Below are 127,444 nucleotides of genomic sequence, written 5' to 3'. Positions count from 1 at the left end.
ATATGTATGTATATACAATATATGTACATAAATATATGTCTGTGCATGTTTGTATATATAAATATGTGTCTGTTTATGTTGGTATATATATTGATGTGTGCATAGGCGCGTTGGCGCTCTATGTTTACTAGTCGAACACATCGCCTGAGCGCTTGTTTCATTTATTTAACCTTTCACAGGCTGCCATGCACCTTCGCCCATACACTGGCGTTGGTTGTTGTTATTGTACGAGTGCCGTTACCGCACAATTAATGCCAGTTTGTTGAACAGCATGCAACAGCGCAGCAATGCCAACGTCATGGTGTAGTGACTTTGCTCGGCATCGTGTCATGTTTTGTTAATTCGTTTTACCTTTATTCGTTTGTATATGATTTTTGCATAGCACGTTTTATTCATCATGTGCGTTTTCGGTACGAAAAGGCGGCCAAGGTGCTGTGTGCCTCGCATAGGCTTGCATTCATTCGGTGTGGCATGCTTTTAGGCGTGCAGGCCGACCACTGTGGCTATTCAATGGCTGCTCCCTCAAATTATTTTCGTATTTATGTGTTCTAAGTTTAGTAAGTCGGTTAGGGTTGAGAGCTTTAGTGGTCACTAATCCTTTGCAATTTACATACATTTAAATGTTGATAAATTTACGGACTTAAGCTAAACTTGCTTAAGTCGACTTAAGTCAATCAACTGCTTCAAAGAAGAAAGGAGTTCATTTAAAATCAGATATTTTAGATATTTTATACCTTCTGATGATTAAAAGCGGTTCAGTTTTTTTGGACGAGGGTCTTAGATCAAATTTTGAACGGATTGTCATTAAAAAAATAAGATAATTTTAAAAAATTATCCAGGATGAGCCCTAGATATTTCACTGTATCCGCGGGTGGCAGACGGATGTCTCCGGTATCTTCTAGTAAATAAAATCATCTCGATTTTATTTGGGTTGATGTCGAGAACACTTCTGACTACCCAATTTATTACGACGCTGAGACACCCTTACGTCAACTCGTACACAGTACTCAGGATCTTCCCCTTGATCATAAGTGCTACATCGTCTTAATAAGTAATCACTCAAGATCCAAGATCTTCAAGTGTTTTAAGCAGGTCGTTAACGACGCAGATACATAGAAGAGGAGAGAGAACTCCACCTTGTGGGTTTCCCCTACTCACATTTCGTCGAGCACGTGAGTTTCCCCAATCTCCCTGTCGCACAGTAGACTGAAAATGAGATGCTTGAGGTTTGATCCAACCCAAGACCGTCCAGAGCAGTTACGACTGCTTCCAGCAGGACGTTATTGAAAGCTTCCTTAATATCAAGAGAGGTCACAACAGCGCATTCCTTATCCTTTATGGCTTCCTCAAGCCATGATGCTATAGTATGCAGAACAGTATCCACTGATTTGTGTTTACAATAATCATTTTGCGCTCCTGATAAATGGTCCCTCGGAATGCGCTTTCTTATGTACCAGCCCATCAGTCTCTCCAGAGCTTTTAGTAAGAAGGAGGAGAGGTTGATGGGCCTAAAGTCTTTGAACGTAACGTGAGAGCCCCTCAAAGTTTACGGTATGAACATAACTCTGACTCTTCTCCAGACTCCCGGTATGTAACCCAATATAATGCAGTTCGCATAGATAGGTGCGAACCAGTTCTATGACACCTTAACAGCCTGCTGCAGCTGTGTTGGTATGATGTCATCCGGCTTTGGGGACTTGAAAGGTTTTAGCGAATTGAACGCCCAGGTCAAGTGCTGTTCATCCAGAAGGTCGGCAAAGGCCGCGCAGTAAAATTGCGGCACTCCGAGAGATATCCCCCCAGAGGACGTATTGCTCAGGTAGTGAGCATCAAGGAGCATCCGAATAGTATCTTCACTGCTTAGGGCCCACTTCCCATTTGCGTCCTTCAGATAACCCGGGAGACTTGGTTCTTTGCGAGAATACACCTGATCCTAGAGGACTCATGAAAGCCCTCCACTTTTTCGCAGAAGCTTTTCCATGATGTCCTCCTTTCCCTTCTTAACTCGGACTGGCATATTGCAAGGCCCGTTTTGAACAACACTCAGTCGTCAGTTGATCCACTCCTACGGCCCTTGTTGAATAAACGTCTAAATGACGCTCTGATTTCCGAGAGTTCTATAGTCCACCAGAGCGATTTCTCTCTGCCTTTCGGTGATTTCGGTAAACAGGGGTTCTCAAGTCCAGTTTACACCCGAACTGAAGACTTCAACCCACCCGTTCGCTGCGTCGGTGGTGACCAATGAGTCTATCCCTGGCGCGCATGGCAGAGTTTTTTGGATCTTCTTGCGATACATTTCCCAGTTTGTATTCCTAGGAATTCTAAATGACTTTCTAGACGGATATTCTCCGATATACCTATGATCAGAGAAGGTGTGATCGTCAAGGACCCTCCAGTTTGAGATCAGTGGGCCAATTCCACTCGAGGTCAGGATAAAGCTAAGAACCTTTTCTCTGCTTACAGTCACGAATGTAAGAGAGCCTAATACAAATGAACACCTTTGGCTAACATTGAAATCTTTACCTCATCGTCGTGCGCATATATGTAGACATTAACCAGAAATCCCCAGTGTCGCACTCCAGCTTTGCCGTCACCATATCACCTTTGCTGATAGGTTAAAGAAATATCATTAATTCATTTCGGATCATTATACAGGCTCTGATTCTACGTGCATCGGTGGTCACCAGCAGCTTATGACTATTCGTCTTCAATCCAGAGATGTCGTTACTAGTTAGTCGCGGTTTCTGGATCAGGACGACATCGACTTCGCTTTGTTTTAGACGAAATAGTATATTGGCGGAAGCCGCCTTCGCATGAAGGTTCGCGATTGAGGGGTAAATCTAGTATCAAATTTTCTATGACCTTTTTAGAGTCTCTCAACACCATGCAATGTACGAAAATACACCTGAGTCTCTACACCAAACAGCAACAATTTTCAGCACATTTCTCATTCAAGTCGCTTGTGAGAATTAACAAGTTGTTAAAGCATTAAGTCACTGAAGCTCAAAAACTCCATGACACAAATAGAATTTTCTATCAAAAGCACGCCTCATTTCATACAATAATTAAGCAAATGGAAGGCAAATTATCCGAAGCAGTTTCCCAAAGTACATTAAATGCCTGAGTGAATTTGCACTCCCACTTGAAATTATATGCCTTGGACAAGAGGGGGTGAATATAAATAAAAAGCAGGTCAAAAAACTGTGCTGACATTCCTTTGATGCATTCGTCATGCATACCGTCGCGTCGCATTACTGTCCGAAATGCGCTGCGAGCGTGACATGAATTCTTCAGTATCTGTATTTCCTACTTTTTATCTGATCGGCCCAGCCTCAACCAGCAACGCAATTCATGGCGCGCTAACCCATTTAGGCGCTGTAAAGTAAGCATTGCTTGTAATATAAAACCCCAAAGGCGAATAAGTAGATGGCAGCATGCAATTCAGCCAAATGACCCACCTCTTGCAACGCTACCGGGTTTGGGTTGAGGTAAGGCTAATGCATACAGACATCGGCGTGCGGTAGTGAAGTGGAGTATTTGAATGATACGATGGGGGATGAGGAAAACAATGCGACTAAACAGCATAATAACTGTATGCAATTATGTTAGGGAGAATTATTATATATACATATTATATGTAGATCTTTGTATAGTTCAAAATATGAAAAAAGACTTGAAACATTTGTGAAGTATATTAGAGAGTTGTGGCTCCTCTATAAATAATTCGCGTCAGTCGGTCTTCCTTTTCACTGTTTGGCGCCAATTGGAGATTCCAAGTGTAGCAAAGTCCTTCTCCACCTGTTCCTTCTAACGGAGTGGATGTTGTTCTCTTCCTCTGCTTCCTCCGGCGGGTACTGCGTCGAATACTCTCAGAGCTGGAGTGTTTTTATCTATTCGGATGACATAACCAAACCAATAAAGCCGCTAGTCTCTTAATACGTTGAACTATGTCAATGGTGTCGTATATCTCATACAGCTCATCGTTCCTTCGACTGTGGTACTCGCCGTTGTCAATGCGCAAAGGACCATAAATCTTCCGCAGAACTTTACGCTCGAAAACTCGTAACGCCGACTCATCAGATATTGTCATTGTCGATGCTTCTGCACCATATAGCAGGAAGAGGATGATGAGTGTCTTGTAGAATTTGGTCTTTGTTCGTCGAAAGAAGACATTACTTCGCAATTGCCTACTTAATCCAAGGGTTCACCTGTTAATAAGAGTTATTTGGCGTTGGATTTCCAGGCTGACGTTTCGCTGGTGTTAATGCTGGTTCCAAGATAGATGAAATTATATACAACTTCAAAGTTATGGCTGTCAACAGCGATGTGAGACAATGCGACGCGACGACTGTTTGTCTGACAGAAGTTATTTCGTCTTATCCTGTCCACTATCACACCCATTTGCTAAGCTGAATAGAGAAGTTACACTATCCAGCTCTGCAGCTCGAATTAGTTTCTCCAGTAATAGATTGAAGAAGTCGCACGGCTCGGAGAGGTCTCTCCTGATTCTGACGGAGCTTTTGGTAGTGCTCAGCGTCAGTTTACACCGTATTAGTTTTGCGGAGTTATCAAAACCAGACTTGGAGGCATAGAGATAGCTCCTTTTCGTGCTGTTTAAACCAGCCTTAAAATCGACGAAGATGTGGTGTGTGTCGATCATCTTTTCACAGGTCTTTTCCAAGATATGGCGCATGATATCTTCTGTTGTTGATATCTGATCCGTTATTGCTTTTTCAGGCCTGAAGCCACACTGCTAACGTTCAATCAGTTTGTTGACGGTGGGCTTTAACCTTTCATATAGTATGCTCAATAGAGTCTTATATGCGTTGTTGAGGAGGGTTATCCCACGGTAGTTGACAGTTCTCTCATTTTCATGGTGATGTGAGTTTTTAGCCGATATAGTCGGTATAAAGTCACCCGGAAATTCAAAAATCCTTATATTAGGTATATGGGCACAAAGAGAAGCATTAGCAGTAAACGACTCTTAACGAATTTTAATTGGTGCTTTATTTGTATACTGGAAAGTGAAAGAACTAGATGGAATCTGAAATTGTGTTATATGGGAAGTAGGCGTGGTTGTAGGCCGCTTTGACCCATTTTTCCACATTCAGCAGAATGTTATGCACCGATTTTGGTTGATATTGGTCGAGTAAGTAATAATTCACACTTCAGAGTGGTTTAAAATGGATCAAAAAAGTTAATACTTCATGATTTTACGATGCCTTATTACATGTTGTGAGTTGCCTGTAAGTTTAAACAATTCTTATAAATGGTATGCTCCAAACTCCGAAACTATTTGCCGGATTAACTTCAAATCTTCGGAGCATATTCTATTTAGGTTGTCAAATATCTCCCTTCCTACTTTTTGTCTTTTGAATTTCGCGGCAATGTATAAAGCGCTACAGAGCTCGTATCTGGCAATATTATACATCTTTGAAAGGTCTTGACATAGCCTACAAAACGCCGCTATGCATGATTAGTTTGGATATTGCATTCAACAGTTATAGACGTGTAAACATGGAGTTCACTAACGCCGAAATTCGCGCTATTAAAGTTTTCCTTCGTTAAAGGCAAATCCGCTAGACGTTCCGTGAGATTAATGGTGTTTTTGCGGGAATGGTACTCTATCACTTCGAACTGTGGAGGAATGGTTTCAACGATTCACCTACGAATGGGAGGTGTTCGGGTATAAGGACACAAGTGGATATAACCCATGAATCGACTAAATTAGGAAGTAAAAGTTTCCAGTTGTAGCGAGTTCAATGGTACCAGTATTGTTGCTTAGAGGAAGTCGTCCATTGTCAGGGGTGAGATTCAGTTTAAAAATTTTATAAACAAGTAAGGAAGGACTAAGTTCGGGTGTCACCGAACATTTTATACTCTCGCATGATAAAGTGATAATAATTTACATATTTTTTTATTTTGCAGTAAAATTAACTAGATTAGATGAATTTGCGTACTTTGAGTATTGAATTGTATTTTCATTTCCTAATGTACATACATATATATTATACAGAGAAGGCATCAGATGGAATTCAAAATAGCGTTATATTGGAAGAAGGCGTGGTTGTGAACCGATTTCACCCATATTTCGTACATATCATCAGTGTGTTAAGAAAATATTATATACCGAATTTCATTGAAATCGGTCTAGTAGTTCCTGAGATATGGTTTTTGGTCCATAAGTGGGCGACGCCACGCCCATTTTCAATTTTTAAAAAAAGCCTGGGCCACTTCTTCCGTAAAATTTAGTGTTTCTGACGTTTTTTGTTAGTCGGTTAACGCACTTTTAGTGATTTTCAACATAACCTTTGTATGGGAGGTGGGCGTGGTTATTATCCGATTTATTCCATTTTTGAACTGTATATGGAAATGCCTGAAGGAAACGACTCTATAGAGTTTGGTTGACATAGCTATAGTAGTTTCCGAGATATGTACATAAAACTTAGTAGGGGGCGGGGCCACGCCCACTTTTCCAAAAAAGTTACGTCCAAATATGCCCCTTCCTAATGCGATCCTTTGTGCCAAATTTCATTTTAATATCTTTATTTATGGCTTAGTTATGACACTTTATAGGTTTTCGGTTTCCGCCATTTTGTGAGCGTGACAGTGGGCCGATTTTGCCCATCTTCGAATTTAACCTTCTATGGAGCTAAGAAATACGTGTACCAAGTTTCATCATGATATCTCAATTTTTACTCAAGTTACAGCTTGCACGGACGGACGGACGGACAGACAGACATCCGGATTTCAACTCTACTCGTCACCCTGATCACTTTGGTATATATAACCCTATATCTGACTCTTTTAGTTTTAGGACTTACAAACAACCGTTATGTGAACAAAACTATAATACTCTCCTTAGCAACTTTGTTGCGAGAGTATAAAAACATTCGGTGTTCGGGTTTGCCACATATTTTAAATACCTCATAAATAGACATAGTTCCTAAATTGAAACAACACAATCAAATTCAACCATAGACAACTCTTATCTTCTATCATTTCATTGTACTATATCCCCAATACTTTTACAAAGTCACAATTATCAAGGACAATACTTTACTTTTTTCATTTCGCCGGTTAACCACCACATAGCAGTACTCATGGCAAACTGTTATTCATTAAAGCATATGCCTGCGGGCTCGCTGTGACCTACGTTTACACCTATTAAACGCCTGCAGTATCCACGCAAGCCATGCTCATTTCTATGCGCCAGGCGCTGTCCTCACCACTCCTCTACTCACGCTTACCTACTCCTATTGATAACGCTGTCTGTAGCCTTGTTGGCGCAGCCTGCGCTGGTCGCTCATAGCCGTTGTGGTTTAACGCATTGATTTTTATTGCCAACGTCGTGAAAATGCCCCGTCGCGCTATGCACATTCGCTCACACATAATTTACATGCATCTCATTGTGGCTGTTGGTTTTGTTTTTGTGTCTGCCTTACCGAGCTCTATGCGTTGGTGTGTTGTTGTTATTTTTATTGTCATTACTCTTCTAGTTAACTGTTGTTTGTAGGCTTTTGTATTGTTGTTAATCCATTTTGTTCACGTGATTGCTACGGCAGCTGGCTGTGTGCGCCTATAAGTATACTATAGTTGAAACGGCGCGGCTGTCAGTAGGTCTGGTACCCGCGTTTGGTACTTATTGGTATTTTTATTTTGTATGTTGTTATTTTTGTTGCCAGTATTTGAGTTTTTTCGCCTTTGCCGCTGCCGCCGCCTTGTTATGGGGTCGCTTTTCTAGTGGCTGCTGCTTTTTATGGCTCGTGTTGCTATTTTCATAGCGGGCAGACAGTCAGATAGACATCGGGTTCAATGAAGTTAACATTTTAGCAATATACACATACATATACATACGCTGACAGCAAGTCTCCACATTGAGAAGGAGGCGTGAGCCCATTCTCGAGGTTTTTGAAGTTGCCAGATGTTTTGAATTACATTTATTAACATAGTAACGAGATCGCTTATTAGCAAACCCGTCTACTTGTGCACAGTGCAGCTCATAAGGCCTTAAGAAACTCAGAGAACTTAAGCGGTTATAGCCGAGTTTACAACAGCGCGCCACTCTTCTTCTTCGGTTTTTGGCGATAGTTGGAGATCCAAGGTCCTTCTTCACCTGATATTTCCAAGGAAGTGGTGGTCCTCCTTTTACTTGGTACTATGCTTTCCTCGGCGAGGTCTCAGAGCTGGAGTGTTTTCTTTCATCTTTTCGGACGACATGACCTAGCCAGCTTATCCGCTCTCTCTTAATTATCTGAACTATGTCAATGTCATCGTATATCTCGTATAGCTCATCGTTCTACCGCAGTCGGTATTCGCCATTGCCAATCTGCAAAGGACCATAAATCCGCAAAACTTTTCTCTGGAAAAGATGTTGTCATCGTCCATGCCTCTGCACCATATAGCAGGACGGGGATAATGAGTGACTTCTCAATTGTGTACTCAGTCCGAATTAGTACCTGCTATTGCTGTTGGGTAATTAACCGGCGATTTAACCGATAGGTGGCCTGCAGGGACGTTTATGTTGATTTCGCTTAGGTATTTTTGATATCAGAGTAATATCACGCTTTGACATCACAAAAAGCAGCTCAATGTATCGGTGTCACACATGGTAACGCAAAAAATCCTCATGGAACGAATTTCCATCAGCGCATCGATGCTGAATCACAACAATCGATCCACATCTGAAGCGGATGTTTGCGGGTAATGAAAAGCGGGTCACTTACGACAACGTCAAGCGTAAACGGTCGTTGTCGAACTTGGATATTCGCTAGTTAAACCAGGATTAACAGGACGGGACTGTTTAGAGGAACATTTTTAACTTGTAAACCCAGTACATCTGGCAACTCGTATAATCATCACCACTTATCGTTCCATCACCCAACAATCCTAGTTGACGAAAACAGAATGCAGCCACCGACCACACCGAATTTTCGCATAGTCTCTATGTATGTACTTAGGGTTATGTCTGTATGTGTGTACATATCAAAATCTAAATCCGATGCACAACAAAAGCAGACATGGCATAATCGTAAATGGAAAACAACAATAGTTGTGGAGCAAATGTATTAGGAACGGGCCGACTGCACTGACAATGGATAAACATCAGGGTGTGTCACTTTTGAGACAATTTTTTCAAGTAAAATAAAATGTGAAGGGAATGATAAAGGTAGTGCTAAAATTCGATCATTTATTACTAATGTTAAGAGCTGTCTGTTCCTAATTTTCCGTTTTCAATATAAAAGTCATGGAAAAACGGGTTTTATACTCTGAATAGGGTATATAAAGTTTAGCAGGAAGTTTGTAACTGTCAGAAGGAAATGTCGAAGACACATGATCTAACCCGTTATCAGACGAGCTCAGTCGATTAGTTGATTAGTTGAGTGTCGGTCTGTCCGTCTGATTGTCTGTACATGTGTGGACTGGTCCCTCTGTTTACGAGATATCCATATGACAGTTCGTGTGGTTCCGCAGTCTTTGAGATATCACTTTGAAAATTTACACAAGTCCTATTCAACCCAAGAAGCAGTCCATTTGTCGGAACCGCCGATATCCGGTCACTACAGGCGAGCCAAAATCAAGTTCTTGTATGGAAAATATTTTTACTGACAATACATTTTAAAGGAACTTTATTATTTTCCAAGGCAATGTTACTAAATATACATAAGTAGTATACCCATTGAGCTAGAAGTGGACCTCAGCGCTGAACAAACCGTCTGATCTTCTTGGAACTTTTCAAGAACCCATAAAGCGAAGCATTGTCGCTTGGGAAGGTCGAGCGGCTTCAGTTCTTGTGCAAGCCGTATTTCGTACGCTTTCAATCTAAGATCTCGACGTAAAATGCGCCAAGTCCTTCCATAAGTCAGTCCGAGTTGCTGCGAACGGCGTCGAATCGACTCTCCACGGTCTTCTTGTACACACTCAGCTACCTTTTCTTCTTGTTTTATTTTAACAAGATAAATATAATCAGAAAATATCTCTTTTTCTCATTAAGTAACCTAAATTTGACTGCACTGTAGCTCCTAAATATGACACACCCTAATACACGCATACATATGTACATGTAGGAGCTGCGACTAGAGCGGATGTGCCAATGAACGAAGGAAATGACAGTCTGACAAACCAACAGAACGACGTAAGAACGACATGACCAACACTATACACTCAGCAACAAGGAGCACCAATTAAGAGCGCGATGACGTTCAGCTACGTAATTGTGGCACAAACGTAAAGTACACATAGAAAAAATGTAGTCTTCATTTTGAGAAGCAGCATTGTGCAGATGGCGATACATTTGCAGCGAAAAGAGCGCAGCGTAACGTAATGTGGCCAGGTAAGAGTGGAGTTTAACGCAAAGAGAAAACATAACTAAAATGCTCTGCAAACAAACACACACGCGCCAACAAACGCCACAAAGTCAGCATGCAACTCCGTAGCAGTTGCATGGCACGCACGCTTTTTCGTACATTTCATTCTCGTTGGCGCTGCGCTGTCTGCTGGGCAAAATAACGCGAACGTGAACGCGAACGCGACGTGAACGTGGAGCCGTGGAGCGTGTGTAAGTGAGCAGCTTCACGAATATGCCAGGCCAGCACAACCGAGACGAGCAGCGTATATAAAACGGCATATCAGCAGTGGCAGCGCTGTCATTCGCCGGCGGTGCTTACAAGCAGTGTGTATACAATTTAATTGGTGCGCGCAAAACGTCAGTTCAACGAAATAAAACAAACGAAAACGTCAAAGAAAAAAGGAAAATAAAACAGAAAAAACATATACAAAACAAAGGGCGCTGGCAAACTCAGCTGTGACTGCTGGTTGCAGTGCGTTCGCTGCCAAGTGACTTAAGTGCATAAATTCCAAATGTGCATGGAGCTAATTTTAAATTATAGCACACATACATACATACATAAGTAGCGAGCTAACAAGCAAACAAATTTTTGAATCAGCAAAAAAAATTTTTGAATCAGCAAAAAAAAATTTTAAATCAGCAAAATAAACATTGTAGTGATTTTCTTTGTGTTTTGCTAAATACACGCAGTTTGGTAGACACTGGTAGGCAAGTGTGCGGGAATTTCGTGCTGCCAGCATTGTTTTGACATTAATTCTTTTATTATTATTATTATGAATTTCTTGTGGTAAATTATGTACAACTGACTGGTGACTCGCTGTTATCGCTTTTGTTTATTGTTGTATTGTGTGCATGGAAATATTTGGGCGCTGACGAGACGCTTCGAGTGCATTTGTGTGCCAACAACGTGTGCTCCACTTTTGTACGTAAGAAGAAGCAGCAGCAACAATAGTTGATTGCAGGAGCGCAAATTAGCTGCATAACAAAAACAAAACTCAAGTGTAGGCATAAACAAACGGTTTTATATTGAAAATATAACAATTAAAGCAAGTGTAGTGGCCTAAGTGAAAGAAGGTGCATTAAAGACAATTAAAAAAAGGTGTGAAAAACTTTAAAAAGTGCTTCTGACATAAGCATAAGCTGAGAAACATATTTGAGCGCTTAAAAAATTAAGTTAAAAATGGATACAGACAACAAAAAGCCTTTTAAGGTGAGTGCAAATTAATTTAGTTTTAAATAAAAAGCGGCGAACAATATAATTGAAGAAAATATATATGTAGTTACAGATATACATATATACATACATATGTATGTATAAATGTATAAATGTAAATAGCGGATATTTTATGCAAGTTTGATTTATAATATATTTTTGTTGTTGTTAATTTGCTTTAAAAGCCTTGAAAGGTCAGTTAAATTTTAATAAAAGTTCTTATTTATCTTATTTATTTATTTATTTATTATGTGAAACAGTGAATGTTATTGCACATGTGCAAACATGTTTCAATTTGTTTCTATGTCAAGTTTTTTACATAAAAATGTTAATTACATGTAAGAAACTTTCAAATGTGCACCAGCAAATGTTATTCTTCATGCTAAACATGTTTCAATTTGTTTTATGCCAAGTTTTTTGCACAAAAGTGTAAATAAGTTAAGTTTTTGCTTGTAAAAATTTAAAAATAAATCAAATAACAAATTGTAAGGAAATAATATCAGGAAATATGCATACATACATACATATATGTGAACGTTATTCTTCAGGTGTAAACATGTTTCAACTTGTTTCTATGTCAAGTGTTTTACACAAAAATGTCAATAAGTTAAATTTTTGCTTGTAAAAATTTAAAAATAAATCGAATAAAAAATTTTAAAGAAGCAATATCACTACATATGCAAATATATGTACATATGTATGTATAATATATGCTGATTACTTTATTAATAAAAAAATAAAATGTGCATATATAATTTTTAATTATTTAAAATTTTTTTATATGTATTTTATATTTTTTTTTTTTATTTTATTTTATTTTTTTTTTAATTTTATTTTGTTTTATATTTGATATTTTATTTTTTTTTTATTTTATTTATTTTTTATTTATTTTTTTTAGTCTGTTTTTATAGCATTTATTTTCTTTTATATTTTCTAAAATCAAATTAAGTCAAAAAATTGAAACCACAGCACGAGTTCATGAACATGTGTCTATTTTTGGGCGTCTCACCAGTTTTAGACATATTCACTTGCTGTTGTCCTTAGCCACCGCTTTTGCTTTTGTTTTTATTGCAAACGTGTATGTATGTATGCATATATGTATGTATGTTTTTCATATTGAAAACTGGGTGAAACTGTATGTTTTCTTTTTGTGCACCCAATTCTGGTTTATTTTATTATTGCTAGCTAGTAGCTCTCTTAGCATTAGAAATTAAGAGAATTACCTGTTATGCGTACTCGGTAAAGAGTATTGCGTCGATTTTAAATAATGCTGTTACGCGTTGTGTTATGAGCGAGAGTGAGTCTGTGTTGCCATATAAATATTTATAGTTGCCATATGAATATTTTCGGAAAATCTTTTAAATTTTGCATTTGAATCACTTGTCGGCAGAATTCGTATAGACTTTAAAATATCAAATATCTACATATGCATATTTATATTTCTTATAATTGAGTGATAAAGAATTTAATTCTTATATTTAGGAAAAATATTTTACTATTATATATACGGCATTTGAAGTCTAGTTTAATTCATTTAATGTAACGGTCCCCCCCCCCCCCCCCCCCCCCCCCCCCCAAGATTTCGATACCGGTTCGATATTGTTATTCTTCGTGGTCTTAAAAAATGCGTTCATGTCCATCTAGATCTTGACTCAATATAATCGTTTTCCCAGCGATCCACTTTTAGAGTCTTGGAAAGAGAAAATAGTCGCCGAGACCAATTCTGGTGGATCTGGGGTTGGTGGAATAGTTCCTGGCGCAATTCCAGCATTTTATTGATAATTAACATGAAATGAATGAGTTGTCATAATGTTTGAAAAATCCCAATTTTTCGCAGCCAAAAATGTGTTAAAATATCAAATTTTGCCCAGCCAAAAATTTGCAAAATTTGGGGTAAAATTACACATTTTTTAAAATATGTCTCATATTGTTAATTATTAATTACGGTCCATATCTTCTACAAAAAAAAATTTATTTTAGATTTAATTCACGGTTAACCCGGAATCACTGCAGTAGTTCACGGCTCTTATCCGCATCGTCGAGTTTCGTGTTTGACTCGAAAAATATTTAACCAACATTTTTTCCACTCCTCGAAGCGTTTTTCATAAAAACTTTTTGGGATGGCCTTCAGCTGCTTCAGCGAATTTTGTTTTATCTCTTTGATCAGCTGAAAACAGGTTCCAAGAAGCAGCATCTTTAGTTTGGGGAATAAGAAAAAATTACAGGGAGCCAAATCTGGTGAATACGATGGCTAATCGATGGTATTCATTATTATCGTGTGAAGTCAATGAATTGTTCTTTCGCAATTTCGGTCGTTTTTTGACGAATATTCTCACTCAAAACCAAATATAACTCCTTATTGACCGTTTATCCCTCCGGAACGAATTCATGATGCACTAAACAATAAATATTGTAAAAAATGAAGTTTCGGCTCGTTTTTTTTTTTTGTCCATTCCGATGATTGTTGACTTTTTTGCATGTCAAACTCATAAAAACATCATTCATCGGCAGTTATAATGTTCTCCATGAATGTGAGATCGGAACTCGTACTATCAAGCATGTCCAAAGCGACCGGTTTATAGTACTTTTTTTAAATTCAGCTTTATCGGGACGAGGCGAGCAAAAACCCGTATAATGTCAAAAATATCCACCAAAATCATTCGATTAGCCTCGCGAGAGAGCAACAGATCCTACACTTATTTAATAATAGGTTGTCAAAGAAGTCTTGCGGTATTTTCGCCAGTTGGCGCTGAAAGCGCGAAGTTTTAGTTTTATTCGTCGCATCGGGTCATGCTATACCTTTTTGGAAAGCTCATTTCACGCGCTAACACCTGTTTGATTGATTGTCGTTTCTTTTAAGTCGTTCGTGAGTTATAGCGTCGCAAACATGAAGCAAAATAAAGAGAAAATACGGCATATTTTACAGTACTACTACGATAAAGGCAAAAATGCATCTCAAGCCGCCAATAAAATTTGTGCAGTTTCTGGACCCGATACAGTTTCCATTTCCACCGCACAACGATGGTTTCAACGTTTTCGTTCTGGTGTAGAGGTGGTCGAAGATGCGCCACGCTCCGGAAGGCCTGTCGTCGAAAATTGCGATCAAATCGCTGAATTGGTCGAAAGAGACCGGCATAGTAGCAGCCGTAGCATCGGTCAAGAGCTGGGAATGAGTCATCAAAAATTCATTTCAATTTCAATAAAAAAAAAAATTCAATAAAAATACCGCAAGACTTTTTGACAACCCATTATTTTCGTCAGTTAAAGAGGTCGAAAGTCGTCCAGAGCGTGGTATGTCTTCAGCGATCTCTCGACTGTCGTTTAAGGCTTTTGTACCATTCGTAGGCTTGTGTTTTTGATAAAACTGAATAACCGTAAGCATTTTCGAACATTCGCAATGATTCCGTATACGAAATTTGGTTAGAAATACAAAATTTGGTTAGAAATACAAAATTTTAGACGAATTCTTTGTTCAATATTTTTGTCCAATGTAAAAATCGAAACGCACTAATGTGGTGTACCGACTTAAACAGATGCTGTAAAGAAACTGGTTGACATATAGGGCTAGTATTTAGCATAGTAATTAAGGACAGTCCTTCAAACTTAGAAAAAAATATATTTCTTTTTGAAATATCATTTACCCGGGGAATTTAATTACATTTTCCGGGTGCTTTATTGTCACAATGTGCCTATTTTAAATTCATAAATTATTTTATTTAAATTTCTATTTTTTTAACATTTATGTATTTTTTAACCCTTATATTGTTGCTGCTTTTCTCCCACCTTTCTACAATTTCTCTAACCCATAACTCTCTGGCAACACTCAGCGCCTTCAAAATGCTGTTATTGTTCTGCTGTTGCTGGCGTAATTGCTGCTGCTATAGCTTTTCCAATTTTCTCACTACTGTTAATGTTGCCGAAATTGCTGTTGCGCAGCTGATAAAAGAGTCGACGCCCAACGACAAAATGCTGCAAGAGACGACAGCGACAACAATCGAGAATCTTACTTCACAATGGACAATGACGTCGCTAATGCTGGCGTTGACCAACTGTCAGCGTCAATCGTATATACACATATGTAAATGTGATTGTATATACTTGCATCCATAGCACTGTGGGTGGTCCATAGTCTCCCCTACACTATCTTCCCCAAGAGCAGCAGAGAGTATACTTCATATTTTAATGGTTTGTTTACTTTTTTGTTTCGCTTTGTTTGCGCCCTTTAAAAGAATGGTTTATTCCAATTCGTGCGCACTGCTTTCAGCCAGTGTTTGTGTGGCCATAAGTATGCGTGTGCGGTGTTATTTACACTTCAAAGGAAGCTTAGCAAGCGACGGAAATGACAGTAGTCGTTAAAGTTGCGTAGCACAGTGTACACATATACACACACATACTATATATGCATGTATGCGTGTAGCTTATTTGTCCGTAAGGGAAACCTGTTGTGGGCGGTAGTGACACGGAAAAGTAAACGAGCGCGACAAGTGTACTAACAATAGCAAATAGTGTGTGTATACCGCTATGTTTACACACCACACAGTCGTAAGCGTTGAGCTCACTAATTATCTGCATTTAATGTAGATTTAACATTCAAATGCAATAGAAAAATGTCTGCAAATATTTGCAGTGTAAGTTGTAAGCACTCAAAATGACAAGGTCCGTCAATTTATTATCATTCGAGAGAACATTCTTATTTTTGAAGATTATCTCTTTCAAATATTGGCCGCTAGGTCTTAGATGGTGCATTTGTTGGGTCCAGTTTCGATGACTCGTTCGAGCATTTCGACTGCTAACTGGTAAAAGACACGCGTGATGATTTGCTCCAAGGCCTGAATCCAAACGGCATTGTCCGCATAGAATTTAGACTTTATATATCCCTACAGGAAAAAGTTGACCGGTGTGATATCACACAATCTTGATGGCCAATCGAACGACCCAAAACGTGAAATTACGAGTATCTGTTCACCGAGTGTGTTCTCTCAATAATCCATTGATTGATGCGATGTGTGGAAAATGACGCCGTCTTGTTGAAACCAAATGTTGCCGAGGTCTCGAGCTTCAATTTCAGGCATCAAATAGTCGGTTATCATGGCGCTATAACGGTTGCCATTGACGGTTACGTTCCCACCGGCATCATTTTTAAAGAAATATGCACCGATGATTCCACCACCAAACCGTTGTTTTTTCTGTATGAACAGGCAGCTCTTAAATCTCTTCATGTTGCTCTTCGTCTCAAATGCGGCAATTTTGCTTGTTTATATGTATACATATTGAGCCAGAAATGGGTTTCATCGCGCAACAAAATTTGGCTCGAAAACGTCGGATCTTCTTAGAACTTTTCAAAAGTCCATAGAGCGAAGTGATGCCACTTGGGAAGGTCGAGCGGCTTCAGTTCTTGCCCAAGCCGCATTTTGTACGCTTTCAATTTAAGATCTGGACGTAAAATACGCCAATACGTCAGTCCGAGTTGCTGCAAACGGCGCCGAATCAACTCTCCACAGTCTTCGTGTACACTCTCAGCTACGGCTGCTATAATTTCTTTACTACGTGCTGGATATGATCTATTCGGTCGAATATTATCCAATAATGAATGCTGAATCTCAAAATGAGTGATGGGGTTGCGAATACTATGGTCATTATGATAAGTTAAGTGAAGCACACGAAATTCTCACGTTCTTTACACGAATTGATGATGAAAAAACTGCGAAAAAACTTTAATTTGCAGATCTTTCTTTTTGTTTTACGGGATAAAGAAGTTGCAGCAAGCCTGGAATATACCGATATTTTTGTTTTTCTTTTGTAGACTAGGTATTTTTCGGACCACCCTTGTACATATAGAACGTAGGCAGGCGCTAGTAAAGGAGAAAATAATCGTTTTTTACTCGCACGTGTTGGCCAACTTTATTATGTTGGCCACTATGCAAATACACCTTTTTGAAATTTTGTACAGTTACGAGTATACAACTACCTATACATATGCTATCCTTGTAAAGGTAAAGTATGATTTATTATTAATTGCTCGATTTCTGTTTTTCTGCACGCGGAGACACTCAGTTAATAGGATACACGTGTCTAAAGCCGCTAGTAGAGACAAAAATGGAAGAGGTGGACCCAAATTGGAGACAGCCAGATGGAGACTTATTTTGTTATTGTGGATAGATATTATTACATTAAGTTTTTTGAGAATAAGCAGAGATGTCTTCTACACGGAAGATAGTTGTAGACTAAAGGACTACAATTCAGAGCTCCAAGCCTTTCATGACGAAACTCTTGTAATAATAAAAAGCACCAAGCTTTAACCAGCAAATCTCTTAAATTGTAGTGATCAACATAGGGCATTTACGTCCAAGATCTAACTTTCAAAAATCTATAAAAGTAGTATCAGCTGAAAAAGACTATGTGAGCAGGATGCTGAGACCCAAAGTTAGGTCAGGTTAGAATAAGAGGTTGATCCTAACAGGCACCTCACTTCGACAGCTTTAAATGACGGCCGTTGTGGTATCTAAAAACTCCTATATGTTAGATCAAAAGACGCTTACAAATCGACTAAGCTCTTTGCCAAGTTGACAGTTCTTTGGCCGAATAAAAAATCCGGGGGTTACGTAGACCTGACTGTCGTCAAAACGAGCTATGGCTATGTCTACCAGTTCGCCGAAGTTTGGAATGCAGGGATGTTTCAACTCAACTCAACTTCAAAGTGCCTGGCTGTTTCCATCACACCACACCGTCACTCATACCACTTAGACAACCTGCATTCGAAAATCTTTTTAGCATGTCTTCCTATTGGACAGTGTCCAGTAAAAACCTCTACGATTACGCCAAGATGAACTTTGCTAAGTGCACGTAGCTCAGTAGATCTCCTGTATTCTACTCTAGGCCAAAATGATCTCGCAGTCGCGCAGCAGCTGTTCGTCGATCCCAATGAGTCTGATGATGAAGTAGTTTGGCGCTATTTTTAGTGAGGACAGACATTCCTTGACGAGTTTTAAGTTCACAGTTAGCGAGCTCAGCGCTAGTATTGTCGCTTTGCTGTCGCAGTGAATGCTGACCTGCTCGAAAGAAGCTGCACTTCGTTGCAGTACGTTTACTGTCACCTCAATTGTAGTCACTTCTGTCTGATAAACACTATAGTGCTCCTGTAGCCTGAAGCTAAGTTTGACAGAGATCTCCTTATAGGACCCCCTCCAACCTTCGCTCCTAGTAGCTTCAGTCCATCCGTGAAAAAGCTCGCTAAAACTCTTTTCTAGCGACTCCACCCCATCCATATATCCCTCGCCGGTATGTGAGTTTCGAGTCTCGAGTTTCCTGTGCGACGCTACTATTTTTTGCTCGCGGTAGTATGCTTGGAAATCTTTTTTAAAATATATGTAGGCGCCACCCGCCAACGTTTTAAATTTAAATTTATTTTATTTTTACTTGCATTTCGTAGAAATCGGATTTCGTATTTAATTATAAAACTATACAAATTATAAGTTGAAAAAATATAGCTTTCAGTGAAATAACTGTAAATAGTCGTGGGGTGTGGCCATACTGCACACCAGCATCGGAACTAACAGCATTTTGTTTTTTGCCGCTTATTATGTATTTGGTTGTTGTTTTTTGTGATGATTAAAATCGCACGCCTGAATGAGTTCTGAATGACTGCCCTGGCTAACGGGATTGTGGGTGAAAGTAAAGTGCCAAACAAGCCAGTAAATGAAAGTAAATAAGAAATAATATGAAAAAGTGTGTGTGTCCAAGTAATTGAGGTAAATTAAGAGACGCGTCTTGTTTTTATATAGAATTTAAAAAGAAGGCGGTTTGCTTGAACAAATTAAGGTTGGTTTGATGCTGGTTTGGGATTATAAATGCGAAATATGTTGAATATAAATCGAAAGTTGAAGAAATATAAGGAATTACTCAAAAGATTTTGGACGTTTTTAGGTTTTTTATTCCATTAGAAATTCTTTTCAATTTTATAAACTTTAAAGTTGGAAAACGAAGGGTATTTTGGAAATTTCTAAATTTTACTCAAAGAAGGGTATATTAAGTTTGTCACGAAGTTTGTGAGACACAAAAGGATAGGGAGTTTATAGACACCTTTTTCTCCCTCTGAAGTGGCCTATTTGTTGGAATCGCCGATATCAGACCACTATAGTACATAGCTGTCATACAAACTGTCTTATCAAACTCAAGTCCTTGTATGAAAAACTGTTTTATTTGACAAGATATCTTTATGAAGTTCGGTGTGGATTATTGACCAAAACATTTCTACAATCTCCGAAGAAATTGTTCAGATCAGACTACTATAGCATATAGCTGCCATACAAACTGACCGATCAAACTCAAGTCCTTCTATGAAAAACTCTTTTATTTGACAAAATATCTTCATGAAATTCGGTATGAGTTATTGTTCATAGAAATATTGTAATATCCGAAGAAATTATTCAGATCGGACTACTATAGCATATAGCTGTCATACAAACTGACCGATCAAACTCAAGTCCTTCTATGAAAAACTTTTTTATTTGACAAAATATCTTCATAAAATTCGGTATGGATCACTGACCAAGACAGCGCTACAATCTCCGAAGAAATTGTTCAGATCAGACTGTTATAGCATATAGCTGCCATAGAAACTGGCCGATCAAACTCAAGTCCTTGTATGAAATACTTTTTTATTTGACAAGATATCCTCACGAAATTCGGTATGAATTATTCGCCAAGACAGTGCTACAATCTCCTAAAAAATTATTCAAATCAGACTACTATAGCATATAGCTGCCATACAAAGTGACCGATGATAATCATGTCCTTCTAAGAAAACCTTTTTAAATATTTTGATATCTTCATGATTTTCGTTAAAGATTATTGACGAAGACAGTGTTATAATCTCCTCTGTGAATTATTAAATATACAGTTCAAATTGTTCAGTATTCGTATTACGACATAATACTATGATTATAATTCAACGTTCAATTTCATATATTTTTATAAAATTATAAATATTGCTTTAGTCAGATTTTCATTTTTACATATATTTAAGAAAAATATACATACATACATAATTACTGCAAATTAGCTCAGGTATTTCGTGCCACTGCATATTCGTTCCCTCATATTACAAGGTCAATAGGCAGCCGTGAAGGTGAAAGGTATCGGTGTACTTAATTAGGAAGAAAATCAAAATAATTGCGAAACTGCGCTTTGGTGAAGTGTTGACCTTTCTGCGAACGCTGTGCATTAACAAGCAACGCAATTTTCAAGCACATACATACATACATACAGGTACACATGTATTTATTACTGTACCATATATGGACAGCTTGTATTAACTTACGCTTATGTTACTTATACGCCATGCTTGACATTGCGAAGTTGTAAATGCCGTCCAAAATGAATGCCAAAATGTTTTAATGAGTAAACAGGTACATCACTAATCTGGTTTGATCAAAATGAGCATTAATGAATGCCAAAGTTATAAGAAAGTAGGTAAAATAGTGTGAAGCATGAATATTGTGTTGCTTGCCACATACTAAAAAAATGTTCCCTGGGTTTCTTAAAGTTTCTCACATACGATCACCAATCATATGGAGTAAAGTCAGTAGGATGTTCAAAAATCCGCATATTAAGTCAAGTTTTTGCTCAATTTTATCTATTTTAGGCACAAAGCTACACCATTATGAGTAGATAGATAGATAGGTAGTAAAATTGAGGCTTTGCACTGCGATCTATGGTCTATTGTGCCCTCCCCTTATATCACTTATGGTCACAAAAGTCCAGCATCCTGAAGAATTCAAGGAGTCTGCTGGGCTCAGGTGTTCTGTGGTTTCCTACTCCATGACGCGGAATCGGCAGTTTCAGCTCAGAGTTCCTTTGCCCATGGTAGACAAGCGCTGCAAGGAGGTGGAATTTGTCCATAGGACAAGTGCTGATAACTGCCCTGTAAACCTTCAAGGTTGTAATTTGCCTCCCGAAAGTAGCTTTCCATGACGCATTCCTGCTAGCGATTTAACCGGTGTTTTGAGAGCCTTTAGTGGCTAACTGTCGCTAAGTAGTGCGGTGAAGATTGATTCTGGACACCGACTTATGGTATGTATAGTAAAACTGAACTTCTTTCCGGTTAACCCTTTTCGTAACCACCGTCCCTGGAAAGAGTATGTCGAGCGTGGAATCGTTCCACTCCTTTCTTCATTCTCACCATTGAGATGACATTTTCTTCCCTTTGCCGAAACCCTCTGCTGCCATTAGCAACATGGTATGTTTCGCTACCTGTTTGATCGTTAGATGCAGAGAAGTAAGCTCCAGCATGACCTTTGCAAGTTTCGATAGTTGAATGCCTTCCGAAGACTTTGTTGCCTGAGATGCTCAAATAATCGCGCCTTAAGTGACAATAGGCCTTACAATAATGATACATAATATATCTTATTATATCTGCCTGCAGCCCCAGGATGTGCCGGCTAGACGTCTGTATATCATAAGACCCTTGGTGGCTTTGGACAGTGTTAAATCCACATATCTACTTGAGTCTAATGTCAGACCGAGGAATTTGACCCCTTTAGACATCTCCAATTCCCTGCCACTAAGTGTATGGGGCCTCAAGCCCGGAAGAGATCTTCACTTTGTAAAAGGGACAAAGGTTGTTTTCGACGGGTTGATATTTACCCTGACGTATTGCACATTACGTTTTGCTAGACTTAAGCCACTTTGAACTATATGGCAGAGAGTGTTCTCAAAATTTACTTCGTGCCATTACGACAATGTCATCGGCGTACGCCTGGCATCGTATCGCATTGCTAATGAGCAACTCAAGGAGCTCATATACTACTAGACTCCATAGCAGGGGGCATAGAACTCTAACCTGTTGGCAGCCCCTCGTAGTACCAAGACGAATCTTACTCTCCCTCACAGTGGTTTCAGCTATCTTAGTACGCAGCTGTTATGAGTAAAACAAGCTCTCTCATTCTCAAGTCCAATTTTTTAGAACTTGCTTTTCGTTCGTTCAGTTTGTATGACAGATATATGATATAGCGGTCTGAACTTAAAATTTTCGTCAAATATTTTGGCATTGCCGTGGAAAATAAGCCATGCCAAATTCCTTGAAGATATCTCGTCAAATAAAAAAATGATCCATACAAGAACTTAATTATGATCGTTCAGTTTGTATGGCAGCTATATGCTTTAGTTGTCTGCTATTAGTCGTTCTGATAAATGAGCAGCTTCTCGTTGAGAAAAGGACGTGTGTCACATTTTAAGTCGATAGCTCCAAAACTGAATTATAAGTTGGTCGTACGAGCAGACAGAGAAACGGATATGGCTAAATCAACTCAGCTCGTAACGCTGATCCTTTACATATATACTTTATAGTCTTATACATATATACTTTTGCCTCTTAGACGTTTCCTACTGGGTGTTATAAACTTGGCAAATTAAGAGGCTCTGTTCAGGGTAAAATATTTTACATAAATATAACTAAACTTCTTCAGTAATCTAATTTTAATACGCCAAAAAGTTATAAATGCCCGCCACAAAAGCCAAAACTTTATTTTGGTAGTCCTTACGAGAAGCTGTAAGAAATACATCACTCAATAATGCCGGTGTTACATATATACTCGTACATATATATATGAACTCAACTGTGTGCTCGTGCGTGCTCACCCTTGCGTGTGACTACACGGCGCTGCCAAACTGGCTGCAATAATCAAGGCATGGCGGTTAGCTAAATTTCAAAGCGCTTGCAAAATGCTTGTCTCCGGTAACCTAAAGTGTATGTGTGGTTGTTGGTAAGACTGTTAAGGTTTCGTAGCGTGTTCTTTGTTGCTCATGTTGCCTGCTAATGGGCGTATAAGTGCGCAATCATAAGTTGAAACTTAGCTTGTAAACGTGTTGTTCAAGTATTTTTTTCGTTTGTGTGGCTTTGTTTTTGTTATTTTTTTATTTTTGTTCTTCTTTTTGACTTCAACAATATCATATTGACAATAACAGCGGTGATTGATGGCTGCTAAATTACCAAACAGCCGCATTAATTCAATTAGATGGGTTTGATTGATGGCTGGGTTAGACATTGGAGGCTAGAGATTACAAAAATTTTCTATCTTGTTGTTAGATAAATATTAAATTAAATAATATTTTTACTACACTCTCGCAGTATGTTTATCGGAGAGCAGGTTCTACTGCCACACTGTGTTCAGTTGATGAAGGTTAGCCTTGCACTGCCGTATATTCCTGAAATATGGAGGATCGCTAAGGTGATCTTTATACCCAAGGTAGGAAGAAATTACAAACTGGCAAAATCCTTCAGGGGAATTATTATAACTTCCGTTTTACTAAAAAGTATGGAAAAAATCGTGGGTCATGAAATAAGGGCGAAGGCGCTGAGAATTGCAGCCCTGCATGTTAACCAGCATCCTGACAGAGCAGGCAGATCAACTAATACTGCTCTGTACCAGTTAACTTCCGTGATAGGGAGTTCGCTGGAAGGAGAGGAGTAATGTTATGCGTCTTCTTAGACATCGAAGGTGCTTTTGATAGCACGTCTCACAAAAGCGTGGCCAGGGCACTTGAGAAAACGAATGTAGCAGTACCTGTACGTAGATGGATAGAGGCCGTACTGCGCACCAGATTAGCAGAAACCAAAGTAGGAGATACCGGGATTCGTCTCGGCACTAAAAGATGCTAGCCACAGGATGGATTGCTATCTTCCCCGTTATGGAGCCTTATCGCGGACTAATTTTGACGGCATTGCTATTATAGCCAGAGGCAAATTAATCCTGAGTAAGGGATGGTGCAGTGGGGTTGAGCTGAAGATCAAACCCTTTAAGGCGGCCATCGTTTTATTTACGTTCCCTGCCCGAGTTCAGGAACGTAATTCTTGGGGCAGAGAAGTAGAGATCTTGGTCTCACGCTGGATTCTACTATGCGGTGTAAGCAGCATGTTGAGCTGACCATGGTCAAAGCGACTAAAGCACTTATGGTCTGCAAGCGACTAGCTGGCAAACCCGGGGTCTGCAAGCCAAGATTTGTTAGGAGCTTTCAGTAGGGCCACAACTATCGAAGCTACATGTGCAATGCGCACATGCTACGCGGCAGCACTTGAAGCCATACTTGAGCTCACATCACTTCACCTAGTAATCGGTCAGGTAGCGAAAGACACACTGCTCCAAATCACAGTAGAAGGAAGTGGCAGATTCTCCCAAGAGGCAGCATTACCAAAAGGGTAAACTTCACCAAGAAGTTCAAGGTTACCCTTAGCAGCAAGACTAAATGAAATGACCTCTGCAACGGCTTAGAGATAGTACAATCAAGTGATACACTGACGGCTCGAAAACGGCGGAGGGAATTGGTGCAATGGAAAGATCAAACTCTCCATACTTATGGAAGTTTTCCGAGTATTTTTCAGGCAGAAGTTTTGCCGCAAGTCGGTACGTAGAGATAAACCTCCAACGCAATTATCGTAACGTACGTATAACCATACTAAACGATACTCTAGCAGCACTTTAAGCGATCTCTGCCTATGAGATCAAATCGTTGATGGTATGGATCAAGTAGAGAACGGCTGAATAGTTCACAAACGTATAGCATCGGGAATAAACTGGCTGATGAGCTCTCCTGCGCAGAGCATCCACCAACATGGTAGAACCAAAACCCTTCATTGCACTGGGTTCCCATACCATAAAAGAGCTGCTCCGCAAGGAAGAAGAAGTAGGGAGGGATAGAAATTGGTAACAACTTGAAGGCCTGTGAAATGTCAAGTTGCTATTGTAGGGTTATAACCTTAGTAGGAACAAATTCAGGTTATTTGTCGCATTTTACACTGCAAGCTGAAGAATCACTTATATAATATAATCTTCTTGCGCAAATTACCGGTTCTGCGACAGGGAGCCTGAAACTCCAGAACATCTGCTAATTGACTGCGTACCAGTCTGCAAACGCAGAATACTTAAAGGCCCAGGGATCCATGTTACCAAAAAAGGATCACATTACCTCACCAGCACTTAGCAGTATAATGGACTTTATCAATATGCTGGGGAAAGGTAAGTCTTTGTGATTTACGAGAGAACTTGGGTCGCAGTGCAATCCTCGTATATTTATCAATCCATCTACTCTCTCAACAATACTCTATCTATACACTCTCGCAACATGTTGCCCAGATATATTATTTTATATTTTCCATACTTTGTAATGCCTTATCAAAAGAAGCGTGTAACTTAACCTCACAAAGCTAAAAAACATGTCTTTTTCCCCCTTTGACTATAATAAATTCCACACATATACTTCATGGATTTTGTCTCCACATGACTGTGCAGAAATTTTTTTTTCTTCTACAAAAAGTATACTTGTATTATCATATACCATATACACATACATATCCACATACATAGACATATAGGAATGCTTCGGGTGTTACTGTGTGCGTCTATATTAAAAATAGTTGGCCTGAAGGCGGAAACGTGTTGATATGCTTCTAAGCAGTAGGTGGCTGCTGGAAATTGAAAATTTGCGAAAAAAGAGCAGCAACGTACAAAATAACTAAAGCGAAAAAAAACAACTCAGAAGTGTTTTGTAAAATGCCAAACAATTGCCAAAAGGTTACAGGAAATGTGCCAAAGCAAGCTGGCAAAATAGCAAGCAAGCGGGTTCGAAAGGATGCCATTGTTAATGCAGTGTTTGGTTGCTAAACGTCAAAGCGGAATTTCTTTTAGCTATTGATATGCCTTTTGCTGCTACAAATCGTGTGGAAAATTAAAATGGATACCATGATAATAGACAAAGGACGGAAAAATGCCACTAAATTGAACTGCTAAGGAATGAGGCCAATTTCGAGGCATGTTTAGATAGGAAAGAGTGCAAATTAGGGTAGCATGATACTAAATTTAAATAAAAGGTAGTATGCCAACGTATATTGTGATGTAATTTATCATGATATTCTGTATTTGTTGCCTAAAGAACATACATTGTGACAAAAAAGCAGAAGAAAATTGTAAATATAACGAATAATATTTATTTATTCATCAATATTTATAATGTCGCCTTCAAAGTGATCCCCACCAAATGCAACATTTTATTTTTTTCTATTTTTTATTTTTCCAGTCCTCGAAGCACATTTCAAAGGCACTTTTTGGGATGGCCTTCCTTTCTTCAACGAATTTTGTTTTATCTCTTTGATCGACTGAAAACTAAACTAGAAATAAAATCCATGAAATTTTTTCCACAATTCCGACCGTTTTCGACAGATGTTTTCACGCTAACGCCTCAATACGGCCAAATAGAACTTCTTATTGACCGTTTGTTCCTCCAGAACAACTTCATGATGCACAAAACCACGAATATCGAAAAAATAATGAGCAACATCTTAATTTTTGAGCGGCTTTGGTGTGGTTTTTCGATTCCGGCTTGTTGTTTTCCCTCCAAACCGATGATTGTTGGCTTCTTTGCAAGTCAAACTCATAAACCCATATCTCATTGGCAGTTACAATGCTCTCTATGAATATGGAATCGGAATTCGCACGTTCAAGTATGTCTAAAGAGACTTGTTTACGGTATTCTTTTTGAAAAAAAATTTGCTTTGTCGGGACGAGTCGAGCAAGAACGCGTTTCATGCTCAAAATATTCATCAAAATTATCCGAACGGAATCGCGAAAGATTTCGAGCTCTCCTGTCTTCTCTCTAATACTGCCTGACGATTTTCAAGCATCATATACCTCACTTTTCTAATATTTTCATCAGTTGGAGAGGTCGAAGGTCGTTCGGAACGAGATATTTCTTCAAAGATCTCTCGATCGTCTGTCAAGTCTTTGCACAATTCGTAGGCTTGTGTTTTTGTTGAAACTAAATCACTGTAAGCCTTTTCCAATATTCGCAACGATTCCTGACTTCGGCGCCAACTAGTGGCTGAAAATCTTTCTATTATCTTCATATGGTGGCTTAGGGAAATATTGACTCAAAATAACCTATTTTTGATAAACAGAAATACTACTATCAGAAAAGGATTCTCTCTGAATTACAAGTATATATCGCACATATTGACCGATATTTTGGTTAAAATGTCAACTATAAGCCCTGTGTCCACATATGTATTAACTAGGGGCTTGAACAGTTTTCGTACGATTTGCGTAATTTTAGTCATAAGTTGGCATTATCTAAAGACATTATACCGGAAAAGTTTTATCCCATTATATTATTTGCTTCATGATTTGTACACTCGAAGGAAAGCATCAGATGGAGTTAAAATTGTGTTATATAGAAAGTAGGTGTGGCTGATTTTTCCGATTCCGCCCATTTCCACAGTGTAGCATAAAAATATCAAATGCCGGACGGGTCTTCAGATATGTGATTTCACCTAAAAGTAGGCGGTGCCACGCCCATCGTTGAATTTCGACTCCAGCTCCATTAAAGTCCTCTCATATCATCTCAGGGGTTAAAATTTAGTGTCTCTGGCAAACTTAGTTATTGATTTATTGCGCTTTTAGTAGGTTTGAGCAGTACCGTTATATGGGGAGTGAGCGGCGTTATCTTCCGATTTCATCTATTTTCACACTGCCGGTAGGAGTTCTTATAATATTCGAGCTTAGCAAATTTAGTTGTTTTAGCTTAAGTTACTTAAGTGATATATACATTAAACTTATAAGAGGACGAACCACGCCCACTTTAAAATTTTTTTTTTTCAAATTGTTGAGGCTCTGCACCAAATTACAGCTTTATTTCTTAATTTGGGGCTTAGCTAAGGCTCTTTATATGTTTTCGGTTATTGGCGTTTTGTGGGCGTGGCATTTTTCCGCTTACGCCCATCTACGAACTCGAATTTTTTTTGTACTATGGAACCCACATGCCAAGTTTCATCGAGATATCTCAATTTTTACTCAAGTTACAGCTTGCACGGATGGACGGATGGACGGACAGACAAACAGCCACTCGGATTTCGACTCGTCTCGTCATCCTGCTGATTTATTTGCATATAACGCTATAACTATCTCGCTTAGTTTTTATACGTACAACCGTTCGGTGAACAAAGCTATAATACTCTCTAGCAACATGTTCTGTAGCAACATGTTGCACAAGTATAAAAATCACGCAAAGGCAACGGAACTTGTTATGAAAAAACTTTACAGTCAATGTCATAGGATGAAAAGCATGAATTAATTAAAAACTTTTGATGAGAACGTGCGAATTTATCGCTGATAATTGATTGAATAAAAAAACTTATGTGAAAACAGATTTAATTACTGCTGTGCTAAAGCAAATTGAGCTGTCAATACGCTCATGTGCCAGATTACAACACGTCATGCAATATAATTCGATTGCATTGTTTTTGTTGCAAGTGAAAATGTTGTGGCAATTCAACGGAATAAACAAACTTTTCGCGCTGATATCAATTCAATTACCGTAAATGCTTTTAAAAGTTCTGCGCAGGAGTTCAATTACAAAGTCTCTGTTTTTGTAGCCGTCTCTTGATAATCTATACACAGATAGCTTTATATAAAAGTATATGTGTATACTTCATAAAAAATAGTTTTAAATATATTGGCATTTTGATTGAATTCCTTTTTTTTGCACGTTAATGCTCTAATGGGTTTACGACAGTAATCATTACTCTTGCTTGACGGACCTTAAATAGTGAGCCTAACCAAGCAATGGCCGCAAATAAAAACTGCCAAGCGCTTTTGCTAAATTAATTTGATTAACTGCAGGAGTAAACGCTTACATAAACACATAAATACATTTTCATACACATATCAATGCATGCTGACTTTCATATATGTATGTATGTATATCTAAGTACATGCCATGCCAACAGCGCCAATACAAACCTGTGAGCGTCTGTTTTAATTGGAGGACAGTTAAGTGAAATTTAGATATTTGAATGTAGCCTAAAGTTCACACACATACACACAAAATGTTGAAGGTGAAAATTTAATTGAAAGAAAATATTTGTTTTTCCTATCATAAAGGGTAAAAGCCACACAGTGCGGTTGCGGTAAATGAGCTGTGAAAGGCAGCAGCGTAATTATGTTTGGTAATTCTGCAAGTTTTTGTTGGAAGATGTTCATCGATTGTCTGTTAAATGCAATATACACGTATGTATTCGTGAGCAGTCCAATAAGTGCTTAACTTAAAATGAAAAACCGACAATTTTTAACTTCTTTAAATCGTTTGAATAATACTTTTGTACCCAGAAAATACTTAAAATAAAGATTTAATATGTATAAAGGTCGAAGGAAACGTCGGAGTCCCTGTGATATATATAAAGAGTGATCCACTTCGAGGTTCCCATCTTAAAAAAAACACAAAAACTTCAACTTAATGGAGAATGTTTATAATCATTCGAAAGAACATTATTTTTTTGATGATTATCTCTTTCAAATGTTGTCCATCTGTTGAGTCCAATTTTCGAGACTCGTTCGAGCATTTCGACTGGTAGCTGGCGAATAACACACGCGATGTTTTGTTCCAAGGCCTGAATCGAAGCGAGATTGTTAGCATAGCCTTTAGAACTTACCTATTCCCACAGGAAAATGTCTAACAGTGCGATCACGATCTTGGTGGCCAATCGACCGGACCGAGCGAAATTATCAGCTTACCGATGTGTTCTCTCAATAAATCCATTGACTGATGCGATGTATGGGTAGTGGCATCATCTCGTTGAAACCAAATGTCCCCAAGATCACGAGCTTCAATGTCAGGCATCAAATAGTCGGTTATCATGGCGCAATAACGGTTGCCACTGACGGTTACGTTCTCACCGGCATCATTTTGAAAGATCAGTGATTCCACCGGCCCACAAACCACACCAAACCGTTGTTTTTTTGGACGAAATGGTAGCTCTTGAATCACTACAGGTTGCTCTTCGTCACCACTACGGCAATTTTGCTTGTTTACATACCCATTGAGCTAGAAATGGGCCTCACCGCTAAGAAATATTTGGCTCAAAAACGTCGGATCATCTTTGAGCTTTTCAAGAGCCCATCGAGCAAAGCGATGTCGTTTGAGAAGGTCGTGCGGCTCCAGTTCTTATATAACACGTATTTTGTACACTTTCAATTTAAGATCTCGACGTAAAAGTGGTTCCATACGTCAGTCCGAGTTGCTGCGATCGGCGCCGAATCGACTCTCCACGGTCTTCGTGTACACTCTCAGCTACGGTTGCTATATTTTTTTTATTTATTTATTTGTAACACCCAGAAGGAAGCGTCGGAGACCCTATAAAGTATATATATAAATGATCGGTATGTTGAGCTGAGTCGATTTAGCCATGTTCATCTGTCTGTCTGTCCGTTTGTATATATAGAACTAGTCCCTCAGTTTTTAAGATATCGTATTGAAATTTTGCAAACGTCATTTTCTCTTCAAAAAGCTGCTCATTTGTCAGAACTGCCGATATCGGACCACTATAATATATAGCTGTCATACAATCTGAACAATCGGAATCAAGTTCTTGTATGGAAAACTTTCACATTTGACAATGTATCTTCACAAAAGTTGGCACAGGTTATTTTCTAAGATAATAATGTAATATCGAAGAAATTGTTCAGATCGGTTAACTATAGCATATAGCTGCCACACAAACTGAACGATCTGAATCTAGTGCTGGTATGGAAAACTTTTGAGTTTGACAAGATATATTCATGAAATTTGGTATAGATTATTTTCTAGGGCAACATTGTAATCTCCGAAGAAATTGTTCACAATTGCCTTAGCGGTCCCTGACTGGGCAAACGCGGCACCCAATACGTCGACAGCTGGCTCATTCCCAATATTTCTTAGAGGACATGATTCGTTCCATCTTTTCAGATGTCTCAGTTATCGATACAAGATTGTGGACGGTCCGGCAACACTACTGTGGTACCTGGTTTTGGAGCACCCGCGGCCTAAATTTCGCAGAGAAAGCCCGTGCGTGTTATTGTGTCATAGCAAAGGAGATTTTCTGGAGGATTTAACGTCATAAAAGCTTTTTATAGTGTTAATCTCCATTGAGAATGACAACTTCAAATACAAATTTGAGTCTTTTTATTTAGGTAAAGACGGGTGTTGATGGTCTGCCTGCTTTGCTAACAAGTCTAATATTTTTCTGGAATCATAGTAAGATTTCTAGGGACGATATGTTATTGACTAGGTCGATAGGTGTCGGTAATGCAAGCTTAGGAGGTAAATATATTCGGTCGATATAAACGCTCAGCAGAATCCGTTAATTCAAGCAACCATGGCTTTGCACCATGTTAGCTCTAGTGGATAATGAGACGCTGTACAGTGCGCACTGAAGACACTGTTGCTGGTGTTGAGCAGAGTATCGAAGAAGACTCAAATGAGTCCATCAAGACGCAATAGTAGAGCTATGCCCATCCAATTTATGGAAGATTTTGCGGAATGTTCCTGGTTTGGAACTGGAAGTTGCCGAATTTCGGTGTGATGAGAGTCCTCAAGCCATTTTTCAGACGCTTTTGCATTTTTAAAAAGTCAATGTTTCGTGTGCTATATAGACAGAGGGATTCTTTGGTCCACATTCCATTGGAAATCAAAGCCGGTCAAATGTTACAGTCAATGAGGAACGCTATGGAGACTTGAATAATGACTTTTTCGTGCTTGAATTTGAAGATTTTGATTTGGACGATCTTTGGTTCCTAGAAAACGGGGACTACATGCCGTACAGCCAACGAAACAATCAATTTATTGCAGGAAATCTTTGTTTGAACGCATTATATCGCGTTGGATGCCAGGCCACAGCGGAATCGCAGTAAATTGTAAAGCTGATGAGCTAGCAAAGAAAGGCATCCTTGGCCCGCTACCAGTGGAATGTGAGCGGGTTGGTGCTCAGTATCTTCTTATGTTCTGCTACTAGTTAGCTGGGCTTCGCAGGAGCTTGGTCAGCGTTGTCTCAAAAGCCTTTTCGCCCAATATCGAACACAAGAGATCTAGGGATCTCTTTGCCATCAGAAAGGGTAGCCAATTCCTAGTTGCTGGGCTTTTAATAGGCCATTTCCCTATTGGCGTCCATGCTGTGAAGTTGAGAGTCTTACTAGTCGCCATCTGCAGAAACTGTATTAAAGAAGATGAGGTGGAAACAACTCAACACTACCTTCTTGACTGTCCCGCTTTTAGGAGGTCAAGACTTAAACACTTGGGAGCGCATACCTTCAGACATCCCAGCGAACTGGCGGGAATGGAAATTAAACGTAATTTGCATTTTGCTAATTTATAAGTTTGAAAGCAGGAGTTCTTCATTTCTTTGGCTTCACAAAGGACTACATATAGCTGTCCCTGTGCGATCTCTCTAGGTCAGCCATTTAACCTAACGCTAAACATTAACTCACGTTGTGGGTTTTAGATGAGGCTTTCACTATTGTGAGTTTAGCACCGCTGAACTATTTTTTGTGAGGTTATGTTAACTCGCTTGCTTGTCTACTTAGATAAATCCGTGAAGATTGATCACTTGGAAGAGAATATTGACTTACGGCTGCAATTGTTGCAAAAAGTGGTCGAAAGTTGGGCATCTCGGCTGGATGTTTATTCTAATCAGTCGTGGCGGTCACGCAAGTTCTTTGCTGTATAATAAAGCAAAATTCTTGCTCATAACATTAACTTATTTGCTGTTTTACTTCTTCTTGAAAACCATATGTCTAAAAAAAACCTTTTACAAGTAACTTTTCAGTTTCCGCTAAATCAAATTGCCATTACAGCTCTTTTGTAACGTTGCCCGACAGCCAAACATTGTGTGTGTGTCTATTTAAAAGAAAAACTGCGACATTTTCATTGCTTTTTGCTTTCTCCGCCGTTGCCAATCAATCAATTTCGCCAGCAATTCGAGCGCATAGTCCGCCCATTTCGCTTGAAGTTCTTTTCCACTTACGACTTTTCGCTGATGGACTTGTTCGTTAGCTACCTGAACAAGAAAGTATTAGTGAAGCAAGCTTTTGCTTTCATTGCCATTTTGTTGTTGTTTTTTTTTTTTTTAAACTTGTATGCTTCAACTGTCATTCAAGTCGCATTTCCTGTTGCATGCACCCGCGCGCATCTACACAGCGTGCACTTGCAACAGCACTTATGTTGCTTGTTTTGATTCCATTTAGTTTTTGTTTATTGTTGTTGCGTTATCCACGAGCTACTTCAACTATTTTCCCGTTGTTTTGATTAACCTTGTTTGTTATTGTTATGGTTGTTGGTTGGTTGTTGTTGTTGTGCACATGCTCGTTATAATTGAATTGCTTTCAACGGCACTTAGCGCAGTTTCCGTTGTTCGCCGAACTTGCCATTAAGTCACCAGTCGCGCTCGCCTTGGACAAACGGCCGACAAAATGCGTTTTAATGCCAGCTGTTGTTGTTATCATTGTAACCATATTCCTATATAGTTATATATGTATATATAGAGCGGGAGTGAGCCTTGCATTGATCGGAAAGCGCATTAACAAACATAAATTAAGTACAACAACTACAAAACTAATTAAAATCAAATAGCTGCTACTGCAAGTGTACAAACTTAGTTTATAAGCAATAAGCAATAACAAAAACAAACAAAAAGCTGCAATCCTGCACTGCTCAGCTGCAATTTTTGTCATTATGTGCGAAAATCCATTTCTTCTTTGGTTTAATGCCGGCCAAGCTGATTAGAGCAGGCGCCTTGGCATTTGTGTCACTTCCCGCTGAGTTTAGCTCACTTTGCTCATTGCTTTGCTTGCTGTTGTTGTTATTGCTTATGCCACTCATTATATTGGCTGCTTATTGTGGTCAACCCGCAACGTATACTATATTATATAGCGTTAATTTGTCAGCATATTGACAGTCATGGGCAACCATATTGCCGCCTGTTAATTGGATACCTCCGGCTATTGAAGGCTCCACAGCATATTTTCTTGCTCTTTTCTTGCTCCTTGCACGGTATTAAATTCTTCTAGTTTTAATTTCACTATTTTTGCTTTAAAGCCTTAAGCAATAGAAGTTTGTGCTTCAAGGACTTCAGCCTTTGGTGATTAATTTTTCTTTTGATCACTTTTCGGGAAATGAAGCCGGGCTCTTCGAATACTTCACCTGCATATAACGGGGTTTTCAATAGGGACGCTACAAAAGTAGACCTATATGGAAAACGTTGTCATATTTTTGTCCGCTCTTTTGACATTTCTCTTCGGTAAAGTTTGCTATTTCATCCTGGAAAGATATACGATCCAACATCGAGTCGAAATTATTAAAATTTACCACCGAAATTTGGAGTCAATAGCCTCAAAAAAAAAGCGCTACGTCCAATTTATGGTCGTCATAATCGTCCTGTCAGATTAACTATTGAGCGTCTAGTGAAAGAATTTGAATCCACAAGCACAGTACAAAATGTTCCCCTGCCAGTGAGACAAATAAGTGGCCATAGTGTCGAGAATATTGCTGCCGCTAGCGTATAACCTTGTAGCGCTGGAATTAAGTATAAGGAAGACCCAATTCAGTCTCTCACACGATGTTCTCAAGCGTTTGGCATCTCTTTAACGTCGTTGTGTCGAATTTTGCGTAAATATATTGGCCTATTCTCCAGATGTGGTACCGTCGGACTATTAATTATTCCAGTCTTTGCTAGTTTTGAATGGCAGAACCTTCTCCTCAAGTCAGGACGTCAAAAGCCTTTTGGACAAGTTTTTCACACGGAAGAATCTAAAGGTTTATGAGCGTGGAATCAATATCTTTCTCGAAATAGAAAAACGAAATTATTCAGTGAAAGATCCAATATATCGACGTTTTTTACACAGGCAAGTTTGTTTCAGATTTTGCATTTGCTCTGTCCACCAGTAAACTGCTTTTTTTGGAAGTCCGCTTCAGATGCTGCTCACAGTTTCTTTTGCAACAAATCTGGCTAGGCTGCTTGCTTTGGTTATTTCTGTGGATTTTCATGTACGGCTACGAAATGCGTTTCTACCTGACGGTTTGTTGTATAAGTTCCGAGTTCCAGCACGAGCTGTAGCAGAAGCGAGTCAACGCTTTTATTGGTTCCTTGCCTCCTCTACTCACACGTCCGTGCCCCTCTGTTATGGTGAGTTTAACTGCGTTTCTGTTCAACGCACAGTCATCAGCTCGGTGGGTTTTTGCAGTCTTGTGACCGGGTTTCCCATATCCTTGACCTTTTCTGGCGGGCCCTTTACATTCTTATTGAAGATAATCGAAGTTGAGACATCTGTACAAAACTTTGCCTTCCTTTATAAGCTTCATAATGCAACTGAGCCGTTCCTATTTTTGTATGACTTCCCTTTCGAAAGTTGTCAACGTCACAAATTTTCTTCTTTCATTAATACGAGGATCACAACTAATTGTTGTTTTATGCATTGCCAGAACTTCAACCTTATCTTGGTTCGTCATTACGTCGCATATTTTGAAACACCTCAGCTTGTATGCTTCTGAGGCTTGTAATCTTGCCCGTCAAGCATTGTCTGGGGTTTACTCTGCGCTTTTGTCTCGCTTTGTTTGCCGTTTGTTTTTCCTCGTCACCTTTGCTCCGACTTTTGCTCTACTGGGCTTGCTGCAGTCCGTTAAGGAAGTGTTACTTGCGTTGGACATCGTCCAAGGAATTAGTTGCGTTCGTTTTCCGCCTCCATTTCTGCTTTTATCTTGTCCCGACGCGTCTAACTCAGGTATCCCAGGCTTTTTGTCTGCTCTCATACCAACAAAGGATATGTGGATGAGTAAAGGTTGCTCAAGAAGACGGGGCGGTGAGTTTTTTCACAGATGGATTGGATATGTGAGGGCTGTCAATCTTAGCTTTAGACTACTTGACCACTTTAGAGCTTTCAGGCAGAAGTGGCTGCTTTTAAGATGGCAGCAGACAAACTGTTACCAAGTGAAGTCTCTTTCAGGAAGGTATGTATTCACACTGACAGCAGTGCGACAATTCTAGCGCTGAGTTTGCTAACTGTGCGCTCCAAGCTAGTCTAAAGCTGGTGTTTATCAGCACCAGAAATAGCATTAAGCTACTTTTTCATCAGACTCAATTGGTTGCCTGGTTGTAGCAACATCCAGAGAGGACATCATTTCTTGCGCACATCGAAACGTGACCGAGTTGGATCTTGCGTGCCAGCATTGGAACGATGGACCCCGCGTACGCTTAGCAGGCTCTTAGTAAAATTCATCTTGCCGCAATATTACGCGTTCTTACTGGACATTGTTCAGGAATTCATCCGGTAAGGCTAAAAATGTCGGATGCTAGTTGTCAAAGTTGCAGGGAGGAGGTTCGGGTGGAAACATCCATACACTTTCTTCTCTATTGTCCAGCCTTTGCAAGACTGAGACTGAAATATCTTGGCAGTCTTATCTTCGGCCAACTAGAAGATTTAGGCGTCTCGGACGCTAGTTGTCAAAGTTGCAGGGAGGAGGGTCGGGTGGAAACATCCAGGCAGTTTTTTCTCCATTGCCTAGCCTTTGCAAGACTGAGGCTGAAACTAATTTCTCGTCTTATTTTCGGCGAACCAGAAGACTTAGCCGAAATTGAGATTAGCCGTCTCGATAAATTTGTGACAGGCTCAAAGCGCTTTGTCGAGTTGTAAGGATCTTATGATCTACATATTATATCCGAGTTGTAGGCTGTCTAAGCTGTTTAAGCGATGTCGCTGTTATGATCGACCTCTTAACCAAACCTAACACTAACCGGGTTTGATTTTGCACCCTTCTACATGACTCCTAAATAAAGTCTGTGCTGAAATTCATTCTAGTAAATGGCCGTGTCTTGGACGTATAAAATATTGCTTGTACTTTTCGCCTCCTTCGTCACTCACACAAATCGATTTACTTCCTCGTCAATTGATTCCCAATAACTAACTGTTGTTTTGTTAACAGTTACTAACTTTGAAAGTGCGGCGGAGGGAATATGTTAAAATGTCGATGCGCTTACTTCCAAAAGGCGTTGCAACCTTGCAACCAAATTCTACAACCGCTAACTACAATAAATCCACTTTCAACTGAAAATTAAACGCCAACCAAGTAAAAGGGTGAATAAAACGCACCAAACTCGGCGGCAGTGTTATTTTAATGAGATTTTATGTAAATTAGTTGTTGCGCATAAATTATTCGAGCGCCTCGCATTGCAGTTTGCCGATTGTTCCATGATATATACACAGCCTTACTTGGCACAACTTCACTCGCTGCGAAATTCGAAATTTCCATCTAACAAATTTTCATTACATTGCCGGTTTTTAACCATAGAGAGCGGCTGCTTTGAATTTTATAACTTTGCAAAGTTGTTGTGAATTGCTTTTGCGCAGCGGCTGCATGTGTTGCGGGCTCCGTGGCAGCCATGGAGAGCAAGGTGTGAATGCTTGATGGCCGAAAGTGATGCATTATACAATATTGCTCGCATATGAAAATATTTGCTTATACAAATTGTTAAAATCGTACATATACACACTTCTGAGGATGTGTGAGTACATACGAGGGCGGTCTAATATGTGCTTAGGGTTAGGTTTGAAAAAAATGGATTCGATTCTTGTTTATGGAAGGGAAATCGAAGAGCGCTTGGGTAGATAAACGATAAATCTTCTTTTTGTATAGAGGCCTTCAAAAGTTGGTTTTCTAGTGCAACGTGGTCGTACGTTGGTTTTTAATTAGCCAAGTCTAAGGTCGCCGAAAGCTATTCCCACGAAGAACAATGTGCCGAATTCCACAATCTCGTGGCAGATCACCGATTGAAGTTACGCCAGATAGAAGTAAGGCAGGCACATACTTATCTTAAACCCGTGTCTGGGTCATATCCTACTTGAGACATAAGGCTTGTGAAGGAGCTGTCGTCACAATGAGCGTCGCATTTGCCTTCAACTGAGAGACCATTTTACAGCAGGTTTTAACGCCATTTAAGGGCTTAACGAAGGAGTCTTAGTGTTTTTTTGGGACTAACGACGAAATATTGATTCACTGAAACACATCAGGGATTAAGGGACTTCACAACAAAATCACGGACAAAATCTGAAGTCTGGGTTACCCTCAACAAACCCAACGTCCCGAATGTACTCATAAGTTACTCGATCGTTAGGACTATTGCCTCAACGGTCTTGCCACCTACACTTGACCCTATCATCTAGAAGCCTCCTGCTCTCTAGATATTCTTCCTTCTAAACATCATCGTCGGAAATCAAGTCATTCCGCAGCAATCACACTCTTAAGCCTCTTCTTAACTTGAATGCAACAGCACGCTGTATGACAATCGGGTCAAGACGGGGTACACCTAACAGAACCTGCATAGCATCCGTTAGACGATGCGACATACAAGCAAGTATCATACAAAGCTGTATTGATAGGAGCTTATGGAACCCCAAGACTGTCGTGGCTGCTTCCCGCGATATATGGTGCGAACAGCACGACGTCCGAGATCCCAATCACTCCGCAAAATGCGTCGTATTTTGCATGCGGTTACCTGCAGTCGCTCCCTCATATTCACCAAGTATGAAGTGAAACACATTCTTTCACTCATGGTCAGTCGGACAATCGGTGGACGAACCGGCCCTTCCACCTAAGCCCCAAGTATTTATAATCCTTAAGAGATGTCATTCCATCCGCTCTCGCTTAGACCGCGAGAGACCTTCGACCCGAAGAAGAAGGTCGTTCGCATAGGTACAACACTTACAGCTCGAGTTGTTCAAGCCGAGAGTGCATCCTAAGTTTCCAAATATAGAGACACCAACACCAAGGTATAGTCAAAATAATGGACTTCACTCGACGAACCTGCTTCGAATAGGACGAAAACTGTTCTATTGGCTGGAAAGATGATGGTCGCTGTTTTTTGGGATTCACAAAGTGCGATCTAAATCGACTACTTGGAGAAGTACAACACTTTTAAAACATATATCCACTGAGACACATGGGCGACCAGGGAATAATCAAAATAATGGGTTTCACTAGGCGAACCTGCTTCGAATAGGACGAAAACTGTTCTATTGGCTGGTAAGATGATGGTCGCTGTTTTTTAGGATTCACAAACTGTGGTCTAAATCTGCTACCTGAAGAAGTGCAAAAGTTCGAAACATATATCTACTGAGATAAAGGAATGGTAAAAATAATGGACTTCAATCGGCGAATCTTCCAATGTCGCTGTTTTCAAATCAAAATCGACTACCTGGAGAAGTGCAAAAACTCAAAACAAAAATCGGAGACCAAGAAACAGTCAAACTAATCGACTTCAACCTGTGAACCTGCCTCGAAAACGGCGAAGACTGTCCTTAAGGCCAAAAAGATGATTACCACCGTTTTCAGAGATACACAAGATGTCATCTAAATCGACTACCTGGAAACCGGTTCACAATCTTTATTCTTTTTTGTTTCCAAACTTGAAAAAATCACGCGCCGCTCGAGAAATTGTCAGACCTCTGAAAATTTTTCGTTTCTCTTTTCTAGGCTAAGTACTTACCGGACCGCCGTACATATAATAAAAGTTCAGTACCATAAGCCACCGTAACAGCGACTCCGCCAACGAAGCGCTGCAATTTGTTGAAGTAGTTTTGCTTCACCAAAATTTTCAAAGCTTACAGAACTCCTCTCAGTGCATCTTCAAATTGTTTTCGGCGCAGCTCTGTACATGGTATTTATGCTGTAATAATATATTTACAAGCATTTCACAGTTTTGTAGTTAAGCTGCTTTGCTGCAAAATGCATTACGAGTTGGTCGATGGTATGAAACTTAACAAATTTACACCAAATTTCTATGGTTTTCATCGTTTTATTGTTCTAATGACTAACTTTCCGCTTACCATGTCGAACGACATGCTGTGTGGCATCCTGCAAATTGTGCTTTATTGCTTCATTTTGCACTCAAAGTTTTAACGTATTGTTAAATCCACTCCCTGTGGATTTTTATTAAATATGCTGCTATAAGTGCACTGTAGAGTGCGCTGTTGCTGGTCAAAATTGTTTGAAGCGTTCAACGGAAAATATTGACAGTCGAACAAAATGACATTCTACCGCTTAATTGGATTCGCGACATGAGATTTTGAACGGAACTCAGTCGAGGTAACAAATTTGATAGGAATGAGCTCGAACCATAAACGACGGCGACTTAAGAGATGGTAGAAAATAATTAATGGGAGTTCTGGCATCATCCCTTTCATATTCAGTGCTACTGAAATATTGAATGAGTTTAGCGCGGAGTGGCTTTACTATTCGAGTAATTTATTCCCGAAGAAGAGTAGAGTTAGAGTCAGGCGGAGACTAATTGCACGCTGGACACATAATTTGCATGTCGGAGTCGATTATGGAAAAGTTACCTTGGATACTATAGCCAGAACGAAGCTGCGCAAGGGTCACTATAGATTCAGGGGCAACATGAGCTCTTCGTCTGCAATGGGTAATGATTTGACTTCAAGTACACCATGCGCTGAGAGCTAGTCGGTGAAAGTATTGAATGTGAATGGCGGTAGCAAGTGCCTAAAGTTAGTTACAACCGAATTATAGTCGTCGTATGGTGTTCGATATCATCGACGCATTTAAGGATAAACTTTTGAGGTTTCTAACAGGCGGCTCCGCTTCAAGCAGACGACTTTCCTCACTGCAGTCGAGCACAGGCTGTCGAATATTGCACCTAAAATCTTAGTGCTGTTGACAGTCGAAAATTTAAGGTCATCGACTGCGATACAGTCTTTGATTTTCTTTACCATGCTTCTGACTAGATCATCGTATAAGCAATGCATGAATTTCTCAATGTTGATCACGTTTTCGGGTGTTAGCCGTAGACTTCTTCTTGGCAATCTCGTCTACTTTTTCATTGCCCTCGATGCCTTTGTGACCTGGCACCCAGTAGAAGTGAAGTTGCTTGCTTCTGGCAACACTTTCCACTGCTGGCCTGGTTCCTCAGCCACTTCTGGTCGATATGCGATACGAGGTTACTGTGTTGATTGCTGCTTGGCTGTCTACGTAAATGTTGACTCTGGAATTGCCGCTGCTTTCGCAATAGCAAATAGCTCAGCTTAAAATATATTGCCGTAGTCCGGCAACTTAAAAGGGTGCCTTATGCCTAACTTTGGACGGTATATCCCCGCACCAACTGCATCCTCCATTTTCGAGCCATCCGTATAAATGTTTAGAGTGTTGCGCGTAGTTAACATACCTTTACGCCAGCCATCTTTTTCTATGTTCACTTTGAACCTTCCTTCCCAGTTGAAAAGTGGGATCATGTAGTCGGTGTTTGTCAAACCGCCATTATCCACCGAGTTATGGCCGAAGTTTCTATATGTAAATTCTCCTGCAGCCAGTAGTCGTCCCGCCAATTTTGCTGCGCAGTTTTCAGCGAAGAAGTCTATAGTTGGCAGATTTAGTACTAGTTGAAGAGCCGACGTTGGAGTTTATCTTAAAGCTCCCGTTATGCATAGCGCAGCGAGCCTCTGAACCCTTTCCATTGGCTTCCGGCAGGTTGCTTTCCGTACGCCTGTCTACCATACTACTGCACTGTAGAGCAGAATTGGTTTTTCAATAGCTGTGTAGCACCAGTGTATGAGAGAGCCCCCAGGTTGTGCCGAGCATCAGCCTACTGTCGTATAAAGCACTGCTAGCCTTTCTAACTCTTTCTTCTCCTTTGTGCTTCCGTAGCAGTTTGCTGTCCAAGACTACCCCAAGGTACTTTGTGTAGTCCTTCAGAGAGAGATTTGTTTTCCAATCATCATAGGGAACCTCCATAGAGTAATTTTGTGTTTTATTTTTTTCACAAGCAGATCAGTTTTCTCTGGGTTCAACCACAGTCCCGCTTGTGATGCCCAGTTCTGGACAGTATTGAGAGTGGTGGACATAAGACCCTTAATTAATATGGCAATGTCGTACGCATAAGCCTTTATTTTGCCGTCTAATAGCCTTGACAGACGGCAGCGTTAATCCGGATTAACTGCGCACTTAATCAGATCCAAATTTGTAGGTGACAGCTTTGAAACTCTCATAAACAGCGCATTGTCCTTTTTATAATATTTTCAAAGAAAATTGATAGAAGATAAACATTACGGTTGTTAGCCGACCAATTTTTACCAAACCATTTTTTATTACAAAAGCATATCAACACATTATTTTTAAAACTGCATCATAACAAAGAAGTTTTATTGATATTATATTGAGAATTTGATAAACAGCTGTCAGGGTTGCTTGTATTTCATTCACAATAGATGAAAATTGGCCATTTTTAACAATGTTGCCAACGAAAATCTCACAAACTCCCTAAAATTTGGAGAGTTATTTTTGGATTCAGCAACGGAGTTAGCTGTGGTAACTCCTGAATTAATCCCGAAAAATGCAATTAATCTGGTTTAACGCTGCCGTCTGTCAATGCTATAAGCTCCTTAGCAGTTTATTCACTACTAATGTCCATAGCAGCGGAGATAGCACTTCACCTTGCGGAGTACCTCTACAGATTTCCTTGCTCATTCCAGCGTCGTTCCATTCTGTTCTTATCCTTCCAGAGGTCAAGAGGCTTCTGATTCAACATTGTATAGCTGGATCAACACATATTGACTGTTGAACGCTCCAGAAATGCTCCAAGAGCGTGTTCCTTATGTTCAAAGCCAGTAGTACATAGAAATACATACATACAAACCAATATACTTACAAACAAACTCATGAATATGTGACACAGGCTGCCACAAAAAACACTAAAATGAGAGAGAAATATATTATTTTACTTTTGTTCAAAGAAATTTACGTAACTCTGAATTTTGATGAATACTAAAGTGAATTAAATATAAATAATGAATTTGCCACTAGCTCCAATGCTGCTGGATATGTAATTCACACATACAGCAAACACACTCGAGTATTTAACCTAAAAAAATAAGCTGCATTCCCATAAAAATTAAACAGCTTTTAATTCCGGAACAATGGCCATAACAACTTTCTGTGCAATGTGAAACCATTCACTTGTTTAAACAGCAAAGGGAGGTGTGGGACATTTATATATAGTACCTATACTCGCTCACTATGCATATGCTCATATACACGCTTAGCATTAATCCATGAAGTACCAGCGCTACACTTTGGCATAAATAAATACGCAAATGATTTCATTTCAATTCTGCAAAGGAGATATATTATACGTACTTTTATATAAATATGCATTTAGTAGAAAAGTAATTACCAGTATGAGCTCCTATATGTGCTCGGAGTTCCATTTTATATCAGCATTTAATCCTAACTTCCTTTATTTGCATGCTAGGATCCTTAATTATACTCATTGAGTGAGTTTTGAATGTAGTAAAATATTGAGACTTCCATATTTTGTTCACAAGTTACAGAAATAGCTCAATAGGGGTTGTTGTTAGCAGTCTAAACTTAGATAAATAACGGTACACTTAATTACTGACCATGTCTAGCCCTTTTTGAATATTTCGACAGTAGAATTACTACTCATTTATTAATGTTAGCGTCGATTAGTTCACGTCGTGATTGTGTTGACGACGAACCACGTCCAGCACAGCCATCAACATCAACTGATGATTAACACGTCGATAAGATATAGGAATTTGTGCTTGAGAATCGACGATTAATAGTCAGAGACCTTAACGGCATCGTTGAAATATCGGAGGGATCAGTGAAAAACATTTTGAAAGATTATTTGGGACTAACAAAAGTGGTTCCAAAATCACTAAATTTTTTCGAAAAACAACGTCGCATTAACGTCTGTGAAACAATGCTGCCCGATATTATGAAAATTATTATTACTGGCTATGAGTCTTGGATATATTAGTTTGTCAAAAAAGTCTTGCGGTATTTTCCCTAGTTGGCGCTGAAAGCGCGTAGTTCTAGTTTTATTCATCGCATCGGGTCATGCTATACCTTTTTCGAAAGCTCATTTCACGCGCTAACACGTGTTTGATTGATTGTCGTTTCTTTTACGTCGTTCGTGAGTTATAGCGTCGCAAACATGAAGCAAAATAAAGAGAAAATACGGCATATTTTACAGTACTACTACGATAAAGGCAAAAATGCATCTCAAGCCGCCAATAAAATTTGTGCAGTTTATGGACCCGATACAGTTTCCATTTCCACCGCACAACGATGGTTTCAACGTTTTCGTTCTGGTGTAGAGGTGGTCGAAGATGCGCCACGCTCCGGAAGGCCTGTCGTCGAAAATTGCGATAAAATCGCTGAATTGGTCGAAAGAGCCCGGCATAGTAGCAGCCGTAGCATCGGTCAAGAGCTGGGCATGAGTCATCAAAAACTCATTTCAATTTCAATAAAAAAAAATCAATAAAAATACCGCAAGACTTTTTTGACAAACCATTATGTTTACGACCGGTAAACAGACGATCAATACCGTGGCAAAGGTCGGCCGAAACTGAAAAAATCACATGAAAGCAGGTCAAATCAAGGTTATGCTGACAGTTTTCTTCGAATATAGAAGAGATATGGAAATCACACCCAGTACCTAGCATAACCTTGCTCAAAGAGAATTTTAGCTTGGTCATCGTTTTCGTCGGCTAGTAAGTCTGTTTTCGCTTGCCGTTAAAATCGCCAAACCCTATAGTTCGATTTTATTCAAATCTAGCGAAGATTCGCGTTTGGAAATTCGGTCTTATGAGGGTTTCGAGCTTTAACTCCTGCGACACCAACTACTTTTTTCATCCAGCCTCGTTTAAGTGGCTCTAAGTATTTCTTGTACAACGTTGAGCTCCAGACCAAGCGAAGCCATACATATCTCCATGTCGGACTTGACGATAAATCGACGACCAAATCTGTCATAAGTATGCATACATACTATTGACTGCTTTGAGCAATCAAAAAAATGTATAAAAGTTTTATTTTTTGTACGAAATTTTAATTGCAATACATATGTATGTAAATCTCTGCACGTCAACACTCGGTTCATCAAATAGACAATAGGTTAGGTTCGTATAAACTTCTGATATCCCCTAATTTGAGAGCATATGCTTGGAAAAGCAGAAATACGCCTCTTACATAGTCTGCACACTTAAATATAGCTTTGCAAAAGTAATTACCACATATACACATACACATACACATAATATTGTTTTTGTTTCGCTAAGTGTATTTGCATATGTGTAAGCAGACATTTGCTCTATTGCTAGGCAAACGCATTTGCCATCATTACCATAAAATGTTCCGTTAACATTTGTTTTCATTAGCATTATCCCTACGACGGCGCAAATACAAACAAACACACATACGCATACATATGAGCAGATACAATGAACATATAATAGTTGTGGGTGTATGTGTGTTAGTAGGACCCTCAGGACAGCCACATATTCGAAGAGTTGACGAGTAATCATGATCCCGCAGCAATGCCAGCAGGCAAAATGGTGGCAACGACAAATTGAGTGACTGTCGGAAATAAGCTGGCATGTCTACACGCCCCTCTACAACTGCCTACATATGTATTTATGGGCAGGAAGAGGGTGAAGAACGCATGCATGCCTGCAGAGACACAAAAGGCTCATTTAATGGCATATAAATGCATCACGTCGCAAATGGTTGGTCGGTTGAACTTGGAATAATGACTAGGTGCTGGCGACTGATGGCATTCGAAACAAAGCGAAGGTGATTGAGTGAGTACTTGTATGTAGGAGTGAAATAGCGGCAGCGTGTGAGTGAAAGAGAAATAGCATAAGAATGCCTAAAGGCATCTGTGTGGATGCGAAATCGAATATTTGTGCCCAAAATTCACATAATTTAAATTGAATTTACCTGCAGTTATAGGTTTGGCGCCGAGGTAAGACATCAAAAGTGAGAGCTAAACAAATCATGCATGACTTATCCCTCCACGCAAACCTTAAGGTCGATCTAGTCAACTTTACAACCATGTATTAGCTCCTGTGTCCTTTTCAATTGATGTTTTTTTTACGTGGCGGGTCCCAAACCCTGCCCACAACCCTGGTACCATTGGCCATAACAAACGCGCCTTTAGTTCTGTTTCCTTCGAGTTGGACAAAGAAGCAAAGCGAACGGGTCTGGTAAGGAACGAGGGCAGGACGAAATATCTGCTGTCATCAAACAAACAGTCGTATCACTTTCCCACTAGGCTCCCACGTCTTGGCTCCCACATCTTGGTTCCCACATCATAACTTCGAAGTCGCATATAATTTCGTCTATCTGGGAACCAGCATTAAAACCAACAATAATGACAGCCGCGAAATCCAACGCAGAATAAATTTTGCCAACAGGTGCTACTTTGGTCTGAGTAGGCAAATGAGAAGTAAAGTCCTCTCTCGTAGAACAAAAGTCAAATTTTACAAGTTACTCATCCTGCTATATGTAGCAGAGGTATGGACGACGATCCCATCTGAAAAGTCGGCATTACGAGTTTTCGAGAGGAAGGTTCTGCGGAAGATTTATGGTTCTTTGCGCATTGGCAACGACAAATACCGAAGCGTTTTTATGTTGAAAGAACAACTCTTTACGCACTGAATTACAAATTATGAACCCGTCACCAAGTATGTCGCCATGGTAGCTGAACCTCTCTTTAAGCTTGACAAGCTTGTGAGGAATTTGGACACAGGCCGCAAAAAAATCCGAGTCCGTTTCGCCATACGTAGACTCCGAATGGTCTGATGTATTTTTGTCTACCCACATCCATCTATTGAAAGTAAGAGATGGCAGTCTTTAGTTTTCCGGCTACGTTTTATACTGTTTTTAGGGATTACTATCATAAATCGGCGGGCCCACTTGAGGTTTTGTGTCTTTTTTCTAGCAAAAACCAACGCTACGGCATTTATTTTTTAGCACGTACTCTTTTTTTTAAAGGAATTCTTGCTTCCGCATAGGCTCGCAGATAGCCTCTCTTTATGCTCTTTGCTATTTCAGTGGTTCCCTTATTCATATACGTCGGAATGACGGCCCCAAAGCCTTTATTTGTTCAGCCGTGGTCAAAAATTTTAAAAGGCAACGTGAATACAAGCGATGCAACTGAACTTTATTAAAAATAGCTGAGCTTAAAGGACTATGACTATACCCATTGTAGCAATTTCTTGTCCCTAAGTGTATAATTTATTCAAATTTTTACTCTTTCTCCTCCCTCCTTTTAATAAAATATCTTAGATTGACGCTTTTATTTATATTCCTTTGTCTAAAAAATAAAATTCTCAACTCGTCAATTATTTATAGCCATTCGCTCATGTAATTCTTCGTTTATACTATGAGGCATAAAAGCAGCCGAGTATTGCCATTGCAGGCAACATTGCGGTTTGCATACTCGGCGAGTAGCAAAAAAAATTTGGCAGGCACACTGCGGCGCAGTAATTTACCGACAATCATCAAAAAACCACAACACAACCACAAACGGCACTAAAGATCTCAAAATAATGCAGAGGCGACTAGAAGGAAATATGGAAAGAAACTACGCCACAAATGTAGAGCAAAGAAATGGCAATGAATAAATTATGAAGAAAGAGAATTTGCAGCAAACACAGTAAAAACAACGGCATAAATAGTTTCCTATTTTAGGAGGAATGCCCGAGAGGAGTTGTGTGGCGTATACGAAAGGTGCCGTTATGTATTTCACATACAATTCATGTTGCAGCAAAATAGAGAAGGGTGTCGAGCAGTTTGTTTTTTAGCTACGGTTGCGCAGCATTTTGCAAATTAAATTAAACTTTGGGTATCTAAGCACAGCTGATACAATAGCGCTGCCGCTGTTAAGGATGGACCCACATTGAGGGAGTAACAGAGAAAATGTTTGCAAATAATATTGTTTTTTTAAACTTGAATCGAGAAAGAAATTCTCTGTCTTTAGGAGGAAACAACAAAGTGGTTGTTTCGTTCAAAAGGCGACCGCACTTAGGCCATCATTAAGTCCATTGTGATCCCGGGTGATAACCAGTTTAAGCCTTATCTAGCAACTCTGTGGAATTGGTAAAAAATCTGATTCTTTTCCGTTTGTATTTTTACAAGACCTGAGATGTTCCACCGGCGTCCATTGCTTCAAACAACACTTCAAATAGTTGAATGGCCTCAAACAGCTTAGCGGTTTGTGTCTCCAGCTGCGGCCGAATGGGCCAGCGCAGCCAGGCGGCTGCATTTAAGTCATTAGATCTTAACCAATTTAAGTATTCTCCAGCAACTCAGTGATACTTTACCACCGGAGTTTTTTCAAGACCTGAGCTGTTCCTCTGGGGTTCATTGCTTCAAGCAGCCCTTGATGTGGTTGAAAAGTCTCGAGCAGCTTAGCGGAATTGTGTCTCCAGCTGTCCCCGAGTGGTCGAGCTCGTCTGTCTTTCATTTTCTTCAATACCCATATGACTGGGTACCCAGATGATAATATCCGAGTTAACTACTGAAAGTTTCGCTATTGTCTTCACTAAGATGTTTATAGACTTGCTGGTTATAACAGCAGTCCACTTGGCTTAAATTAGCTTTGACTGAATTGTAGTCATTTAGTTTGGCTTAAATTGGCCTTGATTGAATTGTAGTCATTTAGTTTGAGTTCTGCTCTCTATGTGTTTATTTTAGCTTATTTATTTTATTTAGAATTACTCCAAGATATTTGACAGAGCTCCAGGGTAGAGTTGTACCACTTATGTAGGGGAGATTGAAGTGAGACGTTTTCATACTTCTTATGAAAAGACGAATTTTTGTTTTCTCCGGATTAACAGTCAGACCGTGACTCTCCACCCAGTTGGCGAAGACCTCAAAGGTCTTTCCTATGGGCCGAGATAGGCGATTAAGATTCAATCCTGAATCCAGAGGACAGCGAGGGTGTACGATATGAGTGCGGCCTTACTAGCGTTATTGAATGAATTTTCAACGTTATGAATGCTGCTAGGGTGAATTCTCGTTTATCTAAGGATAATTCGATTGTCTCGACTACCTTATGTAGGACAGGCTCAATCACGACTTAGTGCCATTCAAATGGCTAAAGAACTGAAAATAACTGACCGCAGCATCCGACGCATATTGAAAAATGAGCTCAAGGTAAAGCCTTACAAGTTCCAAAAGGCCCATGATCTCACATCGAAGCAGCAACAAGTAAGACTTGAGAGAGCGAAGCAGTTGTTTCGCTTGACCGAAAGTGGTTAAATTCCGAACATTGTGTTTCCTGACGAAAAGATTTTTCCAATTGAGCAATTCGTAAACTCTCAAAATGATAGCGTTTACTTCACCGACCGTTCATACGGGAATCTAAGTTATCGGTTGGCCACCAGGAGACAGCACCCGCCACAAATAATGGTTTGGGCCGCTGTCACTGCAGATGGGCGCTATCCAATTGTTGTCATCGAGCCTGGCGTCAAAGTAAATACGACATATTATCGGGAAAGTGTTCTGGAGGCTGCTTTGAAGCCGTGGGCAAACAAACATTTCGGTTGCAAACCATGGACGTTTCAACAAGACTCAGCACCGTCTCACAAAGCGCGAGTGAACCAAGAATGGCTGAAAAACAACGTTCCGAACTTCATTACGACCACACAATGGCTCTCGTATTCACCAGATGTGAATCCAATGGATTATTCTCTCTGAGCCATTTTGGAGAGCAAGGTCCGAAGTAAAAAATACACCAATCTCGAGATGCTGAAGAAAGCCATTGTCCGTGAGTGGGCCAAAATACCGGCAAGTCACATTCGGGCAGCTTGCGATTCGTTTTTTGACCGTCTCAAGGCCATAGTTAAGACAAAAGGTGGTCATATCGAGCAAAAGTGAATTGGTTCTGGCTTTATGATTATTTTCACACATTTTTTACATTAAAATAGATGAAAATAGTTTTTCAAACCGAATTTATGGTTTTTGTATTGGTTACACTTCGAGTGCCGGACCCTATAAAACGCAATGTACCCTATATACTGATCAACCTGACTTTAAAAGCATCTATGATGGTCTTTTGGTATTTTAATGTAATTAATTGGACGTCATTAGTTGAATGTGGCTTAGCGCTGAATATAAATGCAAACTGTCTAGACTTTAATCTAGATCTCCCATATCTTTAATATAATGACTATCATGATGCCAGGCATTTTAAATTGAATTTCTTTACTCACTTTGAAGATTTAAGCTACAGTCTCTTCCAAATGAGCATTACTGCAACAAAACTATAATATTCCTCGTTGTATACGCTGATGTCTCGCAATAAATTTCTCAAGCTTAGCTTCTGTGTTGCGCTACCTACCTACTGGTTGCCGTTTTCGAAAGCAATTTGCATAACTAAAGGCGCTGCAAATGAGTGTACACCGTTTTGCGTAAATGTGTGTGAGTGTGTCTACATATGTTTGTATGTGTGCGTAAAAATGACAAAAAGACACACACAAAGTACAAGTGGCAAAGAGCGTGTAGCAACAAGAAAAGCAAAAACACAATCAGCTCCCAAGTAGCGAAGAAATGGAGAGCAAGACAAACAACAACATAGCAACCAAAAAAAAAAAAGAAACGAAATACCGTTGTCTAACAAAAACAACAGTAGTGGCACTTATGAGAAGACTATATGGCAAGCTCCTCATGCAAAAGCGCAAATTGCTCACAGTGCGAGCTAGTAAAGTGCTATACATATATACCTGTGTGTCGTGTTGTTTTTGTAAACATCAGGTAACAGCTTATTTGGCTGTGTTGTCGTCACTCTGCAAATTGCCAACGAAATTTGGGCGCAACAAAACTGCCAGCGTTGTTTTGAATGGGAACAGCATCGAAATGCGAATGAATCGCATTGCCAACCATAAGTGAAGCACATATTTAGGCGCGAGGTACTGTAATTGAAACCGGGAAGATTGGTACAGTTTGCTGATGCATTTCTGACAGTACATTTATTACTGGGAAATTGTTATTGTGATCATTGTTTTCAGTTTCTGTGAAAAATTTATGTATATATTCTATCAGAAATTAGAGAAAAAATCAAGGCCAAATGATTTTTTAAAGAAATGTGTTATTTTGACCGGCCAATTGACTGGGTCATTTCGTGAGATGATACGTTCATCAAACTTGGTTTTCAATACATAGATTGTGACATTTGTTGTGTGGCTTGTGGCGCCGTTCTGTGCGAACCACGTATTGTCCAATTCCATATATCCAATACGGCCCAAAAATATGCGGTTATCATTGAGCGGTAGCGATTCCCATTAACAGTAACGTGCCGATCTTGATCTTCACGGAAGAAGTATGGCTCAATGGTGAGTTATGGAGTACGTGTGGATTGCCGCCTGACCAATAACGCATTTTTTGATTTTTTGCTTATTGTTGAGGCCATTCAGACAGAAATCAGCCCATCGTTGAAGATGTTGATCCGATCCGATTAAAATCCGGATCATTTTCAAGTTATTGCTCAGCTAATTCACGAATATACTACCATTCTGGTGGTCAAGCGCCTTTAGTGCTTGCGTCAATATGATCTTGTAAGGATATAGGTCAAGTTATTTTCGCAAAAATTGCCACAACGACGTCGCAGAGATGCCCAACGCTTGAGAATCACGTGTGAGAGACTGATTTGGATCTTCCTCAATGATGCGTTAGCGGCAGCAATATTCTCGCCACTACGGGCACTTCTTTGTCTCAACGGCACAGGAACATTTTTTACTGTGCCTGTGGACTTCAAATTTTTCTACTAGACGCTCAATTGTTGATCTGACAGTACGATTATGACGACCATAAATTGGACGGAACGCTCTTAAATCTGAGGTCTATGACTCCGGATTTCGGTAGTAAATTTTAATAATTTCGACTCGTTGTTGGATCATATGCTTTCCATGTTTAAATGCCAAACCGAACAGAAGAGAAATGTCGAAAGAGCGGCAAAATATGGAGTCGTTTGCTGTCCCTATCGGACAACTTTTGTAGCGTCCCTATTGAAAATCCGTTACCTCTTTTTCTTTGGTACTACAGCCGAGGGTCGGTCGAACTTGAGAACACAAAACTTTGCCAGCTGCTTCTATTCTTTGCGAGGTCACGCTAGTTGTACACCAAGTACAGACAGGTCGCTATGTACTTGGTCTTTTCATGGGTGACTAAATGAGCGCCCTTGCTCCCGTTGTTCACCATGAGTCTCGAATCGACTGAGCTAAACACGGGAGCATCATTTTTCATGTGTCATAGTTGGATGTAGTTGTGTGTAGTTGGATTTTTATGCGGCCATATCGCCATTGAGCTCATACAGTTCGTGGTTCTTGCTTCCATCTTGTCCAATAATCTTCGCTCACCCAGCCAGCTTCAAAGACCTTGCGGAGAACAGTTCCCTCGAATGCTCCAAGCGTTTTTTCATTTCGATTCGTTATCGTTCATCTTTCTGTGTCGCATAATAGGACGGGAAGGATGAGAGATTTATAGGGGATCGGCTTCTAAATTACCCACCGATCCTAAAGTACATATTACTTGTTGGCAATGGAATTTATGCTGTTTCCGAAATATACAAAGTCCTGCACTCATTCAATTTTAAAGTTACTAAGAGTGACATATTTCCCAAGATACGAGGAATCTTTGTGTGTAGCCTCCAAGTATTTTGTCTTGCTATCGTTCACCACAAAACCATTCCTTTTCGTTACGATTCTATTATGGAAAAGGCTACGTTGACGGTTCGGTTGCTGGGGCTTTCGATGTCAAAATTATCTGCGTACCTTAGTACCTATGTACTTTTAGAGTAGACAATGCTACTGCGCTTCAGATTAGAGTTGCGTACCACTTTTTTCCGCATTATATTGAAGAAGACGCAAGGGAGAAGGAGAGAGAGAGAGGTTCGGAGAGACCCTTTCCTATTTTGACGGAGCTAATGGTTGTGCTCAATGTTATTTTGCGAAACTAAAGATATACCATAAGACATGCCGTTGAATAGGCAGCTAAATGGAGCTGTGCTGTCAAAAGCGGCTTTCAGTTCGACAAAAAGATGATGGTGTCGATCTGTTTGCCAAGGGTCTGCTCCAGTTCTTGGCATGTTATGAAAATCTGGGCTATAGTGGATTTGTCATGTCTAAAGCCATGTGCAATCAGTTCATTCACAACGGGCTTACGTTTCCCACACAATACTGTGTAAAGAACATATATACGCTATGCTTAGAAGGCGGATCCCGTGATAAGTAGAGCAGACCGCGTAATTTCACTGCTTGTGGATGGAGCAGAGTACACTTATATTTTAAATAATGGTTACTTACTTGTATATAATGGCCATCTGATGACCTCTAGACATTTGTTGATTTTCCAGGTCTAAAGCCACACTGATAAGGTTTTTTGTGGATTAGACCGACCATATTCTACAAAGAAGTTTATGCATGCTCCCTATCAGTTCTTCGCCGCCGTATTTGAATATCTTGGCCGGTAATCCATCGATCCTCGCCGCTTTGTTGATCTTCAGACGGGTAATTACTAATCGAACTTCTTCTTCGCCGGGCAATGGAACGTTCGCTCCATCGTCATCATCGGATTCATCATATCCTGGCTGAAGAAGTTTTCTCTTCATAATTTCTGTTTGCTCTAAGCATCAGTCACTAGAAGTGATGGTTCTGAGGGTTTTGCAAGAGTCAGTTCGATTGGTTTCTATGAACTTTATGAACTTGTTTACTTAAGTATTGAGCTTAGCTGTTTAATAGCCATTTCGTGCCGAAGATCATGCTTTAACTTATACTTTCATTAAAATTTATTAAATTTTCATTGCTTTCTTTACATGAAAAAGCGCTTTTGAATAATGCAAAAAATTTCTAAATTTTTATTGCCATCGCCATTTGCAATTTGCATGCTCTACTAATTCGATAACGCATCAATTACGTGCTACACATTATTCGCGGTCATTTTGCGTACCAAATTGCCTTTTAACCACTTTAATTAAGCATAATCCTGTAAGCCAACTTTAAAAGTAATTAATTTACCCAGCTAAACTGCCAGATTATACATAAATGCTATTTGGGGCGCCAACGCAGTTAATTCAATTGAAATTCAATGAACACAAAATGCGCACAAATCTGGCACAACAGCCGACCAAACCAGCGACAATTTGAAATGTTTTTATTTATTTGCAATTAAAATTACCAGCGCAGTAATAAACCCAGCCAAGTCGCTCATACGCACTGGTGCACCACACAGCAAGGAATATGGTGAGACGCGCAGGCAGGAGAGGGAGGAGCGTGTGTTTGGCGCAAACGCGTCAGTTTAATGACAATTTGTCAAACATAACGCAATGCGAATTCTATACATATATGGTATTATTTACATACACACACATGCATAGATCTATGTAGCATGAGGCTCAAAGCGCCGGCAAATATTACGCAAAAATTAATTATGCAGAGCTATGCGTCAGCAACGTGTTAATATATGGATGCACAGCTATATACATACAACGCCATATACAAGTGGTATACATATATATATATACATATATATATATATATAGGCACATGTGTAAAAGCAATATCAAATAGGTAATGGATTTCTGATATTTGTATATAAATGTATATTAGGGTGATCCAAAAAGCTAATCTATTGTTCATGTAGAGCTTAAAATTTGCTCGAAAATCACATGAGAATTCTTTAATTCAAAAATTCGTTTGCTGAAAAGTTCTTAAAAATTGAAAAAAATGCTTATAGCAGATTTTTAGGAAATTTTAAGCTGTATGTTCAAAAGTTACGGTAATTTATATGAACTAAGATTTTATATAATTATGTATGTATATGTGCTATATATACAAATACCTTAGGCTCAACCACAAACTAAATTTACATAAAATTTCCTAAAGGAAATTTCCCTAAGGGAAATTTTTTTTAGTTCTAAAATTCGTTTACGGTAATGCTTTCAACATCGGTATTAAAATAAAAATCCCTTTAAGCTAGTTTTTTTTTGGAAAATGTATGGTTTTCGAGAATTATGGTATTTTGAGTGAAAAAAGGTTTTTAACACCTATCTCTATGTATGTACATTTATACTGTGATCAGCCAGAAGACTAACCTATCACCTTTGTAGAGCATAACATTTTCAAAAAATTCCCCTGAAGTGGAAATTTTTTTCATATTATGAATGATTCTCAAGATATTCGTTTAATTGGGGGATTGGGTGTGTATATGCCTTTGACTTCTGGCTGTTTTAATGTAGCTAATTTAGCATTATGTGGTATTCCCCTGAAGGGAAATTTTTTTTCAACTCATAAATTTCTGTTTTTAAATGCTTTTAAAAGCTAAACTGAAAAAAAAATTCCCCTTAAGGGAAATTTTTAGGAAATCTTATTCTCCATGCCTAAACGTTATATTCTTAATGAAGAAAGATTTTTTTCACTTATATAATAATGTACATGTGTATGTAAGTTATATTATGGTCAATCATAAAACCATCTTATTATTTTTCGAAAGCATAAAATTTCCTAAATTTCCCTTCAAAGGGAGATTTTTTCGATTAAAAAAATTGTATACTATACAGCTTTTAAACCCAGTACTAAGAAGTAATGTAGATATTTTAAGAAATTTCATTTTATATGTGGGAAACTATATTTTTTGTAATATTTTTTTTTGAAAAAGGTGTTTTTTCACTTAGTATATATGTATATTATATTTATAGACGTTTAGGTATATTAGTGTCAGCCATAAAAACTAACTTTTTTTTTGTGGAGCAATAAATTTCCCCTGAGGGATATTTTTTCAATTAAAAATTTCGAATACTGTAGAGAGGAGCAAATAAAAATCTGCTAATATACATAAAACTACCCTTTTTTATAGTGTAAAAAATTTCCTCAATAAGGGAAATTATCCCCCATAAGGGAAATTTTTTTTAATTCAAAAATTCGAATACTGAAAATAAATAAAAATCTAATAATATACATAAAACTACTCGTTTTTTGTAGAGCATAAATATTCCCAAATTTCCTCTTAAAAGGAAATTTTATAAATTAAATAATTCGTTTATTTAAATGCTACTAAAAGTTGAATTGAAGAGAATACCACTGAATTAGATTTTCTAAGAAACTTTTGCAGAGCTAAAATTTCCTACGCGAATACGCGTTGCAAAAATCCTATATTAAACGGTTAAAAAATTTTGATACTATTAATGAAATGCATTTTGGACTTTTGGAAATTGAGCTAAAAATTCTGTCTTTCAGGGGTATTCGATAGGTTATTTATTTTTTGATTCACCCTAATGTATATGTCTTGCAGTGATATTAGTTTAACATATCCTGGGTTCATTGTAACCCATAAATTCAATAAATTAATTTTTTTTGCACTTATTTTTTTTTCACTTACCCTAATGTATATGTTTAATATGTATGTAGAACCGGCGTGTCCTTCTTACGCCAGACTGCGTGTCAATGGCTGTCTCAGTGGTCGCTTTGCATTAACATTAACAGCATTTAACTGTTATTCGGCAAAGTTTACAACGCCACGAACAGTGTGCGTGAGAAATATGCATGTCAGTATTTGCAATGTTAAGTACTGGGTTCGAGGTTAGCAAAAGGTGTAGGCTAGATGATGTGCATGTTTCCATTTGACAACTTTTACGATAACGGTAAATTCTTGTCTGACACTTTGAAAATGTAAAAGTTATTTCCGACAATCGTGAAAACGAAACCAGTAAAGTAGGGCTAAATTTGGGTATATCAGAACAATGATTTCTAAAGGATGCTGTGATATTGGAGAAGACATTTTAGTTGGGCTGACGGGTTTCATGATTCTTGACAAACCTTTTGAATTTGTGTAAAGGGCTATCTGATTTCTGGCATAGCTAACTATGTATTCTGAAGATCGTATTAATTCCCGACTTTAATTTCTGATAACTCTGTCGAGTTAGCATGAAGGCTTTCCAATTTCTAATACGGCTTTTTTTTGATTTGATTCCTGACATATGTATAATTTAGGGTAGTCGGAAGGGTTTTCTGATTTCTGACAGTTTAGTTAAGGCAATCGGAAGGGCTATCTGATATCTGGCAGATCATTTGAGGCAGTCGGAAGAACTCTCTGATTTCTGACAGTTTAGTTAAGGCAATCGGAAGGGCTATCTGATTTCTAACAGATCATTTGAGGCAGTCCTAAGAACTCTCTGATTTCTGACAGTTTAGTTAAGGCAATCGGAAAGGCTCTCTGATTTCTGACAGTTCAGTTGAAGCAGTCGGAAGAACTCTCTGATTTCTGACAGTTCAGTTAAGGCAATTGGAAGGGCTCTCTGATTTCTAACAGATCATTTAAGATAGTCAGAAGGGCTCTCTGATTTCTGACATATTATTTAAGCCAGTCAGAAGGGCTCTTTGATTTCTGACAGATCATTTGAAGCAGTTGGAAGAACTCTCTGATTTCTGACAGTTCAGTTAAGGCAATTGGAGGGGCTCTCTGATTTCTAACACAGCATTTAAGGCAGTCAGAAGGGCACTCTGATTTCTGTCAGTTGATTGACAGTAGTCGGAAAGGCTCCTTAATTTCTGACAGATCATTTAGGGTGGTCGGAAGAACTCTCTGATTTCTGACAGTTCACTTAAGGCATTCGAAAGGATTATCTGATTTCCGACAAGGCTTTGGCGTTGGTCGGAGGGTTTCCATGATTCCTGACATACAGTCTACAATAAACAAGAAAAGTATGCTTATTTATTTTTCTTAATATTGACATGACAATGATCCGATTCCATCCATTTGTAATACACAACAACCTCATCGGAGTGCTGAGAAACATTTGTATTAACTGATGGACGGACAGACGTTCGGAATTCATTAAGTCTCGTCATCCTGAACATTTTGATATGCGACTTTTTGTGTTAGTTTAGGTTTGAAGTCTCTTTGGAAGTTGCTGGGGAAGCAATTATCATACTTCAGCTATTTTAGTTTGAAATTTGCATACTATATATACAAGACATAACAATCCCGAACTCATAATACAAAGTGTATACATTACAGTTGCGTCACTAGCTATGACATTGAGTGCATGAATAAATGGCTAAGTGTCATAGCATGACATGACTGTGATGCCACTGTGACTGCAAGTGTTCGCTCTGTCTGCTGGGTCTCAATAAGTAGAAAAATTAATTTAGACTTGTATACAACACTACATAAGCATATATAGTATATATGTATATCCACTGTGTTTTTTCTTTCTTGCTTTTGAACAGCTGTCACGCAACACTCGGCGTCACGTCCTTGACATTGACTGGTTAAATTTTTGCGGCAACAACACTGCAGAATATTTATTACAGTTGCTTTTTAGCCTTCATTCTCTATATATCTTCGTTGAGTGGCTGCTTTCCGTAGCTCCCATATAGAAATAAACATCCATTTATTTTTCCACTTTTTTGCTATTTCACTTTCGTATTCATAAACCCGTTTATATGTCGGTATGAATGTAAGTATGTCTACTTATTTTAAGCGTGAAATCTTTGTTCTTTGTTCGTTCGCGTACAAAGACCTTTGCTCTTTGACTCTGACTCGTCCTTACAGCGCTTAATTTCGGTTTTCATTTGCGTCACAACTCATCCTCACATCCTTATGTTCTCACATACGACTTTTGAGTTTTAACTCATTTGCCGCTTCGCTGTTTTCGTTGCTAGAAGACAATTTTCAGTACTTATGGTGGTGATGGTGAGCGCCGAAATTACCCCAAAAGATCTATATATATTTTCTTGCAAATAATTTTGAGTTGATCTGAGGGGTTCCATGATGTCTGACAAAGCCTTAGAAGCAATCTTCAGGGCGCAGGGCGCAGGGTTTCTGTCAAAGCTTTTGTGGTTGTCAAGGCTTACGGTGTGGCCTTAAGGACTATTTACTTCCAGATTTCTGATTTCTATCAACGACGTCGTGTTAATCTGAACGGTTGTCTAATTCTTTACAAACATTTCGAAGTCGTCTGAAGATCTCTGCAAGTTCTGACAACTCTGTCGAGTTGGTCTGCATAGCTCCATGATTTCTGCTTAGACTTTCGTTATGATCTAAAGGCGCTCCGATTTTTGAAAACACTTTTGCACACACACACTTTGATTTTATCCAGGCTCCGATTTCAGAAAACTGCCTTAAGTTAGTGTGTAAAGCTTCTGACTTCTTTGTGATCTGAAAAATTTCGATTTTTGACAACTCCTATACAATAGTTTGAAGGTTTTTCTGATTTATGACATAGCTTTCGTATTGTTCTGAAGCGTTCTATTTATTTCTGAAAAGTTCTTGGAACTGATGTAATGGTTTTCTGACTGACTTAATCCAGGCTCCAGAAAACTCCGTCGAGTTAGTCTGCAGAGTTTGTGATTTCTAACAAGGCTTTCTTTGTGATCTGAAAAAGACTCGATTTTTGACAACCCTTACAGTATAGTTACTTAGAAGGACTTTCTGATTTGCGATAAGGCTTTCGAAGTGTTCTGAAGCGTTTTATGATTTCATACAAGTTACTGAAAGTGTACCAATGTCTGTATGATTCCTAACAAGGTTATACATGTGATCTGAAGGGCTTTGATTACTGACAAGTTCCTGAAAGTGTTTCAATGTGATCTGAATGGCTTTGATTAATGACACTGATGTCTGACAAGTTCTTGAAAGTTTTCCAATGTCTATTTGATTTCTAACAAGGCCGTGCATGTGATTTGAACGGCTTTGGTTACTGACAAGTTCCTGAAAGTGTTCCAATGTGATCTGAAGGGCTTTGATTACTGGCACTGATGTCTGACAAGTTCCTGAAAGTGTTGCAAAGGTTGTAGGATTCCTAACAAGGCTTTACATGTGATTTGATTACTGATATTGATGTCTGACAAATTCCTTATAGTGTTCCAATGGCTGTAGTATTCCTAACAAGACTTTACATATGATCTGAAGGGCTTTAATTACTGACACTGGCGCCCAAAAAGACTGTCGAGTTAAGCTGAAGGGCTCTCTGAGTCCTAACAAAGCTTACAGTACGGTTTGGAGAGAGCTCCGAATCCCTTTCGAATTTCTAGCAAGGTTTTCGAGAAGTCTGAAAGGATTATTCCAGATAAGGCTTCCTCGGAACCGTCATATCTGCTTGATTAAAACCATTTTGCATGAATTAGCCTCAACAGTTCTTTGACTAATTTCAATCCTTTCAATCTCTCAAGAGCCCTATATTTCTAAGAACGTTTTCGGAGCAATCTGAAAGGATTATTCCAGATTAAGCCATAATCGGAACCGTCATTACGTTAAAGCTGAATGCCATGAGTTGTAAAGTTTCTTTGGCAATCAAGCCGAAGTAAAAGTTATTGGCCACCTGCTATTGCAGCCGCGTGATTCAACTCTGCATTAGCTTTATCATCGTAATGTCTCGTATGTGCCGTAATCTTTTCAATTTTAGCGCCTTCTTCATTTTGTTTTCCTATTTTTTCGTCTGATTTTGCCACTTTATTAGTCTAGCATTTTACCAATAACATTTTATATACTTTATCACACTGCTCTCTATCAAATCTCCGCCAATGCAGCCAAAGTTTAATGTCTGCCTCCCGCTACTCTTGAACCGCGTTAAATTTTATGTTTCTTTTGCTTTTCACCGAAATTCCGTTGAAATCAGAAATCTTCGCTTCTTGGTTCGGAGTGATTTGAGGAGTCGTTAGCACAGCACAGCAGGCGACAAGAAATTTCATTTCTTCACCCGACGAAGCTGTGAATGTTCGCTCGATTTTTTTGGTTAAATGTCAGCAAACTTTTTTGCTTGTTGACTGGAATGCCGAAATGTCTCAAGTCATGCACGAATGATTAGTCTGACGCAAAACGGAGACAAAAAAGTGGTGGTGTTGCTGCTGTATTGCTGTAGAAAAAGTAGAAGGACACACTTGCTTTGCGCTGCAGAATGTTGTGAGTATGCGAATTCTTTTGTGGTAATTGCATTGCACAGCAGTTTCTTTGCGGAAAATTCCTTAGTAGCTAATAATTTTAGTGATATTTTTGTTTTTTATATTTTGGTGCGTGGGTGAGGAAATAAGTACCGAAATGTTGCAAGGACTCAAGGACATTTCAGTATGCATATTCTTAAACTTTATATGAGTAAACCTAATAATAATTTGTTGATTAGTGTCTAGATATGAGATTAGTGTTGATATAGCGCATATGGAAAGGCAGATTTCGACCAGTAATACTTTACTCATTATATTTGGCCTTACTCGCTTATTATGAGAAATTTACATGTGAAAGGTACCACAAAGTTATAGAGCTGAACTCAATGCTCATGTGTATGTTGATATCTCATTAATGTCTCATAACCACCTACTAGTTATTTGATTTCATTCCAAAATACTTGGATTACCAGATCTCCGAGCCCAGCCTGACTGTGGTGAGTATTTTTAAGGATGGATTAAAGATTGCGTGAAGGGTGGTGGAAGAGTACACTGTCGAGAACTTTCCAAACGGAAGTGACTGCCATAAAGGTAACAATAGACCGACCGCTCCGGAATGCAAGCTCCTATCCGCTCCTCGTTAACTGTACGCTCAAGGCCATGAAGACTCCTTATCTCTAGCATAGAGCTACTAAATGATCAGACCTACTGCGTCGGAATGCAATCTCCTATCCGTTTCGTTAGTAGGGCAGCGATATTAACTTTCAGCTCGCTAGATGCGCGCTCAAGGCTAGGGTGGGAATGTTTAGACTCCTTATCTCTAGCAGAGAGCTACTAAATGATCATACTGGTTTGGGTGTCTGGCCACAGCGGTATTGCGGCAAACTGCAAGGCTGATGAGTTTACCAGGATAGATGCTGCAGCCTGAATAATTGCGAAACGGGAACTGGGAAGGATTTGTTGGCTTCATTGTGGTTCACCACTGGATTGTTGAGCCTCCAACAAGAATAACAAGCGTAAGTCAATTACTAGCAGCTGTGCAGTCGCAAAGTCCTTTTATCCAGAGTAATTCGTAAGAGGTTTAGTGGACTTTTTGTTCTCAGAAAAGTCCATCCTTCAGCCATCGTCCATGCCTCTGCACCATATAGCAGGACGGGGATGATGAATGACTTTTAGAATTTGGTCTTTGTTCGTCGAGAGAAGACTTTACTTCTCAATTGCCTACTTAGTCCAAAGTAGCACCTGTTGGCAATGGTGACTCCGCGTTGGATTTCAAGGCTGATATTGCTGTTGGTGTTGCATGCTGGTTCCAAGATAGACGAAATTATTTGCGACTTCAAAGTTAGTACTGTGGAAAGTGACGTGTGATGAAGGCGAATCAACGAAGATGTGGTATGCCTCGTTCTTCCCCCCACTGGTCTTTTCCAAGATTTGGCGCATAATGAAAATCTTGTCGATAGTAGATTTTCCGGTACAATCAGTTTGGTGATGGTGGGCTTGATATGGGGTCCCCCTGTTTGTGGATTAGGCAGAGTCAGTTAGACAGCGGCTAATATGTTGTCCGGATGGACGAAAACACTCCAGCTCTGGGGGAAGCAGAGGAAGAGAAGACCTCCAATCGACGATTGTCAGTACTTCGCCGCCGTATTTGTAATGCTCGGCCGGTAATCCATCGGCCCCAGCCACTTCGTTGTTCTTCAGGCGGGTAATTGCTATTAGATCCCATCATAGTCGAACAATGGGAAATTTATTCCATCGTCATCGATTGTGTTGTCGGGTTCGCCATCTCCAGATGTTACACTTTCAGTGCTGTTCAGCAGGCTTTAAGTCTTCCGTTAGTCGCCACATCCTTTCGTAGTAAAATTTTCGAGCATTATCCCTGTCAGCCAGTTTCTCAAGCTCCTCATACTCATGCGCTTTGGCCTCTCCTTTCTTTTGTAAGCCTATGAGGTTCACCTTCCTCATCCTAGTTCTTCAACTCTCGGTATCCATCCCAAACCGCGCGTGGTTTGGTCGATTGCAACATTGCGAGAAAGGCTGTCCGCTTTCTCTCCACTGCGACACGACAGTCCTCATCGTACCAGCTGTTCTTTCGACTTTTTTGAAATCCAATGATTTCGCTTACAACTGTACGTAAGGAGTTTGAAATGCCGCACCACAATTCTCTTATACCAAGTTTCTGATGAGTGTTCGCAGGGAGCAGGAATGTAAGTAGAGTATGTAGAACACCATTTAGCTGTCGGTTGTGACGGTAGCTACTCGACGTCGTACCTGCCTGTGTGTGTGTTTGTACAGAGTCGGGCGCGTTTCTGCGCTACAATAAGATAGTAGCTCAAGTCGATGTTAGGTCCTCGGATCGCACGGACGTCAAGGACACTGAGAACTTGTCGTTGAAGAACTTCGCTATTCGGTTTCTCATTCGAAGCCGTTTTCTTCTTTTCTTTGGGGGTGTTTTTTACGTGGCGGATTCCAAACCCAGCGCGTAAGCCTGGGAAGGAATGATTCGCGTTCTCACTATAGCTCTCCTTAAAACGGATGTTTTTTGGCCATCCAGGGGATACTTTGTCTAAGATTGGAAACCGTCAGCTGCTTGAGCCATATGTAAAATAATCGTTTCTGGCCACTCCCAAGTGAAAGGCGTTCAAAGAACTTTCTTAACTTGCGTGAACTTCTACACATGACTCCATCCTACAGTTTATCTTCTTAAATTGAAAGAAAATGTTAAGGAATATTAATTTTAAAATTCCTGCATTTCTAATCATTTTTTATTCACCGAAATTCGTAAGTAACCAAATCCTTGAAAGACCAAACTATTTTTAATCCCCGAAATATTCCACTTATTTCGCTTATTTTGAAATGCAAAAAAAGCTCTCGAAGCTTTAAATGCTAATCCCCACATGAGTTGTACCAAAAATTATCTCCACTTTTCCGGAATATTTTGGCGCATCCATGCAACTCACTACCCAGTGCGGCTATTAGCATAGCGGACGACTGAGGCAGCGAGCAGCAGCGACAAAGGACGGAATGTCAGAGTGAAAGCCGCTGGCAACGCTGCAAATACCAAAGTTTAAGCGACGTCATGTATGGCATTTGCCTGTATGCTTGTTGTTGGCTCGCATTCAGCACTATAAATATTTTGTTGCATAAATGAAGCGGCGACTGCGCATAGACATACACACACACATGTGCACTACATACTATTTTACTGTATGCGAACAGAACATTTTTTATCTGCCGGAATTACAGTGGCATGCAACACAACTGAAAATAAAATTAAATAAAGTCGGAGCGGGAGGTAGAGAGCCGCTGGATGAAGAAGTAAGCGTCAGTCCAGGATATAGATATATATGTACATATATAGCATATAGACTTTTAACGACTAAATGCGGACAAATTTGTTAGTAGATAAGTGTTACGAATGGCATTTCCTAAGGATTTGTGTGAGTTGAGGTGGGAATCGCGTTGATTTTATATACGAGTGTATGCTATACTTATGTGTTGTGTTGTGGATGTATTTTTTATGCAAAGTTGCTTTAAAGATTAACAAATTTAAGCCTATTTAAGCTATATGAATGCTTGCGTAAAGTCTGGAAACGAAAAGTAGTTTATTATGTTGGGGCTTATAAGGTATGGAAAAGCATTTTAGCTCTTTGCTTCCAGTCTTATTGAGGAGCTCATATAATATGTTCAATTCATTACTCTCTTATGCTCTGGCGATACATCTTAGCACAGTTGGTTAGAGCAAACAAGAATAATCGGTTCAAGACACAATTAGCTGCTACCTCATCCGCCGTATTAACCAGACGATGTGATTACTACCGATTACCATTTCTGTTTTTGCATGGGATACCTGAGCAGCACTTCGATTCCTACGCAAAAGTTGGATGTCAGATTGGTTTGCTTCAAAAGACAAACATTTTTATTGGCATGGTAACAAAAAATTGACAGATAGGTGGTAAAAATTTGTAAAAAGCAATGGTCAATACCTTTAATATGCTTTTTTTTCTTAGTAACGTCATCAGATGTCTTAGTCGTCTTATTAACTCATCAGATGTTGTCATCGTCCATGCCTCTGCACCATATAGCAGGACGGGGATGATTAGTGACTTATAGAGTTTGGTTTTTGTTCGTTGTGAGAGAAGTTTACTTCTCAATTGTCCTCTCAGTCCGAAGTAGCACCTATAAGCAAGAGTTATTTTGTTATGGATTTCGAGCTCGACGTTGTTGTTGGTGTTGATGCTGGTTCCAAGATAGACGAAATTATCTTCGACTTCGAGGTTATGACTGTCAACAGTGACCTGGGAGAGAAGTTGCGAATGCGACGACAATTTGTTTGATGACCGGAGATATTCCGTCTTGCTCTCATTCACTACCAGACCCATTTGCTACGCTTCCTTATCCGGTCTGGAGAAAGTAGAACTAGCGGTACGGTTGTTGGTTGAGGCCAATGATATGAATATCATCGGCGTACGCCAGCAGCTATACACTCTTCTCTATTGAGATCTGCAGCTCGGATTATTTTTTCCAAGACTAGATTGAAGAAGTCGCACGATAGGGAGTTGCCTTGTCTGAAATCTCGTTTGGTATCGTACGGCTCTAAGAGGTTCTTTCCAAACCTAATGGAGCTTTTAGTGTTGGTCAACGTCAGTTTGCGCAGCCGTATGAGTTTTGCGGGGAATACCAAATTCAGACATAGCGGCATAAAGGCAGCTCCTTTTTGTGCTGTCAAATCGATGAAGAGGTAGTGTGTTTTGATCCTCTTTTCACGGGTCTTTTCCTAAAGGTTTGACGCATGGTGAGTATCTGATCAGTTGTTAATTTTCTAGCCCTGAAGTCGCGCTGAGAGAGTCCACTCAATTTGTTGTTTGATAGAACCTTATATATGATGTTGAGGAGGCTGATCCCACAGTTGTTGGCGCAGACTATGGGATTTCCCTTTTTGTGGATTGGGCAGAGCTTAACTTAAATTCCGATCATCGGTCATGTTTTCGTCCGACCATATTCTACAAAGAAGCTGTCGCATGCTCTTTATCAGTTCTTCGCCGTCGTATTTGAATAGCTTGGGCGGCAATTCGTCGGCCCCATCGCTTTGTTGTTCTTCAGACGGGTATTTGCTATTACGACTTCTTCATGGTCGGGCAAAGGAATGCCCTCCATCGCCATCGATTGTGGAATTGGGTTCACCATATCGTGGCGTTATGCTTTCATTGCCATTCAACAGGCCCGAGAAGTGTTCTCTCCAAGCATCAATCACTAGATCACATCTGGGGGTTCTACAAGGATGTGCTTGGGCAACAAGATAGTGCCAGCCAGGTAGCTTGATGAATTTTCCTATGCTGGAATCTAGTACTACAGATAACCATATTTCGGACTTAATTTACCGACCATTGTGCCAAAGATACCTTCTCTCTTCACTCTCTGCGTTGAAGTCGCACAAGTGTTGATTATGACGTATGGTGGCGTGGGCAATCTTCATAGGTGCGCATCAAGCACTAGCTGTTTGTTTTTTTTTCCGTCACATCGTCCATTTTGTCAGTCGGGGAGTGGGCGCAAATCAGCGATATGTTTGAAGAACTTCGTTTTGATACGGATTGTGGCTAGACGTTCATCCACCGGGGTGAAAGCAAGAACTCGACGGAGTCTCTCTCCCACCGCGAATCCCATACCGAATTTGAGGACTGTTTTCATGGTCAACTGTAGTAAATACCATCACACTTTTTGGACGGCGATGATGTCAATCTTTCTCTAACGATCACATCAGCCAGATGGACGGCGGTTGCCAATCTGACTGGACATTCCGGGTGCATACCTTTAAATCGTTATTCGTAATACGTTTGGACGTCATCAGAAGGGGATGTCTCTCATCCGAGGCAAGTTTCTTCTTTTCATTGGGGATGTTTTTAACGTGGCGAGTCCCAAACCCAGCGCATAATCCTGGGAAGAGATGATTCGCCTTCTTACTTTAGCTCGTCTTCAAACGAATGTTCTTAGGCTACCCAGAGGATACTTGGTCAAAGACCGGAAGTCGTGAGCTGCTTGAGCCATATGTAAAAGAATAGTTTCTGGGCAATCCCAACTGATTGGCGCTCAGAGTTCTTTCCTAACTTACTTGAACTTCTATACATGACTCCATCCTCATCTTGCTCATAGTAGTTTATAATTTGTTGGATCTCTAACGCTTACTTCTGAGTGTTAGTAACATCGAAGGAAACGAATATATCCTCCGCAGGATGTACTGATGTGGTGGGTGACTAGATTTCGAAAAATTACAGCCTCTATAAGGTTTATACAATTCCTGAGCGCTTGATATATTTTCGTTTTTAAAAAGATATTCGTTGCAAAAATACCCTATGAGGTTTACTTTACCTTTTTTTTAGAATTCTAGTATGAATTGATAGTTCCTCTGGCCCCTAGCAAAGTCCGGCTCCACATTATGAGTGACTTATTTCTTTTCTAGCCTTATAATGTAAGTTATTAGAAGTTATTAGATACATATGTCTACGCGCATAGCATGCTTTAAGCCTTAAATACAAATCCAAACGTGATATGCTATTTTTATACTTCTTCCGCTGCGCAAAAGTTTCCGACGAAAATAATATTTCAAGATTTCTACAATTGTGACACTTCACGTAAGTATATTGCCATGTTTATTTGTCATGATTATTTGCTGCTTTCGTATTCCCTCTAACGCCGCTTGCTGTGTGCGCTCCCTGCGACTTGGAGCACATTCCCAAACTCAAGTGCTGCAAAATAACTTCCACTGTGTCAGGCGAAGTGCGGTGAAGTGAGGCAATCATATAATTTCTTACATTTATTTTCAGCAAACTAGCATGCATAATTCTCACATGTTGATACAATACTTATTTACAATGCCAATAGAAAAGTTTCACTCTCGCAAGTTGCCATGTGTTTTACGGTAATGCGTTGAAAGGCAAGTGTCAGCGAAAAAAAACTGAAATCTTGCGAATAACAAAAATATGGAAAAATAGCAAAATGCTAAAAATAATCTTGAGTAGCTAGAAAGTTTATGGGTGAGTGTGCATCGCATAACGGTAGTTGTCTAAGCATACTCGTAAGTGTTGTCGTTGTTTTCCTTCCCTTGGCTTGCTTGAATAACTTACGACAGTTGTGTGAGTTGGTGAAGTGAAGTCATAAAATTGTGATATTATTCGAAGTTGCAGTCAATAATGTCGGTGATCATCTGCTATTTTGTGCGGAGACTGTAGCTGGAGGTGTTTTATTAATGGTTGGATTCCCCAAAGTGCTTGAGCTCGCTGCAGTTCAGCGCATTGTGACTGAATTATTTTGGAGAGCTCAACTTCGCTCACTACAATATTTGCTAAGGTATTGATTTGATTGTATTGCAACAGTAGTTTAGTTGTTTTGCATAAATTGTATTGAGCTAGTTTTCAGTCAAATAAATATAATACAAAGCATTTTTAATATAAAAATATTTACGCATAATGGAAATTCTAGAGAATATTTTTTTAGATTTATGATAAGCTTGTTTTTGTCGCATTTGCTAGCTTAGAGTGTATGGCACAGCAGTTTTTTGAGCATTCTCCGAAGCTTTCTGCAATTGTACTCAGAAATTGGGTTCAAAACAAAATAAAAATAAAAATAAATCGTCAAATATAACTTTATATTATTTTATTGCATACTAAAATATAGATATATATTTTATATATAGATATTATACATTTTATTTGCACCAAAGCTTGTAACACCAAAAAGAAAAGTCTGAGACATGTCCGCCTGTCTGTACAAGTATATACACGAAGTTTGAGTTATCGAGCTGAAATTTCGCCCACGACCTTCTCTCCTTAAGAAGCTGCTCATTTGTCGAAACAACTGATATCGGTTAACTATAGCGTTATATTGTCATACAAACTGAACGATCGGAATCAAGTGCTTGTATGGAAAACTTTTTCATTTGAGGACTTATCTTCACGGTACTCGGCATGGGTTGTTGTATGATAGTGTGGTACTATCTTATAAGAAATGGTTTAGATCGGACCACTATTGCGTATTGTTACTATACAAACTGAACGATCGGAATTAAGTGCTTGTGGGGAAAACTTTTTCATTTGACGAGAAATGTTGGAAACATTTTGGCACATCATTGGAAACATCGTTGGAAATATTGTTTAAACATCGCTTGGAATATTGTTGGAAACATCTTTGAAAATATTGTTGGAACATCGCTTGAAATATTGTTGAAAATCGCTTGAAATATTGTTGGAAATATCGCTTGAAAGATTGTTGGAAACATCGTTTGAAATATTGTTGGAACATCGTTTGAAATATTGCTGAAACAACGCTTGAAATATTGTTGAAACATCGATTGAAATATTGTTGGAAACATCGTTGGAAATATTGCTGAAACATCGCTTGAAATATTGTTGAAACATCACTTGAAACATTGTTGAAACATCGCTTGAAATATTGTTGAAACATCGATTGAAATATTGTTGAAACATCGTTGGAAATATCATTGAAACATCGCTTAAAATATTGTTGGAAACATCGTTGGATGAATATTGAAACATTGCTTGAAATATTGTTGCAAACATCGTTGGGAATATCATTGAAACATCACTTAAAATATTGCTGGAAACATCGTTGGATGAATATTGAAACATTGCATGAAAGATTGTTGGAAATATCTTTGAAAATATTGTTGAAACATCGGTTGAAATATTGTTGGAAACACCTTTGAAAATATGGTTGAAACATCGCTTGAAATATTGTTGGAAACATCGTTGGAAATATTGCTGAAACATCGCTTGAAATATTGTTGAAACATCACTTGAAACATTGTTGAAACATCGCTTGAAATATTGTTGCAAACATCGTTGGAAATATTGTTGAAACATCGCTTGAAACAATGTTGAAACATCGGTTGGATTATTGTTGGAAACATTGTTGGAAATATAGTTGAAATATTGTTTGAAACATCGCTTGAGAGATTGTTGGAAATATCTTTGAAAATATTTTTGAAACATCGCTTGAAACATTGTTGAAACATCGGTTGGAATATTATTGGAACATCATTCGAAATAATGTTGGAAACATTTTTGGAATATCATTGAAAACGTTGTTAGAAATATTGTTGAAAAATCGTTTGAAATATTATCATTCGAAACGCCCTTGGAAACATTTTTAGAACATCAGTGGAACGTCGTTGGAAATATTGTTGGCACCAACCTTTGACAATTTTTTGGAAACATCGTTGGAAAATCTGTTGGAAGTATTGTTGGAACAAAGTTTCAAATATTGTTCGAAACATCACACAAATTGGAAATTTCATCGAAAAATGTTGAGGAAAGGCTTTATGTTGGACTACACCATTTAGTTAGATAACAAAAAAACGAGTATTGTACAATAACAATAAGTGTTTGAAACAAATTTTATCGGAAAATCTCGACACTAACTGAAAATTTTCTAATATTGTAACTAAATGACTCAAAAAAAGAGACCTAAATGAGTATTGCTTTGCAACCTAAGGCCTATTGTAATAAATGATATTTTGAGATGTTTTACTCAGTGTTTACTGCTTGTTGGCAAGGCCGGTTCAAATATTTTGAGTATTAATGCTTTTTCCTAGAATATGAAGTTGCTTAAGTGAGTGAGTCATTAATAGATAGAGAGCTAAAACAATTGATATTTAACATTAAATATCGAGGGGCTTCAGATATGCTTTTTAATCAAAACTTTAGCTTGTTGTTGCTAGCTTAGCAATCACTGCTTACATGAAAATCACTTTCAGAGAGAGAGTTTAAAAGAAAAGGTGTATATTTTGTGGCGTGGATAGGCCTCAATTGATATACATAAGTATAACATTTATAGACTCCAATTTCACTGTTAGTTCCCCAATAGCATTAATATTAGCGACGCTAAGGAAGACTTAAGGCAAATGATTTTATTTATTATTGAAAATTAATTATTAAAATTATTATTAAAAATTTTCGCTTGTATCCACAAAACAGAAACTAAGTTAATTAGACAGTGAACACTTGAATCCAGCAAGCATTTGCGCTCACGCCTTTCTTTTGCAGTAGACTAATTTCAGTATAGAATTGCGTAAAGAACACAAATCTATCATTAACAGCAATTTCTGTTTTAAATTTTAATTAGTTATCAGAAATAATAAACAACAGTCTTGATATTCGTTGAAAAAAATCAGTTTCTATTTATTTAGCTTCCAAGAAGTCTGTTTACATGCGCCCACACTTGCTTACGACAACTCGCATCACTCATACCACACGTACGCCTGCGTTTATGGCTATGTTAACAGTCTATACATTTCGCTTTTCTTTATTATACTCACAAATAAATACATATATGTATGTGTTGTATATCTACTTACAATTATATAAAGAACACACAATTATCATTATGCTGCCTGTTAACGGTACAACTAACCGTATCAATAAAATATTTACGGAGACCAAAGCAAATAATTAAATGATTGCGTAAATAATGAGTGGAATGATGTTGAACTGTCAGCGGTAAATTTCCATTGAATCAATGCTACAAATAGAAAGTTAGCATAATAAAATTGTTGTTCGTTATGCTGACAAGTAGTGGGCTAAATGGTGAATGGCAGAATGGCAAATTATTGCTATGTGAAGTGTGTGTGTGTGTTTGTGAGCGTCTACACGTGCCACATGTTTGTTATTGTTATTGCATATACCAATAGATATATTTGTATGTATCTTTGGGAGAAATTAGTGTGCGTTGTTTTGATTCAAATATTGATTGAAGTTGCTGTAATAATTTGCATTTTCTCAGCCATTTTTTTGGCAAGGAATAATATCGCTTTCATTGCAAGCAACTTCAGTAAGCTATAACAAGTTTGAAAATTTTGTTTTATTGTAACTTAATTAAATATGGAACATTTTAAATAATAATTTTTCTTTAGGAAAACTAATAAGAAAATAACCTTTCAAAATTTGTGTTTAAAAAATGGTAAAAAATTCTTATTAAAATAAAAATTTTATATAAATATAAAATATACTCGAAAATTTTTAAACTCAAATTTAATTCTTTTTTCTTCTTCAAAATATAATTTTCATAAAAAAAAAATAATTCTTTAAAAATCTCAAATGAAAACTAAACTAAATATTAGTTAACAAAAAATCGTATAATTCCAAAACTAATTGCATTTTATTGCATTTATTATAAATTAGAATTATGTTCGAACTTTTTTCTTAATTAAAGACCTCAATTTTTTTAATTAAAATAAAAATATTTAGCGATTTTCAAAATTTCAAAAAAAAAATTAAATCTAAAAAAATTTAATTATATAAATTGTTAATAAAGAATTTGTTTAAATTAAAAATTTTAATTTAAATTCTTTGCTAATTAAAATAAAAATTTTCAACAAAACTTTTTATAGATTTCCAAAATCCAAAAAAAAAAATATTTAAAAAATTTGTTTATCAAAATTCGTATAATTTTAAAATTTTAATTATTTATTAATTAAATTTTTTTCCAAATGAAAAAAATTAATCAATTTTCGAAATTCTCCCAAAAAAATGAAATAAAACAATTATATAATTAATTGTTAATAAAGAATATGTATAATTAAAGAATTTGAATTTAATAAAGAATATGTATAATTATAGAATTTGAATTTAAATTCTTTTCTAATTAAAACAAAAAATTACTAAAAATAGTTTTTGTCGATTTTCAAAATCCAAAAACAAAAACCAAATTATTGAAAAATTGTTTATAAAAATTCGAATTATTTTAATATTTGAATTTATTTTTAATTTTTTTTTCCAAATGAAAAAATTTAATCGATTTTCAAAATTCTCCCCAAAACAAGATAAAAACAAGTTTTTGCCATTTTCAAAATTCTAAAAACAAAAAAAAAAAATTAGTGTAATTAATTCTTATTAAAGAATTTGTATAATTTAAAAATTTAAATTTAAATTTTCTTCGAATTAAAATAACAAAATATTTATCTATTTTTAAAATCTAAATAAACAAAATTAATGAAAAATTGTTTATAAAAATTCATATAATTTAAAAATTTTTATTATTTTTTTATTTAATTTTTTTTTTCAAATAAAAAAATTAAACGATTATCATAATTCTCCCAAAAAAAGTTAAAAAAAGTGTTTGCCATTTTTAGAATTCCAAAAAAAAAAAAAATTTTTTAAAAATTAATTAATTGTTAACAAAAAATTTGTATAATTTAAAAATTTGAATTTGAATTCTTTTCTAATTAAAAAAAAAAGTTTTCTAACAAAACAAAAATAAACAAATCGAATTTCAAAATCCCAAAAAAAAAATTGTTTAAAAAATTCGTATAATTTAAAAATTTTAATTAAGTTTGAAAATTCTTAAAAGAAAAAGTTAATAAATAGTTAATAAAAGACAGAATAATAATTATATTAAGAATTTAATATTTTTTAAATTAAAATAATAAATTAAAAAAAATTTTAGCAGTTTTCAAAATTGGAAAAAAATAAAATTAGAAAAAAATTAATATAATTAATTTTCAATAAAGTATTTGTATAATTCAAAATTTTTTATTATTTTTTTAATTTATTTATTTTTTTCAAATTAAAAAGTTTAATCGATTTTCAAAATTCTAAAAAAATTATTAAAAAATTCATATAATTTAAATTTTTTTCTAGTTTAATTCGTTATATTTAATGTTAATTAATTATAAATTAAAAATATATAAAATACTAAAATATACCTGATTTTCTTTTTAATTATTCAGATTTAGTAAGTTTTAATTCTTTTCTAATTAAATTGAAAATTTTCAGAATTTTTTTTACCGATTTTCCAAATTCCAAAAAAATATTAAAAAATTTTTAATAAATTATTTGGTTAAAAATTAAATTAAAAATTATCGTATAATTGTTCAAAATTTTTGGTTTAAAAATTAATCTTAAATTATCGTTAAATTTTTCAAAAGGTCTTTTTTTTTCAATTTTAATTCTAAAGTATAGAAAATTTTTTTGTTTTTTTAAATTAAATTGAAAACATCGTATTTTTTTTAATTTTTTATTTGAAAGTTAAATCAAAAATATCGAATAATTTTTAAAATTTTTTTTAAATCCAAATATTCTATATAAAAAGCTATATTAAAATACGTTATTTTATGAAAATATTATCAAACATTTGGAAATCTAGTTAAAAAATTTTTTGATTTTTAAATTAAGATATCATGAAAAATTTAAGAATCTATTTATAAAGAAGAAATTAATTTCAAAAGTTGTTAACTAAAAGTTTTTTTAAAACCAATTTTTGTCAAATGTTTGATTACATTTTCATTTAATATCATATTTTTATATAATCTTTTATAAAGAGTACTGCAAATTTTTTATTGCTTTTATATGTATTTGTTTGAAAATTCAAAATTGTTATGTTGAAATACAAAATATCTCAATAAGAAACAATTATAATTATAAGAATCCCAAAATTTTGTATAAACTGTTCTAAAAGATTTAATTAAAATTTTTATAGTTAAATTTTTTTCGTATAGTTTGCAAATTAATCATAAAACATTCAAATAAAATTTTATTATTTTCAATACACAAAGACACAAATAGAAAAGATTTCTGGCCTGATGTATTAGTGAATTTATATACAAATATTCAAAACTTATAAAAAATATCGAAACTTAGTACACGTGCGGCTACTAATCAGTCGGCTCAACTTACATTTCGTTTCTAATTCGCACATATGTAACTAAAAGTTATTCTTTAATAATTCTTTAATAACTTTTTCCAAGAATTTCAACTACAACATTCTTGCCCTCCCGGCGCGAATGTGCATAAACGTAGCCGTTCTCCGAAAATATCTGTCTGCTGGTTATTTACTTTTTATGTTATTTCTCATTTCCATTTGGCAAATACCTGCTGCTTATCATAAAAACCAAGCATAAATATTTTTATAAGCCATTGCCTTTGGGAATACACTTACCTTTTATGCCATTTCAATTACTCATACGCCTGGTTGAACAGCAGGTTTCGTGTCTTGTGTTTTGTCTGTAAATATTCGTTTGTCGTAATGAGACTCACACTTTCGGAGACTGGTAACCTTTATATGTATGTGTGTTTAGGGCTTTAATGGGAGAAGATATAAAATGTTTTTCTTGTTATGTTTTACTGAAAGAGAGATAAAATCAGTGAGATTAAAACGAGTATGTGAAGAAATGTGTTCTTATTTGTTTAACCTTTTGGTATTTAAATGAGTAAAAATCTTATCTGCATTGCTTTTTGAATATTTTTGGGGCGTAAAAAAAAATATTATCTGAAAAAAAATAAATAAAAAGGAAAAAATCGAAAATTAGTTTGTGGAGTAGAACGGATATTATATACAAACTTTGGAGTGCTAATTCATTTTTTAGTTGTAATTAGTAATTTGTAAATTGTAATTTGCAATTTGTAATTGGTAATTTGTAATTTGTAATTGTAATTAGTAATTTGTAATTTGTAATTTGTAATTTGTAATTTATAATTTTTAATCTGTAATCTGTAATTTGTAATTTGTAATTAGTAATTTGTAATTTGTAATTTGTAATTGTAGTTAGTAATTTGTAATTTGTAATTGTAATTTGTAATTTGTAATTGTAATTTGTAATTTGTAGTTAGTTTTGTAATTAGTAGTAATTGTAATTTTTAATTTGTAATTGTAATTTGTAATTTGTAATTTGTAATTTATAATTTGTAATTTGTAATTTGTAATTTGTAATTTGTAATTTGTAATTTATAATTTGTAATTTGTAATTTGTAATTTATAATTTGTAATTTGTAATTTGTAATTAGTAATTTGTTATTTGTAATTTGTAATTTGAAATTTATAATTTGTAATCTGTAATTTGTAATTTGTAATTTGTAATTAGTAATTAATAATTTGTAATTGGAAATTTGTTATTGGTAATTTGGGATTTGTGATTTGCAATTTGCAATTTTTAATTTGTAATTGTAATTTGTAATTTGTAATATGTAATTTGTAATTTGTAATTTGTAATTTAATTTGTAATTTGTAATTTGTAATTGTAATTTGTAATTTGTAATTTATAATTTGTAATTTATAATTTGTAATTTGTAATTTGTAATTTGTAATTTGTAATTTGTAATTTGTAATTAGTAATTTGTAATTTGTAATTTGTAATTTGTAATTTGTAATTTGTTATTTGTAATTTGTAATTAGTAATTTATATTTTGTAATTTATAATTTGTAATCTATAATTTGTAGTTTGTAATTTGTAATCCATAATTTGTAATTAGTAATTTATATTTTGTAATTTGTAATTTATAATTTGTAATCTATAATTTGTAATCCATAATTTGTAATAATAATTTGTATTTTGTAATGATTACATATGTACATACATAATTCTTTAAGTCAAAAAACTTTTGGAAACCAAAATCCGTGGCTAGGCTTAATCGATTCCTCTGAATTTTGTATTTTTGTTCACTACAAAAATATTACTATGTGATTACTTGTTAAGTAATCATTAATCATAATCCATTGTGAACTAAAATACTCAAATAAAATAGGCGATACCATGTGCCATTGCAAGCCAATATTTGTAATTTTTACCATTACAAATTCGATGAAAAGTCATAGTTTGATTACCATGATTACCACAACAGCTGCTGACGCTTCGTGCATCAACTCGTCTGTGTAATATTGAGTGCGTAATAAATTGTTATTATGTGCTCTAATGGGCTTTGTTATCTCTGTTCGACCTTGTAAGCTTTGTTTGCGAAGCATAGACAGAAGCGAAATGTAATTACAGCCAACTAATGTTGGCATTGTATTGCAGCGTGTGCTAGCCGAAAGCGAGCGAATGTGCCATACATACGAATTAGAAACAGCGATTGTTTTGTTTGTTGTACAGCCTTGTAGAGTGTTGCCATAAGCGACGCACCATTGACATTTGTGGCAAGAGTAGTAACTGTTAAAGTAATTATGAATTTTTCGTTGATAATTTTTGGAGTGTGTGTGTGTGTATTTGTTTGTTTTGTTTTCCTCTTTGGTTGTTTGTTGTGACTATGTTATCTTCGCTTGCGCGGAAATTGCTTCAGCGTGAGTCCACCACGTCATAGGGCGGAATATTGCTTCCGTTGGTGCCACACGGTCTCTTGCGTGCAACATGTGTAGGTTGTGTGGTTAGTTTGCAACACTATTGGCTTACAGTGAGCGCCAATGAGACTATTTAAATGCACATACGTAAGCAGCAAGCAATCGTGTTTAGGTTGAGTTAATTTAAAAGAAGGACGGATTTTTTTTTAGAAGCAAATTAAAGCTTTGTGACGTGGAAAGAAAATAGTGCGCGAAAATGAGTGCTGAAATATTTGAATATATGTATGTATGTAGAATCCGTTGTATGGAAGCTATTATAAGTAAATAAGAAGTTTTTCGATACAAGAACTTTAGTATAAGTTGTCTGTTTGTATGGCAGCTATATGCTATAGGTATCCGATCTGGCTCTTTTCTTCAAGAAAACTACCGTTTCTTTGGAGAATAATCCACGTTGAATTTCGTGAGAATATTTTGTCGAATAAAAAGTTTTCCATACAAGACAATGATTTTGATCGATCAGCTTGTATGACAGCCATAAGCTATAGTCATCCGATCTGACTCTTTTCTTCAGAAAAATTACCAGTGCTTTAGGCAATAATCCCTGTTAAATTTCATGAAGATATCTCGTCAATTTAAAAAGTTTTCCTTACAAGAGCTTGGTTTTGATCGATCAGTTTGTATGGCAGCTATATGCTATAGAGGTCCGATCTGAACAATTTTTTCGGAGATTGTAGCATAACCTTGGACAATAATCTATGCCAAATTTCATGAAGATATCTCGTCAAATTAAACAGTTTTCCATACAAGACCTTGATTTTAATCGAACAGTTTGTATGGCAACTACATGCTACAGTAATTCGATCTGAACAATTTGTTGGGAGATTGTACCGTTGCTTGTTGCAATAATTCAAGCCGAATTTCATGAAGATATCTCCTCAAATGAAAAACTTTTCTATACAAGCACTTGATTCCAATTAATTAGTTTGTATGGCAGCTCTTTGTTATATTAGTCCGTTATCGGCGATTCCGACAAATGTGAAGCATTTTAGAGAAAAACGGGCGCTTGCAAAATTTCAGAACGATATCTCAAAAACTGCAGCTCAACTCGTCATCCTATAGGTTCTCCCACATTTCTTGCTGAGTGCCACAAACTTCTTGGAACTCTTAATATAATCTGTTAAGGGTACAAAAATATACCTAAAAGCTGCGCTTAATTTGACTTCCACGGTTTATATATCATCTTATGATTACTTAACTTCGTACCAACAAGATTTCTCTATACCCGTTTGTCTTAACATAATTTCCCTCTTAAATCCCGCTCGCATTCCTTTTTCATAGCTACCCACTTGCCATATTGCAAATTAGTGCTCTGATTTCCGGTCCTGCTTTATCTTAAATTTCGTTTCGCATTTCCGTTTTTCATTTCCGTATAAATCACGCTTTATTTACTTGTGCTGCTGCATACTTTTGGGCGCATACACGCCGTATTTATGCATTGCACACGTTATTTGCTCATGCCAATGCTACATACATATTTGTAAATTTATGTCTTTGCGTAAGTATGCCCTTTTGATCCAACTTCAAGCTATAAATTTCACATCGCTGCCGCTACAGCGAATGACTCTTATTGGCAGTTTGATTAATTGTTATGCCGCAAGCATTTCGCGCCGACGAGGTGGCAAAGCGGCAGTTCAATAAATGGCATAACTTAAATTACGCTGCATACTTTTAGGCGCACAGCACATTAAGAGATGGTTATGTAAAGGATATTTGTGTGGCTCATTAACGCCGGCACATTAGTTAAGAGTCTGCCGTTGCTGTGATTTTTTGTTGGATTTAATGATTTTTTTTTTTGGGATCTGCAGAAGTACCTTAAATTTGGGTGAAATTTCTGGCGCTTTACAGAGTTTACTTCTTTTCTCATGCAATTTTGGGTTAGGTAGTGTAAGTCTGCGGTTTAGAAAATCAAGAATATTTGCCTAACGCGATTCTGTGCCGTGAAAGCACGATCTTAACACGCAAAAGCTTTAATTTAACCAGAAAGCATCAATAGATGGCGCTGACTTCAATGAGTACTTTTGAGGCTGTAAAGAAGTACTTAAAATTTGAGTGAAATTAATGGCGCTTCCGAAGTTGCTTTACCTTTGTAAGATAATATTTGGCTGGCTTAAAAGATCTGCGGCTTGGAAACAGAAACTCAAGCAAAATAAACGCGGTGTGTGTGCCGTAATAGTTTGTTTTGAGCACGAAAAAGCTCCCCAGGATCATCGATAGGTGGCGCTGTTATCAGCTGATCGCTGTTTTTAGTTCTTTAGCTCTATTTTGAGCTTAAGTATCCAAAAAATATCGATAGATGGTTCAGTGCTCTTTTTAAGGCTCAAATCTGTCTTTTTGAGGATCCTGTCAGCTTAAAATTTAGATGTAGTTATAGCTAACCTCACTCATAAATACCTCAGCTGATTCCGTAATATTACATTTTAAGTAAGCAAAAGCTCAGCGGAAGCACCGATAGGTGGCGCTGTTATCAACTGATCGCTTTTGAGCTTAAGTATCCAAAAAACATCGATAGATGGTTCTGTGCTCTTTTTGAGGGTCAAATCTGTCGTTTTGAGAGTCAAATCTGTCTTTTTGAGGCTCCCGTCAACTTGAAATGCAGATCCAGTTATAGTTGACCTCACTCAGAAATAGCGTAGCTGATTCCGTAATAGTATGTTTTGAGGAAGTACTTAAAGCTCCACAGAAGCACCGATAGGTGGCGCTGTTATCAACTGATCGCTTTTCAGTTCAGTTTCCATTTTGTGTTTAAGTTTCTCAAAAGCATCGATAGATGTTTCTGTCGTCTTTTTGAGAGTCAAGTCTATCATTTTGAGGCTCAAATCTGTCTTTTTGTGAGTCAAATTTGTCTGTTTTAGGATCTCGTCAAATTGAAATTAAGTTCCAGTTATAGTTCGCGTTGTCGAAATCGAGCTTCTATTTCTGTTTTTAGGCTCAATATGTTGCTGAAACCATTCACGCTGTTGCTATAGAATGCTGAACACTCCGAAAGCTATATGGGTCGGGTAGTAAAGTACTTATGCACTTTTAAACTTTTAGAAGTCGTTTCTGCAGTAAATTAATATAAAATAAAAAAAGCTTCTCTCAAATTTTAACGACATTTGCTTTTGTCTCAGGCCCACTTTTATGCCGCCTAATACTATTAAGCACTTTGCTAACAGCTGGGCGTTCTCTTAGACAGCTCTGTAAATCAAACAAAAGAAATGCATGCTCTAGTTACTGATTCAATTTAAATTTGCTTGCTTGGCAAAGCCGTAAGTGAGACGGAGATTAGTTGAAAGCGGAAGCAGTAGAAAAAATGAGCGTAAAAACCCGTAGAGTGCGGCACTGAGCATACAAGTGAAGTGCTTTTCGACTAGCACAAAGTTGCTGCTAGGTTTTGGCTATGAAAAAATATATAGAGACAGATTTTTGTAGTGAAAATATTTAACTGTAGTTACATAAACGTTATTTAAAGTACTAAAAAAATTTAAAAAATGCCAAAATGTTATTAATTTATCTCACTTATGCTCTGTTGCAGATCAAGGATGTGACGCGCAATATCAAAAAAGCCGTCGTGGCTGGCACACTCGAGGAATTGCGCACAAAGGTAGCCGAAAAATTCGATCATGTCGGCGATCAGCCGCCAACCATACACTTGGACTCCGATGGCACGGAAATCGATGATGAGGAGTATTTCCGTACGCTGGACGAGAACACAGAATTGATTGCAGTATTTCCGGGCGAAAAATGGGTTGATGTAAGTTTGGAGCGAAATTTCGATATTCGTATGACTTTTGGAAAAAAATAAATATTTTTTTGTTTGAAAATAAATTTTTGATATTTATTTTGAATTTATTATATTTTTTTTTAATTTGTTAATATTTTTTATAAATTTATTAATATTTTTTATAAAATTATTAATATTTAATTTATGCTTAATAATATTTTTTTAATTTATTAATATTTATTTTAAATTTAATACCGTTAAATTTTTTGTTAAATTAAAATTTTATATGTATAAGCTTAAATTGTATGGGAAATTTGTTTTTATTTTGAATGTTAAGAAAAATTTACATTGAAAATTAATTTAAAATTTATTAGAAATATAAAATTATAAAATAGTAAAAGCTTTGAATTTTATTTTCTTATGAAAATTTTGTTTTGTTTTTTATAATATTGGCAGAGTTCTTCTCTTACCAAAATATCTTAAGAGGTCATAACAGTTAGAAGGCCGAAAAAAGCTAATTTTCTAGATTTTTTTCTGAAAAAACTTTTAAATTTATTGGTTCAAAATTTTTTACACATATTATAGTATTTTATAACTGTATTTTAAGACTTAGTATTAGTAAAAATGTTTGTTTGGAGAGGCACTACAACTGATCTCGGGGAGCTACTCTCAAAAAACGTTTTTCTTGAGCAGACCAAACAGATTTCTTTAAAATAATGTTAAATCTAGCAATTAGTCGAAGAAATAAGAAACATATTTTGACAAAATGGCGGTTTCTCAAAAAAAATCGATTTTGACCAAAGTTTTGCCCTTAAATTGCTTATAAAAAAATATCGGTGAGAAAAAATCTTCCATTAATTACTGAAAAATATTATCATAGACATTGAGAAACTTTGGAATTTTTATTTGTGGCGCTTAAAGTTTGCTTTTATCTGATAAAACTGGGTGTGAGTAGCCAATACAAACATAAAAGAGATACGAAAAATATTTCTGCAAAAGCAGAAGAAAGTGGAAACTGAAATTTAACATGCAGAAATCAGGCCCAAAAATGATGTGACTGGCGTTATCGATATTATAAACTTTTCGTACAGTCAAAGGAATTCAGTAAATCAAAGTTATTATTGAGAAACCAGTTTTTGTCTTTCGCACAGCCAGCTAATCCATCAACGATCAGCTGGTACTTTGCTTGTGTGCTTAATTTCCATCTCTTCTAATGATTAAAATTCATCTACTGATAGGTAGCCACCTTATCAATGCACACAAACAGCCTGGACAACAACCCGCAGAGTTAAGCGCAGCTAAATTTATAGCGTAGACAACAACCCGCTGAGCTGCATTTTAGTTTTAACACTATTTCCATTCGATTAATAACGTTTACTACATATAACCGATCCATACTGCATACATACGAGTTGCTTAATTTCAATTGAGTTTTTAGTGCGTAAAGGTTATGACCCACGAATTTGCCATTTTTAACGATTAAACGAATTAAGATGTATATACTACATATATAGTAAATGACGAGTGTGTTGAGCTAAGTATAAAATCCATGCATCCTGTTTTAGAAATATTGGTATTTTGCAGTTGCGATGCCACCGGAACCGTTATCAACTACTAAAGCTTAGCGGCATTGCACTTTCTTGTGTGGAAATTTTTTTTTATTTGGCAGATATCTGTACGATGGCATTAAATGGAAGCAATAATTTTGTTTGGACCACTAAGCGTGTAACTGACATATAAACTGGATTAAAGTGTTTCTATGGAAAACTCTATTCATTACTCGCCACTATTGTTTTGAAATATATGAAAACTATAGCATATACTAGACAATATCGTTGATCAAAATTGAAATAAAAATCCTTGTTTACACACTTATAAAAATAAATATATATGTACATTGTACAGTTTTTGCATAATCTTGAAAACATATATTGAGTTTGGCTGTTAAAAAAATCAGCTGTTAAAGCTTTCCAAATAAATTTTCAAAGTATCATACTATCCGCTGTTACAGCTTTATACCATTTCCGTGGTTCACAACCACTGTTCAACGAAGAGCTCTTCAGCGACTTCTCTAATGCATTAATTGCTTCGAATAAAAATATATATTTTTGTATAAATACACATTTTCGTTCTTCTTTTAACTAACCGGAAAGTAATGCTTGAAGGTGAGGCACTACTCGCCTACTCGAGCTAACTCTCTCATGTATCCTTTATGTAACTGTGTGCCTAAAGGTAGGCAACATTTCTGTTTACTAAAAAACCTAGTATATTTTCGCGTTTGCTTTACGCTACAAGTAAGAAAAAATGAAAAAACTATTGCCTAAATTATTTGATAAATATAAGCAAACTTCCTCCAATAAAATAAAATTTAAATAAAAACTTGTTTCAACTCTTCTGTTAACCACTGAGAAAATAATATCTCACATGGAAATCTTTTGTGGTTTTCTTTTATAAAACACTTATGCCTGAATGTAGGCTATGACAGCCACATTTCTTTCTCCCTTTTTTTGCTTTAAAGAAGAAAAACTGTAACAAATCATGGCTGAATTATTCATTTAAATGGAATTAAAATTTTTTTTAACTCTCTTATTTTTAACTCTCTCACCTCACAAAAGTAATGTCTCACATCGAAGCTTACTCGAGCTTTCCTCTTTTTTGTTTACTTTATTTAACATTTATGCCTGAATGTAGGCAATGATTTTTGTTATATAAAAGCCATTCAATTATTTCTTTATTTTTATTTTAGTTTAAATAAGCAAAAAAAAGAAAAAAATGAAATTAAAAATTTTCAAAATAGTAGCGCTAACTTAATTTTCTAATTATAAAGGGTGATTCTTTTCAATGTTTTACTTTTTTAAAGAAAAAATTTCAAATTTAATGAATGATATTTATCATCATTCGAAAGAACATTCTCTGGCATTTATTTTTTGAAGATTATCTTTTTTAAATGTGGGCCGCTGCCACGTCTCAGATGGCTCATCCGTTGAATTCAATTTTTGATGACTCGTTTGAGCATTTCGACTAGTAACTGGCGAATGACTCAGGTGATGTTTTACTCCAAGGGCTGAATCGAAGCGGGATTGTTCGCATAGACTTTATACTTCACATATCCTCACAGCATAAGGTCTAACGGTGTGATATCACATGATCTTGGTGGCCAATTGAACGGTCCAAAATGTGAAATTATCTGCTCACCGAAGTGTTCTCTCAATAAATCCATTGATTGATGCAATGTGTGGAGAGAGGCGCGGTCTTTTAGAGACCAAATGTCGTCGCGACCACGAGCTGCAATTTTATGCATCAAATAGTCGGTTATTATGGCGCGATAACGGCCGCCATTGACGGTAACGTTCGCAGTCATAATTTTTGAAGAAATATGGCCCGAAGATTCCACAGGCTCACAAACGACACCAAATCGTTGTTTTTCTGGATGAAGTGGCAGCTCTTGAATAGTTTCACGTTGCTCTTCGTTCTAAATGCGGAAATTTTGCTTATTTACATAACCATTGAGCCAGAAATGCGTCCCATTGCTAAATAAAACTTTCCATGATGAAATGCCTGGCAATTTTGGCGTGATCCAGCAAAAAAAGCTGTTGAAAAAAGTAACTCAACAAGGATCACCCGTTATATGGAAAGTTATTGCCTACCGTTCATCCCCTGCCTTACCGAAGCGCACGTGCTTTTTGTCATTTTTATCGTTAGTGTACTTTTAATCTGCGCATTTGCAGCAAACTTTTACCTTGCACGCCAATATTCATTTAGACTGACAGTTTCAGACAGACAAAGTTGTTGCACGTTGCATTTTTTACCTCAGCGTACCGTTAAATGCTGCACTTGTACCAAACATACCTACCTACTACCCGCATACTTTCCATTGTGTTGGCCGTATCGATTGGCGTCGGCTTCTCCTCGTGCTCATTTCCTTGGATATATTTGCTGCTGTTTGTTTTTAAGTACCAACTCACAATTTTCCTGCCACTTGCACACATTTTTAAGTACTTTCAGGCAAAAAAAAAAGTTTACATTGTTCGAAAATATTATATAGACAAGAAGCAGCAGCAGAACTTACTAGCACTAGTCGCTTTATTTTGCATACTTAAAGGCGCTAGAACGTTTGTCTGCCGCTTTGCACTTGTTTTCAATCGCATGCAATGGCATAAACTTTGCTCACTCATGCCGAACTTGTAGCTCTCGTTTCTATCAATTCTCATTGTTCTTCTTCTACAAGAGACTACACTAGTCGCCCGTGCGATTTATTCTACTTCCTTGTCTTTTATTATATAGTTTCTCCAACTGTTTTATTTCTTTATTTATATGCATTTGTATTGGCGCTTTGTTCGTGCTGTTGTGCTGCCACTTATCGTTTCGATCTGAAATTTCATTTTAATTTGCCAAAGCACTTAATGGTATCATTTGCAGTTGTCTTCTGTGCAACTTTTACCTTTCATTTTGTTTGAAAGTTCCGACTTTGCTGTTGCCCGCATGCCGTCAAGTTGTCGTAGTAATTTTTATGTGCGCCGACCTCCGCTACTGGCTGTTGGAGGCACCAACTTTATTGATTTATTCATTCGAGTTTCGTAGACACGACAAACTATGTGCGACGGGCGAAGGTAATTCGATTATTTGTAGAAACAAAGGCTGTCCCGAAGCAATAATACCCTTCACATGTGCACTTTTTATAGTATGCAAGGGTATCGTCTTCTTTTTTATTGGCGTAGACACTGCTTACTCGGTGGCCACTGTAGTAAAGGCCACATGAACCTACTCGCCTCAGTCCTTGTCCAGTCCATCGCTTTTCGTAGACGGCAGTGATGTCAGTCTTTACCCTAACGAGGACATCAACCAGCTGGACAGCGGCACCTTTCCAATTCCAGGTTCATGCCCTTAAATCGTTATCTTAGTGCGTTTGCCATGGTCGTCATCAAATGGGGTTTCTCTTCCGAGGCAGTTTTTTACTTTACATTTGGGCCGTTTTTTACGTGGCGGGTCACAAACCCAGTAGATAATTTTAAGGAGGGATGGTTCGTCTTCTCATTTACGTGGCGGGTCACAAACCCAGTAGACAATTCTAAGGAGGGATGATTCGCTTTCTCATTTTAGCTCGCGCTTTAACGGTTGTTCTTTGGCTACACAGAAGATACTTGTTCTAAGGCCTTCTCATTTCAGCTCGCCTTTAAACGGATGTTCTTTGGTTACCCAGAGGATACTTGTTCTATCATATGTAAAAGTTTCGTTTCTGGCCACTCCTAAATGAATGTCGTTCAAAGAACTTTACTCACTTGGGTGAACTTCTACACATGGCTTGATCCTCGAAGGGGTAAGGGTATACAAAGATCTTTATCGGTCAGTTTGCTATATGCTATAGTGAACCGTATCGACGGTTCCAACAAATGAGCAGCTTCTTGGGGGGAACATATTTTCCTTTCAGCTCAATTTCGATTTGTGTTTCATAATGAGTGCTCTTAGTGTGCTTCTAACTCTCTTATAAGGTTTAGATTAAGAACATCGTACCGTTGTGCTACCTAAAATGCCTATATAATAGATCATTGGACCCCTCCAAATGGACAAAGCGCTTTGAGCCTATCACAAAATGGTTGAGACCGCTAGTGACAGTTTCAACTGCCGAGATGTTTCAACTTCTGTCTTTGCAAAGACCGGACAATGGAAAATAAAGTGCTTGGATGTTTCCACAGCACTCTCCTTTGCCAACTAGCGTCCGATGAGATTTTTAGCCTTACCGCTTGAATGACTATTGGACGGTATTCAGTAAGAACCCTTTCGATTGCGGCAAGGCGAAAGGAAAGAAGTTCAGTAGATCTCTTGCGCTCCATTCTAGGCTAAAATGATTTCGCAGTCGCACAGGAGTTGGACGTCGATCAGCGCCTGCTAAGCGCAAGCGAGGTTTATTGGTCCAGTTCTTGAACGCAAGGCACTCCAATGGAGATTGAACTCGGTACCTTTCTGATGTGAGCGGGGTAGGGCTGCCAATTCTAGCGTATCCATCGACTTTGTAGTTGTCAGGGATTCCGCTATGTCCATGCTCTCAAACGAGTCTGGTGATGAAGTAGCTTGATGGTTTTTCTGGTGAAGACAGGCACTTCTTGACTGGCTTTAAGCGCACAGTTACCGAGCTCAGCGTTAGTTATACCGCTTTGCTGTCGGAGTGAGTGCTCACCTTCCTGGAATTGGCAGTCCTACGTAACAGTTCGTCTACCGCCACTTCTGCCTGATAAACACTACGGTCGTAAGGAAGTCTAAAGCTGAGATCCACGAAGAGCTTTACTCAAAAAACTCCTCCTCAACTTTCCCTCCTAGCTTCGACCTATCCGCGAAAAAGCTCACTTCGTCTCTTCTCTAATGCCACCTTTCCGTCCACATATCTCTCATCCGAATGTGGGCAGAGAAAAAGCCACCATCTGTGGCCTCTGTGACGCAGTGATCCAAGTTTTCTGGATTGCAGTTAAAGGAGGAGAAAATTTCTGCATTTTCTTGTTTTCAGGAATGCGGTTGAAGTGGGAGAGAATTTCGGCATTTCCTTGATCGAACTTATTCACAAACTATCAGCCCAAATGTAGGCAACAAAGCTTTATAAAATGCCGGGAAATTTCGACACACCAGTAAGTTCTATATGAAACAGTTTTCGGCAGGAGAGGAACTGTGTAAGGGCAGCACCAAAGTAAAGCAACCCTCTGAGAACTTAAACTGGTATAATTTGGCAATTTTTTTTAAATATTTTTCATAAAAGTTTATGAATTTGGTTTATATTACTAGCAAGAGAAATCTATTGGGTACTCAAAGCATGTTTTCTATAGTATTACAATATCTTATGCGAGAACACATTTTATGCTTTCAAAAATATAAATTTTTTCTGTACAAAATTGATGTTTTTTTTAAATAGACCGGCAATTTAATCTAAAACCGTGCGTCTTTTACAAACAAATCTAGATGAGCATTAGATCAGATAAGTAAATGAGGATTGCACCACGAGATAGGGGCTATTGTGCCCTCTCCTAAGTCACAACGTCTCAACAAGCCCAGCAAATTGAAAAATTCCAATATACTGTTAGATGCTATTGAGGTGATGTGATTCCTATTTGGAAACATGGATACAAGGGCCTCTATCCTGCGCTTACAGATTGCTGTGAAGTCAATTAACAGGTGCTCTGGTGTTTTAGATTCCAAGTCGCAGAAGCGGTAATTCGCACAAGAAGCTAGGGAAGGATAAGCATATCGCTTTTGATTTTTTTCACCGTCGCCTGTAGTGAAACTCTTAAAATAAGCGATTCTGTGGACTGATTACCCAAATACATATTTAATAAGGCCTGAAAATGTGTCTTCTTCATTGTTTCTAGCATTAACTCTTCAAATTGGACCCTTTCTTAGCACTCTAGACTGCCCTAGCACCCTAAAAAGAACTCCATGCCAAAAAGTAGGCATCTCTTTGTAGCTTTTACAAGGAAAAGCTCACTTTTTCCGGCGCTCGCAATCTCTAGTGGTATTTCTATTCCATTGCATATTTTTAGGTGCTATTTCATGCGGTTTTGTTTTCTAGCTTGCAACTGCTTGCAGTCGGTGTAAAAGTTTATTTACATTGTTGTTGATCTTCTTTTTGCTTTGATGAAATTTAATTTGCATGTTTTCTTGTTTTTGGTTTTTGTAAATTGTTTTTTTGCCAAACCAAATCTAAAAGCAAAAACAAATATTGCCACCGTATTAAATTTGCACTCATTGTTTGCTCTGCTATTCATTGCTGTGCTGCTGCAAGTAATTTTGTCAGCTTCGAAATTTCGGCTGCCATGTTATACATTGTCTCTCAAACACATGTACAAACATATATGTATGTACATATATTTGTATGTATGAATTTATATCTGTGTGTGAAGGTATGTGAGCAGTGTTTTCCTCGGAACGCATGAATATGAAATGTTTATCAACAAGTCTGGTTGCATATATAATTGCCATGTATTGTTTGCCCAAATGTGTCAATGAATTTTTTATTGAGTTCAATATCGAGTAAATGTGGTCGTCTGTCATACAATTTTATACCAGTGACCAGTGGCTGCAACATAAGGGCGATGCAAAGTTGATATACGTATATTTGTTGATTCTACTCTTTCGTGCTTTCTGCAAATGCAAATGTTACTCAATTTCAGTTAAAATTCTTTCACTTTTTCCTCAATCATGCAATCATTTTAGTTTGCATTTCTCAATAATTTTTATTTGATTTACTGGAATTTCTAATGCCTTCTGCATGCACTTTCAATATCCACTCGGCGCATCATCATTTCGTATTCACTACTTTCAAAGTTTTTTATACAGGGTGGGGCAATTTTGTAGTTAGGTAGGTGGGTCAAATAACAAAAAAAAAAAAAAAACAAGTAAGGAAGGGCTAAGTTCGGGTGTCACCGAACATTTTATACTCTCGCATGATAAAGTGAGAATCGAGATTTCACTATCCGTCATTTACATATTTTTCAAATACCGTATATGTGTAAAGTTTTATTCCGCTATCATCATTGGTTCCTAATGTATATACATATGTATTATACAGAAAAGGCATCAGATGGAATTCAAAATAGCGTTATATTGGAAGAAGGCGTGGTTGTGAACCGATTTCACCCATATTTCGTATATGTCATCAGGGTGTTAAGAAAATATTATATACCGAATTTCATTGAAATCGGTATAGTAGTTCCTGAGATATGGTTTTGGTCCATAAGTGGGCGACGCCACACCCATTTTCAATTTTTAAAGAAAGCCTGGGTGCAGCTTCCTTCTGCCATTTTTTCCGTAAAATTTTGTGTTTCTGACGTTTTTTGTTAGTCGGTTAACACACTTTTAGTGATTTTCAACATAACCTTTGTATGGGAGGTGGGCGTGGTTATAATCCGATTTCTTCCATTTTTGAACTGTATATGGAAATGCCTGAAGAAAATGACTCTGTAGAGTTCGGTTGACATAGCTATAGTAGTTTCCGAGATATGTACAAAAAACTTAGTAGGGGGTGGGGCCACGCCCACTTTTTCAAAAAAATTACGTCCAAATATGGCCCTCCCTAATGCGATCCTTTTTGCCAAATTTCACTTTAATATCTTTATTTATGGCTTAGTTATGACACTTTATAGGTTTTCGGTTTCCGCCATTTTGTGGGCGTGGCAGTGGGCCGATTTTGCCCATCTGCGAACTTAACCTTCTATGGAGCCAAGGAATACGTGTACCAAGTTTCATCATGATATCTCAATTTTTACTCAAGTTACAGCTTGCACGGACGGACGAACGGACAGACAGACATCCGGATTTCAACTCTACTCGTCACCCTGATCACTTTGGTATACATAACCCTATATCTGACTATTTTAGTTTTAGGACTTACAAACAACCGTTATGTGAACAAAGCTATAATACTCTCCTTAGCAACTTTGTTGCGAGAGTATAAAAATCGAGGCAGGTGTTCTTGGGAGTAATTGCTCTAAAAACTCTTATACGTAGTACGCATTTTTATAGCCCAAGGTGTATGAAAAGGTCTTTATGTTGATTTTGATCACTAGTCACCAGTTCAAAAAACATAAATTTGAGAATTTGAAATACAATTTACGGCTCGCTTGCAGCTGCTCCAGATCCAGAGCGCTAAAGAACGCTTGGTTATTAGCGAATAACTCGAAAAGTATTTGTCGGGAATACTTAAAATATATTCTTAGATAATATTCAGGAAATATTTCGTAGTTAATATTCTTTAAGAAATGCATAATTTTTTCTTCGAAATCGATTTTTTTTTAATTCTGAAAAATATTTATAATAATTTTTTTCTAAAGCCAGTTTGAGTAACTCAATCTGCCATCAAAATTCCATAAAGCTAGAGATACATAGACACAGAGAAGTTGGTGTACCCTGTATTTCGTTTATTCAATATGCGTTCGCAGCTCAGCAGCTTAGTTTCAATTGTCATTCTAAACTTTTGAAATCTCTAGAAAACTCTTGCGAGTTTGTGGTTTCATTTTGGTTTGTCGTTTTCTACAAATTTCTTTCTCATTTTTAAGTTATAGTCTATATGAACTTCTATTTGTTGAATCTTGAGCTGAAATGCCGTGTAACACATGGCCGTAAAAGTAAAAAACATTTTTTGAACGAAGGTATGGCTTTAATCTGTTTTTATGTGAATTTTTTTTAGCGGTAATCTTATAGCAGAAGAACTAGTTTAAGTTGAACATTATTCGTTAGGTTTGGCATGTTGGCAGATCCCTCAGTAAGGCGAGGGATCAGACTTAGACTGTTATGTACAGTCCTCTGTGAAGCCAGAAGAAATATTCGGGTAATTGGATATCAGTTAAGCTTTGAATCTCTAAAAAATCGACTTAGGTGCTTTATTTATATTTCCACTATTTCCCTGGATGTCTAACTGTCTGTCTAATAGTATGAGCTCAGAGATCTCTTTGATAAAGTGTTATATTTGAGAGAACGATGGGTTCCACTATTTTATATCAACTGTTGGAACCGGTTTTTTATTGTGGAAAATAATCTATTACTTGAAAACAACTTTCTTCCGTATATATTCAGCACAAAAACTTTTTTTCGGACATTGCTCGTAAAGCTTCTCCAGTACTTGCTTAACTGGATTAGTGGTTTGTGGATAAGGGCTCCTTAGAGTAAACTAAAGAGTCATTCATCTCAGCGATTTAGTTAGTATACTTTAAGATTAAATATTTTTCAATACGGCTGGTTTTCATACATAAAAATTTTTAATTTTAAAGTTCCTTGTACTGGATTTAAAGTGACTTTAAAGTGTTTCTTTTCTGAGTGTATGTGTTCCATTATCTGATATAGGAATGCAGGTTGTTTTCTTGTATAACAATAGTTTGATGATTGATCATCTTATCACATTTGAATTTTGGAGCGCTTAAAAAAGTCAATATCTCAATTGGAAATTAAAGATATTTGGAAAAGGTATTTACCGGGTAGAAATACATTTAACTTCCTTCATGAGAGGGATCGGTTCAAACTACTTTCAATTGTAGTCGGATACTAATCGTTGCCTTTGTGCTAAGGCGTAAGACATTTCCCAAATACAGTAGAGAATTACAGTCGCTTTAACAGTCTTTGGGAGTATAAAATTTCAGTAGAAAGACAGTTACGTGTATCCAACTATTACCGAATACAAAATATCAATTTCAGAAACTTGTAACATGGAATCGACAGCACTTAAAGCTTGTCTGCCAATCAGAAAACATAAGAGCTTCACTTCTACGAATAACTAGTGTTCAGCTGGTTGAATCGGGATATTAACATATTGGTGTTAGATACACCAAGGATATCAAATAATATTTGAATATTGAAATTCTATATTTTGGCAACAAGCTACCTTTTCTGCAAAATAGATTAAGTTGATTTCATTGTTAAGTCCGGATATTCGAATATTTTATTCATAACCTGAGCATCTTTGTGTGTAGGGATTAGACTACGGATGCCAGCTGATATATCACAACAACAATCTTCTAATTGCTTTTAAATTGCTGAGAAATTAATAAATTTTAATTCCTACTTAGTAATTTTTACCATAAAAGGCTTAATCCTTATAATCAGTATAAGGACACCCTGCCTACGGTAGAGAATGTTAAAATTGTATGCAAAGTATTTTACCTTTTATTGACGATTTTAATTGATTTTTGGTTCAGCATAGTTTTTTCACCATTTCCTTAAAATAATTTTCTATGTAAAAGTTGAGTTAGCTTGTTAATGCTTTTTCTTGGAATAATCTTCCGCAGCTGTACATAAGGGCAACATTTATGCAACAAGAAAGCTGCCATATTTATTTGATTATTATATAATACATTTTCTTTCTTGTTGTGGCTTTTGCTGGCTGAGGAATGCCGGTGGTGAAAAGAACATGTAGAATGTGAACAAAATGTTTTTAAATATATGAGAGTATGTAGGACTAGTAGTAAGTAGTAGTAAGTATGTTGATATACAAGCTTAATGACATAAATGCTTGTGCTTGTACAGTTGTTGCTACTTTTGAAGTGCGGCACAGCGGTAAATGTGGAAATGTAGCACCCAAAGGGCTTACAACGGAAAAGATGTAAACCTGTAAAGATTTAAAGACTCGTAAATAATTGTAAATACTGTACATATGTGCATACCTGCATACCATATATAAGCCTTAAGGGCTGTTGTCCCCTGAAATTTCAGTATTTTCCCGAAAAATATGCTTTCCAATGGAAGCAAACTATTTTTAATTTAAAACGTGCCTAAATCAATTTATTTTTCACATATATTTTATAGGGGATTTGTGGTTTATTACAATAATTTTATTTTATCTCAAAATAAAATTAACCTACGACTTTGCAAAAGATATTTTCTTATACAAAATTTTTCGCTCTACAAAAAAGCTCTTAATAATTTTTTTCATAAAGCCACTCTTTTAAAAGTTATTTGCAATTAAAGTTATGCAGCAAATGTAGTGCATTCGTATGGTATACCATGTCGTATGAGCAACACAGAAAGTACGAATCACTTACATACATATATGAATGCTCAGGTCATTTGAGGTACACACATTTAACTGCGTATAACTTTTGAAGAAAAGTGTTTATGGAAAAAATTAATAAAATCTTTTTTGTAGAGCAGGCAATTTTGTAATAGAATATCACTTCTGCAAAGTTGTAGATTTACTTACTCAATACAAAATATCAAAAAAAATATATGCTACATGAATTACGACTTGGCAGCATTGTTTGTGTATTAGTGAAGGCTCTTGTTTTTATAAATTGTAACAAAATTGATTTAATTGAATTTGGAAATTCAATTACAAAATTATACGTGCAACCAAAAGTCTTGAGCGAACAAGAAGTGTGAATGCTGAGAGATATAGGCAAACACACGATAACCAGAACTGCAAAAATTTATGAGTGATTGTGTGTGTAAGCATGGTTTTTTTGTAGCCTACACACGGTATATTAATTTTGCAACTAAGTTTGGAATAATCAGAGAGAAACGTTGGAAACAATAAGGAGCCCCACGAGCTAAGCAGATTTAGCCATATCTGCATGCACGTCTGTCTGTATATACGAGATATCTGCACGAAATTTTGCAAACATTATTTTCTAGAGAAAGGTTAATATATCTGAAGAATTTTTGGATATCGGATCACTATAGCATATAGCTGCCATACAAAGTGGACCACCAAAATCAAGTTCTTGTATGAAAACTTTTTCAGTTATCAAGATATCAAATATTCATTTCTAAAAAAGGCTAAATATCTGAAGGCATTTTTTAGATCGGACCAACTATTTCATATAGCTGCCATACAAACTCAACGATCAAAATCAAGTTTTTGTATGAAAAACTTTTTCAGTTATCGAGATATCTTCACGAAATTTGGCATATATTATTTTCTGAAGAAAACTTAGAACATATAGAGAAATTTTTGAGATCAGATTACTATAGCATATAGCTGCCATACAAACTGGACGATCAAAATCAAGTTTTTGTATGAAAAACTTTTTCAGTTATCGAGATATCTCCACAAAATTTTGCAAATATTCATTTCTAAAAAAAGGCTAAAATTTCTGAAAAAATTTTCGAGATCAGATTACTATAGCATATAGCTGCCATACAAACTAGATGATCAAAATCAAGTTTTTGTATGAAAAACTTTTTTGTTGTAGGAGATATCTTCATTAAACTCTACGCGAATTATTATCCAAGGCAACTGTATAATCTTTCGAAAAATTAATCAGATCGGATCACTATAGCATATAGCTGCCATACAAACTGATGATCAAAATCAAGTTTCTTGTATGAAAACTTTTTAGTTTTAAGATATCTCCACGAAATTCTTGAAAATTATATTTTCTGGAGAATGGCTAATACATCTGATGAAATTTTCGAGATCGGTTCACTATATCATATAGCTGCCATGCAAACTGAACAATAAAAAACAAGAAAAAGATCTTTTTATACCTTTTTTTCTTCAAAAAGAGGCTGCTGTGCAGGGTATTTCAACTTGATGCTTCAGTTTTTTCTTGTTCTTACCCAAATTTCTTCTGTATATGTGCATAAAATTTTGTAACTGTTACCAAATTTTATTTTGGCAGCCACATGTGTGGCACTGTCGCACACAGCATATTTAGCGACTGTAAAGTGCTGCAAGTAAGAAATCACCCTCAAGCTGCTGTTTGTAAGAGTTTATGTGTGTGCTTTTTTGTTGTTGTTGCCAACTAAAAGTGTTTAACCTGTTTGTTTGCGCAATAAACTTTGTAATAAAAGTGACAAGCCTGCAGACATATAGACAGTACATATTTCAGGCAGGTTTCTTACAGCTCTGTGTGGCATTGCATGTGGGTGTGTAGTTTCTGTGAAAATATATTCCGCTATATATGTATTATGTATATGTTGTCTGTGTGTGCGTGCGTGTAGCATAAATATATGTTTTTAGTCCCGCAAGACATTGCCATCCGTTTCCTGCATCTTCATCTTAATGTGCTCACCACTCTTTGTCGGTTTTAATTTCCTGACTGTCAGCCAAGGCTACACCGATATGCATATACATCCAGTTCGTAATATAGATATAGCTTTGTACATACACACTTTAAATACATATTTCCTTAGCAGGAAAACATTGCCAAACCGCCGGCACAGTTCACCTTTGAGCTACGTTTTGCTTTTTATGTTTATTTCAATTATCTCATATTTTTCTCGTACTTTTGTTTTTGCTTCTTTTTTGAAAAATTATTTGCCTCTTGAAAGGATGCTTTTCCTGTAGTTGTGGTTGCAAATTTCTTCTGTTTTCTTGTGACTTTCGAAGCATATATATAGAGCAGAGAAGAACCGTTCCTTTGCTTTGACGTAGCTGGCTTTTGGTGACTTTGTCAACAGCAGCTTAGTTATGTCTACTCTGCGTGTAGATCCTCGCTAAATATGAATAAATACAGGGCGCCCCAAGGACCTCTTGCAAAGTTACATTAAGACGCTACGGCGTGTTGGAGCATAGAGTAACTGTATCTTAAAATATACCCCGAGGTTCTTCCCTACCTGGCCGCTGTCTCTTAATACGCTGAACTACGTCAATATCATCATATATCTCGTACACCTCATCGTTCCATCGACTGCGCTATTCTCCGTTGCTAATAAATAAAGGACCACAAAACTTCTGCAGAACCTCTCTCTCGTAAACTCGTAACGCCGACTCATCAGATGTTGCTATCGTCCACGCCTCTGCACAGGGATAATGATCCTCTTTTCACGCGTCTGTTCCAAGATTTGGCGCGTGGTGAATATCTGGTGAGTTGTTGATTTTCCAGCCCTGAAGCCACATTGATAAGATCCAATCAGTTTGTTGATGGTTGGCTTTAATCTAGTTGGTGCAGATCGTGGGATCTCCCTTTTTATGGATTGGGCAGAACACACTTAAATTCCAATCGTCGGGTATGTTTTTGTCTGATCAATTTCTACAAAGTAGCTGATGCATGCTCGTTATCAGTTCTTCGCCACCGTGTTTGAATATCTCGGCCGGCAATCCATCGGCCCACGCCGCTTTGTTGTTCTTCAGACTGGTAATTGCTATACGAACTTTTTCATGTCGGGAAATGGAACATCCGTTCATCAGCATCGATTGGAGAATCGGGTTCATCAACTCCAGTGATTATACTTTCACTGTCATTCAGCAGATTAGAGAAGTGTTTTGTCCAAAATTTCGATAGCAGTGTTCACTGGACATTGTCCAATAGGTATTCATGAGGAAGCAATATCCACGTGATTTTTCCTCCATTGTCCACAATTTGCAAGATGAGGCTGAAATTTCTTGATGACTTACCTTAGGTGAACCAAAAGACATAGCCGAAACTAACATTAGCTGTGTCAACCAATGTGAGATATGAATAAATCACTTTGTCGATCTGTAAGAGTCTTATGATCCAGTATTTAGGAGTGTTAAGTACTAAAATGGAGCAGTTGGTCAAGTGAGATCCCTCTTAGGATCGACCTTTTACCCTAACCTAACCTTACTTACTCCATAAACGGTTCTGGTTGACAGCTAGATTCTTATGAGTTCAAACAAAACATGTTTTCATAGACAATCTGAGATCTTAAGCCCTGCCGAATACCATTGATATTAATGTATAAGACGTACGATAACTCGTAGATCTATTTTGTTGAATCAAGCTGATATTCAAAGCTTCTGTTTCAATATTTCAATTTCAAGTTGCTGTTTCTGTTTCTAAGCCCTGTTCTCCTTTAGGGTTAGCGAACACCCATGTTCGGCTCAGCCTGAACTTAGTCCTTTCTTACGAGATAATGTTGGTTATTTAGATTTAAAGAAAATAAAGTTCGGCAAGAAAAAGCACCAAATGGAATAAAATAAAATATAGAATACCTTAAATAGAGCTTTGTCTTGCGGTCTGAGGTCTATTGTGGCCTTCCCTCTATCTCATGGACTCACAAAAATACAGTACTCTGATGAATTCCAGGCTCATTCTGACTTATTTTGGCCTACGGTTAGCCTTAATTGCCACTTTGCTATCCACTAGAAGGTTTATGGCCTTGTTGGTTAGAGCAAAAGCCTACTTGGCACCTTCTTTGATGACCCCAATTGCGGCCTGAAAGACTGAATTGTCGTCATTTAGTTTTAAGATATCTTCTGATTATGGATAACTTCGAAGGACCCGCCGGTGCATATTCACGTTGGAACTGTCGATTAAGCAGCATTGGTTCAATCTTCTCTACCGAAAATGAAGACGTAGTTTTAATTCTTCATAAGTCTTCCACTCTCGATTGCTTGTCATTTTAACCCGAGTTTATTAGCAAGTTCGAGTTTTAATTCTTCATAAGTCTTCCACTCTCGATTGCTTGTCATTTTAACCCGAGTTTATTAGTAAGCTTGAGTGTGATGCTTTGCCGGTGTTGACGCTGAGTTTGATTCTAGAGCCCTAAGATCAAGAGACGGCTGGCCGAAAGCTTATACTTTAATCGGATATGTATTGGTCGGATGTTGAGGATAACCTCCAGAGACCTAGTTGACGTAACTTTCTTTCCACCCGTAATCCGCAGTAAACAGACCCGTTCATTCCGTTCCAGGTGTTTAATAAGGCGCTTTTTCGATAACGCTATACGCCATAGCAAAGTACCATTGCGTTCATGTGGAACAGATGACACTTGTGTAGAGCCAATAGACCATGTGGGGTCGTAAACTCTACTTTGGGGCATTGTCTCTTCTGTAGAAGTTTCACATTCGAAGGAAGGAGTTTCTGATTGGAAGCACATAGCTCAATAGATAGCTCATAAGACACCTCCAATATATTGGACAGAGCTCGAGTGTACAATAGCTCTAGAAGTTGTGTATTGTGTTGATCAGCTGTCACGTATTTTATTGTGACCTTTCTGGAGAGTTATTGTCGGTTGGTTGAATTGTCTTCTAAAATTTTTTATCGCAAAATTCTCACTTACTCTATGCCTTCTAGTTATAGAAGCAGTCCATTAGGTATTATGACTTAAGTTAAATTTCTTTCCACATTCTATCTCAACTACTTTTTAAGTAGCCTGCAAGTATTTTTTGACATTTCTTTTTTCGGTTTCCTTTCAATTCGTTGTTGGTTGTCTACTTCATCGTATTTAATACGATGCTGTTGAGTTGTAAGTGACTTTCGTCAGTTCAGTTTGTTGTCGGCAATTCTTTTGTCAAGAGCGGAGCGGCATCACTATGTACTCGCCAAATACCTAAGGAGCTAAGCTACATACTTAGACCAAAATATTTTCGTTTCGGGCAAATGGCATTTAAACGTTTTTGCCGATTTTGCCCGAAATTTTTGTGCTGCGCTTGTCGAAATTCTTTTTGCGCAACTACATTTTAGTAAGCTTATGAACTGTTATGTTAGTTCTTATTTATTTCATCATCACTCACTTTTCTCTCTTGTGTTAGTAGTTACTTCTAGTAAAAGTTTTGGCAGGCTGTGTTGTTCAGGTAATAAGTAATATATTTCACATTCTCTCTGATGCATTCTGTAACGGGATTTTTTCTCATCTAGGCATTCTTAAGTATTTTCTGCAACAATTTCCATTTTCAATCAAGGTTTCAGAAATTTTTGTTTTCTCACTTCGATTTAGGCTCATCTCCTTTTCTAAGTATATATACCTGGCTTCCGTGTTAAAGGTGGTACACTGAAATTCTCCACCTTTTCAATTGCATTCCTTTCAATCTAGATCACTGCATCGCAGAACTTGCTTCCGGCGGTTCCTTCTCTGCTCACACAACTGCGAGGCATTTGTGGATTGGATAAAGTCGTTTGAGAATGGTTGTAGCGAGATCTTTTATGGACGTAATGAAGTTAAGAGGCAAAATAATTGGTGAAGCCGGGAGCTCTCAATCAACTCTAGTTTCAGACAACCAGATCGTAGACCAGATGCAGTGCAGCTTCCTTCAGAGAGGTGCGCATTTACTCCGACAGCCGTGGCTGTAATGGCTTTGAGCTCGCGGACTATGCGCTCAAAACTAATCGAGCTGTACATGACCTCATTAGCGGTAGACTCAAGCTTCTTCCATATTAGACTTGTGTTAGTCAGAGCGGGATCGCAGGCCGATGAGCTCAATAAATAAGGCACTCTTTCCCCAATTTCTTCCGAGCGAGTCGGTTTCTCAATATCTTCTTGCGTTTTGGCGCTAGACTTTTGGACCTCCAGTGAGGTCAGCAAGCGCTGGTCAGAAATCAGAACTTGAGCGACTACGCTTCTAAACTACTGGCCCTCAGCAAAGTCAATCTTGCCGCAAATAGGTGTTCTGACTGGACACTGTCCGAAAAGTTCACAGAAGATGTGGCTAAATAATACGTCGGACGTTCCTTGGAAAAGTTGTGTGGAGGAAGGCGAGCTGGAATCATCTTGTTATTTCCTCTCCTATTGTCCTGCTTTTGCCAGACTGTGATTGAAATATCGCGGTAGATAAACTAATAGAGAACCTAACGAAGTGGCTGGGATTTATATAATCCGCTTTAATAGATTTGAGTTGAGCTCAATATAGAGGAAGATTATTATGGTGATCCACCTTTAAGAGTTTATGGGTAATATGAACAATGGAGGAATATTTGTCAAAGTGGGCTTCACCGATTTCGGATCAACTCTGCGACCTAACATAACTTAACCTGGGTGGAAAAAGTTGTGTGTAAAATTTCAGATCGATATCTCAAAAACTGAGTTACTACGCATAATGAACTAAGCTCATCATGCTAAACAGGAGCAACAAAAAAGTGACCAAAAACCTTCCAGACTTGAAAGCAAACTGGTCTTCAGCAGCCATAAGAGCATCGGACAAAAAGCATTAATAGACTGCACTAATAGACTGCGCTTCGGAAAAATTATTTCCTTCGCTGCAGCTGGGACTGACGTATGGAGGGCGTTGGTTTGTACAAGAACTGAAGCCGCTGGACCATCCTAAGCGACAACGCTTCGCTCTATGGGCTCTTGAAAAGTTCCAAAAAGATACGACGTTTTCGTGTCACATCTTGTCCAGCGATGAGGCCCATCGCTGTCTCAATGGATATGTAAACAAGAAAGTTTGTTGCATTTGGGATGAAAAGCAACCTGAATAGATTTAAGAGCTGCCATTTAATACAACAGTTTGTGTGATTTGTGGACCAGTGGAATCATACAAGTATGTCCATATTTCTTGATGAAATTGATGCCAGTGAGAACGCAACCGTCAATTGCGACCGTTATCGCGCCATGATGACTATTTGATGCCTGAAATTGAAGCTTGTGATCTCGACGACATTTGGTTTCAACAAGACGGCGTTACTTTCTACACATTGCATCAATCAATAGAGTTATTGAAAGAATAATTCGGTATTCGGTTCAGATAATCTTACTTTTTGAGCTGGTCGATTGGCCACCAAGATCATGTGATATCACACCGTTAGACTTTTTCCTGTAGAGATATGTAAAGTCTAAAGTCTATGCGGACAATCCCGCTTCGATTCAGTATTGGAGTAAAACATCACCCGAGTCATTCGCCAGTTACTAGTCGAAATGCTCGAACGAGTCATCAAAAACTAAACTAAATGGATGAACCATCTGAGACGTAACCAGCGCCAAACTTTGAAAGAGATAATCTTCAAAACAGAAATGCCAAAGAATGTTCTTTCGAATGATAACAAACATTCCTCATTAAATTTTAAGTTTCCAAGTTTTTTCTTGAAAAAAGTAGAGAACCTCGTTTTGGATCACTCTTTAGTATTAAGTATTAGAGTCAGCGACTCCCGGTGATAGTCGAGACTTCAACGCTCTCTAAAAATGTCTCGTTCTTGAAAAGTGTTTTCTAAAGTTTCTGGTACATTTATTTAGGTATTTACGATAGTTATAGAGTTATCACATATCTTTAGTTAGCGTTTTGTAGTTTAAAAAGTTATCCGCAAACTATTTTTAATGTCTTAAGCATCATTTCTCTTTGAAAGCGAAACATTTTCTGTGCAACTTCACCACTTCCTTCCACTTTGTAAACGAAAATAAGCAAATAGCAAGTGAAAATAAGTTGCAAAACTTTGGATAATAAAAAATTAATAAGCCAAAAAGCACCAAGCGTTACATACTTGTATTTCGCTTGAAGTTGCGCGCTTTTGTAGATTTACGTCTTGCGAACTTTCGTGTAATTAAAAGCGGCTCAGTTGGAAGAAAGAAATGAATTACGAAGTAAAGAGGAAAAGCGCACGTTGCCCAAAACCAGACAAAAGAAGTGCAATTTTCCCATAGTAATTAAAATATTTTCAACGCGTGCCTTTAACTTGCGTGCTTTGTGACGCTGCTTCGTGCATTCTTTTTTTTGCGATTTTTGCCTGAAAGATAAATACTCAATGCGAGTGCCGGCGCTGCTACTCAGGATCAAAAGCCACTTAAGGCGCGCACAAGTGGACAAAAAAGATTTAATAAAGACGACATATCCACCCATATATAAATATGTATATAAAGGCACGACTATCTTACTGACATCAACCTACATATATACCGATCACATTGCAGGAACTTGAATGCGTCTATCAGCTTACTCGCGCGTCTTGAGTGTGCTAATTTTCCTTGACAATGCCGAGAGTTGAACTGCACTTGCCCGGCGCTGGTGTTAAACATTTATCGCCCATTTTCCCCGCTTTGTTGCATTTTTTCGTCTCCTGCTGTTTCTCTGTTTCTATCCCTTACTCCCGCTGGCTAGCACATTTCCCTGGTTAACGCTTGGTTAGTCTTTTAATTCATTTAGTAAAATGAGTTAAGCATAAATAATTTCCTTTGGATCAAGTCTTTGTTCGCCCGAAAACAAAAAAAAAAGACAAAAAAGAAACGGTAAAGTGAAAGAGACAGCATGAAGCACAAGTACCCTTGCATAGTTTTACATAAGTCTGGGTTCATTAACGTTAAAATTCAAAGTGTGGGCGATTGAGACTGAGACAAAAGTGCTTTTGTAAATAATTAAATAATAAAGCGAAAATTTGGAAATTAAATATTCTAACTGTAAATGTAAATGATGTTGCACAAGGGTACCTCAATTTGGTAGCTAGCTGGGCGGATATAAGTGGTCAAGCTGTCAATCCAAATAAAAGTGAACTGGTTACCAGGAGGTAGAAAATACGACTGTGTAAACTGACGTTGAGCAATACCGAAAGCTCAGTCCGAGCCGTTCGATATCAAACGATGTTTAGAACAAGGCGACTCCCTGTCATGCGACTTCTTCAATCTGTTGGAGCAAATAATAAGAGCTGCAGAGCTGAATGGAGAAGGCACAATCTTCGACAAGAGTTTACTCGGCGTACGCCGATGACATCGATATCTTTGATATCAACAACTGTGCCGATAGTTCTGCTTTCTCCAAAATAGATAAAGAAGCGAAACAAATAGTCTGTATTGAACGAGGGCATCTTCAGTCATCGCACTTACGACCTGGTTCCTTCGTCACTGTTGACAGGCATAACTTTGAAGTCGTAGGTAATGGACGATGACAACATCTGATGAGTCGGCGTTACGAGTTTTCGAGAGAAAGGTTCTACGGAAGATTTATGCTACTTTACGCATTGGCAACGTACCGTAGTCTATGGAACGATGAGCTGTACGAGATATACCACGTCATTGACATGGTTCAGCTGAAGAGACAGCGGTTATACTGGCTAGGTTACGTCCAGCTCTCGACGCAGTACTCGCCGGGGGAAGCATAGGAAGAGTAAAACCTCCACTCCGTTAGAAAGACCAGTGGAGAAGGACCTGGCTACACTTGAAATCTCCAATTGGTGCCAAACAGCCAAAAGAAAGAACGGATGGAGTGCTGCCTCGGCTTCACTCCATCAAAAAGGTTTAGTACTAGGACCTCACCCTTGATAGAAAGCTATCATGTAAGCCCAATAATGAGTAGAGGGTGAAAAAAGCATTGGTTGCTTTATATTGTTGTAAAGAGACGATTGAAAAGCGATGGAGAGTTCTGCTTTTGCTTTATGAAACCGTAGTTAAGCCAATACTGTTCTATGTACAATGCTGGAACATTTTCGAAAAGCGGCTCTCATTGGCATGAGGATCTCAAGGGATCTTTTTGTTTTGTCAAGGGATCTCAATAAACCCTTGTTTCAAACTACTAGACCACTGTCTTTCAAGCAGAAGTGGCAGCTATTAAGATAGCAGCAGATCTACTTCACCGAAGTGCGGCTTATTTAGCGAAATTTTGCATCCACTTCGATAGTAAAACTGCTGTACGGGTCTTGAATTCGTTGATAGTAATAGTCCCTGTCTTCATGAACTCGGACGCTGTATCTATGGGCTTTGCGCAAACTCAATAAGCATTGGTCAGCAGCCAGCACTTGAGGGATTGCGAAAGCCCTCTAGCACAGAGTGGAACGCAAAAGTTCGATGAAGCTACTAGCTCTTTGCAAGCTTCACACTGTTCCAGTGATAGGTGTCCTAACTGGACATTTTCCCATTGGCACTCACGCAGTGAGGTTAACTAATTTGGAGGATGCAACTTGTCAAATCTGCAGGGTTGAAGATGAAATGGAAATAATATACTTTCTCCTTTATAATACAGCTTTCGCCAAACTAAGGTTGAAGCATTTTGTAGGCCAAACTTTCTCTGGAACCCGCCAAATTAGCTGGTGTAGATATTAACCAGCTCAATAAATTTTTAGCTGGCTCTAGGCACTTAGTAGATATGTGACGGTCTTTTTGATCCGTACTTGGAAGTTCTGGGCATCACAAGGGACTAGCGTTTTTAGCAGTCCAGTTATTATTCGTGGTCTCAGGAATATAAGCCTATTTACCTAACCTAATCTAACCAATATCAAACATGAGTGTGGCTTGTCATAAAGGAAACAAAATGACAAACTTTCAGAGCAATTGTGTAAAAAGGGCTTCCCTCTTTTTATTCATGACATCACGAGCTAATCTAGTCATGGGCAAACACTGTAAATAGTAAAAAGACGAAACAACCGCAGTCCTAGAGACCACATTAAAATACTAAACAATCACAATCTCTAGTTCCATGATCCTTGTAATACAAATAGCGGAATTCATCTAACTTCTTCTTTTAAATATAATGCTCCACTCCGGTCTGTTTCAATAAACTATATAGTAAGTCAGAATCAATCCCGACAAATGACAGACAGCCAAGCGGTGATTACAGAGATCTCCAACACTTCAATGTGTTGAAAGCCTGAAGAACTTGTACAGTAGTAGAGACTATGTATGTAAACGTTATGTTTTCAAAAGAAACGAGATGGTTTTTAAGATATCAAAGAGGTGAATCAACAGTTAATCAGAATCTTTAGATGCCTAACTATGTGTAACGATTGATTGGTGTTGGGATACTGCGTGATTAGATTAAGAACTCCACAAAAAGAGTGGAGAGATCCAAAATGGTTCTAAGCTCGATAGCTAGTTCTAAGAAAGGTTTTCTGTAATTGGGTTGTCTTTAGAATAAGCGAGCATGAATTAACGAGAGTTCCAAAATGGTAAATATTCTTAGAAAGGTTCTCTGTACTATGTTTGCTTTTTGGGATGAACTAGCGATCTTGAAACAAAGATGACAAAGGTTTCGTTGTTTGGAAGAAATTAACAATTAAATTAACAGTTTTAAGCAATCCCATGGTAGATCGGTAAACGCGTCGACAAGTTCTTTAATTTTCTCTGAGGAAGTGTGTCTTATATTGGGTCGTGGATGTTAGAGCCGTTATTGTTATGGGAATATATCTTTTAAAGTCTAGTAATAAGAAAACCAGTATTTTAGCATTCGATTAATGGTTTTATTTGGTGCAGTTAGATGGATTCGATTTAGATCATTTTAAACCGTTTTGTTCTATAACTGCACCTTTTTATGGATGCACAAGAACCTCTCAATCAATCTCACGGTGGTTCTGGCGAGTTACTCTTAGTTAGTTACTCCGAATCAGTTGTGTGGCCTGGTGTTCTTCTGATGGAACACAGTGTCTCTCCTATTGACCAAAGCAAGTGGAAGAACTGATTATGAGTACTCAGCAGTTTCAAAATGATTTTAAGAGTAGACGGCAAAGACAATCAAAAAGTGTACCAAATACTGATATATATTTGGTACTTGTAACTGGTGGTACGCTATCAAGATTTAGGAACGTAGCAACCTTCCGTAAATCGTGCTAAATTTAAAAATTCTAAGAAGCTTAGCAGCTTTCGCCATTCATGGATTTCAGCGTTACAAGTCAGCATTACAAATTTGAGCTTTATAAGAGAAATTATGAAGTTTTTTACACCAACTCTGTCGTATCTTTCCGATTCAAGGACAGCTCCGCGCTCTCACATACAACAATTAATTTTTGTTTGTTTTTGTTTGTTTTTGTTTGTATAGTTCGTGAACAGTGTGCGTTGCACTCTATAATTCAAACTTCAAAGGCTCATAAATTTAAATGGTGACAAACCATGACAAATTGCCGCATGGACGAAAGGGACCAACGGAGCAACGAATGTGGGAAAGAGAGAAAGAGTGGAATTGATATTATCTCATCTCGTTCTTCTGGATTGTTGTGTGCTGCCGAAGGAAAAAATCAAAACAATATAGTAAATGTAAATGCTAAAAAGCCTCCAATGAGCTCGGCAACAAAGAAATTCTGCTAAAAAAGTTTTCATGTTTTTAATAGAGAGGGCTTGTTACTAGGAAAAACGCAATATTTTTCTGTTTTTTTATTTGGAATTTATTGCTATTTAAGAAAATTCGTTTCAAATGCATATAAATAATAATTTTACTCTTCTTCTTCCTCTTCTCTTTGCAGCCCACTAACTATGTCACCATCACCAGTCATCATCGCGGCAGCAATAGCGGCATTGTTGGTGGCGGTCTTGGTGTCGGCAGCGAGCAACTCGGTGACACCACCGATGCTGTGGCCGAGACGGCGCGTATCAAACAATTGGTTGGCCAACTGCAAAATAATCTGTGCAATGTGTCGGTGTTGAGCGATCCGGATTTGGATTCTTTGTCGAACATGGATCCCAATTCGTTGGTGGATATAACGGGCAAGGATTTTATGGAGCAGTTGAAGGATTCAGGCAGGTTAGGGGGAGAGGCCCAGATGTGGTGGTTATCCCCCCCACAATCTTTGTCTCGATGTGCTTTTCTTTCATTTATTTCTATGCATTATACGTAAATACGAGGATAGTTTGATATGGCTGTGTGTCGCGTTTCAATTGAAATAGCAGCTGCTTTTCGTTTTATGGCCCCAAAGGTAGCCGATAAAAGTCCATCTCCAATAATATACCGATTTTTTTGGATACTCCTTGCGTTCAAAAAAGGAAAAAGATTGCGTTTCCATCCCGCAAAGTGATACTTTCGGTATGCAAAAAGTCATAACGGTATCAAACTATCCTCGTATTAACCATTACTTCTAAGCGTATATATTTTCCATACAAACATACATATATATTCATACTTACAATATCTATCATACTATACATATATTTTTTGAGCCTTTTTGCCTTGCTCAATATAATATTCCTGCCAGAGTTTTAGAAAGAGTCCCCAAGGAAGACTTCTAATCAGTACCAGTTAGTATATCCTTGTTAGTCGTAGGTATTGTTTCTCTTATTCACCGAGATATTGACTAAAAAAAATTAAACTGTGAAGCTAAGAATCTACCTAAACCTTTTACATAGTCCAATTCTTCCTTTATTAGGGTGACATATATACTTGATAGTGTTAGCTCGAGTTGAACCTGGTTTAGAAAGAAAATCGGTGTGTATTCAACTCAATGTTGGCAAATATATTACTTTAGGATCGGTAGACAATTAAAAAACAGACCCTTTTTGACGAAAAAATACACTTCTTATCATTCCCGTTCTATTATACGGTCCAGAAGCATGGACTAAGACAAACCGCGATGAGAAAGCACTTGGACCTTTAGAGAAAACTGTTCTCTGCAAGATTGTTGGAGCCGTTCGCGCTCAAGACAAGGGCTTTCACACATCCAATGGAAATACCAAATGTATAAGGATCTGTACGTAACTGGTATGTACAACTGGCGTGATCTCGAAAAAAGATTGATACAGCTGGCGAAAATTTTGTCGGCCCAGACCGACCCACGGTTGTAGAGCCAAAGGAGAAAGAGACAGTCACAATTTTAATTCAATTTAAACAACCTTAGGTCTGCTGTCTACAGGTTAAACAAAGAAGTGAGGAAAATGGGTCTTGAAGTAAGTGAGGGCAAGGCGAAATATCTCCTGTCATCAAACAAACAGTCGTCGTACCCGTGACTTGGCTGCCACGTCACTGTTAACAGTCATAAGTTCGAAGCTGTAGATAATTTCGTCTACTTGTATCTTGAAACCAGCATCAACACCATCAACAGTATTAGTTTTGAAATCCAACGCAGAATAACTCTTGCCAACAGGTGCTCCTTCGGACTGAGTAGGCAATTGAGAAGTAAAGTTCTCTCTCGACGAACAAAGACCAAACTCTACAAGTCACTCACCATCCCCGTCCTGATATATGGTACAGATGCATGGACGATGACAACATCTGATGAGTCAACGTTACAAGTTTTCGAGATAAAGGTTCTGCAGAAGATTTATGGTGCTTTGAGCATTAGCAACGGCGAATACCGTAGTCGATAGAACGATGAGCTGTACGAGATCTACGACAATTGAATGTTTGAGCGAATTAAGAGACAACAGCTTTGGCGGCTAGGTCATGCCGTCCGAATGTATGAAACCATTTCAGGTCTGGGTGTATTCGACGTAGTACCCGCCGGGGAAGCAAAGGAAGAGGTAGACCTCCACTCCGTTAGAAAGATCGCGTGGAAAAGGACCTGGCTACACTTGGAATCTCCAATTGGCACCAAACAGTGAAAAGAAAGAACGACTGGCGCGTTGTTGTAACCACGTAAGCGGTGTTTACGTCCCTACAGGGAGTCGCAAGGTATGAAACCTCGTTTGGTATCGAAAGTCTCGAAGAGGTCCTTTCCGATCCTGACGGAGCTTTTGATATTGTTCAACGTAAGTTTACACAGCCGTATTAGTTTTGCGGGGCTATCGAAACCAGACATGGAGGCATAGAGGCAGCTCTCCTTCGTGCTGTCAAAATCAGCTTTGAAATCGACGAAGAGGTGGTGTGTGTCGATTCACTTTTCATGGGTCATTTCCAACATTTGGCGCATGGTGAATATCTGGTCAGTTGTTGATTTTCTGGGACTAAAGTCACACTGATAAGGCCCAATCAGTTTGTTGACGGTGGGCTTTAATCTTTCACACAGTACGCTCGATAGAACCTTATATGCGATGTTGAGGAGACTTTCCCACGATAGTTGGCACAGATGACATTTAAATTCCAATCGTCGGGCATGCTTTCGTGCGACCATATTCTACAAAGAAGCTGACGCATGCTCCTTATCAGTTCTTCGCAGCCGTGTTTGAATAGCTCGGCCGGCAATCCATCGGCCCCCGCCGCTTTGTTGTTCTTCAGGCGGTTAATTGCTATTCGAACTTCGTCATAGTCGCGCAATGAAACGTCTGCCTCTTCGTCATCGATTGGAGAATCGGGATCACCATCCTCTGGTGGTTTGCTTTCACTGACATTCAGCAGGCTGGAAAAGTGTTTCCTCCATAATTTCGGTATGTTTTGGACATCAGTCATAGATCACCTTTGGGCGTTCTGCAATAGTATGCTTTGGTCTTGAAACCTTCTGTTAGTCGCCGCATCTTTTCGTAGAATTTTCGAGCATTACCCCTGTCGGCCAGGTTGTAAAGCTCGGTATGCTGGACGGTAAGGTACTGAACGGTATGCTATATCGAGCGAGTATTGGACGCAGCGTACGTTGCATTGCCGGAACCGAACCATTATTTAGGTAATAAATTTGCATGACCACTAAATTTGATTCCGAAGTAAATCTCTTCATAAAAGGGCAAACCAAACTGAATATACATATATCAAGTAACAGCTGTCAGGCAGATCAACTCCGATAAACTTTTATTGGCTTATTGATAGCCACACGGCTAAAAAAATCCTTATGTGTTCACTTAGATATTAGATGAAGTGTACGGGTATCTCCAAGTTGGTAGTACTTGAATAAACCTTTAATTAGTTAAAAAGAGAATTCGGTAGACACTTTTTAATAATTTCACGAATATTCTTAACATCAAAGACATTTTCAATGTAAAAGTGTAAAGAAATAATGCGAAATTCACAAAAGCCATAATTTAGTATTTAATTCTTTTTCAGCACTCAAGATTTTTTTCGCTATCCTTTTGGCAGCAAAGCAAGCTGCCATTAGCAATTTTAGGCAACCCTTTTTTGTGCGAAGCAAGACAATTTATCAATTTTTTGATAAATGTGGCTGAAGGCTTTACACTGGAATTTGATATTTCCTTGGCAAAGTCAGCCTTTGACGGTCATAAAGCATTATGCTTTATGCATAACGGCAATGGGCGGAGATTTTATGGAAAAAAGGGAAGTACGAAATTGGCTGAAAGTGTTGGAAAACAAGCTGGAGTAAAAATAGTTGCAATGTGCACTCGCCGAAAATATCAGGTGTAATGCAATTTGGAAACGTTGACGGCAGCCAGCAAGCCTATTGGTCCACTAACCGGCTGCGAACTGTGAAAAATAGCCGACTTGCTTGTACTCAACTGCGGTGAGCGTTGAGGCGGGCGATGTCGTAATGGAAAAATATGCGACACGAAGCAGGCGCATGAATAATGCATCACGTTGCCGGGGCCGCTGCTGTCACGGCAGGCCAGCAACAAGAAACGGCAGCTTGACCGACAACATTGAAATATTCATATGTGGGTATGTTCAGGCAGGTACGAGCATGTGTTGCATGCAACAAAAGCCAACAGCTACAAATGATTTAATAAAGTGTTATAAATGGAAACGTTTTTCGCACACAGCGATTTACTCGCCTGAGAAGTGGGCGGAAGAGAGCTCGCATGCCGACTGCAACTATAACTCACTTAGGCGTAAGTAGTATATGTTTGTACCTACATATATAGGGGCGTATGTGGCGCGGTTATGCAATTAAATACATTACAATGCCAACAAAGGTTTCTGCAGCCTTGTCGGCGTCCTTTGAGCGTACAAATTTCAATAGCGCTATGTACATATATGTGTATATATATGTAGATATGGCGCTTACTCGCGCATAATAGCGCATAGCACAAAGGCGCACGCAGACACAGTTATGCTTTCGCGCAGTCAATCATTTGTGGCGCCTGTGCTGATGGTCAGCTGTCGTTTTCAAGGCACTTACCTTACATTGCTGGGAGCTAGCATCCCGCAGGTCTGCTGTAACCACTTATATGGAAATGTGTTTGTGTGAAAAAATGTGTGCGCTGCATGTTTACATATATTTGAGTGGCTGTGTGCACATTGAATAATGAAAACGTCATCTGCATACAAACCAGATAAACATTTATACTTTATCACACAAAGGATAACACAGCAGGAGTGTGTTTGGCTGGTTGCCCACAGTTTCTTTTTTTTCGGACTGAGTATACGGGCAAGCGTACGTGGGTGCTGTGAATAGTATTGAGACTGAATATAATCTTGTATATAAAATAATATAACTACAATTAAGTTATGCATTTTTTTTTGAAATACATATGTAAGTGGCAACTCTGTTCTATAATTTAACTGGGCGAAATTTTTTTTTTAAAATTTTTTCTTTAAAATTTGCTTTTTTGTAACATTTTATTATTGTATCATGCAAATTTTGAAAAAAAAAAATATTATGTTAAACTGGTGGCAACACTTTTTAGAAATATTTTTAATGCAAACTCACTGTTTGGTGTTATTTATACAATAACTTTTGCTGAAATGCATTAGCAACAGTTAAGATATGAACATTTTTTTTCAAATAAGTGGCAACGCTTTTCAAAAACTTTTTGGTCTCAAAATTTTCTTAGTAATTTTCTTCGTAAATTTTGCTTTTTTGTAACATTTTATTATTGTATCATGCAAATTTTGAAAAAAAAAATATTATGTTAAACTGGTGGCAACACTTTTTAGAAATATTTTTAATGCAAACTCACTGTTTGGTGTTATTTATACAATAACTTTTGCTGAAATGCATTAGCAACAGTTAAGATATGAACATTTTTTTTCAAATAAGTGGCAACGCTTTTCAAAAACTTTTTGGTCTCAAAATTTTCTTAGTAATTTTTTTCTTAAATTTTGCTTTTTTGTAACATTTTATTATTGTATCATGCAAATTTTGAAAAAAAAAAATATTATGTTAAACTGGTGGCAACACTGTTTAGAAATATTTTTAATGCAAACTCACTGTTTGGTGTTATTTATACAATAACTTTTGCTGAAATGCATTAGCAACAGTTAAGATATGAACATTTTTTTTTCAAATAAGTGGCAACGCTTTTCAAAAGCTGTTTGGTCTCAAAATTTTCTTAGTAATTTTTTTCCTAAATTTTGCTTTTTTGTAACACTTAATTATTGTATTATTCAAATGTTGAAAAAAAAACAATATTTAACTGGTGGCAACACTTTTTGGAAATATTTTGTAATGCAACTTTACTCTTGGCGTTATTTATAAAGTAATTCTAGACTAAATCCATTAGCAACAGCTAAGATATACATTTTTTTTTCAAATAAATGGCAACTCTTTTCAAAAATATAACCGTCCGAAAATTTTCTTAGTATTTTTTTCTTAAATTTTGGTTTGTTGTAATATTTAATTATAACAAAATTTGTAAAATGAAAATTAACAAAAAAAGTAAACTGCTGGCAACACTTTTCAGAAATTATTTTTAAAGAAAGCTTTCTGCTTTGTTCTATTTATCTTTAAAAATAAAATTATTTAATAAAGGTTGTTTAATTTCATTACCAACAGTTGATATATGCACATTTTGTTTTCAAATAAATGGCAACGCTTTTCAAAAATATGTATATTTGTCTCAAAATTTTCTTAATAACTTTTTTTCTAAAATTTAGTTTTGTTATAACATTTAATTATTGCATTATTGAAATTTCGCAGAAACAAAACATAAAAAAAAGTAAACTGCTGGCAACACTTTTCGAAAACATTTTTTACAGCAAACTTGCTGCTTAGTAATATTTATCTTTTAAATATAATTCATTTAAGAACGGTTCTTGGAATGTATTAGCAACAGTTAAGATGTGGAGATTTTTTAAAACAGTTGGCAACTCTTTTCAAAAAACATTGATGACAAAATTTTTCCTTAAACTTTTTCGTTGTAATATGTAAATTATTTTACCAATTAAATTTTGTAAAAAAAAATAAATTTGCCAATTAAATTTTGTGAAAAACATTTTGAACTGGTGGCAACACTGCTTAGAAATATTTTAAACTGCAAGCCTTTTTATTGCTTTTGGTTGCCTAATAAATTTAATTTGTATAATAAGTGTTGCTGGTAGCAATACTTTGAACTTGGATGTATTGAATTTAGAATAGGTGGCAACCCTTTTCGTAAAAATGTTTGACGGAAAATTTACTTAAGCATGCGTTGTTGTATAATTTAATGCATTTTAACAAATAAATTTTGTAAAAGTAAAGTTTTAAACTAGTGGCAACATTTTTCAGGCAAATTTTTAACTGCAACCTTTCTGCTTAGTTTTGTGTATCTTTTTGTACAGCGTTTAATAAACTTCATTAAGCATATATTGTGTGTATGTATGTATGTATAGTGTTAAAATGCAGCAACAACAGTTACGACGTTGATATTGTTTTTAAATAAGTGGCAACTCTTTTTAAAATATTTCACCAGAAAATTTTCTTAAATCTGCTTAATTAATAATTGTTTTTGAAAAGCATCAACAACAGTTACGACGTTGATATTGTTTTTAAATAAGTGGCAACTCTTATCAAAAATATCTCATTAATCTGCTTAATAAATAATTATACCTGGAAATTTTCTTAAATCTGCTTAATAAATAATTGTTCTTTAAATGCACTAGTACCAGTTAGCTTATGCAGATTTTTTTGAAACAGGTGGCAACGCTTTTATAAAATATTTATAAACAAAATATTTTTTACAGCTCTTAAGTTTGTCGTCCACGTAATATTTCATATGTTTTTTCAATATTTAACGATTACTTTAAAAAACATAAACTGGTGGCAACACTTATCAGCAATATTTTTTCTAAATCGTTCAAAAAGTGTTTTTAATATTAATTAAATTATAGATTTTAAGTATTTATATTTCTTAAATAGGTGGCCCGGTTTAAAGAATTTTCAAATAGGTGGCAGCCCTATTAAGAATATATTCTCCAATTACGACTTTTTGTGGATAAAAATAATAATACATTTTCCATCCATTTATCTTCCATATAATACGAAGGAAAAAATAATATCTTTATGTGAGAGAAGAGACTATTGTTCTTAGAAGAAGAAGGCATAGAGTCTTAAGGTCTCGAATAGGGATGCCTCTTATGAATGTTTGCTACTTCCAAACAAATCCCAATCTGCAAAACAGCGAAAATTTCACTCCAACAACCGGATCCACAATACTTTTTGTTCACCCTCGTATAACCAGCGATACCTTACTGCATATACATGTACCGTAATGGGTGGTTTTCCTACGCTGTTAAATGCAAAAATACCGTTAAATTAATGGTTTTCTCCGGTGGTTGCGTTCACGTGCTTTTAAATTGCTCACATAAAAAACACACGCACACACACACACACATACAAACGTTGTCGTCTTTAAATATGCGTTTTTGTATTTCTCTTTTGCTTGCTGCATCGCTGCTTTTTGCTTATAATGTGTGGTTTGAAAATTTAAAAATTTTCACAAGAAAACACCGTTAATCGGTGGTGCATGATTGGCTGTTGCGGTCCCCTCGAAATCGGCGGTGTGTGAAAGTGGGAAATATTTTGCTGAAACGTTCATTTTGAATGACGTTAATGAGTTTTTGTGCTGCATAACGGTATGTGGTATTGAAAATTGAGAAAGCTTTTTTATGTGAAGACATCAGCACTGAAAGTTGCAAGTTTATGGTGATGTTAGAAAACACATATATTAAAGTCAATTAGTTTTTATGGAATATATTTTTAGAAATAAAAATTTAAGAAAATGAGATCGTGTCTTGACGTATTCTTTGACTAATTTTGTGAGTGGTTGGTTCTAGATTTAAGATTGAGCCCGAAATGCCTTCGAAATGAGTACAAGGAGCTTCACAAGCTGGCCGACAGGGGTAATGCTCGAAAATTCTACGAAAAGATGCGGAGACTAACATATGGTATCAAGACCGGAACATACTCTTGTGATCTCCCATAGATGATCAAGTGATTGATGCCCGGAGCTTACTGGAATTTTGGAGGAAACACTACTCCAGCCTGCTGAATGGGAGTGAAAGCATAACACCAGGAAATGGTGAACCCGAATAGCAATTATCTGTCTGAAGAACAATAAAGTGGCGGGGGTCGATGGATTGTCGGCCCAGCATTCAAATACGGCGGCGAAGGACTGATAAGAAGCATGCAGTAGCTTCTTTGTAGAATATGGTAGGAGGAAAGCATGATCGACGAATGGAATTTAACAATATCGTATATAAGGTTCTATCGAGTTCACTGTGTGAAAGACTGAAGACCACCGTCAACAAACTGATTGGACTTTATTAGAGTGGCTTCAGGCCGGGAAAATCAACAGCTGACTAGATATTTACCATGTGCCAAATTTTGGAAAAAATCCGTGAAAATAGGATCGACACAAACCATCTCTTCATCGATTTTGAAGTTTTTTACAACACGGAAAGGAGCTTCAGGAGCGACAGCAATTGAGAAATAAATCCAACGCAGTTCTTTATGCCGATCGAGGGTTTTACGGATTATGGTGCTGGCTTGCAGAGTCCGAATGAATGAAAACACTCCAGCTCTGAATCCGTTGGAACGACCAGATGGAGAGGACTTGGCTACACCTTAGGAATCTCCATTTGGCGCCAAACAGCGAAAAGAAACAACGACTGACGCGCTATTGTAAACTTGGCTATAACCGCTTAAGCGGTGCCTACACCAATAAGGAAAAATAAGAAGCCTTTATTACTTAATGTACTGAGTTCTACAACTGAAACTCATATATGTATAATGCAAAAAATAAAGGCTCCTTTTTCCATGAGCTGCCGTCTACCGACTTGAGTATGTATTTGTGGCGTGTACTTTGATAGTTATCGGGGTCGTATGTGTAGTAAAGAACACTCAGAACAGACCTTTCTTGTCCACCTCTTCAGCCCTGGAGAAAACGTAGATCCTTTTTGCATTTTCGTGGTCGAAACTGTGACTTTTGATGGTAGTTGTCCCTTGAGCTTTTTTGGGCCATTGTGGAGAGACACAATAATCTTACGCTTACCGACTTCGTTCACTAACGCTCGTTGTTTTTTTTTGTTGTTTGATTTTGTTAAAATATAGCAAAATCAAAGGTTTGGTACAATCGACAACCCAAAGAGTAGTTTTAAATTATGTAATGCCGTTTTGTGGATCTCAAATGTGTTGTAAACTCCTCGAATACAACTATTTTGATTACTAACTTCGAAAGACTGTGTGGTAATGGTTCGGCAATATGCACGCGGACAGCTATTTTGAATATAAAACTTCACTGTTTCGAATCGTCATTGTGGAATGAGACGACTCACGTAATTTGCCCAGGATTTTAATTTCTATTTCCTAAAATTACCGTTAATTTAATGGCAGCAACCTTGGAAGTTTGAAACTGAAGTTGATAGAGAGTTTCTGATCCATTCGGAAAGTAGCTTACTGCCCCACTTTTGGAATGGTTTCAACCCACCCACAAATCCCTCACAGGTATGTTGGCGGAAAAAAGCCGCCAGAGTTTGATTTAATACTCCATGATTCAAAAGATCAGGTATAAAATCTTTTAGAATTTGGTTTGGCGATTCCATGAACCAAACATCTCGTATAAAGTCAAAGCGTATGAGGATTTCGGCATGTTCATTTGGATACTCAGATTCTCTGAGTCTAATGATTTCGGCGATATCTATGGAAACTATATGCAAGATGGCATTTATGCCGATGAGCTCTGCTCGTTAGATCTTCCGAATCTACTTGCAAATGTGGCATTGTTTTAAACACTCCAATATCAAAATTAATAAAGTTTCGTCCATTTCCCTGAGCCTAACTAAAATTGTAAAGAGATTCAAGTTTTCAGAAATCATTTATTAATATTTATGGCCAGAATTTGGCTTATTAACTTATGGTTATATTAAGTTTGCCGCGTGGTTTCGTAGTGGACGCCGGAGATCCTGTATAAATGATCAGTGTGATGAGCTGAGCGGATTTATTCAAGCTCGTCTGATTGTGTATACACGAAAAAGTCTCTGAGTTTTTGAGTTATCGATTTCAAAATTTGCACACATTCTTTACACTTCAAAAATCTGCTTCTTCTTCGAAACCGTTGATATCGGACCACTATACAATAGTGCTATCATACAAACTAAACGATCGGAATCAAGTGCTTGTATGGACAGCTTTTTCATTTGGCGAGATATCTTCACGGAATTCGGCATCTGTTGTTACCTAAGACAGTGGTGCTGTCTTCGAAGAAATAGTTTAGATTGGACTTCTATGGCGTATAGCTGTCATACAAACTGAACGATCGGAATCAAGTGCTTGTATGGACAGCTTTTTCATTTGGCGAGATATCTTCACGGAATTCGGCATCTGTTGCTACCTAAGACAGTGGTGCTATCTTCGAAGAAATAGTTTAGATCGGACTTCTATAGCGTATCGGAATCAAGTGCTTGTTTGGAAAACGTCTTTATTTGACGAGTTATCTTCACGTAATTTGGCATATATTGCTTTCCAACACAATGCTACAAAATATGAAGATATTATACAGATCGGATCACTATAGCATATAGTTGTCGTGCAAACTGACCGTTCAAATCAAATTCTTGTATGGAAAGATATTTTTTTTACAAGATATCCTCACGAAATATGGCGGGTTTTTACAAGATATCTTCATGAAATATGGCACGGCTTGTTGTTCAAGACAATGCTACAAATTTCGAAAATATTGTTCAGATCGTACGACTATAGGTATCATATGTAGGTATAAGGTCATCTCAAATATCATAAATTCACTGCTTTCGTTTTATTTTCGTAACTACTTACATTACTTTCTTGTTGTTGTAATGTAAAAAATAGTTTTGTAATATGCGCTCTCATTACACTCATAAGCTAGATATTTATTGAGTTAAAACTCACGACCATTGAGTACATAAAATATATGAGAACGAACTTAACCGAAAACCTTTTCTAGCCAGTAACGAAATATGAAAGGCTTTACAAAAATATTAAAGATTTTTTTTCATATAAATCGAGTGTTCATTCATGCAGCTGACTGCTATTATGTACTCAATGGTTTCACTCATACATTCACTCACACGCTGAGCGTTTTATTATAATATAATGTAGAGTATAATCTTTAATATTTTGTGTATTTTTTTGTGCTTTTTCTCTCCACTGCAGACCATTGTGTGCAAAGCGAAACGCTGAGGACCGAATTAACCTGTTAAAATTGCTGCGTGAGGGCGCCATCTTTTGCTCCGAACGCTATCCGGAGGATGCGGAGGCCATCGACATGGAGATTAGCAGGCAATTGAATATGGATGTGGCGCAAACCACCACCACGGTGACAACTAATACAAACACAACAACAACAATTACAGCGAATACAACCACAGTTAATATTGGCGTATTAACAGCACAACAGCAACAGCAGCAGCAACAACAGCAACACCAGCAACTACAACAGACTATTACAACAAACAAGACAATCGAACAAGTGCAAAGTGTGGCGGCAGCGGCGGTGGCGGCGGCAGCAGCTCAACGCCGCGCAACAATGGAGACGCAAATGACGTCGGTGGATGTGGTGACCATTGTGGAGACGCATGCGGCAGCAACAACAAACACACAGAATAATAATAATCAGCAGAAGATGACAACCGCCGGCAGCAACAACAATAACAAGACAAACGATATTTGACTACCGATTTTTAGTAGCATAACTTGAAATTTAGAGAGCGTTTACAAGGAGAAGGGCTAAGAGCACAACGGCGGAGAGCGGGGGAGAGCAGCGCGACATTGTGCCACGTAAGAAGTTGGCGGTGCAATCAGTTATGCATTGGTTGTAATATTTACAGTTAACGTGCGTATTTTGTGTATATGTATGCTGCTACAACAATAAAAACAAAAAAATACAAGAAATGAAAGAAATTTTTTGATGCCGGTGTAAGCGTAAAGCCTAACTGTATAACAACAAAAAAAAAACATACAAACTTTGAAACGCGACGCGATCAGTCACGAACCATGTTTAGCTATAGTTAAGTGCTTATGTGCGTAGTATAGATGTAACACTCAAAAATCATGAGCCGTTAGCCGAGTGAAGCATAATTATAGTTGAAAGTCATAACGAAGAAGCTCATTAACGAATTAAATTTACGGCGCTAGTACATATGTCAGTTAGCACGTAGCTCATAATGTAAGCAGCACTTATTTTTTTTAGCTTTTTCACAAAAAAAAAACTCACTCATATAAAAAAAAAAAAAACACTCACGCAAAATAATTGAATTTCACGCTCACCCATTAAAGTGTAGATCATTAGTAACGCACACTGTTATGCAAACATTTCACTCAGCTTACGCGCACACTCACTCATAAAATCACTCAATTTGCGATAATTGGAGTTGAAATTATTTTACTAGAGAGGTTATACGGTTTTTTTTTGTATTTGAAGGCTAATAACTGTTTTGAAACTTTTTTTTGTTAAAATTCAACTCTTTTCGTGGCTGAGTGGCTTAGTAAAAATGTGTTTTATTATTAAAATGACTCAATTAATGGGAAGTATTCACTTTTATGTGCACATTTCACTCAACATACTCATTTGCTCAAGCATTTATTTGAACTTCAATGAAAGCATATTTCTACTCACCATCATATATTTAGTCTTTGAGTCACTCAATTTAAAACAGTGTATGTACATATATATGTATAAGTATTCCTTTCTCATTTCACTCAAGATTCTCATTTACTCATTAATTTATGTGTTAATTTCATAACTTCATACAATTATTGCCTTTTCGAAATCACTCAAGAATTTTATTTCACTCAAGTGTTTTATAACAAAATTATTTTATCATATATTAACAATGAACATTGAAAAACAGTAAGTACCTAAATTATATTCACAATTTCATACTATCATTGCCCTTTCGAAAGCACTCAAAAAATGAATTTCGCTCGAGGGTTTTATCCAATTTAAGAAATTATTTTGTTTGATTTAATAGTAAATAAGTTTTCAATTTATAAAAATTCACTTCATCTGCTACATATAACATATATATCTAGAAATCTCACTCAAAAATTACTCAATTGTTTTATTATAAAAATAAAATTATTGCGATAATTTGGTATTAATTCATAAAATTCATATTTCAATTGATTAGCTACATCAGTATCAACTTAGTTCTTCTCACTCAAAAATTCTGAATCAAAATTTTTCACTCAAAAAAATCACTCAATTAGTTTATTATAAAATTAAAAATATTGCGATGATTTAATATTACTAAGGCTTAGTATTTCCCAATATCACTCAGTTTATATAATTTTTTGAGTGAATTATGAAAAAATTGGTCTTAATTACGCCAAAAAAACTTTTTTTCGTCCTTTTAAACTCATTTCTAAATGATCCTTGTATTTCTTGATCAAGGTTTAGCATAACCTACATATATTAATTTTAAAATAATCTCTCATCGCTCTTTACTGCGCAAAAATCATTTTTAAATTTTATTACACTCATTATTATATATTTTGATCAAAGATTAACTTTTGTAAATTTTAAAAATTTTTCGTATTTATTTTTTTAATTAAAGTTAATTTGTTTCTTATTTTTAATTTACAAACTCACTCAATTCTCACCCAAAAATCACTCAATTAAAAATTTTGCATTGATTTGTTATTATTAAGGCTTAACATTGCTGATATCACTCAGTTTTTTAAATTTATTGAGGTATTTATGAGAAATTTGCTTTTTATTACTAAGAAATCATATTTTTTTTACACTCATTCAAAAATCCCTACATATCTTGTTCAAGGTTTAATACCACTTATAAGAAGTTTTAAAATAATTTCTCATAATAAAAATTTTTAATTTAATTTTATTTGCGTCTATTTTACAAAACTCACTCAATTTTCACACAAAATCACTTTTTTATTTTGTTTAAAATTGAACACATTGCAATGATTTGATATTATTAAGACATAGCAACACTGATATAACTCAATGTAGAATTTATTGAGTGATTTTTGAGGAAATCTCGCTTTTTTACGCAAAAATCATTTGTTGAGTTGACTTTTCACTCATTTCAAATTTATATATTTATATCAAAGATTAGATTTTCATAATTAAATTTTTTATTTTAATCTAATTTCTTATAATTTACAAAACTTACTCAATTTTCACTCATAAATCACTTTTTATTTTATTTTAAAATTAAAAATATTGCAATGATTTGGTATTATGAAGATATAGCATCGCTAATATCACTAAATTTTTATAATTTACTGAGTGATTTTTGAAAAAACCGCGCTTTATTACGCAAAAATATATTTTTCCGTCTTGTACACTCATTTTAAAATCCTTAAACACCTTGTTTAAGGTTAAACACTACTTATATGAATTTTGAAAATAATTTCTCATAATTAAAACTTTTAATTTAATTTTATTTGCGTCTAATTAACAAAACTCACTTAATTTTCACTCAAAAATTACTTTTTATTTTGTTTAAAATTGAACACATTGCAATGATTTTATATTATTAAGACATAGCAACACCGATATAACTCAATGTGTAGGATTTATTGAGTGATTTTTGAGAAAATCGCGCTTTATTACGAAGAAATCACTTGTAAAGTTGACTTTTACACTCATTTTTAATTTACATATTTAGATCAAAGATTAGATTTTCATAATTAAATTTTTTATTTTAATCTAATTTCTCATAATTTACAAAACTCACTCAATCTCACTCATAAATCACTTTTTATTTTATTTTAAAACTAAAAATATTGCAATTATTTGATATTATTAAGGCTTAGTTTACTGATGTCACTCAATTCATAAAATTTGTAAAAATATTTTTGAGACAATTTTTTACTTTAATTTTATTTTCACTTTAATATACAAACTCACTCAATTCGAGCAAAAAAAATATAATAATTGTCTCATATACTGGAATAAATATTATCTCACACAATTTTCTCTACTCTTCATTGATGTCACTTAAACTATTTTTTTGGTTTCTACTTAACAAACTCACTCAATTTTAAGTAACCCATTATATATAATATCAATTTTAAATCTCAATATTCTTATTAAATGTCACAACATGCACACATATACATTAAAACGAACATTGCATACACATTTATGTCTACTCATCATCGATGTCACTCAAAAAGAATACACATTATTGAACGTTGTGAATGATAGTATGCAAGCATTTTAATGTTAACTGTTTAAGACGTAAGGTAAGTAACGTAAAATACCGCAAAGCAAACTGAAAGTAAATAAAACCAAAGAGAAAAAGAGCATCACAATGTTAACAATGCGCGTAACATAGAAACTTATCCAAAACAGTAAAATGTAACTTTATGCCATAGATTTTACAATTTTACAAACTACGTGTACTTACAACTAACCCGCAGCTATCGATGATTAACATTTAGATATACATACATATAATAGTGCATAATTACCAGTATGCAACTCCAAATTCATGCAACCCTGTGGCAATTAGATTCTAACTCTTTACAAATTAGATAATACTTACAGCAAAAAAAGAAAGAAAAATGCAAAAATGATGATGAAAAACAGCAAAACATATTAATATACAAAAAATTATATGAAAAGAGACGGCAATAATTATCCAATATATTCAAAACACATTCAAAACTTAATAAACACTCTAGTTACTCAAACTATACTAAGGAATTTTTCCAAAAAGAAAAAAATAGATACAACAAGCATGCATATAATGGCGGTAATGTGCACGTAATGACTACGAGCGACACGCTGTTGCTGCGCAAGCGTACGAAGCCAGCACTGTCGGTAGCCTAAGTGAGGCAGAATAAAGGCTGTCAAATAAAAGCAGTCAAATAAAGTACATAAGTTAGCCTAACCACTAAGTTAGATGTCTGTAAACGAAAGTTAACGTAACGTAAAAGTTAAAGGAAAACAGGAATTAAGCAAAAACATAAGGAAAATAAACGCAAAACAATTATAGATATACAAAACATAAAGAGAGAAAAAACAAAACGACAAATTCTAGCAATGAAAACGGATTAGAAGCATAAGTAAGCTTAGTAAGTTCTGCTGTAGACGACGGAGACGCTTTCTGTTGCAGCTTTTAGATTGAAAAAAGTCATAATAAATTAAGAATATATATTGTGAACCGATATATGGTGAGTATTGTAAGCATGCGTAGCATATGTAAAAACTAAACTGGCAAAATATGAATATTAATGATTTTCGTAGTAAAGCAACAACATCTTTAAGGCCGTTTTTTAATGTCTGATTAGCAATCAAATGTCCGTTAAGTTCTGGTTAACTAACCAAGACTCCTACTTTTGGTAAAGCAACTCTCAGAACATAAGCGGGAGATGGCTGCCAACCAAATATTGAGAAAACGGCCATCTGTCAGTTAAGTGCTGGTTAACTAACCAAGACTTATAATTTCGGTAAGGCACCTGTCTTTAATTAGAACCTAAGTGGCATATGGCTGTTAAGCAGACATTGAGAAAACGGCTATCTGTCAGTTAAGTGTTGGTTAACTTAACCAGAACTACTGCTTTCGTTAAAGAACCTATCTTTAAGCAGAACCTAACTGACAGATGACTGCTAACTTGTTATTGAGAAAACAGTCATCTGTCAGTTAAGTTCTGGTTAACTAACCAAGAGTTCTGCTTTCGTTGAAGAACCTATCTTTAAGCAGAACCTAACTGACAGATGGCTGCTAAGCAGATATTGAGAAAACGGCTATCTGTCAGTTAAGTGTTGGTTAACTTAACCAGGACTTCTGTTTTCGTCTCCTATATTTAAGCAGAACCTAACTGACAACTGGCTGCTAACTTGTTATTGAGAAAACAGTCATCAGTCAGTTAAGTTCTGGTTAACTAACCAAGAGTTCTGCCTTGCAAAGCGCCTCTCTTTAACCAGAATTTAACTGACAGAGGACTGCTAAACAGACATTGAGAAAACGGCGCTTAATGGGTATAGAGTTAAAATGGACAAGTGAAACACAGCGTGACACAAACAATTTATTTTATATTTTGCTATATTAGTACCTGATTTCGGTTGAAAAATACAAGTATTCTGTTTTCTAGCAGCAAACGTATTCATTTTAAGACCTAAATAAAATATTTACTATTTATTATTTCTGACTTGGTCCGCAAAGTGTTTGGACAAAATTAAGGAGTTTTTATAAAGAATCGGCTCTGAAATGTGGATCCAGAGTCATTTGAAGCTGGCAGTTTCGCCGATCACCTCTTCATTCGATGAAAATTTCTTCCCAGCGAGCAGTCTTTTGAGTTTTGAGAACATGCAATAGTCGATGAGGGCCAGATTTAAAGAATACGGCGGCTATGGAAGCAGTTCCAAGCCTAATTCATAGATTTTTGCCATCGTTTTCACTGACTTGCCGCAGCGTAAATTATTTCGTTGGAAGAACATTTTCCCTTTCTTCAAATGCGGCCGTTTTTCGGCGATTTCAACCTTTAAACGGTCCAATGATGCTATGAAGTTGCTGCCGCTCTTGAGGAGTTTTCCTTTTTCAAGGTTGTCATACAAAATATTCCATTTGCATTCCAAAATACAGACGCCATAACCTTGCCAGCCGCCTGTTGCGTTTTCCACGCTTTGAAACAGGTTCATCGTGTGCAGTCCATTGGGATGACTGCCGACTGAACTTTGCAGTGAAATGATGGAGCCATGTAACATCGACGTGGTTTTTGGTCAAAAGTGCGCTCATGAGCAGTCCTTTACACAGAGCTTTCTTATACCCAAATATTCATGAATATATGATGTACCGTTGATATCTTTAGAGTGCCTGCCAACAACTTCACTGTGCGGTCATCAAAACTTATTTTGCGGACTTTTTTGATGTTTTCGTTGGTAACAACCTCTTTGGGTCTCCACTGCTTTCATGATCTTCGGTGGTCATTTCACCACGTCTAAACTTAAATTATCAGTGCCCGGCAACTCGTCATAAAGCCAAGTTCTTGTTTCGACTCAAAATCATATAATTCACAAACTAATGATCTGACAGCTTTCAAATTAATATCACTAAAAGTCAACTGGATATGGTTATGTGGACCTCCTAAAATACCAAAATTGAGGAAAGATTCCTGTAAAATTTTATTAAATTATTTTAAATTTTTGCACTTAAACACCAGAGTTGAGGCATGTAGTATGTAGCTAGAGACAATGTACACTCAAGTAATTACTTCAAGTGTCTTCCTCTCACATGCTAAATAAGTGTGCGTCTAGCCACCTGTCACTCAAATGTAGCTATGACAACTCGGCACGTGGCCATATTTTTCAAGGTCTATGTAAACAAGGTAATTAATTTTATTGCACAAAAATGAAATATTCAGCATAAATGTAGATTATGGGTTATGCGCTTTGGCGGCCTGCTAAATCCCAAGTGCAGGAGTGTCTGTGTGTTGGATTAATTGGATTTTAGAACAGCTGTCAACGTGGATTGTATACGTGACATGCACTTAATTAGACTTGGTTAGCTAAGAATAGGAGAACTGTCAATAATTTTTTCACCGGAGCGATGTAAAGTTGTGCTAATATGCTGGCATTACGAGTTTGAGGTTAGGTGTAGTTAATAATATGATATCAACGAAAATTTGTGGTTAGTTGAGAAGCAGTCTGTCAGTGGTACATTTGTGTTTTGATTTGAAGGATAATTTGACAGCATTATAGGGAGATTTTGTATTGAAAAATGTAGCAAAATAGTCTAAATAATTTTTTTAAGTGTAAAATAAAAAAAAAATTATTTGAAATCATTGAAAAATGCCAAGTAAACCTTTGATGCAACAAATAACACCCCAAAAGCTGCCGTCAAAAACTGAGTACTAAACTTGCAGACACCAGTAGGACTACATATTAGAAAAATTAGTGGTAATTTCGGTGTTTTTTCGTATGCATTAAAAATCAATTAAATTAGTGAGTGAATGCATTTTTGCATTCCTTTTATTATTCCTATACTAAATAGTTATGAAATTTACACACATATTTTAATAAGTAGCACTTTTTTTCAATTTCGCAATTAGCTAATTGAAATTATATGCAGTTATTTTCACGGAAATATTTACGCACATACACACAGCAACAACAATAATAGCACATGAAACAATTTTTCCATACGAAAATTGAAAATTTTATAATTACAAAAATGCAAAATATGTATATTAGCAATTCGGCCAAAAATTAAGTCATTAGCGTTGCCGTATGTTGAGCACAGTGTACCGTTATATGAAATTTTTTGTAAACAATAAACTGATTGAACGAAAAAATAGTAAAAAAACACTTGCATAATTTGTCAAACAAAAATTTTGTCGTTGTGGCAACCTTGGCGGATCAAAAATTATTTTTCAAAGTCATGATTATACTTCTAAAACGTCATTATAAAACAATTAAAAAATTTGTGAAACTAAAATTTTGGTGATCTGGCAACCTCTGCTGTTTTGAAATAAATTTTTCTGGTCATAGTTATACTATTTTCGCTGCAAAACAGTAAAAAAAAATTGCATACTTTGTAAAAATAAAATTTTATTGATCTGGCAACTTCGGCTGTAAAAAATTTATTTTTCAAGGTCATTCTTATAAAAATGTTTTTTCAAAACATTTAAAAAGGTTGCATTATTTAAAAAAAATTGATGATGTGGCAACCTTGTCTGATCAGAAAAAAATTTTCAAGGACATACCTACATACATATACGTATACTCTTACAAAAGTCGCTAAAAAAGTATTAAACAATTCTGAAATTTGTAAAAATATTTTGTTAATGTGGCAACCTTGGCTGACCAAAAATTAATTTTTGAAGATCATAGTTATAATCTATAAAATTCTCGTTTCAAAACAGTAAAAAAAACTTGCATTATTTGTAAAGCAAAATTTCACTGATGTGGCAACCTCGATTGATTTAAAATGAACTTTTCGAGACCATATTGAACGTTGATCTATTCAACAGTTTAATACTAACCTATTAGTAAAAGTCTAACTTCAGAATAATTCAGCTGCGAATTGATCTCTTTACCGCAAATTAAGCTCGCCTATATTCATAACTCTGATTTCGTTCGGGAAAAATCTAATATATGCGCAATAAAGCGCTTATTGTTAGTCAAGTTACCATTTTTCAAAGAAATTTTTCAAGAAAATACGGCGAATAATTCCACTAATCCAAATGGTTTCTCTATAAGCTATTCCCATGACAGTTGGCCCTAAGGCTAAGTTAGGTTATATGGGTGATCTAAAGAGGGTATCACAGTTGGACTGTTATATTCAGCTTTTGGTGAAGCCAGAGAAGCCAGAACTCCTGTAATTATAGTTTTACTGCCGGCGCAGTGCCTAAAAATCATTATAACTCTGTTTGGGCATCATCTTCCAAGCAGTTTCTACAAAGGCAGCCGCTAACAGTTTTAACCAATAAGTCAATGATAGTCCAGTCATTATAGTAAGTTCACCCCGGAATTCGATATACCCATTTATACGTCTGTAAATACTTATATATTGACACCCTAAAGTTGTCTCAAAATCTACATATGGTAGGTATACCCTACATATAAATTGGTATATCGAATTCCGAAATTCTTACCTAATTTAAGCTTAAATGACTGGACTATGACCAGTTAAAACGTATTAGAAAAAGGCTAACCTTGCTAAGGGCGTAAAGCACGTTGATTTTCTGATATTTTCATAGATACAGAAGGCTCTTGCGACCGGACAAGTATGGATAGTTCACAATAAGATAGCGAAGTTCTGACCCTTTGACACTGCAACGATAGTGTGGCAG

The 127,444-nt window shown here is 37.0% G+C and overlaps 1 protein-coding gene across 1 annotated transcript; it reads left to right on the top strand.

Annotated features, from left to right (window-relative positions):
• The first annotated feature begins 10,542 nt into the window (after window positions 1-10,542).
• LOC126756697 (DNA fragmentation factor subunit alpha-like) lies at window positions 10,543-118,533 on the top strand. Its single transcript, XM_050469942.1, has 4 exons — window positions 10,543-11,558; window positions 80,730-80,948; window positions 106,160-106,437; window positions 117,833-118,533. The coding sequence occupies exons 1-4, from the start codon at window positions 11,529-11,531 to the stop codon at window positions 118,347-118,349; spliced, it is 1,044 nt and encodes a 347-aa protein (XP_050325899.1). The 5' UTR covers window positions 10,543-11,528; the 3' UTR covers window positions 118,350-118,533.
• Window positions 118,534-127,444: the final 8,911 nt, after the last annotated feature.

The sequence above is a fragment of the Bactrocera neohumeralis genome, chromosome 4, assembly GCF_024586455.1.
Source record: "Bactrocera neohumeralis isolate Rockhampton chromosome 4, APGP_CSIRO_Bneo_wtdbg2-racon-allhic-juicebox.fasta_v2, whole genome shotgun sequence".
Classification (NCBI taxonomy): domain Eukaryota; kingdom Metazoa; phylum Arthropoda; class Insecta; order Diptera; family Tephritidae; genus Bactrocera; species Bactrocera neohumeralis.
Note: the sequence above shows the minus strand (reverse complement) of the source record. Positions and strands in the feature narration are given on the sequence as shown.

Coding starts and splice junctions, on each gene's coding strand:
- LOC126756697 (XM_050469942.1), top strand. CDS start 11,529: ATGGATACAGACAACAAAAAGCCTTTTAAG. Junction 11,559..80,729: donor ACAACAAAAAGCCTTTTAAG/GTGAGTGCAAAT, acceptor GCTCTGTTGCAG/ATCAAGGATGTGACGCGCAA. Junction 106,438..117,832: donor CAGTTGAAGGATTCAGGCAG/GTTAGGGGGAGA, acceptor TCTCCACTGCAG/ACCATTGTGTGCAAAGCGAA.